The 109,577-nt window shown below is 34.1% G+C and overlaps 3 protein-coding genes and 2 long non-coding RNA genes across 5 annotated transcripts in view; 1 reads left to right on the forward strand and 4 right to left on the reverse strand.

Annotated features, from left to right (window-relative positions):
- Positions 1–451: 451 nt before the first annotated feature.
- Positions 452–42,444, reverse strand: LOC111506454 (odorant receptor 67c). The gene is made up of 6 exons (XM_074170561.1): positions 42,220–42,444; positions 39,951–40,518; positions 32,654–32,753; positions 11,976–12,065; positions 11,765–11,920; positions 452–657 (listed from the first exon to the last, which is right to left on the reverse strand). The coding sequence occupies exons 1-6, from the start codon at positions 42,407–42,409 to the stop codon at positions 607–609; spliced, it is 1,155 nt and encodes a 384-aa protein (XP_074026662.1). The 5' UTR covers positions 42,410–42,444; the 3' UTR covers positions 452–606.
- On the forward strand, positions 14,914–21,652 carry LOC141480512 (uncharacterized). Its single transcript, XR_012464391.1, has 3 exons — positions 14,914–19,547; positions 20,969–21,166; positions 21,233–21,652. It is a non-coding gene; the product is annotated as an uncharacterized lncRNA (long non-coding RNA).
- A 2,591-nt stretch (positions 42,445–45,035) lies between the features above and the next one.
- LOC141480513 (uncharacterized) lies at positions 45,036–45,666 on the reverse strand. The gene is made up of 3 exons (XR_012464392.1): positions 45,529–45,666; positions 45,202–45,409; positions 45,036–45,144 (listed from the first exon to the last, which is right to left on the reverse strand). It is a non-coding gene; the product is annotated as an uncharacterized lncRNA (long non-coding RNA).
- Positions 45,667–72,530: 26,864 nt separating this feature from the next.
- LOC111511631 (scoloptoxin SSD14) lies at positions 72,531–80,679 on the reverse strand. Its single transcript, XM_023167658.2, has 10 exons — positions 80,519–80,679; positions 76,306–76,485; positions 75,805–76,025; positions 75,550–75,745; positions 75,208–75,408; positions 74,903–75,137; positions 74,537–74,727; positions 74,218–74,458; positions 74,006–74,122; positions 72,531–73,190 (listed from the first exon to the last, which is right to left on the reverse strand). Exons 1-10 carry the CDS (start codon positions 80,539–80,541, stop codon positions 73,029–73,031), a joined length of 1,767 nt encoding a protein of 588 aa, XP_023023426.1. The 5' UTR covers positions 80,542–80,679; the 3' UTR covers positions 72,531–73,028.
- Positions 80,680–109,002: 28,323 nt separating this feature from the next.
- LOC111511630 (mediator of RNA polymerase II transcription subunit 11) overlaps positions 109,003–109,577 on the reverse strand; it is a 7,376-nt gene continuing 6,801 nt past the window's right edge. The window contains exons 2-3 of the mRNA XM_023167657.2: positions 109,523–109,577; positions 109,003–109,468 (exon numbers count right to left, since the gene is read on the reverse strand). The exon at positions 109,523–109,577 is cut by the window's right edge and continues 62 nt beyond it. Coding sequence (XP_023023425.2) covers positions 109,122–109,468; positions 109,523–109,577 — 402 coding nt within the window. The 3' untranslated portion in view covers positions 109,003–109,121. The remainder of the gene's footprint in view (positions 109,469–109,522) is intronic.

Raw genomic sequence — 109,577 nt, forward strand, 5'->3', positions numbered from 1 at the left:
AGTACTTCTTTGACTTTCCCAACAAAAATTATTGGAATTTTGTGTGTCAATATATCTCATACTATTCATACTGTGAAAATTGTGGTTAATTTCTAGAAACACTGCATTTAGAGATGATTTCTGGTGAAATTGTTTGCTGGAGTCTACTGATTATATGACCATACTGATTATATGATTTGGATGCGGGTATAAATCTTGATCACTCCATTGAAAACCTCTGAGTGTTTGAGATAACATGTTTTTTTTCTACCGTCACAACTTTGTGATTTCAATGCGGTTTTGCACGACTACGATTATTTTAGTCTAACATCACGTAACTCATCTACTGAACTATGAACCAATATATAATGGTGAGTCTTTTAGAAATAAGCCAAATGTCGAATGTTTGATAAGTGTTACGTATCCTAAGATCCTTCAACAGTAGATTCAAAATATTATATGGATAAAAATATTCGATAATCTACAATGTGTTCTATTCAGATAATTATGTTTACAATTTTGAGAGAAGAATTCTGTTATTGGATTCGTGAACTGAACAATTTAATGGTGCGTGCCTAGTGCAGAGATGTTTCTAGTTTCTTTGGAGCTTCAGGTTGCAGGTTCCGTTTAAGTTGTTTGTCGTAGTAGCGTTAGATACGAGTACGACGTTTTCACAATCTAAAACAGAAAAATTATAATAGACTTCAAATATTCAGGAAAAAATATTTCAAAGCAATTCTTCACAATACATTCGATCAATCAAATGTTTGTTCTTTCATATAATTTTCCAAACAAAAAATTATATCGCAAGGTTGTGTGGTATTGATTTGATTATTGACAACTCTGGCAAACAAAACTGTAACTACCACCCCTACAAACGAGGCCATTAGGTTTAGGGTCACCAGGGGCTGCCCTCAAGATGATATCTTCCCTTCTGTGGTCGTTCATTCTGATATTTGTTGTTGTGAATATAAAACGATTGAACTGGTTTGGTAGAATATTCGCCATCTCCTTACAAAATATTTGTATATGACCGGAATAATGATAATAATAATAATAATACTTTTGAGTTTGGAGTGTCTACATGACAGAATGGTGCTGGATACAGCCTGTAAAGTCGTCAGGAGTTCGGATCCCCTTCTCTGCATGGACCGTGACCATGAGAGAACAGGAATTGGAGTATTTCTCTTGAGGGCAGCTGCCCGTGTAGCTGATGAACTCGGTATAGTTTTCGACACTGAACGAGGTGACAACAACTCTGTCACCGAGTTGGAACCTGTTCAGCAAAAAGCTCAGATAAAAGCCGCAGAGATCACCTTACTCCTGGGGAGACACAAGGATAAGCCAATGCATGGGGTTTCCTTCAATAACATTGGAGACCTTGGCTTATCATAGTGCCTGACCTTCGCTTTTCTCGGGTCAAGGAGGCTGAAGTCGAAAACTGAGGGGTTCATCATGGCTTGCCAGGATGGTGTCCTCAACACCTTAGTGTACCGTAGTCGCGTGATGAGTATAGAGGTTCCTGACACAAGGTGCAGAACCTGCCGAGAGGCGCCCGAAACCCTAATGCACTTGCTATCAGCATGTCCAGCATATGCGGTCTCGGCCTATATCCATGGACATCTTACGGTATTGACGAGACACCGGTGTTGCCCTACGCTCCGGGGGATATTGAACCCGTTGTGGGGAACGAGAAGTGCTGAATTTATTGGAACTATTCGTTTTCCACCCTCAGGCTCATACAAGTTAATAAGCCTGATGTGACTACATCAGAGCAAAACGATATTTGGAGTGGAATTTTCAGCACCTGACGAGACGAATATCGTCAAAAAAGAGGAGGAAAAACGAATAAAATATCGAGATTTTCTCTTCGAACTCCGCAGACTTTATCCAGATGGTTGTTCTGGTTATTGGAGTCCTTGGTGGAATGATGTCCTCTCGAATCTAAAAATCATACCGGCTTGCTGCACTAAGGCAGAAATCTTAGCCGCACAGATGCAGAAGGCTGTCATTCTTGGCTCACTGCGCTTGTTCAGGGCACATGATTCTAGGACCCAATGATCACTTACCCCACACTACGGACTACGGTGAAAATAATAAGAATAATAATATTGATTTCAGTGAGGTCATGATGAAATAATACTGAAGTCTGTTTATAATCAATGTAGTACACACTAATAATAATTTTCAATTCTACATCTCAATTTTATTTATGAAATCATCGAACATAAAACGATATCTCATTATTTGCATTTCATTTGATATATACAAGGCAGTGTCAGCAGATCATTATTTCTATTGATTTTTTTTGATTGTCTTTATGAATATCAATCCAATATTGTTGACCTATCAGGTCCAATTACCATAGATTTTCAGTTTTGATTCATTCTCTATTTGATATCAACACTTTCCGATGGCTATCTTTAGTGTTATGATAATAATATGTTGATCCAGTCCCAAGCCAAAATTTTCATTGATACATCGATTAACTTGTTAAAATTTAGCATCTCAGGAGGAGTTTTCGAAATACTCTTGTACATTTCATCAAACAATTTTTGTAAAATTGATTTATGTTTACTTTATGATAATATACATTCAGGTATAGAAACCGCTGTTGAGCCTTGTAAACGTTGTCAATTGCTTCAACTGCGGTGTATTCTCTGGAATACATAAATAATGTGCACCGCAGCGTTTTTCCATGTGGTTTCTTCAATAGGCCTGATGCATAATTTTTCGCAGAAAAAATTTCGTTTTTGAGTCGGTTTTCATTGGTATCCATCTATATACTTGTGATGCACTATTTGGAACGTTTGCTGTAGTTGTTTGATCTTCCTCTTGGAGATGATCACTTGGTCATCGAAACACGTGTCGAAGTGTTAAAATAACGGTTTGGGTTGGGAAAAAACTCCCGTAATATTCATTCATCTACATAACAAAGTCAAAATGTTCGTATAATCCATAGATATCATTTCATATTACTAGAATGGAGCATACGCATAAGCACAAATCAAATCAAAAACAAATTATTTTTTACTGATATGTATTTTAGTTTAAATGAAGAAGTGAATCATATGAGATAAAAATCTCTAGAATCTGTTATATCTATAATGCTCTTGAAAAAACATTGTTGTGTTATACTTTCATTGTAATTCAAATATTTTTAACTCGATAATATTGTAACGAATTAAAGAATTAACTGTCTTAAACAAATTTATTTTAACAATACTTCACTATCACAACTAATTTATTTACACCACTCAGTAACTAACGCTTAATTTATCTTCACCGTTTGTTAACCGCTCGAATCGCTTTCTTGGTACAGACTACTCTTCGGGACGAATAGCGACGTTTTTATATCGTCAACGAACGTTCCGGATCCCTCTGCGGATTTCGGGACCCATCCGGAGTTTTCGCGGTATGCGTCATGCGTCGGTCAGGGCCGGCTTCAGATTCATTACATTGCCCCCTTCTTAAAGACGTTTCGCCCCGAAATGTCATCCTTGGCGTGTGTCGATACCTGCAGAACTCTCCATATTTGCACTGTGAAGTTCGATGGAAGTAACACTCCACATTCTTTATGCTCGGTCGTGGAAGATGGTTACCACACACCAAAATCTGGATGCCGCTGGATCTGAAGATCGTTTCCAACATGCTTCTCACAATTCTCCAGTCCAGTCTGTCGAGCCCAGAGTCTAATTTCGGGATCGCCAACTCCACGAGATTTTGGTCGAGCATCGTCTCCTTCAGTCTAGTAAGACTCCTCCAGACATCTTCATAGGACGGTTTGTCTCGAGAATGCTTTTTGGTCACCAAGTAGAAGATGTTTCTCTGACCCTTCTTCAACTGTAGCACTCCTAAGACTTCTGGATTCTGTTCTCGTAATGTTTGAAGCTGACCGAATTTCTTGTTGAATACCACAGCGATGCCCTTGGACATTTGGAGATCCTCTGCCACGCAGTGCGCTAGGGCGTAATCAACTGGAACCTTGAAAAGGTCTCGTGGCTCTTCTCGAGTTACCCCATGTACGACCTCCTGTCCGTTCGAGTATAAGGACATGAATTGCTGGAACGTCATTTCATCCTCTGGTGCTCTGAGGGCACGAACTTGGTCGTGATTTCCAGCAAAAGGAGCCAGTCTATTAAAATGGACGACCCTAGGCTTTCCTCGAGGTGGCTTATGGATTCGGTAGACGAGGTCATTAATCTTTTTCATGATTTTGTACGGACCTTCTCACGAGTTCCGCAACTTCGGTGATAAACCACGGCGGCGCTTAGTATTGTATAGCCAAACTAGGTCACCGATTTCGAATCCTCCAGCATTCGCCTTGATGTCATAGGCCTCCTTCATCCTATCGCTGGCACTCCGAATGTTCAGACGGACTCGTTCATGAATATCGTCCATTCTCTGCCGAAGCTTGCTGACATAGTCATCCCAAATTTTAGGTCGCAAGGAAGCCGCAGCTCTCGTCCCATTATAATACTGGCAGGGGTTTGGCCGGTTGACTCGTGCACTGCCGAATGATAAGCCAGCAGGAACAGGTGGAGGTATTGGTCCCAGTCTCTTTGATGGTCAGAGACTACCTTGGACAAGTGGCGGTATAAACCGCCACTTGTCCAAGGTAGTCTATAAAGGTAGGACTATAAAGTCCTATTCATTCGTTCCACCATTCCATCGGACTGTGGATGTAAGGCTGTGGTTCTGGTCTTTCGAATGTCCAACAGTTTACATATTTCTTGGAACAGGTTGGACTCAAAATTTCTGCCCTGGTCTGAATGCAGCTCCAATGGGACACCGAATCGACATATCCATTCCTTTACCAGGACGTCAGCGACGGTAAAGGCTTCCTGGTTGGGCAGGGCATAGGCTTCTGCCCACTTGCTGAAGTAGTCCATGGCTACCAGGATGTATTTGTTCCCATGGTGGGACTCTGGGAACGGGCCGGCGATATCGATGGCGATTCTCTCGAAAGGACTACCCACGTTATACTGGCGCATTGGAGCTTTCGGTCGTATCCTAGTCCGTTCCTGACTTTGTAACAAAACAACTGACTCCTGCATGAAAGCTCATCGACGGAATTCATTTGTTTAGTCAATTACCAAAATTTGGATGATTTTGAATATTCACTTGAAAAGTTATCAAAGAAAAACATTTTTCATTTTGTAACTTCGAGGGCCCGTAACTTGGTTACGAAGAAGAAGGAAAAAAGTTATATATATATATATACAGTGTGACCCATTTAAAATGGAACCACCCCTGTAGAATGTGCATTTTTCAATCAATCTCAATTTTTTTTTATTGAAATATTAAGCATGAAAAACTGTATCTTGACACTAACTTTCACAATTTTAGTTTCATTTCCAAGGCACTCTATGGTTTTTTTTGTTTGTCAAAAACGGCAAAAGTTTATTAGGCAATTTTTGTTTTCAAATTTGACTACACCACTGGATTCGTAGTCGTTATAAATCAAAACTGTCAAATTTTCATTAAAAAATATTTGTTAACAACGAAGTTACAACAACTTCAATTTTGGAAACAAAGTATTTGTTTGTAATTTTTATTCAGATTATAGACATATTTGAGATCTGACAACACTGTCATCACCAAGTAGAACACCAGTGAATTTGTACAGTGAAAATCCGAAGTCAACAGCTCAATGCGTTCTACAGTTATAACTCCTGAAAATATGGTAATGTGAGAGATTTGTGGTGCAAGCGTTTTGTAATAAAAATCTGACTACGCCACTGGATTTGTGGATAATATTCCTTAAAATCATTCATTTGAGTGTAGGTTACGAGAAGTGAAAATAAAAATAAAAATTGAATAATTGAATAACAGAAAATTAAAAGTTCATTTTCAAGTTACGCAGTAGTAGACCAAGTTCAGAATCTCATGTCATGGGATCTCCCAATTGCGCTTTTACCAAATCTTGATAGAATCTTGAAGTATTAATGGTCATACTTGTAAGCTTTTTGGAAGTTTCCCAATAATAAATAATAGTACTTTTGTAACAGCGCACCTGGAAAATCACATTTTATGAGATTCGGAACTTACTCTACCTTCTTCTATAGCTGATGAAAACAAAATGTATACAAACAAGTTTCAAAGTATTTATTCAACAATTAATTGCCATTAAGAAAAAACTGATACTAAAATAAACATTGATTTAAAACAAAACATTCAAATTTTTGTGGCTTCTACCAAACCTCCATTAAGTTCAATACATTTATCGTATCTCTTCCGAATATTGTTTACACTATTTCTTATTTGTTGAACTGTAATTTCGGCACAAGCTTGTCGTATCCTTTGCATGAGTTCAGCTCGATTCGTTGGTCTTGTTCTGTATACTTTTTGTGTCAGAATACCCCACAGAAAAAAGTCTAATATTGTTAGATCAGGCGATCTAGGTGGCCATTCAATTAAGTCACTACCTCGTCCTATCCAATGCTTTGGAAACTGGTTATTTAGCCACTCTTTAACAATCCTCGAATTGTGCACGGAACAGCCGTCGAGCTGAAAATATAAATTTACTTGTTCCGCAAGAGGCATTTCATCTATTTCGTCCGATAATTGGTTATTTAGAAATTCCAAAAAATTTTGCCCGTTTATGTTTCCATCAAAAAAATATGGACCTATTATTCTATTTTGTACTATACCACACCAAACGTTAACTTTTTCGGAATATTGACTTTTACAATTTATGATCCAGTGCGGATTTTCCGTAGCCCAATACCGAGCATTTTGCGATGAAACTACCCCATTGGTGCTGAAAGAAGCTTCATCACTAAACATTATGCAGTTTAAAAAATTTCTTGTATTCAGGTACTCGCCTTGTGCCCACAAACAAAATTCCATACGTTTCACTTCATCACCTGCCTTTAAAGAGTGAAGAAATTTAGGTTTAAATGCTCTCATTTTGTTTTGTTTAAGACATCGTCGAATAGTCTCTCTCGGTAAGTTTAAATCCAAACTGGCGACTCGTAAACTTCTGTTTGGGTGGTTTCTAAAATAATCTAAAACAGCACCTTCGTTTAAATTTCTTCTTCGGTGATTATTTTTTAAAATATGTTTGCTGACGGCACCGGTTTCTTTAAATGTTTTGTTAATTTTACTGACGGTGCTTCTGTCAATGGGAAGTCGATTTGGATGTCTGTGATTAAATATCCTAGCTGCTTCTCTTTCACTATGATAATTGTCCCCAGAAATTCTCACAATTTCAATTCTTTCTTCTAATGATAATTGCAAAGCCATTATTAAATGCACGTAACTAACAACTATTATTTTATTTATGATTAACTGTCAAAATCACAGCCTACTGTTGATTTATTATAAAACCTTTGCATAATGAGTTCAGCTTCCTCAAATTATTGATATCTCCTCTAAAAGATTGTTTTAGCTGAGTTATGAAGAATTTACAGGGAACAATTTTTGTCCTGCTCTCTGTTTTATTATTGAATAAATGATTTCCATGCTTTAAATCAATTTGATTTTAGTGGCTATGCGGAAGAATGTACTAAGTACTGCATAACTTGAAAATGAATTTTTAATTTTCTGTTATTCTAGAATACACTTCTCGTAACCTACACTCAAATGAATGATTTTAAGGGAATATTATCCACAAATCCAGTGGCGTAGTCAGATTTTTATTACAAAACGCTTGCACCACAAATCTCTCACATTACCATATTTTCAGGAGTTATAACTGTAGAACGCATTGAGCTGTTGACTTCGGATTTTCACTGTACAAATTCACTGGTGTTCTACTTGGTGATGACAGTGTTGTCAGATCTCAAATATGTCTATAATCTGAATAAAAATTACAAACAAATACTTTGTTTCCAAAATTGAAGTTGTTGTAACTTCGTTGTTAACAAATATTTTTTAATGAAAATTTGACAGTTTTGATTTATAACGACTACGAATCCAGTGGTGTAGTCAAATTTGAAAACAAAAATTGCCTAATAAACTTTTGCCGTTTTTGACAAACAAAAAAAACCATAGAGTGCCTTGGAAATGAAACTAAAATTGTGAAAGTTAGTGTCAAGATACAGTTTTTCATGCTTAATATTTCAATAAAAAAAAATTGAGATTGATTGAAAAATGCACATTCTACAGGGGTGGTTCCATTTTAAATGGGTCACACTGTATATATATATATATATATATATATATATATATATATATATATATATATATATATATATATATTTATAGAAAACCATGATGAAGAAAAGATAATTGAAACTTTCTATGTTGTTTACCACTTCTGACAGTAGTTCTTTATCACGTTTAAAATTAATAAAAACCATAGAAAGTTTCAATTCTCTTTTCTTCATTGTTATGAATATGTTATATTCAAGGAATGTAAACTATCACGGCGGAAAGTAACTACTTCCTCGATAAACTGTCCCGAATCTTTGATACATAACTCTGTTTTTCCAATAAGCGGCTGCAATAGAGTTTTCAAATATTTGGTCAGATCACGAGTTGGTGAACCTATCGCATTCACCATAGGTCAAAGTAGCACATTCTCTTCAAGGTTTTTTTTTGGTAAGCCATATAAACGTGGCAAACACGCTTCGGCTTTTTATAGATCCTTCTTCGTATTCTCTCCAAAACTTGATGAATGGATAAGAAGATTAATTTCAAATTTTCATCAGTTCATCTTGTCTCGAAGAGAACGCGAAGAAGATCCTACAGAAATTCAAATCCTTTTCGCCACGTTTGTATGGCTTACCAAAAATCCAAAAGGAGAATATGCCATTTGACAACCCTAATGCAGCCGTTCGTAAAAAAAACACGGTCATTTCTTGAACACACAGGTGAGATTATCAAACAGATTAGAGGAATCTTGTTAGGAATCAAACGTTAAAAAATAAGACCTCGTTAGTCCTTAGCTCGCACAAGTTTCTCAACTTCTGAGAGTTATCATTCGTATGAAGGTGAGAGCTGACTGACGAAAAAACAAATTTCAAACAAACAAAACAAATTTGTAGTTAGGTCCTGAAGACATAGTAGTGAGCTTCGGCGTGATCTCTTTGTACACGATAGTTCTGATCGAGAACACGATACGGATAATTGGCGAAGTATTCCAGCACATTAACTGCTTATTGTTCATCAGCAACTCATTTTCAGTGAGATGCTTTTTTTACGAAGAAACGGATGATACGGCACTGTGCCGTCCTTCAAGTCCGGCGGTGGTGAATTTTTTTAATAAAAATGTTGAACAATGGGCTTGAGTACTTGTGATGCACTATTTGAAACTTTTGGTGTAGTAATGAATATTGTTGGAATCATATCCCAACACCAAACTATTATTTTTAACACCTCGATACGTGTTTGAATCAGCAAGTGATGATCTTGAAGAGAAATATTTCTCTTGATATTGATCCCTTGGTGATTGAAACACGTATCGAGGTGTTGAAAATAGTAATATTCAACGGGCTTTATAGCAAGCGACCGTGAAACCATATTGTTGGCTACGTTATGTTGATCATAGGTTCGTGGTATAGCAAGATGGTGAAGAAACCCTTAACGATTTCCTATCATATCTGAAATCACTCTACCTGAAGCTTCGATTCCACAATGAAGCTAGAAACCAAAGGGACTTTAGCCTTTTTGGATGTTCTTGTGATCAGACGTGATGGCGGTACTTTGGGCCATAGAGTGTACAGAAAACCAGCACACACAGAAAAGTACCTGAATGACAACGCCTAGCAGTAACCACAGCTATCCATAACTTTTCATAGTGAAACAAAAGCCTTTAGGAACAAGGAGCAAAAGATCGACGATTATTCAATCGAGTTGAAGAGTCAGGCAACTGAAAGCTTAATGAAAATACTTCAACGACATACAACAAAGAAATCAAAGATAAGGCAAAATGGAAGTCTTGGAGGAAGTTCTGTGAGAGCATCTCTAATTTACCTCGCAGCTTGAGATTTCATAAGATTCTCTCCAGAGATCTGACTGCTAGAATCGTGTCGACACATTCACTACCTCTAGAAAAAGGACGTTACAACTTTTGATAGAAAATCACTTTAGGGAATAATGGACGGACACATTAGGAAGGTGGCTTTATACCCAGCCCCGCTGAAGTAGTTACCACCAGTATGCATATTTTGATATCGACAGATTAAGCAATGAACAACCTTGTAGAGGAAATTTTCCAATTCTTTGACAACAAGGTGATTGTGGTTGCTGTTTTTCTCGATTTTGAAGGAGCATTTAGGATCATTGCTGGCTGAAAAAGGCATAGAAACGACCATAACTGCCTAGATCTATGCCATTCCGGTAAAAAAATAGCAACTACGACTCTTCAAGACAAGGCCATTAGGTTTAGGGTCACCAGGGGCTGCTCTCAAGGTGAGGTACTAGCTTTTGTTCTATTGATGCTCCTAATGAATAGTCTGCTCGTTACTCTCGACTGTTGTTGGACTACAGTAGATATGAACTAAGATGTTTAACAGGTCTTCTCACATGTCACTATCGCCTGAATCATCATATACAGAGACTAAGACTGTCATAACACAGTGTGTGTCGCTTTTGTTTGGAAAATGATGAAACAGCAGAGCACATACTTTGTACTCGCTCCACTGCAGATCGAATCAGGTTTTCAGAGTTTGGCAGAGCCGCTCTCTCACCATCTGACCTGGAAGACCACTCACCATATGAACTTATTGGCTTCTTTAAGAAGCTGGGTTCATTTAGTAGAGTGTGAATAGTTGTGAGCCACAATAAACCCTTGCTGGTTGCAGTGAAGGGTCGAATAGACCCACTCACTTTTGAATCAACCTAATTTAACCTTACTCCAGCTAGGCCTGTCAAGGAAAAAGCTTTCTTTTTCTATGCTGGAAATGTTACATCCCGGAGTGAGAGAATTTCAGAGAATCACGATATGAAACCAATATTATGGCCAAAGGTAACTATCAGAGAAAATCTAAGGTCAGCTAAGAATTCCAGAGAGCCTTCACTAACGCCGGGGATATATGGAAACCATAGAAAAAATATGGGTACTCGTCTCTTTTAACACAGGGGAAATTGTCGCCTCTTACAAACTCATAAATCACCTCTAGCAGAACATGATCTTGAAGATGACAGTCACATCATCTCATTCAAAGATACAAAAATACTCGATAAAACTCGAAATCTATATCCATATATATGAGAGGCGAAAGAAATGCAATGCAATGAACAGTGTTGAAATCTGGCAATCTCCCCCAATTATTCACAAACAAAGTCAGGTGATTTATTTTGGAGATACGAAGTCACACTCACCTCCGATGATATTGAAATTTCAGCATTGTAGTTTCTGCGTTGAGAACAACTCGAGCACTTCGACCGTTACTTCATCAACTTTAATAGTGTCTACCGCAATAGTAGACAAAACGTCAGATATAAAAACCTGCAGATTATGACCAAAAATCTCTAAAAAATAGCTTTGACATGTGATATATTTTTTTTTCAAACTTTATCATTAGATATAACGCTATACTAGGAATCACATGAATTTTCAGAAGTCTTCTTAACGATGAACTGGAGATATAATGAAAAATCAGCTTATATAGACAGAAATGATTCAAAGTAGAACCATTTTCTGATTATACATACATATGCTCAACTCTGTTTTCGATTCTGTTCTTGTCAATCATGACTTCGGCCGTGGAAGCCTATATTCTTATATATTCAATAGTCTAGCATCTGTGTTACTCACATGAATTCAGTACAGTAAAAATGAATGAAATATATCAGAAAAACTGATTATTTGTCTTACAAACTGATAAATGCTTACCATCATAAACAACGGGAAACAGAAGATTCCAAATGGCCATGCATGCAGTGTGAGCGGAATTTGACTTCTTGCTAAAGTGAATTGGATACTTCTCCTCATTTGTGTGTTGGCCTCGTACCATTTTGATTGATAAATAACTTCAGCAATTGATAAACTCTACGAAAAGTCAGTGAATACGATACTATAATGTTGATAAAAGTCGTTTACTTACTTCGTCTATGATTCTTTGTCCAGCATAACAGAGTAGAAACAGTGATACCATGTAGCCAAAAAGAAATATTGCAGCTCCTACTGGTTTAGCCTGTTGAAATTATCATTGTCTGAGTTTGTAGTCAACTGGTATCTGATGATATGATTATGTTGTGTATTCATGAATTGAAAATCAACGGAACTCATGGAAAACAAAGCATATATGGTTTGGAAAATCATTCGAATGATTCATGTATGGAGAAAACTGTGAGTTTCTCCCGGAAAACTAATAGTACCCTTCGTCTCCTGAAGACGGCAACTTGATTGGTGAAATGCGCAAGAAGAGTAGGTGTTTCATTGTTAGATGAGAAGAAATTTCACCATCTTTGATGGTGTATATTGTATATACAGTGCTTTTCAGATAAAAGTATCCACCTTTAATAACTTTTGTAATACTGCTATTTAGGAAAAATCCAAAAACATGTCAATTTATGTTGGAAGGGGCAAGCATTATGGCTTATTTAAACTTACTGGGAAAGCTACCCCCTCACCCCTAGCATCATCCCTTTTTTTAAATTACTTCTTATATTTTTTATGTAAAATTTGGATACTCCTCTTTGAGCTGATTTCAAAAATGTATAATACTTGTAGGTTAAAGTGGTTAGTTTATGAGATAAACAATTTTCCTTTTAATAGCACAAATTTTACTTATTTTTCACTTTCACCTTATTTGCCTGTAATAAAATGGGTTGTATAACAGTTCAAACTCTTTAATCTGTTCAACTGTGCTATTTATTCTACTTCAAAAATCCAAACAACAAAAAACTCTACTTTTTATTAAAGTTTGACATTGTCAACTAGAATTTGTAGTCACTATCGATTGATACATTATTTATTTTGTTTCGCTGAAATGGTTTACTCTTTGCAAGAAAGAATTGAAATTGTAGGTTCATACTACCAAAATAATAATTGTGCAAGAGCTGCTGCTAGAATATTTAACGAATTACATGACGGAAGACATGCAACTCATAAGTATGTAATTCAACTGATGGAGAAATTTACCACAACAGGGTCTGTTTGCAATAAAGTGCATAAGCGAGAGGGACTCGTAAATAACGAAGCAATCCAAGTGGCAATTTTAGGGCAAGTCAGCTTAGAGGCTCAACAACCCCAATCGTTGTCAACAATAAGTAAAGCGATCGGTGTTTCATCTTCTACAGTTTTCCGAGTTCTACATAAATTCAAGTACCACCCATACAAAGTTAAGTTGGTGCACGAGTTGAATGAAGATGATTTTGATCGTCGTCTAGAGTTTTGCGAATCAATGACGCAATTTATCAATAACAATCCACAATTGTTAAACAATATTTGCTCTTCTGATGAATGCTCATTTTCATTAAATGGCTTAGTAAATAGGCATAATTGTAGATATTGGGCTGAAAGTGATCCACATATTATGCGTGAATTCCAAACACCACATCCCCAAAAGTTAAACGTTTGGTGTGGTATCCTAGGTGACCACATTGTCGGACCTTTCTTCATCAACGGAAATTTAAATGGTGAATCATATCTTGAGTTACTCAGGGAAGGGGTTGACCCACGTATTACAACTATAATAGAAAATGATGATAACCTTTCCGAAGATTTACTGGTATTTCAACAAGACGGAGCTCCCCCCACACTATGCTATGCCTGTCCGACAATTTTTAAACGAAACATTCCTCGCTCGTTGGATAGGCAAAAGAGGGCAGATGAGGGCAATGTCAGAGAGGCATTTCAAAATAAATTATACCATTGTATGGAAGTGAATGGTACTCATTTTGAACACTTATTGTAACTTCATAATAAATACAACCCATTTTATTACAGGCAAATAAGGTAAAAGTTAAAAATAAGTAAAATTTGTGCTATTAAAAGAAAAATTGTTTATCTCATAGACTAACCACTTTAACCTACAAGTATTATACATTTTTGAAATCAGCTCAAAGAGGAGTATCCAAATTTTACATAAAAAATATGAGAAGTAATTAAAAAAAAAGGATGATGCTAGGGGTGAGGGGGTGGCTTCTCCAGTAAATTTAACTAAGCCATAATGCTTGCCCCTTCCAAAATAAATTGACGTGTTTTTGGATTTTTCCTAGATACCAGTATTACAAAAGTTATTAAAGGTTTAAAGGTGGATACTTTTATCTGAAAAGCACTGTATATATATATATATATATATATATATATATATATATATATATATATATATATATATATATCTGTTCTGTAGAATAGGGAGGGTAAGCCCACAGCACTTAGGCCACATGTGACCCATTGTACATCCTTTCGAGGAGATGTCCTCCTAGGACATCGTCCATCCTGTCCTTTCCAGGATTCCATCCCATCTCTTTAGTGATTGAGCATGGGTGAAATATTTGACTAGTTCCGCAATTGTCGAAATCATCAGGCCGTAGGTGCCACTGTTTGTCCGGCCGTACACGGACCACATATTTGCAGTTGAGGCAATCACAACATTGTGGCCACGTTGACTGCATTTCGCGGTTGACCCAACCACATTTTTGTGGTCGACTTGCGGTCATATAAACCACACTTGTAGTTGAGGCAACTGACATCAAAAATTGAATGCTGTGAGACCAATATGAGAAAAAGTACACGACGGTGTACGCGGTTGGGTACGACTGCAAGTTTGTGGTTAGTGTACGGCAGATGCCGCGATGATATCTCGGCGGAGATCAGCAGCAAGTTGACTGCAGACGCCCATTTTGACTTTTGTAAACGCCAGTGTACGTGTAGTACAGTATTTCTTATGAGCGGCTTGAGTTCATTGGAACGCGACGGCAACTGTGTGGTCGATCCGACCGCAAAATGTGGCTCGTGTACGGGCGAACTTTTTGTATTTATATCAGAGTATTGCGGATATGACTGAGCTGTCAAGTTTGTTGTAGATAGTCAAAAATAGTTGTCTTTTGTAAAGTAATCACGTTTATTGAAGTTTCTTCTTCAAGTCGTTTACTGATAGTTTTACTACCCAAACTCTCTGGTCAACAGGTTACGGGCTCACGAATAGAGGAAATGTCAGTGTTAGTGAAAATTTGAACACAATAATTATTTTCATTGCTTGTGTGCTATTTTTCGTTCATTATGAGTATTCCGAATAGATGCGGGATCTGATCTCTCGATAAGAAAAATTATGACACATGGAAGACGCAGATGGAGGCTTTGCTGATTGGAAACGACGCTTGGGCTTATGTTAGCGGCGATCTCCCTAAACCGATGTTGATTTTATCAATGATGAAAAATCCAAAGATGAGTTGAAATCATGGTTGAGAAATGATGCCAAAGCAAAATCATATACAATACTATCGATTAGTGCCAAGGAACTAGAGAACAAATCAAGAGCTTCTTCACACGATGTCTGGCAGAAACTGAAGAATATTTATCAATCCAAAGGACCTGCTAGAGAGGCAACACTTTTGAAACAACTCACATTGCAACGAATGTTGGAAGGCATTGCAATGATGTTCGAGAACACATTTTTTAATTTTTTGAAGCATTGAACGAGTTGAATGGAATGGAGGTGGAAATAAACTCAGATCTATTAGCAATAGAGTCAAGAGATGAAATGCCCACTTCAGAATTCTTACGCATCAGAATTATCTAGAAAATTGGTAGTCGAAAAAATGACACTACAACTGAAATGAAAAATGCTATGTTCGCTTACAAAAAGTATACCAAATGGAGACATCAGAACAAGTTACTGTGGATGATAGCAGTACATTCAATTATCGATGCCACAGGTGCGAAAGAGTAGGAAATGGATATTCGGAATGTAAACGAGATAAAAATATGGAAGACCTTTTGCTGAAAGTGCTGAAGATGTTACTTTATATACTTCAGATACATTTCAAGTTAGTTTACCCGAATATAGACAGAAAAGGTGCCTACACAGTGGCGCTATTCCGCATTTTTGCAATGAGTTGCAAAATATTTTTGAGTACACTGATTCTCATCATGGAAAATTGAATCTTGCTACAAATGTATCCTCAGAAATGATCGCGAAAGAAACAGTTCCGCTCACAGCTCACATTCTCCAACTGCGAACTAATTTTTTGTCAGTTGAGAAAATTACCAACAATGGTTTTGAAATTGTCTTTTAAAAAAACAATGCGTTGGTTTTTTGACAAGAATTGTGTTGTTAATTTGTGATGCGTTTGTGAGCAAGAGACGACTTCAAGTGAAATTTTATCTAATTCTGGAAGAATTTCGCGTACGCCTTCAGAAACTTTTGCGAAATGGCATCGTCAACTCGGACTTTTGAGTATTACGGACCTTCTGAGAGCCACAAGAAATGCTCATATAAGTGCGATGTTAAACAGTATCGCACAGTCCAAAACAGAATGGTGCAGCCGAGAAGAAAAACATACCTCTCATCAAAACTGCACATTTTTATGGAGACTGATCTACCATCATTATTCTGGGCTGAAGCAGTGAATACGGCAAATTATATATGGAATTTTTGTCCAACAACAAGCCTTGAAGGAAAAACGCCATATGAAGAATGGACAGGACAACAGCCTGATATCAGCTACTTGAAGGAATTTGATTGTTCAGTATATACCTTGAATAGACCTGGTGATGATAAATCAAAATGTAAAGAAGGCACAACGGAACAACCGAAAGGTTATCGATTTTGTATATCATCTGAAGAGAAATTTGAAATTATTCGAAATATGAAATTGTTGGAGAAATCGGAGATCTCTAACGATGAATTCTCCGATTTCTTTCCAGATGATATATCGTATTCTAAGAAATAAAAATTTGCTTGGAAAATCTCACTTTGAACATTGAGATGAAAATTCTAGAAAATATAACCAATGTCAAATCAGAGGAGAGAGAAGGAGAAGTTGAGAAAAAAGCACATGAAATTGAAAACTTGCCAGATTTCAATGAAGATTCAATTACGGAGTCATCACAATCTAGACGAGGTCCTGATAGACCGAAAATAATCAGGTCTGGATCTAGAGGTAGACTTCGAGAAGAATGTCAGCAGTTACCACCAATTACCATGAATACTGACGAAAAAGAACAAACTTTTGTCGCTGAAGAAACTATGAAATAAGCTTCAACTGGAACCGAGACTGATCAATGGTACAGTTCGATGGGAGAAGAAATCAAGTCAAAAATAAAAGATGATACATGGAGACCTGTAGATCGTTATAGAATCGGCTTGAGGAACAAATATAAAGCACATGGCACCCTCGATCCAAAAGAAGTCCGATTAGTAGCATATACATTTTAATCAGAAGATTGCTCCCGTTGCTCGTTTGAGTTCAATAAGATCAGCTACAGCTTAAGCAGCTCGCTACGGAATTCATATTCATCAGGTAGATGTCACTTATGCAAATTTGAATTGTGAGCTTCAAGAAGAGATCAATATGGAGCCTACGAAATAACTTTCGGGAATTCTAAAAGCACTAGTGGAAAACGGAAATGATGCAGTTTGCATGAGCATTCAATTATATGCTACACAGAATATTGTTTGTGGTATGTCAATTACTGAAATATGCACGGGTTTTATTCTATGCGAAGGTAATAACAAATGTCATTAGGGTAAATATCAATCTGAGGCCACTCTGTTCAGTTATTTGGGAATAACTTTCATCGACAGAAAAAAGCAAAAATCATTATATATGTACTAACAATGTTATAACTCAAAGACTAGCCTTGTTAAATATGATATTTGGTAAACAGCATATGTAAAAGAAGATAAAAATATTCCTACTGCTTGGAGTTGTTGAAGATAGAGCTGATATGCAGATTCATAACCTCAATGAATACACAAAATTTAAAACATTTGAATTTTCAAACCATGATTGGTCATCATCTTGTACTATGGAAATTGAAATTCAACAGGGAGTCTAACACAACCAGAGTAAGGTAACACTATAGAAATAGTTTAATTAACACTGGTGGTAATGATCCAAGTAACACCTTATCGTGAAATTGTCACTTCCATACACCATTATAGAAATGTTTGAATATGATAAAACACATGTTATGATTTTGTAAACTGTAGAGTGAAAATCTAACAATAATGTTTTATTTGGATTTTCCATTGAATATCCGCCACGTCCAACAAATATTTAGTGGAAATAAGTGAACAAAAATCTAGTAAATGGGTTAATTTGAAAAAAATTTTTGACATTTTATTTGTATAAGAAAACACTAAATTTATAAATTGTTATAATTAGTAAGTAAAACTGTGTTGGAACTCAACCCTGTATCGTAGCGATGAATATTGTTGTCATGTTAATATATGAAGGTGAATTTTTGATAATATATGTCAAGTAAAACATAATTCTTGTTGAAATTGTCTCTTCTGATTGTTTATCAAGTAAATACGCGTGTAGCAAAAATCCAAGTTACTACAAATGATTCATTTGGATGTTTGCGGACCAATGCGAAATGAATCCAGGAGTCGAGCGAAATGCTTCAATAAATTCATTGATGATCATTCGGAATGGTGTGGAGTGATGGTCATAAGATCAAAGAGCGAAATATTTCTATTGACGAAAGGTCATATAGCTGTCATGGAAAACCGGAGAAACAGAAGAGTGATATGTTCACACACGGGCAATGGAAAAGAGAACACTAGCAAAAAATTTATTGATCATCTCACTGAGCATGGAACAATACGGGATTGCAGGATGAAATAATTGTACTCTGTTAGATGCCGCCAGATGTCTTCTCGTGCAGTCAGGTCTTTTTTATTTTTCTGTGAGGAAACTGTAAATACTGTCATCTATATCAGGAATAGAACTCCTACAAAAATTTCCAACGGTATGACCCCATTTGGAGCCTGAACATGGCAATAACCTGATGTGAGTCACCTCAGATCATATGGTTGTGAATTTTTCTGCTTGAATAGAGAACCTACAAGTCAACTTGAAGAGCAAGGAGGATGTATTTTTTGGTTACTCAGAATCAAGGGTTACAGAGTTTGATTGATCCATGAAAAAGAAATAGAAATCACAAGAGATTTGTAATTTGAGGAAGTTCCGAAGACTAGAAATATCGATGTTGTGCCTAAAGTAAAACACCAGAAATATCAGTCTACGTAGACGAAGTACAATCATTCGGAAATAGAAATCTTAGAGTTCGAACACAGTTTTGTAGAAGAGAACACCGAACATCATTTTACAGCACAGGAAGTACCAACTATCAGTAGAGAACAAGAAAGACCAATATCATCAGAACTAGTTCGAGGCGAAGAGCACGGAAGGTATACTAAAGTAAATCAAGTACTGTTGAAATGGCGAATACTTCAAATAATCTGCAAATTTATTCAGAAAAATTTGAATACTTGTTTCTGTCGAAGGTTTCCATGAAACAAACATTGAACACCCTCAAGTCGAATGATTGGTATGATGCTATAGCATCTGAGATTTGGTCGGTCTTGAAAATGATCCCTGGCAATTATCTGACCGGATCAAAAATCATCATGTAATTAGTAGTTGGATTATATCAAGAAATGAATATGAATCTGATGGTACACTGAAAAAAAGGAATGCTTTCTTGGTGGCTCAAGGTTCACATCAGCAACCGGAAATATCAAATCATCTAAAAGAACAATTTGTTCAGGCCAGTCTCAACACCCTACACAGTAGGTTAATGGACTGACACCTATCAGAAAACAACTACTCCCCTGGCTAATACCACGAAGGGCGTTGGATTATATCCGACAGGTGTCAGTGCAGGATTCTTCACTGAAGTTATTCCTGCATATGCTGTTGGCGATACAACTGCCGCAATAGATTTTCAATTATTGGAACACACTTGCAGACCGGTTTCGGGCTGTTTGGCCACTCGTCAGTGCAAGGTAGTGTATATCATCAACATGAAGTCGATGATTTCCGATAATTGAAAATCGAATTCCGTCAGAGTATCATTCCTCGAACTAAGCTGAAGACTACAACAAACAACATGTTTGTCGTCGCTCCATCTGCCTGTGAACGAGGTAACCAACTGCATATCCAAATTTGCCCAATTCCTCGTAAAAGGAAAGAAATCTTTCACGTATAGTCAGTGGGCATACTTGAAGACTGGCTATAAATCAAATCATCTAAAAGAACAATTCGTTCAGGCCAGTCTCAACACCCTACACAGTAGGTTAATGGACTGACACCTATCAGAAAACAACTACTCCCCTGGCTAATACCACGAAGGGCGTTGGATTATATCCGACAGGTGTCAGTGCAGGATTCTTTACTGAAGTTATTCCTGCATATGCTGTTGGCGATACAACTGCCGCAATAGATTTTCAATTATTGGAACACACTTGCAGACCGGTTTCGGGCTGTTTGGCCACTCGTCAGTGTGGCCAACTGCCGCAATAGATTTTCAATTATTGGAACACACTTGCAGACCGGTTTCGGGCTGTTTGGCCACTCGTCAGTGCAAGGTAGTGTATATCATCAACATAAAGTCGATGATTTCCGATAATTGAAAATCGAATTCCGTCAGAGTATCATTCCTCGAACTAAGCTGAAGACTACAACAAACAACATGTTTGTCGTCGCTCCATCTGCCTGTGAACGAGGTAACCAACTGCATATCCAAATTTGCCCAATTCCTCGTAAAAGGAAAGAAATCTTTCACGTATAGTCAGTGGGCATACTTGAAGACTGGCTATAAATCAAATCATCTAAAAGAACAATTCGTTCTATCGCGGCAGTTGTATCGCCAACAGCATATGCAGGAATAACTTCAGTGAAGAATCCTGCACTGACACCTGTCGGATATAATCCAACGCCCTTCGTGGTATTAGCCAGGGGAGTAGTTGTTTTCTGATAGGTGTCAGTCCATTAACCTACTGTGTAGGGTGTTGAGACTGGCCTGAACGAATTGTTCTTTTAGATGATTTGATTTATAGCCAGTCTTCAAGTATGCCCACTGACTATACGTGAAAAACCGGAAATATTTTCGATTGATCAGCTATTTATTTTGTAGCACGAATAAGTTCCACAAGACACTTCTCATGTCAATATCTGCATCAACAAAACTTCAACAATAAAAAAGTAAACCAATTTGATGTTGCAACTGTTTATCTTGTTGGGTGTCTCAAAGAGAAAATATTTATGACATCACCCAAAAACCTTGTTCAAATTTTGGAACGCATCATTCAAAATGATAAGTCTTCTAAAAATAGTAAGTTACAAGTAGAAAGAATGATTGTATATTAATATAATGATCACAACGTTTGTCTTTTGAAAGAAATCCTCATATGATTTACAACTTGCTGAAAGAAACTGATGTCAAACTTCGAAGAATCTGAATCCCAAACAACCCCTGTTTATATTATTAAGGAAGAGAGGAAGAAATCATTCATATAATCGATTATACTTCTATAGGATAAATAGTGGAGTCAATTTCTCATCAGAGCCATCAGAAATAGAAATGGAATAGTTTCCACTCAGAAAAGGTAAATTAATGATATTTTCTTTTGATTTGACAGATAACAGAAGCGAATCCAATCAATACTGCTGGCGATATACATGTTAAACTGAAGAAAAGAATATGACCGAAGATGATATGAAACTTACATACAGAGAGTTGATTGTATGTTAATCATATTTATCAGTAACGAATGGACTCGCTATAAGTTATTCAGAATAATTCAACAATGCGTGTTTTGCGTTATCTGAATGGCACAATCAATCTAGGATAAATTGGATGCCGAGAAGGGTCACAGTTTAATTGATGCATGGTGGGGAAGTTGTCCATATGATAGGAGATCGTACATGGAATTTATATATATATATATATATATATATATATATATATATATATATATATATATATATATATATATATATATATATATATATATATATATATATATATAAGTTAATTTTTCAATTATCTAGACAATTGTTAATTAACAAAATACTTCGTTTATAATAATTTTTCAAAGTAAACAATAAAAAAAAGACACAATAATGTTGTACAAAAAATGTATCTTCATTCATCATTATTTTATCGTTTTTATGTCAATAAAAGATATTCATAAACTGAAACAAATAATTTCTATCTCCATTTGTTTATTTTAACTGTCAATTATGATTGAAAAAAATTCTTACGAATAGTATTTTTTGTTTATAATAGTTTTTTTATATATCCACTAATTATATTATTAGTTAGGGCATTTTTTTCTTTTCTAAATTCATAATTAACAGTTCTCTACAAAATGACAGAATAAAATTCATTAACAATTCCATTGTTTATTAACTTAACAATTAGTATTTTAGCTCAATTTTCTCCTTGAAAGTTATACAAATTACAAAAATAACTACGAGCATAAAAATGCCTAAAACAATTTTTTTCCATTATTTATTCAATTTTGAAAAGTCGCAGCAGCTGATTTGTTGACTTTAATACTCGTATAACTTTTAAATTATTAGAGATACGACAATAAACTTTCAGATCATTTTTGTAGATAATTGAATCATCTCCCAAATGTTTCCTTGCATATATTTTTTAGTTATTGTTTATTTGTTGTTTTAGGCATTTGGTTGCCTCGAGTTTTTTCAACTTTTCAGGCTTACAGCTCAGTAAACAATGCGAATTCGGATATTGAACTCCGGAGCAATTTTATTAAACTATAAATTATCTTACAGTTGCAGTTGATTATCTGTTCATTTGTTCATTTTTTCATAAACTATTAATGAATTTCGCTAAATTTTGGGAGTAGATATGATATTTATATAACTGAAAGCAGTTTATTCCTTTCAAATACAGAATTTCAATTGTAATATCACAATTAGCGTCGAAAATATTCGTTTTTATTATATGAACAATAAAAGAATAATGAAGCAGTCAATTTATTTTATTAATTTTGTCTTTTCCTGTGTTTTTTGTGGGGGAAGTTTTTGAAGTATGTACTTGCAATATCTAGGTTTGGAAGTGAACGTGCTATTCTTTTTCATTTGTTACCCGGGAGGTTTTCGATTTTTTGCTCTTCTTTCTCTTCTGCTTCATCTTCTTCTTGATCTCTAGATTCTTCCATTTCTTTTTCGTCTGAATCTGCTCCGAAGATTCCGTTAATAATTTTTTGATAAGCTGACTTTTTTTATTTTGTTGATCAGTGACCATGCCGTATTCGGAATCCTCATCTCCATCATCAGAGTCATTATTTTCATTTCCACATCGATAACAAAATTGCTCTGAAGTTCAATATCCGAATTGGCATTATTCACTGAGCTGTAAGCCTGAAAATTTGTGAAAACCCGAGGAAATCGTTAATTTTTATAAACAAATTCTTAAAACAACAAAATAACAATAACTAAGAAATATATGCGAGATGACATTTGAAAGATAATTTCAGTAAATTTCCTCCTCTTCAAGGAATTTTTCTCAAAATTCAAAAATATTAATAGTTTACGAACTATAAACAACAAAACCGAACACTGCTTTGTAGGGTCTTCATTTGTTTATAACTTTTAGAATTTGTATGAACTAATTTACTTTTTTCTTCACGATGATCTAGACAATATTCCGGATCGAATGAGCCTAACCACTCAATTTTACTAAAAGTATGTCCATTCAATACGAATCTAAACTTAAAGCCCAGACTAAATGATTGATTACAGTTAATACCAATGGTTGTGAAATTAAAGAGACAACAAAATGGTCCTGTATTCGAATGTGAAATTACTGATTCAACTCATTCTATACCATTTGTTGTTTTCGTATTAGCTGTAATTTTTGATAATCACATCAGTTGAGTATGTTGAATTTCCCACTTCAAAGAATGGTTGAGTTTTGAATAAGTAATCGAATATATTTTTACTGGTTTTATCGCTCTTGGTGAAGAGCTAAATGAAAAATTCAACATAATTAAAATCTCCGACTTTTACATTGGTTTTTGAAAATGTTCAATTTCATCCACAAAACTGTTTCTAACATACAGAAATATTGCAAACTCGATGTAGGATGCTAACGTCGGAGTACGGAAGCGCAGAAGGGCCACATATTTTTATTATTTGTTTCTTGGAAATTACGACTTTGAATTTCGAAATTTCGACTTTATTCTCGAAATTTCGACTTCAATCTCGAAATTTCGACTTTTATCTCAAATTTTCAACTCTCTCTCTCTTTCGAAATTTCGAGAAATCTCGTGATTTCTAAATTACGACTTCAAACACGAAATTTCGACTTTCGAGATTCAAAGTCGTAATTTACAAGAAACAAATGATAAAAATATGTGGCCCTTCTGCGCCTTCGTATCGAAGTTTTCTTGGTTTTTGAATAAAAAATCGAAAATTGAAGTTTTTAATTCACACACGTACTTTTTATCAATTTTTTTTAAACGCCATTGTTAACATCATTTATCTCGAGAATCTAAATAGAAATTAGTAGTTTTTGAACTTCGACTTCGAAATAACTCTCTTATACTACAAAAACGTGTCGCAGATAGTAATCTGTTTATTTTTCTCTGCCAGTGAAAAAGTGAAAGTGTCAAAGCTCTCATTCATAAAAATGACACTTTTCACTGGTACAGATAAATGGACAGCACAGTATCATTTTTTGTAGTAAAAAAGGTACACTTCGATGTCGAAGTTCAGAAAATACCACTTCCTATTTAGATTTTTGAGACCAATGAAGTGAAAATTGGCATATAATAAAATTCAGTAAAAAGTTCGTTGATAAGTGAAAAATTTCAATCATTGACTTTTATTGAAGAACTGAAAAAATTTCGTCATTAGTTTCTCTTTATATAGAGTTGTTCGACGTCATAGTACCACCATATTCAAATAAAAATGGCCATATGTGTTATATCGTTGAAAAGAAAATTTTATTTCTGATCAAATGGTTGAAAAAAATATACAGTCCTATTGGAAATTCTTGACTTGTGAAGATTTTCACAAGGCTTATTATAAAAAATATCAGCTTCGAAGAACTCCGAATTTCAAATTTCGTACTACATGAACAATTGAATGGCGCCGTGTACAATGATTTCGTTGTTACCTGGTATAGCAACTTCACAAGGGAAATCGACATGCCCACTTTCTATTCATAAACAACAACAATCAAAAACATAAATAGAAAAAACTAATTTATTTATAACAAATTGTTTTTTGAATGAACAATTAAAAATCTATTTCTTTTTAAATTTTGTAGAACAATAGAATTCATGATTTAAAAAAAATGATTCCTTAATTTTGATATTTGGACGCAAAAAACCATTGTTGATAAATGAACGCATTTTTTAGCAATAAATAAATTTTTTCTCTGAAAATCATAATTTTATTCAATAAATATATAACGAAAAATATTTTTAAATTCACCCATGTAAATGCAACGGAGCGAGGCGATCTAATCGTTAGCCTATTGAGAATAACTTCACGAAGTGAAACAATTGTAGGGTTTTAGTTAGTTATTTAACAGTTATTTATTACCTAACAAATGCATAATTAATGAAAAAATTGGGATGCAATTTTTTTTTATCGCGGATTATTGTTCATTGATGTATTCCAAAACTGCATGCATTTTTTCATTCCTTAATTTTCATATTTATTATGTTGAAAAAAATGTTGTTGGTGTGTCAGATTGACGCCCCGCGCGCGAAAGCCAGGCTACCCGTTTTTGCTCTAGTTTCAGGGCTCTGTAAAAATGATAAATAGTAGAGGTACTGCTCTGGGAGTCAAATGTTTTTTTTTTTTAGCATATTTGATGATTTTTTTTTATCTGTTTTTAAAATTCAAAAATTTTGAGTGCTGTTCGAGATATTCAGAAAAAACCAAACCTCAAGTTTTTTAACTATTTTGTTTATGACTTTCGTAATTTGTTTCAGTGCCTTTTCGAACTTATCCTCAAATTTTCTGCGTGACAATGTGAATTGAATGACACCTTGATCGTAATTTTCGGAGACTATATAAAAATTTTAGAAGAAAGTGGTACATGTGAACTGGACTATTGATCTCATTCCTGCCAAGTCAGCTATTTATTTTGTAGCACGAATAAGTTCCACAAGACACTTCTCATGTCAATATCTGCATCAACAAAACTTCAACAATAAAAAAGTAAACCAATTTGATGTTGCAACTGTTTATCTTGTTGGGTGTCTCAAAGAGAAAATATTTATGACATCACCCAAAAACCTTGTTCAAATTTTGGAACGCATCATTCAAAATGATAAGTCTTCTAAAAATAGTAAGTTACAAGTAGAAAGAATGATTGTATATTAATATAATGATCACAACGTTTGTCTTTTGAAAGAAATCCTCATATGATTTACAACTTGCTGAAAGAAACTGATGTCAAACTTCGAAGAATCTGAATCCCAAACAACCCCTGTTTATATTATTAAGGAAGAGAGGAAGAAATCATTCATATAATCGATTATACTTCTATAGGATAAATAGTGGAGTCAATTTCTCATCAGAGCCATCAGAAATAGAAATGGAATAGTTTCCACTCAGAAAAGGTAAATTAATGATATTTTCTTTTGATTTGACAGATAACAGAAGCGAATCCAATCAATACTGCTGGCGATATACATGTTAAACTGAAGAAAAGAATATGACCGAAGATGATATGAAACTTACATACAGAGAGTTGATTGTATGTTAATCATATTTATCAGTAACGAATGGACTCGCTATAAGTTATTCAGAATAATTCAACAATGCGTGTTTTGCGTTATCTGAATGGCACAATCAATCTAGGATAAATTGGATGCCGAGAAGGGTCACAGTTTAATTGATGCATGGTGGGGAAGTTGTCCATATGATAGGAGATCGTACATGGAATTTATATATATATATATATATATATATATATATATATATATATATATATATATATATATATATATATATATATATATATATATATATATATATATAAGTTAATTTTTCAATTATCTAGACAATTGTTAATTAACAAAATACTTCGTTTATAATAATTTTTCAAAGTAAACAATAAAAAAAAGACACAATAATGTTGTACAAAAAATGTATCTTCATTCATCATTATTTTATCGTTTTTATGTCAATAAAAGATATTCATAAACTGAAACAAATAATTTCTATCTCCATTTGTTTATTTTAACTGTCAATTATGATTGAAAAAAATTCTTACGAATAGTATTTTTTGTTTATAATAGTTTTTTTTATATATCCACTAATTATATTATTAGTTAGGGCATTTTTTTCTTTTCTAAATTCATAATTAACAGTTCTCTACAAAATGACAGAATAAAATTCATTAACAATTCCATTGTTTATTAACTTAACAATTAGTATTTTAGCTCAATTTTCTCCTTGAAAGTTCTACAAATTACAAAAATAACTACGAGCATAAAAATGCCTAAAACAATTTTTTTCCATTATTTATTCAATTTTGAAAAGTCGCAGCAGCTGATTTGTTGACTTTAATACTCGTATAACTTTTAAATTATTAGAGATACGACAATAAACTTTCAGATCATTTTTGTAGATAATTGAATCATCTCCCAAATGTTTCCTTGCATATATTTTTTAGTTATTGTTTATTTGTTGTTTTAGGCATTTGGTTGCCTCGAGTTTTTTCAACTTTTCAGGCTTACAGCTCAGTAAACAATGCGAATTCGGATATTGAACTCCGGAGCAATTTTATTAAACTATAAATTATCTTACAGTTGCAGTTGATTATCTGTTCATTTGTTCATTTTTTCATAAACTATTAATGAATTTCGCTAATACTACATGAACAATTGAATGGCGCCGTGTACAATGATTTCGTTGTTACCTGGTATAGCAACTTCACAAGGGAAATCGACATGCCCACTTTCTATTCATAAACAACAACAATCAAAAACATAAATAGAAAAAACTAATTTATTTATAACAAATTGTTTTTTGAATGAACAATTAAAAATCTATTTCTTTTTAAATTTTGTAGAACAATAGAATTCATGATTTAAAAAAAATGATTCCTTAATTTTGATATTTGGACGCAAAAAACCATTGTTGATAAATGAACGCATTTTTTAGCAATAAATAAATTTTTTCTCTGAAAATCATAATTTTATTCAATAAATATATAACGAAAAATATTTTTAAATTCACCCATGTAAATGCAACGGAGCGAGGCGATCTAATCGTTAGCCTATTGAGAATAACTTCACGAAGTGAAACAATTGTAGGGTTTTAGTTAGTTATTTAACAGTTATTTATTACCTAACAAATGCATAATTAATGAAAAAATTGGGATGCAATTTTTTTTATCGCGGATTATTGTTCATTGATGTATTCCAAAACTGCATGCATTTTTTCATTCCTTAATTTTCATATTTATTATGTTGAAAAAAATGTTGTTGGTGTGTCAGATTGACGCCCCGCGCGCGAAAGCCAGGCTACCCGTTTTTGCTCTAGTTTCAGGGCTCTGTAAAAATGATAAATAGTAGAGGTACTGCTCTGGGAGTCAAATGTTTTTTTTTTTTAGCATATTTGATGATTTTTTTTTATCTGTTTTTAAAATTCAAAAATTTTGAGTGCTGTTCGAGATATTCAGAAAAAACCAAACCTCAAGTTTTTTAACTATTTTGTTTATGACTTTCGTAATTTGTTTCAGTGCCTTTTCGAACTTATCCTCAAATTTTCTGCGTGACAATGTGAATTGAATGACACCTTGATCGTAATTTTCGGAGACTATATAAAAATTTTAGAAGAAAGTGGTACATGTGAACTGGACTATTGATCTCATTCCTGCCAAGTCCCTTGGTACTTTCATATTTTGGAATCCACAACCGGTCTAAAACCTCGTTATTATTTTTCACCATATTCAAAATTTATGGTTTTCTGTCCACCATGAAAATTGTATTTGTGAAACTGAAATACTCAAAACATGAACAACATGTATATTTTAGTTTATTTTAATCAATACTAACTTGAATTACGCAGTGGTTTCCACGACGCAACAATCAAACTTTGAATCTTCGCTAATATACATATCTCTTATCCACCTTGCATCCATCTGTTTCACATGTGAAAAACTCGGCAACGTTTGATGGACCTCACTTTGCCTTTATGATGAATTAATACGTGTATATATGTCCTCACATTGTTAGGATCTTTGAAAAATATATACGGACCTCACTTCGCTAGGAGAATACTACAGTCCTCACTCTGTAGATGTATATTGAAGAAGAAAAAACTTTTTCTATTCAGATTTTTACGAGTATATTTTTCAATTGGAAAACAGAGGCCGCGGATAGGTTAAAAGTTAGAACATTTCCAGTCAACTCCTTCACCCGGTCCTCACTTGGTTAGGACTGAACTGTGTCCTCACTTTGATAGCTGGCGGTATATATATATATATATATATATATATATATATATATATATATATATATATATATATATATATATATATATATATATATACATATAATGAAAATCAAGAAAACAAAATTCCGTTGCATTATCTTCAACTGAAGCGAAGTACATGACTGTGATATATTCCGCCAAGAAAGTTATATATGATCGTAGGTTCCTAGCGGAGTTGAGTTTCAAAAATCAGCAGAAATTTTTGTTTTCGATAAATTGATAAATGAAGCCGTTACTACGTGGTAGGAGTTCATGATGAAAAATGAGAAATAAAACTTTCCATCTTTTTTGACCACAGACAATTACAATTCATTATAATTGTTCCGAAATGTCCTCATAGGACAAAACTGCAGTAACATTAGTTACAAATGAAGGTGGGGAGAAAAAAAGAGTTTTCATTTTAGTTTTCAGTGACAGAATAGCAGTTGAGAAAGTTGCTGAAAATCCTACATTCCACGTCAGGAGCAAGCAGATTGTTATTTAGAATCATTTCATTCGGAAAGCACTTGAAAATGTAGATTCAGAAGTACAATATTTGCGACCTATGAAATGTCTGTTGATATTTTGACAGAGGTATTTACCAAACCAAAACAACAGCATTCTTTTCAATTGATAGAATTGGATATGGAAATTTCAAATTATAATTTCATCCAGATGAATTGTTGAAAATACACCCTGTATTATGGCGATGAAAATTAAGTTGTCATGTTATCATTTGTAGTTGAGTTGTTAATGATTCATGTCCAGTGAAATATTCTTGTTGAAGTTGTCGAAAGTTGTTTTTTCTGTTTATCTACCAAGTATATATGGTAATAACCACTACAAGGTCATGATTCTAGCCTAAGTTCTCCACAAACCGAAAAATAAATTATAGAAAAAATATTAGCAATATGAAACTGATAACATTTTTTTTCAACAATGTCAAGCAAAGAAGCATAAATCTTACAGAAGTATTTTTTGTCAGCTTTTCCGATAAGGCAAAATGCCTACTGAGATATGAAAGCTATTTTCAGAGAAATATCTTATGGCAAGAATTCAGCTTGAATTGCAACTCATCAAGTGTCCTTTATATAAGACATGGTTGATGAGAACACATCTGGCTGAGTGTAGTCAACTGTCACTTCAATGAGTGGGAATGCGGTCTTTCAGTAACCTCGACGTTTAACCAAAGTCAAAGCTAAAAATCCTTTATTAAAAATTCAAAATATCATATCTACATTCCAATGTTCATCACCGGAAGGGTGGAGGGTAAAGGACTTTCTCTTTGTTATACACGTGCCCTCACGTCCCCACTGAGAGGAGGCATTGAGGAACGCCTCCCGCAATGTTAGAGGGTTGCATTCATCAAGAAATGATGACTTCGTTCATCTGTATTACTCATGTGGCTCCTGCATACCATTTCATGTAATCAATGTTGAAGTCATTCAAAGATGGTCACCGCAATGGTTTTTTCAAGGACAAACTACAAGCACTACAGGACAAAGCCTAAGGCGCTCTGAGAGCGGGGCCTGTTGAAAAGTAGTGGTTCACCTTGGATTTGAATCGCTGAAAATTGAATCCATTCGGAAAAACGTTCTGAGGAAGTTTAATCCACATGAACTCCTAAACCCCTAAACAGTGGAGTTCGAGGTGAACTCAGTTGAAACGATTGGCAACCAAAGTCCGTCGGGTATTTCTGATATGTACCGCTCTTGGTGGAATTAAAAGTCACTTGAACACTTGCTGTGAAAGTATCTATAGAAGAGAGACAAATCTGCAACCTTTCTGTTCCAGACTAACAAGGTTACAAGTGATGTTCGCGTCTCCAATCAGAATTGACCGGATACTTCAGGAAACAGTTCATGAAAACCAGTACAGAACTATCGATACGAGTTTTCGTTGCTAGTTTATTCATGAACTTACTAGCGGTCTTCTACACGCCGCGCCGTTCGTGAAAAATTTCCGAGGACTCATAAATCAATCCACCGTGTCAGCCGGGCTGATTATGGTGAGATCTAATAGTCGTGACCTCACTAGTCAGTGGGCTTTTGGGGAGAAACTACTTGAAGTGTTTATATGCGAGTCGTCTTATAAAATTTGTTATCGGCTCGATTTTTGCTGTCTCGCAAACGCCTCAATGAAAGGTATCGGTTACTATCGGTTATGATACGAAATACATTTTTCTGCATTCTCCCAAAATTCAATAACAGGATGTCCTTGAGGCTGCAGAACAGAACGAGCATACAACGTAGCTGGTCTGTCAACGTTCTACCCATCACAGTTGTGGCAAAGGATTTAATAAATTGAATCAGATCGCAAATTGATGGAAGTTCCATATTTGTATTTTGATAATGTATTATTGATTTCAATTGAAGTTTCAGTAGGCATGGCTGGATGGTATTAGTACGGAGAGTTTGCGCTCCTCGAAGAATCTCTCTGGGACATATTCTTCGTTACGCTAGTTGCACATACACCGATTTTGGACGGCCAGTATAAAATCGACCGATATTTTATTGGTAGGGGTGCTTGCACACTCACCGGATTTTCATCGGTCAAACAATGTGTTGCTTTGTTGTCGTAATTAGCACGCACTACCAAAACGAAGTTTAATGCGTAGTAACTACAATTTCACCGAGCATTCGAGACTGGAATGGTCGGTAAAAAAGCGATGAGTATGCAAGAGTGTATTTAGTCATGTACGCCACTACTTCCCGGTACTGCCCGCGAGACAGTGGCAGTGGACGGCTGCTCACCGGTATTTTACCGGCGACGATCACCGGTCGACGTGTGTGCAAGGTCCCGTTTCCACATGTGGTTCACTATTGGAATTTGGTGTACAAAGTCGGCCGTCCAAAATCGGTGTGTGTGCAACTAGCGTTACACGGCACTAGTAAAATACCCGAGAGGTGATGCTGAGGTTGCCTTGGGGTTTTGGCCGGTCTTGAAATACATCATTTTGGGTTTGAAGTGATATTACATAAGACATATGGTAGTCAGACTACTGCAAAAGTAAATACTGTTTCAATGTGTGATTTCTCGTTATAGATTTGTATTTGACAAAGTTGTTCACTGAACTTCTGAGAATGTGTTGCTTCATGTTGAAAGCAATTTACTCTATTTGCAGTCATCAACCATTCATCCGGTGTGACACTTGTTTCGCAAACAATTTTAGCCAATAGTTATGGCTTTCTTATTCATCATTCAAATACTCATATTGACGTCTTTCAGGTTTGAGCCGGCTCGCGACTCTGTTTCAAGCACTCATTTCAGTGTCATTTCACATAAGTAACATGAATCGTCGTCATCTAATGCATCAAGGAGATGATAAGCTTTGAAATATACTCACTTTGAATATTTGATTTCCAATACATCCAAACACCATTGCGCATATCAGGGACATGTGACCTACGCTGAACTTCACCATATATTTCAGCTGATCTGCCATTCTGAAATATAATTTTCAATACATTTCAGATTCCGAATGAATAAAATGTATGAGAGGCCTACACTTCCTATGTTTCTGGGGTATGTAGGCCATATGTACTGGCCCAGAATTTTCCTAGTTATCGGGTTTTCCTGGGAATCTATTGCGATTACGGGCTAGTCTAGAAACACCATCCGTTCTGGCTGGCATAAAAAACCCCATATAACGTATGGAAATGATTATGGAAATCATATAATTATTATTATGGATAGTGTAATTATGATAGTGAAATTCATATTCATTTCAACTCACAACAGATGATTCATATGAGACGTGCGTGCGATGCGAAATGTATTACTAACTATTTGGTTGAATAATGAAAATAATGTACATATAATGTCAAAACAAACTCATTAGGATGACAGTCAGAAATACACGATACATAATTTTTCATACAAGGAATAAAAAAATTTCCATTTTTGAAATGGAATAACGATGGCATTTTAATAAAATTATTTTGTATCACTGATATATTATATTTTAAGTTAGCTAACCTGTATATAAGGGAATCCTAATTCAATAAATGAATCCAAAAAAATAACTGTATCTTCTAGATACTTGTACATTTTCAATCTGTTATATCAAGGAAAAAAAAACATTACATTTCTCACGTTCTAAATACTCCTGTAGAAATACAGAGTTCACATTGATTGAAAAATATGCATCTTCACTAACTCGAAGAATATCATGGGATATAAGATATATCCATAAGGGGGTAACATACCAAAACAAAATGAGAGTTGAGTTTTCTTTCGGCTAGCCCAAGTAGATTAGTGGGGAAAGATAAAATTCAATATTGTTGAATGCGAAGGTATACCTATGATTGGACCGTACAGAACAAACATATTAGCAAAAGGCTTTTAGGTCACTTTCAATGAAACTCATTTTATCTTCGCTACTGTCAATATTGGAGTTGTTGAAGAAGGTCTGATTAATTATATTCACAATTTTATACAATTCAACTCAATTCTAAATCGATAATGCTACGTACTGTGATGGATACTTTAGGCCTTTCAGTATATATAATAGAAGTTTCAAATTATATAACAGACAATTATTAGCAATAAAGCAGTTTTTATGAATCAATTACTGTGCTGGGTTGTAGGTAGTTCAAGATTTTCTAGTCTCTCATCGATGAATGATTACTACGATATTCTCACTTCAGTCTTGTTCTACTGCAGCACGCAATGTTTGCACGCATATGAAATATACAATGTTTTTGTATCAGGAAGTGGTAGACGTGATAATGCGTCTGCTGGTGCATTTTCTTTTCCAGGCTGGTACGCTATGTCAAAATCATAGCTATTCAATGTCATGGCCCATCTGAGAAGTCTATTACTAGCAATTTTTGGTGTTTCACGGTCTTTACTGAATATTCGTTCTAGAGGTTTGTGATCTGTTAACAGCGTAAAATGTCTTCCATATAGATAATGGTGGAATTTTGTAACTGCAAACACGATTCCTAAATCTTCCTTATCTATAGTAGAATATCGGGTTTCCGCATCACTCAACGTGCATGAAGCATAAGCAATTGGTTTTAGTTGTTTATTAGGGAATTTGTGGAACAAAACTGACCCAATACCCTTCGAACTTGCATCACTTGTAACTACTACTGGCAATTCATGATTGAAATGTACCAGAGTATCTTATGAACTAAGGATATTCTTTAATTCATGGAATAATTTTTCATCATCAACTGTCCACTTAAATGTTGAGTTGTTTTTCAGGTGTCTGTATAATGGAACGCAAATAACATGTAGGTTTGGTATAAAACGTCCATAATAAGTTATCGATCCCAAAAAAGATCTCAGTTCACTTACATTTGTAGGACTTGGCATATCACTTATAGCTTCAATGCGTTCTGATGTAGGATGTAATCCTTCTGCATCAATTTTGTGACCCAAAAATGTCACAGAGCTTTGTAACCATTTACTTTTCGATTGTTGTGTTCTAACTCCTGCTAACTGTAATCTTTCTAACACTTGTCTCAGTCGTACCATGTGTAAATTCTTATTTGGTGCAGTTACCAAAATATCATCCAAATAGCACACTGTTCCATCAATATCTGCTAGTAGTTGATCCATTAGGTTTTGGAATAAAGATGGTGCAAAATTTACCCCAAAAGGAAGTCGTTTATAGCGGTAATAACCTTGGATTGTTGATATAACTGAATATTTCCTTGAATCAGGATGAACTTGCAACTGAAGATACGCATCCTTCAGATTGATTTTGAAAAAGTATCGGCCTGCGCTGAGTTTTGACATTATATTTTCGAATCGTGGAAGAGGGTAATCATTTTTTCTCACGTGAGGATTTATTGTTACTGAAAAATCCCCACAAATGCGAATGCTTCCATTCGATTTGATTGCCAAAACTATGGGTGTTGCCCATTCAATAGGTGTAATAGTTGTATTGACGGGTTTCAGTACATCTTCTACAACTAAACGATCCAATTCAGCCCTCACCTGTTCTTGTAAGGCTATAGGAACTGATCTTGGTCTAACTGCTTTCGGTACAGCATTTCCTTTCATGTGTATCTTAACTTAGTGTTCACGAACTGCTCCAATTTGTTCATTAAATAAATCACTAAATTCCTCAAGTATGGCTTCGAGTTCTGAAACGTGATTAACGTTGGCTTTTATATCCGATATGAGTGATGAATTTAGTGTCCGATTTTCAAGTGATTGAGTTGTTTTTTTGTTTTTTCTTTCTTTAATTTGGCATAACTTGGCTCCTGGTTGAAGAGGTATGTTAAAAGCAAGACACCAATCGAGACCAAATAAAGGAATGTCGTTTGTTTCGGTTACGTAAAGAGATAGTATTTTTGGTCGACAATTGAAAAATTCAACTTCTACTTTTGCCTTCCAAGAGTTTTGATTTCCATGTCTGTATACGCCACTAAGTTTTCAGTTTGTTTAAGAGACGGACTGCCAATCTGTTTCCACAGCTTTTTACCACACACGGAATGTGCAGCCCCTGGATCATATAGCATCTCTATTTCTTTGCCATTTATTTTTGTCATGAGCATGATTTTGTTTGTGGAATATATGTTTCGTACATTTGTTGTGTTAGTAGAGCTATAACTATCACCACTTTCATTGCCGTCCTTCGTTTCAGCAACATGTACATGTCGTGTATTCTTTTTCTGGTTTTGTATTCGAGCATGTCCCGTTGTTATGCAAACTTTTGAGAAATGATTAAATGCTCCACATGCTGAGCACTTTTTATTTTCAGCAGGACACGAGTCTCTTCCCTGTGGCGTAATTTTCCACATGATAAACAGTCTTTTTCAATGTTCAATATCAGAGTGTTATTGTATTTATCTTGTTTGAATTTATTACTTCTGTCATTATGTTCAAGAAATTCTCGACTTGCTCGTTTAAAGTCTGAATTTACTGCATTTGTATGCTTGACATCAAACTGTCCTGATAGATTCGAAAGTTGTTTTGACTGTAACGAAGCCTGTTCCAAAATAAGTGCTGTTGCTTCACTTTCTTCTAGGGTGGCTGTATTATTTGGATGTAACCTAATTAATTCCTGTTGCCAGGCCATGTTGTTGATACCAATAACTAGTTGATCTCAAAGACGTTCCTTCAAACTGTCGGAAAATTCACAATTTCCTGCCAGTCCACGGAGAATGTTCATAAACTGGGTAATGGTTTCACTGTCCTTTCGATAACAGAGCGCAAATGCTACCCTTTCAGACAGAATATATTTCTTTTTACCATGATATTTGTTTAGTACGTTCACGATATCGTCAAAAGATTTTGTTGTCGCTTCATCTGGCTTAAAATGATCAACCAGAATCTTAAAATGTTCAGGTCCTACCTTGCTCAGAAGCAAATTACGTCGTTTCACTTTAGTAGGCTCATCGATTGTGTCCAGACCATGAAGTTGTAATTCCATTTTGAAACGTTATATGTAATACTCCCAGCCTTCTTTTTCCGGAGAAAATCTTTCAAACTGGAAATATCTCAAGTATTCTGTATCAGTTGACATTTTTCCCTTGACACAATTCAAATTATCTGGTTGGTTCAGCTTGTTGGCTGCTTGTGTTGAATGTTTTCGTCGTACTGTTTGATATGTTTATCTGTCTTCTAAACTCTCACTGGTTTATCCTCGTCGCCATAAAATGTGGTATGGTTGGGTTGATTGAAATAATCACCTTTCACTGATAGTCGATTTGTTTCTTTATATTGACATAATTGACATCACAGAACATTCGAACTGTCAGATGAAAGAACAAAAATAATGAACATGGAACATGATACTACAAAACCCCACAACGAATAGTCTACGAGGAAAAGGTCCAGTGAACCATTATTTCCTATACATCTTCCTGGCACAGTTGTGTTAAGGAAATCTCTGTACATTCTCCTGCGATGTGGTGAAGCTCCTTCGTGTTGGAAATTCTCATATTTTCTCATTATGCTAAGTGGCAAATCTTCTAGAAACTCAATTAGAGTCCCTGATAAGAAGCTCAAGTTTGATTCTCAGGTCAGAGACGTTTTAAAAAAGTGGAGGCCAATAATTTCATTATCAAGAACACCAAGCCATACGTTGACATCATATCTCTCTCGGAAGTTGGAACTTGGTATGTAAATATTCATTTTCTAGTCGCCAGTGATAATGTTTATCGGTAATTCTACTTTCATTGAATAGAACTGACCTATACTTGATGAAAATCCATATTGAAACAAATTAATACAGTTCATTGTATAATTTTCTCTATGAAGGGTTTTACAAAAACCTCAAGCGTAAGAGTTTACGCTTGAGGAAGCTATTGTATAGCGAAACACGTGTCGCGGTTTTTGTTAAACCCTCTATAGTGAAAATCATACAATAATCTGTATTTATTGGTTTTAATTCTACTTTCATCACGCCACAATTTTTTTTGGCAAATGTCATTATTTTGCCAAAATTTTCTAATGAACCACCTACAAAAAACGCAAATTATGGACTTTCCTGACTCGATGAGGCTTGAATTTATTTTTTTTTTGAAATTTTCCGTACAGACGTAGTGGATAAGGCTAAATTGTGATCAATGTTCTTCAGGGATACTTCCTTGTTCTTATTTTTTTTTTCACAAATTTCAAATCAAATGAATGTCACTTTATCATTATTGTGAAACTTTTTGAACTCACCTAACCCTACATTTTATTTTGGAAGGTTTCTCAAAGGTTCCATAATTTTATAAACTATTTTCAATACGTTGAAAATATCTGTGATTAGGTTGTCGTCGTTCAGGATTCAATTCCTGATACTTTGCCAGAGATTTGGTAGCATTTCTCATACATCTCGAGTAATCAAAAAGCATATCCACTTTTTCGTAATTGGAGAAATTTATGTTTTTTTTTTAAAGTCACTCATCAAATTAATTACTTTTTCTTTGTGTTTGACAATTATATTGACATTCACTTTATTGTATTTCATGGCTTACTTCAACTGAAGAAATTATTGCTTATCATGTTTCTCCTGAATATCGTCAATGACTTTTTTAATACAGTATTTTTATTAGTTGATTCTTGTTGATATACTCATTTTCTGTACAGAAATTTTTGGTAGCTATAAATTTTCAAGAGATATTGGGAGATTTTTAATGGCTTGATATTGATGTTAAGATCATTGATCTCTCTTTTTCAACACAACCCTTACAGAAATATAATTGGAATTCAGTGAATGTAAAAGTTAAGGATCTCAATGAACGACATTACTGACGGGAGACCTCTGGATTTCATTCATAAATTCTACCTCTTGAAAAAATATGGTAGAATATGGTATGGTAGAAAATGATGTCTTTTCGGAAAAATCATCAAGAAATAAAAATGTTCTTATAAATCAATGCATTTGTAATTCCAAAATGTATAATAAAATATACAGGTCCGAATTGAAAAAAAAATGAATATATTGTGGATTTCAATGAACGAAACGTTGCATTGCAAGATGGGTTGAACCAGTTAATGAAAAACATGAAATGATGCAGATTTTTTTAAATTTTTTGATATTTTTGAAAATGGAGGCGGTAGAGCAAAAAAATGTAATCTGTAGTTTTCACTTTATTACAAATATCTTAGAAACGATTAATTATTTCATTGATCAGAGAATACCATTATGTTGAATTTCTGAAGAGGCAACTTTTGTTTCATTCAACCGTCCTTATAGAACCTTCCGTTTCCGAGATAGCAGTAGTGATATCAGCTAAAAAAAAGGCCTGCATATACCATCTCGAAATTAACGCAATTCCCAATGACGGTTGAAAATACGTAATCTGAAAAATGTATTCAAGTAACTTCTTAACACGTGATTTTCACTAAGCAGGTTATAAAACCAAAATACGTGTTTCGCTGTACAATATCTTTCTTAGACGTGTTCATACTACATAGTTTGAACACTACAGATTATGAACACGTCTGAAAAAACTATTATATAGCAAACCACGTGTTACGATTTTGTAAACTGTTGAAGTCTTTGAAAATCACACAAAAGAGTGTTACTCGAAAACGTTATGAATTTTTATCAAGTATCGGCTGATTCCATCACATATTTTATGGAATGTTCTATCTATCAAGTATCGAAATAACAGGTCTTTGTCGAATTCTTCAAATAGTTAATGTTTTTTATATAGTTATAATAACGTCACATTCTAGTTCTCATAACTTTCATCATCAAATATTCGTTTATTTTCCGTTTGTAATGAATGGAAAAAAGAGCGGAGTGATAGCAGCAGCAATTTCTGTTAGCCTTCCTGACTACTTCAAACATCTCATCATGGCACTGTGGACTGAAGCTAACGACAAACCAGGTGAAAAATTGTGTCGTGATCTCTTGACATTCTGTCATAGATAGGCTCCATTGGTAAAATCGATGGGAGTTAGATCAGGAAATCGAGGTGGTCATACGAATGATCAACTACCTGGTCCTATCTAACAATAAAGGTAGTTTTGGTTCAAACAACTATTCATGATGCCTGCATGAAAAGAACTTGAATTCGAAATAATTTTTTTGAGGAGTAGACATGATATTAAAAATAAGTTGAAAGTTCACTCCTACGATTTAGCAATAGCAGGTACTAGAAAAAGCTTCAATTCATCTCAAATTCAGTTCTCATTAGTCAACTCATTCATGCGATATTTACTCATTTTAGAAATCAAATACTCACCTCAAAATATGAGTATGATAGGTGACACAATATCGTAAACGGTTTTTTCTCAACTCTTCGTCTTCACACTGAAATATATCCAGTATTTTCTCTTTGAGAAAGCTAATATGAGAAATAAGCAGTTCTGTTGTTTCGAATGGCAAAAAACATATAATTGCTGAAGGTGTTATGATGTAGTTGGCAAGGATGTATTGGATCAGCAGTATAAAATTTCTTGTTGTCATAGTTACATTCTCAACAGGCAGCCATATGGGTGATAATGTTCCGCATATCGATTTGCGTTTTGTGTCTTCACTGATATCTTCACAAGATGATTCTAGGACACCTACACATGAGTACACGATTGTTCCAACAGTGCAATAGATAATGTAGAGGTAAGAGAAGAAATTGCCTCGATTTTTAACTTTGTCAAAATCAGTGGGTTTTCCAAATGTATCAATATTTGTTACATCTTTGAAAAATCTAGACCACTTCTCACGATGAAACTTGAATAGAGTATTATTGATAAGCATGCCAAGACCACCAAGAGATATTGATAAGTCTTCACTGATGTCTCCTCCAATATTTTCTGAAAATTGAAGGAATAATTTGTAACACTGACCAGAAATCACTCAATTTCAATAACATTATTCTGAAGCAATAGCAACAAATATTTCAATTTCATCAGAAAACGTTCAGTCATTGAAAAAAAATTAACACTCGACGCTGCAACACTTTGCAGTTCCATTATTTTTTGGCAATATCATTAGTTTTTGATTTGGTTTCTGAATACATATATTATTTTCACATGTATTTGAAAACATTAATATGATAATTGAACGGGAAAGGAAGTTTTTGGCTTTCTACTACTCCATATTGATACAAAAAAGGGGATGAGGGAATCTTCTGAAGAATGGAAGGAAGTAATCAATTTGAAAATAAGTAACTCAATACATGAATGTGTAGATCATGTGAAGAAGTAACTTTCAGACACAAACTGAAAGAAAGTCCTCCTGAAACAGCTATTTTCATATAAACATTGAATTACACGAAAGAAAAAAATTCTTTCGAAGCAAATACTTCTATATGAACACTGAATTATACAGAAGATACTTTTCTCTACTCAGTTTGTATTCCAAATATTCGTTGTGGAATAAAAATCAGATATCATTCACATGAGTTCTACTTTGAATGAATGGTAATAAATTGCACTTACATGGAACACTGTCACCCTCACTGGTATACACCGATGTTTCGCCTCAAGACACTTGCCCTAAGGCTCTTCAGTACCAAATTGGATAACATTATAGAAAATACATACACTTCATTCATGAATTACGATTTTTAATGTCACGGAATAAGCTTGATCTGCTTATGTCATCGATGACATCTTATTGTCATTCATTCACCTATTTGATTCAATCCCAGCCAAGAGGAATCTTATTTGAATTGAAGGGGTTATATTTTTATGAGTGAATAATTTTTGGGAAAGAAAGTTTTTGGCTTTCTACTACTCCATCTTGATACAAAAAACAAGGATGAGGGAATCTTCCAAGGAACATACATAAGTGTATACCAGTGAGGGTGACAGTGTTCCATGTAAGTGCAATTTATTACCATTCATTCAAAGTAGAACTCATGTGAATGATATCTGATTTTTATTCCACAACGAATGTTTGAAATACAAACTGAGTAGAGAAAAGTATCTTCTGTATAATTCAGTGTTCATATAGAAGTATTTGTTTCGAAAGAATTTTTTTCTTTCGTGTAACTCAATGTTTATACGGAAATAGCTGTTTCAGGAGGACTTTCTTTCAGTTTGTGTCTGAAAGTTACTTCTTTGCATGATCTACACATCCATGTATAGAGTTACTTATTTTCAAATTGATTACTTCCTTCACTTCTTTAGAAGATTCCCTCATCCCCTTTTTTGTATCAAAATGGGGTAGTAGAAAGCCAAAAACTTTCTTTCCCAAAAATTAATCACTCCTAAAAATATAACCCCTTCAATTCAAATAATTGAACGATTATTCGACTCGTTAGTTACTGATCAAAAAAACATTGTCTCGTCGGATTATATATCAAATCAATAATATAAATATGATTCATTTTGGAAAAATGTAAAATAAAGGGCCCAAATCTGAATCTCAGGTTGGTTAAGGTTGTTAAGTTTCCACTTTCCACAAATTTTGATATACGACATTGTTCACGAATTGATAATTGAGGAGAGAGAAATTTCATTGATAATAAAAGCCTTCTATAGATTGAAAAAAATATTTTTGAGTACTACCTTCAATTGATATAGCAGCATGCAAAATGCAGACAATGACAAACATTGTAAACGCCATACAACTCAATATCACACTTATCAAAGATAAGAATATCAGTTTGGGCTCCTGTGAGTATTCACGATAAACTAAAAAAAATCTCAGTGTACTGAGACTGCTATGAAATGGTTGACCCTTCTTGATTGAATACATGTTTCAAAGGGTAATTTTGAAATGAAACTCTCTGAAATATATCGGATGAAATTATGAGTCCTTTTCAAATAATGAATGTTACATTTGAAATATTCGAGTTGATTTGGCGAAATTGCATGATCGGGAAATGTTGAATTGCAATGTTGAGGGTGGGAATTTTAAATGAGCTTGGGAACGTTGAGCTGCACCGATGAATTTTCCATCTTCCGTTATCGCTCATTACGAGAGAATGACTATCTCTATCATGAATACTTGCTGCAAAATATCATAATATTCAAACGAATGGAATATGGAATTCTTAATAATTCATATCATTTCAAGATCTTTAAAACACTTTCAGAGTTTTTTCTACTTGTGCTCTTAAGATTATTTTAATACTTCTGATATTTGATGATTAATTGTCAAACTACCAATCTTTATCAGGAAGTACAACCAGCAAAAAAAATTTGTCTTGAATAAATTCGGTAAGTGATAACAACTATGGATATAGCAGCAGGGAACGGAAACACTAAATCTTCCTCTTGTGAAGGTGAAAAATGAGTTAAATATAATGAGTGATATATAATTGCGATTGATAGATACGTATATTCCCATTGGAGATGAAGAATTCAAGGGAGAATAGATACATTCACAACCGATACATGATAGATAATTGAACGCATAGTTACTAGAATTGATAATGTAAAATATAATTCAGGTTTCAGCACATTTTTTTTTTCAAATGGAATATTTCTCGAACCTTCAAAGTTGAAATACAATATTGGTTACTGTTTCATTCATTATTTCTATTGCTTCTCACTTCCGCAAGAGGAATTCTCATTCCATCTGCCGTTGCTTCCGCTCGCCTAAGTCGTGATAAGCTGTCCACAATTCCTCTGATTTGTCCACTGAGAACCTTGTTTTTCAGTTCACTATTTGAAGACATATATAACCCATGTTCACCACACAGATTGATCTCTCCACTTAATCTACTAATGGCTACACGAATTCCTCGATATTAATGAGCTCCTTCCCCCCTCCGCCGGACGATCTACTGCACATCCAATATCAGAGGCACAGCTAGATTTGCTAAGCTGGCTAAACTCTTGAAATAACCTGATGGATAATATTTTTTTGACCTACTAATTCTCCATCTGTATATAAAAAAATTGAAGGAATTCAATAAAAACTTCCTACAAAAATTAGCAGATCATGCACATGCATTTCTGTCAGGTACAAGCACGTAATGAAATCAAAAAATATAACACCTAAATTGAAAAGGTATATTCTTAGGAGAGATTAATTTTTGGGAAAGAAAGTTTTTGGCCTTCTATAATACTCCATCTTGATACAAAACATGTGGGAATCTTCCGAAGAACAGAAGGAAGCAATCAATTTTAAAAATTAAGTCTATACAAAAATGTTAAGATAATGCAAAGAAATAACATTCAGATACAAAATAAAAGAAAAAACCTTTTCGCAACATTGAATCACACAAAAGAAAAATACTTTCGAAAGAAATACTTTCATATGAATGCTGAATTATACGATAAATGCGTTTTTCTATTCCGTTTGTATTCCAAGCATTCATGATGGGATCGAATCAGATATCATTCACAGGATTCCTACACAATATAATCATTGAAAGAATTAAAATTTCATCCTCACTGCGGGACATCCAATGTTTCGCAGTAAGACACTTGCCTTATCGGCTCTTCAGTAGCAAATACGGATAACATCATAAGAAAAAACACTCAATTCGTTCATAATCGTGACTTTGGAATATTCCCACATTTTTTGTATCAAAATAAGAAGTGTAAGGCCAAGAACTTTTTTGCCCAGATAATAATCTGTTCCGAATTAACTTTGCTGAGTTTTGAAGTTTCTTTTGTTTTCGATGGGTATTCTCCTTCAAGAAATACAAAAATGAAGAAAAAAAACTTCAGCTCTATGACTTTCCAGCCTATCTAGATAGAAAGTAACTATGGGAGTAAAATTGGAAAAATTTTTTGATAAATTTGAAAAAAAAATTTTTGATCATTTTTTTAATATTTTTTTTGTGTCTCATTGGAATTGTTATCATGTCCCGCAAAATGCTAGTGAACCGTTTGAGTCAAGATGAGCTCGTGTATGAGGTTACAGTTAGAGAATTTGCTACAGGAACTGTTCAAGAGATGCGGCATTCTCTGACGATGGCAATCAAATTAGAGGAGAAGGGCACTTGAGTAAAAGCTTGTTTTTAAAGTTTTTATCATTATTTTATTGAACTATAGTATTGATGTTTTTATATATACATGAAAACGTAAATTTGTGATTGTTGACATGTCCTTGTTAAGTGTAACTGAAATATTGACGTTTTTGATAATGTATGTAATCTTTGTGCATTCTATTAATACCACTACGGAACATTGATATTAAAAAAAAAAAGGCTGTCGCCTTGGACTTATGAATTGAGGGACTCTGATGGTAATTCGAAGGGTTCCTGGCATGTGAAGGATTTAAAACCTTCATCTTCAGAAGACTGAGTTCTTGAGAATTGAGTGAAATTTACGGGGTAAATTTCTTCGAGAGAGGGGGGAGTTGTTACGTTTCAATTTAGCACTAGATCAAACTGCTCTTATGTGACCTTTCAAAACACTACCTTACCTTTTAAGATTTTTATTCAAAGGATATTAACAATGTAATTGAGTTACAAGTAGATTTTATTCATTTAACATCATAGTAATGGGAATCTTCCGTTCCATAGAAAACCATACCTGAAATGTACAAGAATAAATGTATGCTCCCTGACTAGCTGCTTGACCAGTACTTACGCATTCTCCTATTGCCAATCGACGTTGGAGATCCGAAATTCCTCGCTAGGTTGAAATAGTTGTTATTGTTTGTTTCTCAGTTTTCTTCACCTATCATTTTTATCAGCCGTTGTCTGCCTTATTCCCTATACCTTTCCGAGAATATTTCTTGCATAGATTGTTATTCATCACTCCCAGAAGGTTTACTGACATATTAGAGCCATATCGCCTGAAAAACAATATCAGTTAGCTCTGGTTTCTGAATACTATTTGATATTTTCGATAAATATTCTGCATAATATGAAGGTTCAAATATTCGTACTGAATGGGAAAGATGTGACGACTTACCTTATATGTTTCTATTCCATCGCATGAATAAGGATTGGTAAATAGTTGAAAATAGGTTGGAACAATATTTTTGGAAACATTTGTAAACAAGGTTAAGAGACAGCTGTTGGTTGACATCTGCCGAACTTTCGTAGTGTCGTTCCGTCGACTTACACCGAACTAGTTCTACAGTTGTTCACGGGTGAGGGATTGATCGGCTACTCAAGTTGTCAAGGGTTGTTTTAGGGTTGCATTGCTTTAAGAAGGAGTTTTGATGGGTCATGGACTTGTTGATGATGTCTCAAGTGGCTGTGGAGGAATTGATAGATTTATGATGTTGTGCACAGCGCCCCCTTGGTGCTTGTAGTGTAGATTGGACGCACTGTGGCAACAACTGGTTAGCTGTCAGATGTGGCAGTCTCCTGAGTATTCGGAAGTTGGCTTTCGATGAGCTTGGTTCGGAGTTCAAAGCGTACCATCAGACTGATTGTAGGATATATTTGGTTTTATTTGTGCCATCCTTCACTGGTATTATTTCTACAAGTCAGGATTGTATAGTGGAAGACTGATTGGTCATTTTGGTGTGGATATTTGCAGTCTGAAACTTAAGCTCTTTTGAGGATTTGTGGTGGTTACCGAACTCGTGCCAGGTGGAAGGATTTCCGAAATTAGGTATGTCTGAATCACTGTCGCATCTCTCATGTGGTCTTAGCTATGATATCACCTCTTCAATTCTACAACATTCGTTTCTCGTCTCTAGATTCATAAGAAACAGAAGGCCCTCAGTCACTCATCAAGTCCCAGCAGGACTTCCGTGCAGAACACCGCACACGAAGAAACGTATAGAAAACCCCTCGGCCAGGGTAAGAATTTTACCATTAAATGTGTTTTTGATGATTTTAGTAATTTTTGATTCCATCGTTGTATCTCAACTGAATATTAGTATTGAAGAGAGGTTTCAACACTCATTCAATTGTCTTGATTTTTACGGGTCATATGGTTATACAAGGCACCCAAAAATATACTCTTGTTATCTTGCTACTTTGCTTAATGAAAATATACCAGGGGTATTGATTAGTCAAATAGTCCTATTGAATGGGGGTTGAATCTCACCTTGTTTTTATCTGATTCTGATTGAGAATTTTCTTCCGTAGGGTTTTTTTTTCTTCTTCTTAAGGTATTCTATCTTTCTGGATCTTATTTGGTGATCCATTACTGGTCCAGCTTGTCGTGCCCTACAGGGTGATCTATCTTGGTGGTGCTACAGGGTGATCCATCTCCGCCGTACTACAGGGTGATCCACCGGTGCTACAGGGTGATCCATCTCCGTCGAACTACGGGGTAGCCTAACACCATATACCGGGTGGCCCAAAAGGAGCACGCAAGTTATAATTGATTTATTTGAAAATTTGTGCTATACTGAGATATTTGAATAATTGTTTGCCTTTATGTTTATTGATACCTGTTGATATAGTGTTGTTTATCGTTTATTGATTAAGAGTTGTTTATTGATACCTGATTGATATAGATATTTGTGAAACGGAAATTGAGGTACATTCTTCCTTTCACGATTGCTGATTGACACCGATGCGCCTACGCCTGAGCTCACGCGACGCAAACGAGTTTGTCTTACCATCCGATACTAGTATTTACGATTTCACCTACTCAATTTTCGTGGTAGTTTTACTCGACGTATTGTAGTTTTTTGAGCGTCGTTACTACCGTAATTTATGGCTGATGGAATTCGTGGTATATACACCGCACTCTTGTATTGACATTTGAACATCGCGTAGTAGTGTGAATATTGCATTGTTGTCTTTGAAGCGTTGTTGGTTAATCCATGTAAGTTAGGATTACCGAATAAATCATATTGGGGATCTTTATCTTTTATTTCCAATATTAATTGGTAAGTTATTGATATTGTGAGTTACTTAGGGTATCTGGAGGATTAAATTTACCTGGCGCCCATTAAGATCTATTTGAAATTTGCTAAGTTGTTTAACCCACTCCCGTCTCCACTGTTTAGCTTAGCCGCGGATACCCATCTGTCTTATTTGTTACCGACAGATGATTTAGTCTCCTCTTGTGGTTTGTGAGGTGGCAAAGTGTGAAAATCTTGATAAAAAAACGGAAGCATGAATAATAGTAATGAATTCCGAAGAAGCACTACATACTAGGGCCAAACAAGTTTTCGAGATTTTCAAATTGTTGAATGCAGGTTTCATTTTTCTTAGGCATGACTTTTACAATCATTTGCATCATAATTTCCGAAAACTGCAGATTTGTGTTGGAACAGAAATTACTCAATGTAGTAAACATTTCCGAAATGATACTGAATTATTTTTTAGAGTAGAAGATGGTGTATACAAACTCAAGAAATCTAAAGGAAGAAATAGTGGGTAGCAATGAAATAGTTTCATCATTACTACTGAACATTCAATTGATACGCAGCAAGGTGAATTACCTTCTAATTTTTCTAGAAAAGTATAACTTTTCAAATTTTGTTTTCATCAACACTGGCCAAAACCAGAAGAACCTTTGCAATTTCCAGAAACGACATTGACTTTGTATGTATTCACAGACCACCAAGATTTCATATAATCAAATTTTTGAGTATATTTGAGAACCCTCTGTCAAACTTTTCATCTGTAAACTTACAAATCATTGCATCTGTTGAACTCAATATCAATTTCAATGACGAAATATTCACAAACAGTCAAGCATTTGTTAATTCAATAATACCTCATCACCTAAAAATGGTGGTCCATAAACTACACCAATTTCGAAATATTCATCAACGACTAATGCTTACATCTAAACTAATTCAGATAGGAGAAACTTGACTTCACAGGTTTGGTAGAATATATAGCAGAAACATTTGAGAATTATTGAAGAAAAATTTTTCCTCATTCCATAAGATAATATTTCGTTTGAGAGAGATCCATTATATGTATTTTAAAATTTACTGATGCAATATTTTGAAGAGTGTTTTTCCAAAAGTAAATCAAAAACAAAAAAACTTGGATAACTCAAGGCATTCGAATATCTGCAAACAACCTGAGATCGTTACACACAAGAAAAAAATCATTTCCGTAATTTTCCATTGGGATATTCCAGTAATTATCACAAACTTAAAGGCAAGTTATCAAGTGTTCGAAAAAAATTATTATGAATAATGGAAAAGTCGATAATGAATCGAAAGAAAACTGGACTGTAGCTGAAGGCAAATCAAATTATTTACCTGAAAACACACTTTATAAGTTCCCCACATTCTCAATGATTTTCATTGCACACACAAGTATATTCCTCATGAATTTCATATTCAATCAATAAATTTACTGGAGTTGAAATAAACTCTACATGATATATAAACAGGAATATGTCTGGCAATGATGAAATTTCTATAAAAATCATAAACACAAAACTACTTTAGGTGGAGTGTGTTTGACAAACGACAAACACATACAGTGCAGCCCATCTAAAACGATACAGCGACACATACTAATAATGCAATTTTCTCACTTATGGGAAAAGTTTATACTGGAATCAGTAGTGGCGAGGTTGCTGCAGCTGTATCACGAAATACTGTTGCGGAAGCTTCCCCACTACGGCTTTAGAGGAGTGATACTGAGCTGGTTTAGCCCATATTTGTCAGATTGTAGTCAGATGATGAAAACAACCCATCACTTAGAAATTGGGAAAATACGTAATGGTGTGCCTCAAGGTTCAATACTAAGGCCAACATTGTTTCTCATCTACCTCAACGATTTGACAAGTATAAATATCTCAGGAAAATTCATACTATCTGCAGACGATACTACCATTTTTTAGCAATCGGACAATGCAAATGATTCAATTGAAATCATATCCATCGATATGATGAAAGTAAAGAGTTGATGTGATTCAAATCGCCTGTCTCTAAATATTTCGAAAACTAACATAGTAACTTTCAGATGTGAATTTAACAATATACCCATTGGGAATGACATCATTGAGAACAAAAGTAGCTTGAAATTTCTAGGGGTACATATCGATAGAAAACTAAAATTTGTAGACCATATTTATGCCTTCTGTAATAAAGTGTCGTCTGATTATTATGCAGTCAAAGTAGTCGCAAATGAACTTGGTTTAACAGCATCTAAGACTGTTTATTTTTCTCTGGTAGAATCTCACCTAAGATACAGAATTCCATCTTGGGGCGTATGTAGTTATCTACTACAAAATATTTAAATTTTGCATAAACAATCCGTAGGATATATGTGCAAATCGAAAAATATAGACCCTTGTAGGTTACTCTTTACTACTCATGTAATTCTAACAGTGATTATAATTGAGAAATATTTGAACAAATTTCAATCCTCACCAACCCATTATGAGACAAAGCAATTCAACAATATTAAGTTGCCAATACCAACGACATCAGTCATGAAGGATTCCATTGTCTATAATGGTTGTGAAATGTTCAACCACTTGCCAAAGAATGTAACAGAAAAAAGTCTTCACAATGTTTCAGGAAGGCTGTGACAGGTTTTTTAAGTGATAGACTATACTATAATATACAACAATTTCATAATGATAATTAAAAAAAAATTATTAAAAAAATATTGTTATTATTCACCAGCATCCTGATCGTATATATAGGTACAAAAAAAAAAAGATACACATATACAAACTGATTTTATGTATCAAGTGAAAATTGATCAATTTAAATGCTTTTGTTTTTACATAAAAACTGTATTATAGATTAAGTGAAACTTTGTCCATAAGATTACTCTTATGACAATAAAGTATATTCTCTCTCTTTCTCACATGTCACAGAGCATGTCACCTTTTTTTTCAATGGATCAATTGTTTTGCAATATCTGATTCTTCACGATGAACAAATTTCATCAATGTAGAATACATTATGGTCTGAAGCTCATAGTCTGGAAGCTAAAAATTATTTGAGTTGAAAACGAGCCACCCTGAATGAACTTCTGTACAATCTATTACCTTGGATTCATAAGTTTTTTGTAAAGTATACTTTAAGAAAGTCTTATCATGCCTAGTTAAGTTTGAATTCGATATTCTCTTCATTTTGTATTTGTCTCATTCTATAGTAACGATTACCTACCAGGTGAAGTTACAGTTGGTGTTTCTGTTCTTGTGAATTCTTGAGAAGCAATGGTTCATACGCTTCGAGAACGGATTGAAATAGTGAGTTTATTCTACCAGAATGGCTAGAGGTGCTGCCCTTATGTTCAATGACAATCATCCAGGAAGAAATGTACTACACAAATGCGTTTCGGAATCATTCAACAAATTTATGGAAACTAGAGCTGTTAACAATAAAAAGCATAATCGTTCAGGAGTTGTCAACGATGAAACTATTTGTACTGCAGTTTTAGGGCACGTTGGACTAACGGAACATTCTCAATCTCTTACTAAGTTATCTCGAAAATCAAGAAGAATTGGATATGTTGGAGAATAGAAAAATATCGTGTATGAAATAGAATCAACAACATCAGAAGATTTGAGAGAAAATATCATGAGGCATTGCAGAGAAATACCTCCTGAGATTCTCAACGATGTGAGGGTGACAAAGCTCGTTTCTACCATTGTATGGAAGTTGGTGAAAAGGTGTTTGAACATTTACTATGGAAAATTGTTTTCTTCTCATTGTCCAGTCATGAGATTCTGATTCAAGGATTGATAAAAAATTTTTTTTTCTGATGTATTGCTTCCATATTTGTCTCTAGAACGAATATTTCATATGTGCCCTCCTGTATAATTATTGTATAACTGATTTTTATTTTTCCTGCAAATCATTATTTCAAAAGTTATTCAGGGTGTCTCGTTTTCAACTCAAATAGTTTGTAGCTCCCAAACCATAAGCTTCAGATCATATGTTTCAAACTTTGTTGAAATGTGCTCATCATGGAGTATATGATAATGCGAAACAATATAGGGTAATCCATTAGATAGATAGATAGATAGATAGTTTTTCATTTCCAACAGGTATAAGTATACCCAATAACAGGAAATGTATAAACTGGATAAATGTAAATATAAAAAAATGTTTTAAATGTGATAGAAATGTACATAATTCACATGTACATTCACAAAAGAGAAAAAAATGTTACATATTGTAAGTGAATGTCATAATACAATTCATTATAATAGATAATGGAGATATATTAATGTCACATAATATTGATATTAAACATCAATGCATTTTCTTTCTTCGAGAAGGTAACAGTTGAACAATTGTTAATATTCAACTCAAGGTGGTTTGTAGCACACCATACATGTACTGTGTTGATATCATGCTGTAATGAAATACAATCTTGAGTTGTGAAGATACTTTGATAAACTTTCAAGTCATCAGTATATAATAGAGTGGAGCACTGAAGATCCAGTGTGAGGTCATTAATGAACAGGAGGAATAGAAGAGGCCCAAGATTAGAACCCTGTGGTACTCCTGAAGTTGGTGTTATTATGAAAGAGCGATATTCTTGGAATTCGACATATTGCCGCCTATCGAAGAGATAAGACTCACATAAAGACAATAGTTTAGAAGAGGATCCTAAAAAACCAAGCTTTCGCAGTAAAATTTTCAGGTCAATTCTATCGAAGGCTTTTTGTATATCCATATACGAAATTTTGGACCTCTCTGGTCCAAAATTTCGCAGACATATTGATTCATACAAGAGAGGTTTATCACACAGGACTTTTTATTAACAAAACCGTGTTGTTCAATCGATAACATACCCTTTGTTGCATTGTATATGTCTTTGTAGAGAATGATTTCGAAAAGTTTCGCAAAATTTTCAACACAGAAATTGGTCTATAATTTTTAATTTGTGTCGAATCGCCTTTTTTGAGTATTGGTGAAATCCTTGCAAGTTTCCACGTGTTAGAAAATGTGTTTGTTTTGATCATCAAATTGAAAATATATACCAAAGGTTGTGACAATGAGATAATACAATCCTTAACTAGGAAACTCGCTATTTGATCTGGACCCACGATCAATTTATTCTTGAGCTGTTTGGATGACTGAATAATATGATTTTCTGTAATGCTATTGAAACTGATGGTGGGCGGTGGGCAAATTGGCATTTTTATCGGTAAACGATAAACTAAATCGGAATCAGGCAAACTATATACACTGGAGAAATATTTCCCAAAAGCGTCTACAACATCTTGCGTGTCTGTTAGTATACAGTCACCATCTTTCATTACTCCAGGGATTCTGCTGGTTCCCTTTCTATTACATATAAAATTCCATAATTGATTAGGATCGTTACTTATATCATTTTCAGCCTCTGAGATAAATTTACGATAGTCTTTGTGTACACTTTTTTTGACCTCGGATCTGAAATAATTAAATTGAGATAGATAAAAACTTGTTTTATGTTTTCTGTAGTTTTCACGAGCACATCCTTTGCATTTTATTTGCTTTATCGTATCATTTGTAAACCATGGTGGGTACCTACGTGAATTAAATATTTTAAGAGGGACAGATTTTTCAAAAATACTGAACAAGTTCCTTTCTAACTGGTTAACAGCGCTATTGACATCGGTACACTCCAATACGTTATTCCATGATGTTTGCGAAAGTAATTGATACATGAGTGGGTAATTAGCTTATCTAAAATTGTATGTACGTTTACTGGAATTACGACCAAGATTAGGAGTCTTGGAAACTGATATAGAAAATTTAAGCTGCAATGAAGGGTGGTGACGATCTTCATCAACAAGAGGTGCGAGATCCCGTTCCAAGTGAATTGGAAAACTGTGTAGTTTTGGTATTCAAACCATTCAAATTTTGATAATAACAATCGATACAAATATTATTGGGTGTACTGCTTGAAAATTTATAATTGTGGGTATCCCATTGATATGCTTTATTTTTATATTGGACTCCCCTTTATTACGACGTTCTGCCAACTCGACTTTCAACTTATTGAAATAATCTATTTGTCTGGGAGTTCGGTCTGAAGATACTGAAATATTTTAAAAATCAGATTTCTTCAAGTTGATAGATTTTTTGTGTATTTCCAGAACCTAATCACTATTTCCCAAGGTGACTTTGAGCGGTCTGGGTCGTGGTCTATCCTTATCAAATTTTCCCAAGCGCCTGATATTTGTAATCGACGTTGACTGAGGAGAAAGGAATGTTAATATTTTCAGGGCATCCGTCTTTTCTGCACTTATACGTTCCTCCTTTGTTGTTTTTCAGACTGACAGTCTTTGAGACTGTCTACTCTGAAATGAATATTCTTCAGAAGTTCCCAGACTTTTCCTGTTTTCAGGTCTCGTATTTTCATGTATCTGTTCCTACACCAGAAACTATTGCTTCCAGAGCCCTTTCATTGTTTTTCTCATCGACTATCTTCTCATTTTCACTCCTGCCTGAAGTATCTAAGCTGCTTTCAACATACCCCCATACCTCACGATCAAATTAATTATTGAGCTATACGATTTAAGGCAAATCCCTAATATTTCCGAAAACCAAATCTGTCAAAGTTCCGATACTTGCCGTAGAAAGAGTTTTTCCTCCACATACCTCTTGTGGATGGCAAAGTATGTGTTTGTTAAAAAATATTTCAATTCTTGATCCAAAACCAGTCAATATTTATAAAGCAATTCAGCTAATTCAAAGTTATTATCTATATTATAGTTTGCTTTCAATAATTATCAAACTAGGCACCAGTTCAACTGATAAAGCTACCGTCTAGCGAAACGCGTCCTAAGTAACGAGTCAGTGTATTCATAATATTAAACTATTGATGCATCTCATTATTTCAAAAAGCATCGAACCATTCTTTTGTGATATTCCAACTCAACATCATACACTGTTTAGTTGTTGATAGAGAGAAAATGTTCACGACCTCATACACTATATACCATACCTATTTCATGATTTCGGTGAATATTTTTGTAAAGTACTACATACGCGCCCCATACTTTTTTTATATTAACCAATCCAATGCGAATATAAACAATATGACTTCACCTTGTGAAAAAAGTTAGATCCCCTTGAACGATATATTATAAATCTTTTTTTTAATACTAGAGTGAAATATTATTTCAGAATCACGCTGATCTTTTATGTCGTTTTTCTTACAGTCTGCTACGCCGCCTAAAGTAAAATATTTTATGAGCTTGATGGAATTTTTTATGGAAGTAATGCTCCATTTACGAACATCGTATTTTCGTGGTTTCTTGTCTCGTAAGAAGTGATTACTCATATCATTAACCAACGTCGACAGGGTAATCGTTTAGTTTGTTTAGCGAATGAATTGAAAACTGATATGAGATATGATTTCTTCATCATTTAATATTCGCTGAAATCAGTAATTATCTTTTTTTTCAAATCGTATAGCCACATTTTATCGCCTTTACCCTTCAGATCGAACACAATAGGTCGAACTCATCCACCATCAAATTCTTTTAATTTCTGTCATGAAATCAACCTGGAAATATATTAATGAATAGTATGAATATGTATGTGTTGTCAGTTATACACTGTTTTTCATTTATGTATGAAGTTCACCCAAATATAACGCTCACTTGAATATGACCAAAGCACACCCAAAATTTACGTATATACGAATAACAGAAAATCAAGCTGTCGGCAAATGAAATCGTCTGAGTTGTCAATATTGTGATTATTGGTTGGTCATTACTGAGACTTCTGAATAGTTCTTACTAGCTCGCAGTAAATGTGTATACCAATGAAAATGTTTGCCGCCGTAATAGACAAAACTTTTGGTACTACAAGTTCCTTTAGATCATCGCATACCAGCCAATGAATTTGCTCATTTTCCAAAACTGATTCAATATCTCTCAAACCATACACCAACACCAAGGTCTTGTATGCCGGACATTCCGATAGAAAAAGTTATAGGATTTCAGTCGCCTTGTGGCAGCCCGTGCACTTGGTGCACGGGCTGCCGTTGAAGAACTTGTTTCTTTTTCGCTCAGGTTTCAACTCGTTAACACAGTTCTGGTAACCTCGTTCATTGTCGCAAATCGATTTCAGTTCACCAGATGCCCAAGCAGTTGCCTCAAAAAATTTTTATGATCACTGGCTTACTCACAGACCATGAAGACCGTACAGACCGTGTAAATAACGATTGGGAATGCAAATTTTCATAAAGATGCAATATTTTTCGGGACTTCACTTCGACTTGGGAAAAATTCTCGTCATTTTCCATGACCAGATCTGTCAAAGTTCTAAAAATTGCCGTAAAAAAGTTTTTTGCTTCACGTCATTTCACCTCACGAGAATATATTCATTCAGCATTCAGAATGCTTCCTACCACAAGCGGCACATTAAGTCTGTGATCCTTCGTGATCCAAATTCTATACCGATAGTATGCGTGTACTTTTCCATGTCGGTCATTCAAGGTGTCTCACTACTCGGAATCGTATCAAATGCTTTGCTCTAATTGATTCAGGCCATAAAGATGTTATGTATCAACTGCCCCAAGACTGCGTTATAAATATATCGATAAGTAAATTCTCCTTGCAGTCAGTCACACCTACTTTTGAGACTCCTTGTTTATGTACCCGTTCAAATACTGAGATAATTGGTGCATTTGAGATTGCGGTTAGAAATTCACAGGACGAATTGAGGCATGATAGGTCTATGATTCTTTGGAACAAACGAATTTCCGTATTTCGGGATGAGCACAGTCCGCAATGAGACTAACATGCTAGAAATTACTGTGTCCCATCCAGTCAAGATTAAACAATCCTTATGAAGTGGCCATAGCTTAAAGACCAACATTCAATACTTCACTCACTTCTTCCTCTCTTTTCCGATGAGAGTCTCGTCATCTGGATCTGAGAACTCCAGGACTAGTAATCGTCGTACTCTGATGATGCTTGTTAAAGCCTGAGTTTTCGACTTCATCTGTGTTTGGAATCACACATTGAAAAGAAAGAGTTGTCGTTCGTAGACGGGCAACAGCTGTTTAACAGAAAAACATATTTCAACCAGACAGATCCATCTCCTCCAGAGGAGAGCGAAAATCAAGTGCCGAGGTTATTCGTTTTTTATCTCTTTGGAGAAAATATACGCTCCAGTTGGGCAATCCACAACGGATATTTTGTTACTTCGATGGTGAAGAAGTATTACATCAGGCTCAATAACTTGTATCTGCCTGACTAGTGAATAAGTAGGTCCTATAAATTTGACACATCCCACAGTCCACTACGGATTGAATATCCCTCAGAGCGTAAGAAAATAATGGTGTCTCCTTAATATCGCTGGTGTGTTACGGATGATGACGTAGCAGTCGTAATGCTGCGTTGTATCAATAGAAATAGGTTCGGACGCATCTACCGGACTTGCTGACAGTAAATACATCAGACTATCCGGCAGGGTGTCTGGCAGCAAATACCTTTATTCCCATCACTCGACTACGGTAAGGCAAGGGGTCAAAGACACCCTCTTGGCAGACTCCATCACTTGGCATGAGGAAAGTGCGAGTTGTCTTCTTGGATCAGCAAATGTTTTCCATATTCTCGATAAGAACTCCTAGCATTGGTTCATCTTCATGAGGCTGAATGAGCAAAGTTTATCAAACACTCGGATAACTGCCTCAAAGAGAAATTTTCTAAACTTAGTTTTTCATGGTCGCGTATCATGCAGAAAAGGTGATCCAAACTCCTGGTGTCGTCACAGGATCCACCCAAAATTATTCTGTTATGTAGACAATATCAAGTTGAGAGTCCAGTTATGGGGAGATTGAAAACCGTAAAATAGACATTGTAGGATGCAAACTCCTATTCTTCCATGACAGTATCAATGAAGAATTATTTACGATAATCACTTCCTTATTCACTAATCCACCTTTATATCAGTGAACGTTTCTGCGATCTCTAGATAATGTAGGATGCTTTTTTCTACAAACCACATATACGCTTCGTGGTCCACATTTTTTTTGTGAAAGATACAGCGATCTTCCACTTCATATTTGAGTGAATTTTGTCTATACTTGAAACCTTGTCCCGTTCAAATCTTCAGAGAGATATATGAAAGTATCAGGTATGAACTGTTTTTGGTATTGTTTTTGGTATTCTCCCAGTACCAAATGAAAAGACTTTGTTCAAATCATCATCAAATGATGAATGAATGACATTTTGCAAATATTATGATAAAAATTAAACTTTTCAACTGAGTTGTCATTGACAATGAAGCCGTTCGAATGAATTAACATCTACACATCTTTTTGGATATGAGTAGCAAACCATTTCATATATACTCATATGATTCTTCATTTTTAATTACTCTGGACAGCAATAGATGCCACTTCATTCGGAAAAAATGTCTTCCTTAAGGCCAATTTCCACTCGGTGCCCTATGAATTGATGATAATGATGTATAATAGGATTTGTCAATATCTGAAAATTTCATTTGAAATATTTTATTTTCTCTTATCGCAAGTATCCTTGATCAAGTCGTTTCATAATATTGATTTCTTTAAATTTTTACGTTTTCAAATTTGAATATCTATTTTATATGGTTCTTGACATACTGAATCGATTTTGATGAAGGTTACTAGCTTAATTCACCTGAATGATTCAGAGAATTGAAAGTATCTGCTCTGTTTTAATCAAAATAACATTCATAATATTAATTCTGTGGGTAAATTAAGCAATTCGAGATGAGTGGTTTTAGCCTTTCTAACCTTTCTTGAAACAGGATTGTCAAAAGTCAATTCACGTTCTTTCACGGGTGTAATTCCCCAATATTTTCACAGCAAAAGCGTTTTTTGACTTAATATCATGGTGTATCCTAGGTTAACGATAGATATATGCATGACACATCAATACAATAATATTAAATGTGTAGCAATCCTGTAAAAGATATTTGATACAATAACGAATGTTTAGAATAAAAACTAAAAAGAAAAAAGTGTGTATAATTTAATGTTCATATTGAAGTATTTGTTACGAAAGTATTTTTTTCCTGTTTGAAAGTTACTTTTATTCATGATCTACACGTTTTCAAATTGATTGCTTTCATTCTTCTTTGGGAGATTTCCAAATTTTGGTATGAACTGAAAGAGTAGAAAATCCAAAGATCGATAAATGAGTTTCCTTTCATGTTATTCATTCCATTCACGAATTGTTTCTTCTGTCGTTCCGACGATGTCATCGTCTCTATTTACTCAAGCTTGTCTTTTGAGGGCATTCATAGTTCAGCCTCACATTACTGGTTTTTTGTGTATCGGTTTGAACTATGCAGTGAAAGCGTCAGTAAAAAATAGAGAATGAATCTTGTTTGGCGATCGTTATCGAAGCTTGATTTTGCAACGGATCGCCCTAGAGAGCTTCATTTACTTTTAATATCCGTGGATTGGGTCTTCTATCGATCCCACAGATGCTGTATGCTGAAGAGATTGTCATCGCACCCACTTGTTTTATTGGTATTTCATCAATCGATTACAAAGGCTAACCAGACGATAACAAAATTATCCTTCATCAAGAATTGTGTTAACATTTCACAAATCAGTCCAGGATTTCAGTTGTCTAGCATCTTCACAGAAAGCAAGTGATGACCAATCTCCTTACTATGAAATCCAATTCATGCTGACCCTTCTCATAATACAGTGGTGTCGATAGATAGATCTATGTAACTACTGCCGAGTAATTGAGACATAAACTGAACTGTTTATTCAGTTCAAAGTTTTCTACACTCTGGTTTGGGAGAGCAGTTAGTATTGAATAACTTCCAGTGTCATTGCATGTCATTGATTCTTTTTCGATGGATATCTGAACAACGGACATGAGTCCGGAAATGCGAAAATGTTTCGAACAAAATCTTCATCACTGTAAAATAATAATAATAGAATCCATTAAAAAAAATAACGTTGAAGGTACAAAAAGGGATAACAGATGAACACTCGTTTCGCACATACAATCCAATGAAAAAATATACTAACTAAATGCCACCTTGGTTAGCAAACGTCGAGACACACTGTTTTGTTCTGGTGTGGAAAAAAAGGGTTTTTGTTTGTTTGTTTTATTCAGGTTTTTTTATTTTATGTGTACTGAAAGATAAATTGATTTTGTCAATGGCGATTACCTATTCTTTCGAGTCATAAAATGTTGGCAACCGTGACAAGATTGAATGATGAAGGGTAATTCATCCTGACATGAAAAATAGATAAAATAAGAGAAAACCAGAAGAAAGATATGATCTTGCTCACCGAAGGAGTTTTCACCAAGACTTGGTGGGTATAACGGTGTTTTCTAATGAAAGAGCTCAGACGAACACACAATATTTCAATCCAAACAACGAAAGACGAAAACTTCTGCATCATCAGGGCAATAGCACGAATTGCGATGCAATGCGACCTCTTCATTCCGAAAAAAGGGCTTACAGTGAGTTTGCCCCCGTATTGAGAAAACTAGAAGGAAATCCATGGGTTCAAGAGGAAACTTCTAGAGATTCATCTAGTAACTGAAATAATGTTACTAGAACGTCAAGGATACATAGTTTCAACTTAAGAATGGTCCAAGTCTTACTTCAGAGCAACCAATAAGGCTGTTTCCATCAGTTACTGCTGAGTTGGAAAACCACTTCTTGGTGGCCAAGAATATGAACGACTCCTTATATGGAATCTAGTTAACATCAAAAAGGGAACTACTGATATTTCTCTTTGAAACCCTTGCCCACTTTGATGGTAATGATAGATAGTTAATTCATGATTGAGCGAATAAATCACTCAAGATTAAAAATCTTGAGTAAATCAGCAGTGTTGAATCGTTAGCGTTACCATTCACGTTGTGATATGAGAATAACTGCAGCAATTACAGGTATGCAAAAATGAAAATTAACATTCGAGTTTTCTCAGAATATTATGCTGAATCGAATTTTCAACTGAATTTTGGCGTGAAAAGCACTTCAGTACGCTGGTTCCTCAACTGTTAGGTATAATAGACTCAGAGCTTAGCATACAATGTTCATGATTTGAGAAATTCAAACAGGAGCTCAAACTCCCCATTTTATCAAAAATATTCAAATAAAGATTATATATTTTTTTATCGACTTTTTTGGGTAATTGTTACCTTCTACAATCTGAAAAAATATAAAAATTATAATGGAGAACTTTATACAAGTGTAGAAGGGCAAATTTTCAGTTTACTCCGATAAGTTACTGCGTAAAAATCAAAGACTTTTTCACAAAGAAAAATCTTCTATTTATCAGTAACTTGTCGTATTTAACAATTTTGCCTATCAAAAAAATTATTAAGAAATAATACTTATCTTTTACGTTTCGGAGGCCAAAAAAGGTCGATAAAAAAACTGATTGTTTCCTCCACAAAAAATGACTTTCGTTGAATATATATTTTTTGTTATTTTGATTTGATTCTTTTGAAAATCATTACCGTTTCTGACTAAAATTGGAGGCGAACAGTTGTTTCACAAACGATTCAAATGGCCAAGGTCGCACTTGATGTCGGTCTATTATCTAGAACAATTTCAATCGTAATGACAGAGGTTTCAAGCGAATGCACGAAACGTATAATTACACGTTAGTATTCCTTTGACAAAATTTATTTCACGATTATATAATCTTCAAGTTCCTGAGAATTATGAATTTGAATGAAACGTAGTGAAAAATTATCATATTTTTAATCCAAAAGATTATATCACACGGCCAATTTTCTAGAAACTTAACCTTCCAGTACTAACATGATTTTAATAACATCAGTACTAACATCCGTCTGTGAAATCGATTGCGAGAAATGCTATTTCTATTTGTCTTGTCGTACTTAAAAAATTATTTCATTTATGAATATACATAATGGTAGTAGTCGAAACGAGCCGAGATATGTGGATATTCATCAGTCTCCAATCAAGGTTAATTCGCAAGTGAAAGATACCCCTTCTTCTTTTTCAGTACAGTCAATGGACTGTACTGGATTTGCTCCCTAAATATAAGTTGCAGTTCTCGTGGTTCTCGTTCCCGTTCAGTGGAAGAGCCTCATGAAGTGAGAGCCGAATCGATCCCTCTACGAAACCCTTCATCACTTGAAAGGATCCATTGCAGCTTGAGAAATGGTTCTCAGGCAGATTATATGAAAAATATTCTTCCTTAAGAATCAGCAGAGAGTTTTCCTGAAAATCTTGAGAAGAAAACTGGATTAGATAATTTTGGAAACACTTGCTACTTGAGTAGCATTTTACAAGTGTCGTTCATGACGAAGAACTTCAAGAACGAGGTTTTAATGATGAACGGGAACGGGAATGTTTCCTACTTATTCACCAAATTCGAACACCTGTTCATGCAGCTGCAGTTTCTTAAGAATATATCATCTTTCCCTCCAAGCGATTTCCTGGAGTCTTTGAAGTCCACTAGATACTCGTTAGGACAACAAGAGGATTGTTCCGAATTCTTGGGGGTCTTGTTGAAAACTCTTCATGAGCAAAACAATAGCAGAATCAATACTCCTGACCGCTCTAGATTGAATGATTCCATACAGTCTATCTCGTCTTGTGTTTGTAAATCTTTTGCTGAAAAAATCTCCACTTGTTTACTTTGTAGTAATTTCTGGAACTCCAACTAGCGTTTTCTTATATGACATAACCAGTCCGTGTAAAGTTTATTGTTAAATCATATGAGAATGAAACTTTTAACAGGTGATCGACTGTATTGCCCAACCAGTCAATCTAATAATAACACTGTTGATCTGCAGACATGACTCAACTTCTGACGGAAGAACCAATCTCTTACGAAGATTTGAAATAGATGAACACTTCAATCTAGCAAACCACTATTATGACCTTCATGTAATCATTGCTCACTGTGGTTCTGGCATTGAATCTGTTCATTATTACGCCTTGGTCAAAGACGAAACGAACTGGTTTAAATTTTACGATAGAAGAAGACTAGTACAATTTTCTTCGAGCCCTCTGGTCTACTTGTCAGAAATTCACAGAGTAGTTCCCGCTTTTTATTTTAATGTACCTTGCATACTTAATTTTTTTTTTTCGAGAAGGCTTTTACATAACGGTAAACTAGTAAACCATATGACCACCTGACGTTTTTTGCAGTCTCGACTATAGGTTGTACAAGGCGCTCAACAATTCTTTTTCAGTATGTTTAACGGAAAAAGGTCTACGAAGTTGCTTTCCAACGTAAACTTCCATGTTGAGTGTATAAAATGTCTTAGCATCCACTAGGGTGACTATTTTGATGCCATACATCTTGGGCTCACTTGGAATGTACGGACGAAAATTACATTTTTCGCGAAAATCCGGGAGCATTTCATCGACATGTATAATGTCATCGACATGTCGGCCTAAACATTTCAATTGATGTGTCGTTCGTTTTCCACAAATCCCCTGCCTTCAAATAATTGGTTTCACACACGGTGGAAAGGTATATGAGTCCTAGCAATGCTTTGATTTCAATTATATCCGTAGGAGACACTGTTTCTGCTCGAGTTTCGATTGACGGTGTATGCCTTTTCCATTATGATAATAATGACCCTAATGCACTTGCTATCCATCGACATAACACAGCCCTAAGAGTGCTTTATTACCATCTACGGCACTCTTACGGTATTGACGAGACACCGGTGTTGCCCTACGCTCCGGGGGATATTGAATCCGTTGTGGGAAACGAGAAGTGCCAAATTTATTGGAACTATTCGTTCCCCACCCTCAGACTCATACAAGCTAATAAGCCTGATGTAGTCCTTCTCGACCACCAGAGCGAGACGATATTTGTCATGGAGTTTTCAGCTCCTGGCGAGACAAATATCATCAGAAAAGAGGAGGAAAAACGGATGAAATATCGAGATTTTCTCTTCGAACTCCGCAGATTCTATCCAGTTAACTCTGTCAAGATGGTTGTTCTGATTATTGGAGTCCTTGATGGAATGATGCCCTCTCTACTCTCGAATCTTGAAATCATACCGGCTCAGGGCACATGATTCTCGGACCTAATGATCACTTATCCCACGGTGTGGGGAGTGGTCATTGGTTGATAATGCTGGCGCGCCTTACCGAATGTATCGGGGCTTCGGGGATAGGGCCTGACCGGTCGGTCTTGGCCAATATCCATCGATATAACGCGGTCCTAATAGTGTTATATTATCATATATAGCACTCTTACGGTATTGACGAGACACCGGTGTTGCCCTACGCTCCGGGGAATATTCAATATGTTGTAGGGAACGAGAAGTGCCGAATTTATTGGAACTATTCGTTCCCCACCCTCAGGCTCATACACGCGAATAAGCCTGATGTAGTCCTTCTCAGCCACCAGAGCAAAACGATATTTTTCGTGGGGCTTTCAGCTCCTTGCGAGACATTATCGGCAGAAAAGAGGAAGAAAAACGAATAAAATATCGAGATTTTCTCTTCGAACTCCGCAGACTCTATCCAGATCATTCTATCAAGATGCTTGTTTTGATTATTGGAGTTCTTGGTGGAATAATGCCCTCTCTACTCTCGAATATTAAAATCATACCGGCTTGCCGTACTAAGGCAGAAATCTTAGCCGCACATGCAGAAGGCTACCATTCTTGGATCACGGCGCTTGCTCAGGGCTCACGATTCTCGGACCCAATGATCATTTATCCCACGACGTGGGGTGTGGTCATTGGTTGATAATGCTGGCGCTTTCTCCCGAATGTATCGGGTCTTCGGGGGATAGGGCCTGACCAGCGCACACTATGGTGAAAAAAAAATTACTAAACCACTGTGGTATAATATATACATATGGTACGTCAGTTAAATCAAACCATGTTCCCTTAACTTCATAGTTGAAATGAAGTATAAAAAAAATTTGTGAACCTGTAAAGTCGATATGCAGTAAAAATACAAAAAAAATATAAACATAATTACAAAAGCAATTGTCAATAAGATATATCTTATATTTTAATGATAAAATTAATAGTAATTTATTTTCGTTAATGGGTACAACATGTACATATGGCGGGTTAATTGAAAACAAAAAGCATATAAATAACATTTATGACATTCACATTAGACTTATTAGGAAAATAACTACATTAAATTATCGTTTAGGTATTCCTGGCGACTATAGTAACACTCTTCAATGAGCAAGGATTCAACACGGTTATAGAACACATTTTTGGATTTCAGAGTTTTAATCGAAGTTGGCAGATTATTACACAGGATGATCCCATTATATAGGGGTGATTTTTGGAATTTAGCTGTCTTGTGGAGGGGCATTCTCAATTGATTAGCATGACGTATATAAAAATTGTGGGAGGATTCATCAGTTGTGAGAGTTGTAAGATTATCCATAATAAAAACTACACATTTAAAATTATATAGAGCTGGGACAAACAGCAATTTTATTCTTATGAACTCTGGTTTACAACTTTCACGATATTCCATGTCAAAAATTAGTCTCAGAATACGTTTCTGTCCTATAAACACCCTGTTGAAATCCAAGGAAAAGAAAAAGCCATTGCATAATAGATGCTAATCAGACTTTTCTGATCTACATAGTTTTTCATCTGCTTTACTGCAAAACATGCTTTATTGAGTTTCTTGCAGACACCATCAGTATGAGAGTTCCAATTCAAGGCTTCATCCACAATTTTTCCTAAAAATTTCACTCCTTGTGCCATATCATTTCATCAATAGAGAACACTGCATCTTGAGTATTATTATTTCTGTTATGAAATTTCATTGTCAGTAATTTTGGGGTGTTTAATTCTAAGCAGTTGCGTTTACACCTAGAAGTAAATTCATCGATAATGTTACTAATTTTGGTTACCACAACCATGCTGGTTGTTACATAATATGTTGTGGATTCCTACATACTCCATTATTCTGTAACTATTGATATTTCATTAATCAACGTCTTATTTTTCATTGATCTGAGAGCGTCACATTCTTCAGATTTTAATATAGGCCTGTTATCAAAGGGGGATACTGATATTCGTACTACTGGTACAGGGTAGGGTTGAATTCTGTCCCAAGTTGGTGGCTATGATAGATGTAGCAGTGTTTGAAAAGTACTGAGCAGATAACTCAGATGTATGAATCGAAGAGGTTTCTCATATGTATAATTATAAAATTATTGCAAAGCGCTTTCGACTTTCATCATCATCAGTGCTTACCTGAAGGTAAGTGATCTAATGGAAAAGAAAGTTTTATGAAAATTAAAATTTGCAAAAAATTTTTTTGAGGTTATGAAATTTGGAACACTGTTTGTGATTACTAACTTGTCAGGCAACAGAGTGTATCAAAATGAGTACATGGCACATTTGTTATATTTGACTTAAATGAAACAAAATAGGCTCTTAGCCAAGAAAATACATTTTTGGATTGAGGCTCTGTGGTTCAGTAAAAGTATTATATGAAAGAAGGGCAACTTGAGACAGAATTTGTCAAGTGTCATGTTGAAAATAATGATACCAATCCATTATGGATTTGAAATAATTATGTTGTGGAGAAGCCAGTATAGAATAAAGTATTTTAGTAATAAATTTGATTAATTAACAATTCATAATCCTTTTATGGAGGGGAAGAAAATCTCTGTTTGAGTTAACTTGAGTATTCAAGCAATGATCATTATTGGAAAGTCCTTTGGAAAACTCCAGCTCTTCAAACAAGTCCAGTCTGAGGAAATTTTGATTATCTATTTCATGTAATATTTTGGAATTTCTGTTGGGGTTGAAGTTATGATTGTAAAATTTAATGTGGTGGCCAAATGCAGACTTTTCAGGTTTTTTAAATCTTCATTAATGCGACTAAAGAGAGGTCTACATGTTTTGCCAATTTGAGTTGCAGAACAATCAGAGCAGTCCAGCTTATAGACTCCACTTCTGTGTAGTTTGTTGATTTTGTCTTTGGAATTTACTATAAAGTTGCTCAATTTATTTTGAGATCCAATAGAAAGTTTTGTGCCAGGTATGGTATTTTCTATAAATTTGGAAATAACAGTACACATATTTTGATCAAAATAAGCTAAAGAAAAATATTTCACAGAAGGTGAACTAACCAAGTTGGTAGAGTTGAAGGCCAATCTTCTATCTGACCTCTATTTGAATTTACTATTTAATTTATGACTAATAGATAATTGATAACCATTGTTGACAGCAATCTGTTTTAATGTATTCATTTCTAAATTAAAATTGGAATGTGATAAAGGGATGTTCAACAATCTGTTGACATAACAATTGAATGAGGCCATTTTATGTTGCATAGGATGAAATGAATTGAAGGAAATGACATAATCAGTCTGGGTTGGTTTTCTGTAAATGGAAAAATATAGTTTGTTGTTAATTTTTGTTATAGTAAAATCTAAAAAGTTCAATTTATTATCGTTTTCTATTTCAAGAGTGAATTTGATTTTTTGATGTAAGTTATTTAGGGAATCAAGAATGTCATGTGCCAAATTGAAGTTGCCATCTATGAAAACAAGGCAGTCATCAACATATCTACCAGCTGAGAATCTTATCAATTTTATTAATGATAAAAAATGTTTCTAAATGTTCCATGAAAATGTCGGCTAAAAAAGGTGAAAGGGAATTACACATTGCTGGGCCTTCAGGTTGACTGTAAAATTTATCATTGAAACCAAAAAATCTTGGAAAATGCAAAATTTAGGTAAAGTTATATATCTGTTTCAGTAGAGTCTGATGGTAGGTGTTGTGAAAGTAAGTTAGAAACTGAAGGTAGGGTTTCAGACAGAAGTATTGTAAAAGCTTACCACTGGTCTGATAGGAGTACCATCTTTGTGTATCTTGGGGAGATCGTATAATCTTGGTATTTGTGGGTTGCTTGGAATTAAATTGTGAGTTTTATTGAATTCTAAGAAAAGGTTTTCACAAGTTTTGATGTAGCTTCTCGTTTTTGAGATGAATTTATTTAGAGATCTAAATTTAGAGAAGTGAAATTTTTGGAGCTCAAAAAGCCTTCAACTTTTTTAACATAATCAGTTTTATCAAAAATCACAAGGCAATTGCCTTTGTCTGCTTCAGTTACAATCTCATATTAAATTGAATACATCAAAACAGATTACTGTCAACAATGGTTATATTATTCATCAATTAATTAGTAAATTCAAACACAGGTCAGTGACCCTCAACTCTACCACCTTGGTTAGTTCACCTTTTGTGAAATATTTTTCTTTAGCTTAATATAATCAAAATATGTGTACTGTTATTTTTAAATTTATAGAAAAAACTTTACCTATCACAAAAATTTCTTTTGAATCTCAAAATATCTTAAGCAACTTTTTAGTAAATTTCAAAGACGAAATCAACAAATTACACAGAACTGGAGTCTATGAGCTGGACTGCTCTGATTGTTTTGCATCTTACATTGGTAGAACCTGTAGAACTCTCTTTACGCGCATCAATGAACATTTAAAAAAACCTTCAAAATCTGCATCTGGCCACCACATTAAATTTCACAATCATAACTTCAGCCCCAACAGAAATTCCAAAATAATTCATAAAATAGATAATAAAAATTTCCTCAGACTGGACTTGTTTGAAGAGCTGGAGATTTCCAAAGAACTTTCCAACAATGGTCATTGCTTGAATACTCAAGTGAACTTAAACAGAGATTTCCTTCCTCTTCATAAAATGATTATGAATTGTTAACTAATCAACTTTATTACTAAATTACTTAATTCTATACTGGCTTCTCCAAAACTTAATTATTTTAAATCCATAATGGATCAGTCCTCGAGTTGCTACCATTATTTTCAACATGACACTTGACATATCCTCTCTCAAGTTGCCCTGCTTTCATATAATACTTTGACTGAACCACATGGCCTCAATCCAAAAATGTATTTTATTGGCTATCAGCCTATTTTGTTTCATATAAGTCAAATATTACAAATATGCCATGTAGTCATTTTGATATTTCATGTTGTCTGACAACATGAAATTACAATTTGCAAACTTTTTTTGCAAATTGTAATTTTCATAAAACTTTCTTTTCAATTAGATCACTTACTTTCAGTTGAGCAATAATGATAATAAAAGTCGAATGCGCTCTGCAATAATTTAATAATTATACACTTTCATACAAAAACCTTTTCGATTCATTCATTCAATAAGTGTATTCAGCTTCCCAAATCTATTTATTTGATTCAGATGTATTTTGCACATTCCCAACTGAGTTTGAATTATAGTTTAAAGTAATACTCCCCTACCTAGCATCAAAATGCATTGGTTTCCCTATTTCGCTATTTATTATTTTCCATGTCTCCTTCGTTTTATTGGCTGCATTCCCAATTTTTTTAAAAAAATAGTTAATTTTATTTTGTTTGATTGTTTTTCCATGTTCTCTCAATCTTATTTTATGTGTCAACATGCTTTGGGCATCGATTTCTTCATAACTGATGATCAGATAGAATATTTCTCTTAAGCGTTCTCCTTCTTGAATAACATCGTTAGTTATCCATGAGTTTTTAGGCTTCTTAACTTTACTTTGTTTTATTAGGCATGATACATCAAAACACCAGGACAGAAACTCTAGGAAAAAAGGGGAAACATTTTTGTACAGACAAATATTAAATTTGACACCAATTTATACCATTTAATCTAGTTCGAAATTCATTTGTATTATTTGGAATAACTATTCGCTTCATTATTGATTGACTAGGGTTGTCAAGTTGTCTCTACCAGTGAAAAGTGGCTCCATATACTTCACGTTTTGATTGAAAATATGGTCTTGATGTGCAGTTATGTGTTCTAAATTTGGTTCCGACCTCTTTCACGAGATTTTCTACTGACTCTGGGTCTAACTCTTGATCCGACTCGGAATCTTCTGAACGCTCTTCCTCACTGAAGTCTGCCTGGTTGTCTGGAACATTACTTTGGCCTTCTTCATCTTCTATCTTTTCCCACAACCTTCACAATCTTTTTTTTTCATAACACATCTCTAAAACAAACAATGATTTCCTATGCTATTTTATGAAAAATAATCGAAAAACATGTTACCTTTCGTTATAATTGAAATAGTAAGGCCACTACTAACATCAGTATGTGAGACAAAACTAGAAATAATATTGACTATTATGCTAAAATACACTTCATACTCGGACTTCTGGTTAGTAAACCTCTAAAACACAAAATATTTCTTGGCATTTCACCAGTAATAATTGTCAATGTTACCTTTCTACATAGTTTCAAAAGTGACGTCACTGCTAACATCCGTCTAGGAGACCACCAACCAGCAAAAATGCTTATTATAAACTCTTCATTCAGACAATTAGTCCGTAACTGAATCGACATGCGCTGCGCAATAATATGGGGAGAATGGTGGGGCTCAGTCTCTCAGACGGCATGTTAGTACTGAAAGGTTGATTAGCGAAAAATTTCACGAACCACAATACCCCTAATTATTAAACTCATCAAAAAATACTCAACTTTTTTCATAAGCTGTATCTTGAATCGAACAACACATTTCTCGTTTAGACTTGCGCTGCGCAATAATATGGGGAGAATAGTGGGGCTCAGTCTCTCAGACGGCATGTTAGTACTGAAGGGTTGATTAGCAAAAAATTTCACGAACCACAATACCCCTAATTATAAAACTCATCAAAAAATACTCAACGTTTTTCATAAGCTGTATCTTGAATCAAACAACACATTTCTCGTTTAGATTACCTACTTGAAAACTCTACAAACAAGATGTTATGAGATTAAAATGAAAATAACATTTTTCATAATCAGTTTTGTCGCTGTAGTGTATCTCATTTTGGAAAATATTATTTTCTTAATGTCTAAACGTCAGCCTGATTTTTGTTTTTGAGAATACCCCTTCTGATTTTCAAATAATCAACTACATTTTTTTTAATGTATCCATTCTACAATACTCTGATTTTTATCAACAGTTGAAATTCATCGTTGTAGATTTCATGATACAGTATTTATCATATGAGTTGATGTAGAAAATTAGTTTTATGTGGAGAATAAATAGTATTTGTTAATGAATTCTCGGTATAACAATTTTTCACTATCCAAATTAAAGCATAAAAAGAGCACACTGTTGAGTCTGATCATTATAATATGAATGTTTTCATACTGTTGTATACTATGACAAATTTAGCAAATAAGAGATATTCCTACATGTATATGAATGAGGTGCAAATTTGAGATCTCCCAGAGTATTAGTTTGATTGCCAGACAAGGCAAGAAAGTTGTAAGTATCATGCAATTTCTCACATAGAGAATAAAAAAAAAAAAAAATCTGTTTTTCCGTTAACCAGCTATCGCACCCCTACGAACGACAACCCTCAGAAGTCGAAACTTGTGCGAGCTAAGGATTAACGAGGTCTTACCTTTTAACGTGTGATTCCTATCCTATAAGGTCTATCTATTATTAATATCATCTAATTTTCATGAAAATTTGAATAAAACATAAAATTTTTCAGAACATGATGTTTCAATTACGAAATTATGGTTTTCATCGACCTTCTTTTGGTATATTTCCACCTTCCGCAGGATGAAAATGAGTGCCAATGAACCTCGCCCTGAAAGAAGTAAAACCAAAGAATCAGTGTATATTGTCATATCTGGAGAGGAGTGTATTTCGAACAGATCTTTAGAAATGAATTGTACTTGGCTTTCTGTTTTGAAGAAAAATGTGGATAGTGGCAACAGGCTGATATTAGAGAACACTTTATTTCAACAACGAGGCAGATTTCAGCCTCTGAAACTGTAAGATGAGTATAATATAAGTTCTAAACTCTTTTCTTGATAGGCAAAATCGTAAAATACGACAAGTTACTGTTGGAGAAAACAATTTTCTTTGTGAAAAATACTCTGAATTTACGCAGTAATCTATCGGAGTAAACTATAAAGTTTGCCCTTTTTATATTTTTCAGATTATGGAAGGTGAGAATAACCAAAGAAAGTCGAAATGATGTTTTCTTGACAGAAAATTGAGTTATTTGCAAAAAGATGAAGTATATTCATATTTCAGTTATATCACGTAATATGAAACGCGAATTCAGTATGAATGTTATGTATGTACAATATTTTTCCTTACTACTCTTTATACGCTAGATTCTGAAACGATTTCAAATTTTTTTCAATTCAATGACTCAAATGACACAAAATTCTATTGAAAACATTTTTCCATACCAGAATAGAACCAATGTTTTTCGAAGCGCATTTCACTAACCAAGCTAGCATTATCAGGATCAACATTGTTCAAGATTTTGTTCAGTTAATATTCATATTTCATTCCATGGGTTATCAACATTATATTTCAATCAAAAAGAGATTAATTGTCAAAGTATTTTCATAATATTCACATATTTTTGTTATGAAATATATAAGAGGAATACTCAGATAAACTTGTTTTTCTGTGACTATTGACGGAAGAATCGATTATTATACCTTTTCTTGTTGAGTGAGTATCCAAAATGATTCATAACTCACACCTTCAAACCAAACACAATTGACAAGAGTCATGCTCACTGCAGCTGAGAAAATTATATAACTTTGAAAATTTTCATTTCGAAACGAGCCTTGAAAATTCATTCATTGAACTGGCTGTTTGTTTCAAAAAATATATTTTCTAACAAATAACAAAAATGAAAATATGGGCTCGGAAAATGAAAACGAGAGTACCCCACCAAAAATTTTCAATGTGGCAAAACAATTCTTATTTTTGGAAAGTTAGTCACTTAATAACAAAATCAAAGTAATTAGAATACCAAGTACCTCAAAAAGTAGCTCGAAAGCAATTCTTTGAGATAGTGGTCGAAAAAATATAGGATAGTGTGCCAGAGATCCCGGGTTCAATATCAGGTTAAGTCACATCTCTGACGTTTTGAAATTTTTTCCAATCAAATTTCAAACTCAAATTTCAGAATAGTTCTTGATATGAAATTCAATGGTAACACTTTGAATCGGAGAATTCTTCACAAATAAACTGAACACTAGCTCAGAGTAACAGTGCTTCTCCGACAAACATCACGGATCTGATATTTAACTCTTATTCCGACATATTGTTACCAGAATCAGCAGTTTGAATAAAGAAAAAGTAGTTTTTATGTAGTTATGTGATATCTTTATTTACAATGATTTTACCTATCTATAATATTCTGATTGCATATCCTACCACTATATCACAGAATACCACCCAACTTCTTTTCAGTACACATGGAAAGTTCCTTTGAAATATAAGATGAAAACCAAAATAAAACTCATGATTTGAATTTTCATCTCAAATATCTATGGAATGATTGAAATATTTAAATATATATCTGATAATAGTTCAAAGAAGTTGAGAAAATTCAGTCTCGTAATGAAATATATATATATATATATATATATATATATATATATATATATATATATATATATACAACTAACTCTCATTTTGTTACATCTATACCGGCAGTGCGTTCTTCCACTTCCTCGAAAGTCACTAGTTTGAATAAACACAAAATGAATCACACATTATCAATAAATAAATAAATAAATATATGCTTCTTCTCTTTCGAAATTCTCTTTCGATGAATTGAAACTAACTCAAATGACGCCGTCATTCAAATTTAATAAACATAGGACACAGATCCAGGTCTTCGTCTATCAAAAACACCAGTTACAGAGTTGTCTTCATTTCTTGAAATTGCAGTTATTGCAGCAAATCCATTTCCATTAGAGAAGGAAACATTGTGTCCAATTCGTTGGAGACCTTCCACAACGAAAGTGTCCTACAAAAGAAAGAAATATCAAAATCAGAAATGGTAGTCAGAGTAGAAAGTGAAATATAAATTTCAAATCGAGTTTTTTTTTTTTATTTCAACTATAGGATTTTTCCCAATATTATAATTCGGAATCATAAGAAAGAATTAAAAAAAATTTCAGCTGAAAATATTGTGGATAGTTTTCCAGTTGAAGGAAGGAATATTAACAAAAGTAAAAATATTATAAAATTTCAAAATTGAGGTGGAGTAAAATCCAAAGCAATCTTGAATTCAAACTATACAGCTAGAGTCTGTTTTATGTATATTTTGAGTAAAATTTTATCCACCAACTGGTAGCCTGGTGTGACGGTAGCCTGATGGTTTGCTTCACTCAATCAGTCAACAATCACTTTGTGAAACGGTGGATCGAACCGCAAGGCAGGACGATCGATTTTCACTTCTTATCGTTCAACCTGTGTTAGGAATCGCACGTTGAAAGGTAAGACCTCGTTAGTCCTTAGCTCAACAGATTAACGGATCAACTGCTTTCCAACTGCCTATAGAAACTATTTCTAATCATCCCCTGCATGAGTCAATTTCAATTACCAATTTATGCCATCACGTCAAATTTTAGCACTAGATTCAATTATTTTCAGTAGAGACCGCAGTTCGTGATGATGGGCCCTGGTTATCAACAATTTACTCGTTTCAGAATTTTTCCATTATTGGCATCAACACTATATCTACTACAATATCGTTTTTTTTTTCAGAATTTGTGTATTGGATCAGTCAGTCACGAATAGTAATTTACGGTTACGAATATTGAAATTTGTATGACTCACCTCCATCAAATACTCTTCCTCAAAAGCTACCTCCATGGGAAACAACTGATGATGAATTCTCTTGGCATCCGAAGCCGCCTTCAAATCCATGCCATACCATAGATGATTCAAAATGACCTGATATATAAAAATGTGCTTTCATATTTTTGACACTATAGTACTATCAATGAATACATTAAAACCAGTCGATTGTAATTCTCATCTATATTTACCTGGGCAACGCTTGATGTAATTTTGCTTCCTCCCGCACCGCCAATTATCATCACGACTTCTTTGTTTTTGTTCAGTATGATAGAAGGGCATGTCGAAGACATTGGTCGTTTACCAGGAATAATGTAGTTGGATGGAGATGGTGGAATACCGAAAACATTGGTGATATTTGGAGAGGAAAAGTCATCCATTTGGTCGTTGAGAATAATGCCAGTACTGTTCGATGCGAATTTTGCTCCAAAACTGAAAATATCAACCGAAGCGGTGAGCTGAACTGATGCTGATGTTATTGAACTTAAATTTCTGAGGAAAAATACCTACACATAATTGATGGTACTCGTAACAGATACTGCATCACCACTAGGGGTCAAAACAGAAATGTGAGCAGTACCGTGATCCTCTGGCATCACAAATCTAGCTCCGTAATAAGAGGCATTTGAAGAGGTCCAGTGGTCACGAATCATGTTTCTTGTTCTTCTGCCGTATCTTCTGGACAGCAGTGTTTCAAGAATCTGTAGTTAACAGAATAAGTATTAATTGAATAAAACTGGTCGATTGTTGATGTAAATCCTCTATCAAACTCATGTTGAACTATTCAGTATGTTACAATAATCATCCATCGGAATTGTAGGATAGAAAGAGTAATGATAACACACATATTTTGAATTTTGTGGAAAATAAACCTACCTCTTCTACATCCACGAAATTGCTATCTCCGAGTTCACTTCTTCTCGCATAACCAAATTTGAAACTTTCTACGATTCTCTGATAGTTCGTGATTGATGTTGGCTTTTTGACATCTAAGAATTTGTCAAGTACATTAAGAATGAATGTTAGGATTGACCCAGAACCAGGTAGTGGAGCTGTATATAATTTTATATTTCCAGATAGAGTTGCTTCAATTGGTTTTTGCCATTCTGCTCTGTCATGTAAACAAAAGTTTCAGATAATATTCACATAATATTGATATGATATATTCATGTATTATATACCTATAGGAATTGAGGTCATCCACAGTAATAATACCGTTGTGATCCTGTATATCTCGAACGAATTCATCTGTGAGAGAACCATTATACAAAGCATCAGCACCTTCTGTAGCAATAATTTCCAAAGTTCTGGCAAGCTTTGGCCTTGTATAATACTGTCCCTCCGTGTAGGTGTCATTTGTTTCGGGATCGAAAAAAATCTCCCTAGAAGAAAATCAGTGTCAATCAGTGATGAAAAATGTTATTCGACAGCCTAAAAACATACAACCAGCTGCTTGATGTTTTATTAGTTCTGACAGTTTCAAAATTTGGCATTCCATACAAATTATGATATCGTAAACATACCTCAAAACGCTATCGGCATAAAGATCGTTTTTATATTCCTGAAGTAGTCCCGCTACGAAACCATTGACCAAAACTCCTTTTTTACATATATCTATAGTAGGTTGAATCAAGTCTTTCCATGGCACTCCACCTCCAAACTTTTGGTAGGCGGACCAGTAACCCATCAGTTCTCCAGGAACTGCCACTGATAAGCCACCTGAAATTAAATCAGAACATCAATTTTTGGACACTTCACCAGTGAGAAATTCTACTAACCAGATACTGACAACTTTTCATTTCCTTGAAACATGTCTATTGTTGCAGCTGCTGGTGCTACTTCCCTAGCATTCAAAGACCACATTTCTCCTGTTGTCTTATTATATATCGTCATCAAAAAACCGCCACCCAATCCCATGGTACTAGGCATCGCAACACCTTCACAGAAAAGAGTTGCTATAGCTACATCTACGGCATTCCCCCCTTTCTCCATTATATTCCTAGTTTTGAAAACAAAAAAGATGATCAGATCGTGGGGCATTGAAATTCGAACTTTAGTATAATGTACTTGTCTTTAGAACAGGCATGTTGAATAATCCTTAATAATTTTTCAGGTTTTCGTGAAATCATAGATACTAAAAAGGTGATTCATTTTTGATTAAAGTTTCTTTTCTGTTGGCATGTTGCCCTGATCTATGAAACACTTGAATAATACATTCCCTCGATTATTGTATGATGATATTATTGTGTGAATTATTCTATATTATTACTATCACTTACGTTCCAATATTTGCACAGCCTACTACATTTGACACTACCGTTCCTCTCGAGATTTTCTCATGTTCAACGGGCAAAATTTCTCGATGTAACAGTACAAATACTGCTATAATAATGGCTGCTGTGACCAATGCTGATAGAACAGCTGCGATTGCAATTACTTTGATGAGATGTCTTTGGGACCTGTTAGCGGAAAGGATACATTCAATATCTAGTATATACAGAAATGGTGAAAATAATTTAGAAATTTTGATACTTGTATTATTTTCCAATATTATGGAATCATAGCCTGGGGTGGTATATATGAAAATTCATTAAAATTTGTCGAATATATGAATAAATATGCAATTAAAATGATCTTTACAAAATCTTTCAGATTTCTATCAGAAGTTTCATTCATGAAATATTTCATTTTGAATCTCAGACAAACTTGCAAATACTGACATAATTGAACAACTATAATACAAGATCAAAACTTGCTTTCGAATTGCTAAGTATAGTCTACATTTGATGCAACAATACTCCATATGTATTGGTTGTAAAATTTACAATATAATTCCACAAGAAATTAAAAAGTTGAGAACTACTGCATTTAAAAAACATTACACAATTGGATATTAGATAATATGAGAAAATTGAAAATGTACTCACATTGAAATAATTCAGTTCAACAGATGATTTATTTCACCTTCATACATGATGAAATACTAATGTTGATACATTTCTTTATTTCAATTTATATTTTTATAAAAAATATCTATAAACAGTTGACGTAATCTTCATTTTTCAACTAACCCAGTCCAAGTGTTTACACTTAGCAGACTGTGTTAAAATATTATGTATGTACTAACAAATTTTTTAATATTTATAGATATTCATACGATATTGTACATTTGTTAATGAATTTGAAATTGAAATTATACAATTAGTAGTAGACACACCTGAACAAGCTGTTTTACACTGTTTATTTTCAAAGGAATAGAGCCATCATATCAAATTCACCAAAACTTATAGTCAATCAACATAGTTCATCAACATAATTGATCATATCTGAAACACGACCTTTATATTGGAAGTGAATGAAATATGGTACACTTTTTTTTCAGGAGCCACTTTTGCCATTTCTTTTAAAATTTTGATTCACATTGAATTTTGTGTCATCGGCATATAACATTGGTTTGAAACTGGTTCATGAAATTGCTGACAAATATATTGAAAAGCAGGTCAGTCACAGATCAACACTTCCTACTTTGAATATTACTGAAGTTTCATCCCAATACCAAACCGTCATTTTCAACACCTCGACATATGTTGAATTACCAAGCGATCATCTTCAAGAGGAAGACTGATTTTATTCTTCCTCTTGGAAATGATCACTTGGTGATCAAAACACATATCGAAGTGTTGAAAATAACGGTTTGGTGTTGGCATAGAACTCCAGTAATATATATTAGGTACTACACCAAAGGTTCCAAATAGTGCATCACAAGTATTTCTAACTTTGTATAATTCAAAAGGAAGACAGCAACATCATTTTATTTATGTACTTAGATGGTAGTTAAATGATCACAAAGAAGTCTATGTTGGTCGTTCTTGAAAATATTGACTTCCCAATAGAAATACAAATAATTTTTTATCAATTATGCTCTTTATAGGTGAAAACTATCATACGTTGCCACTGATTTCGGCAGGAGAGTTCAATGTTAATTTAGCTACCGAAGATGGACAATTCTTGGTGAACTTTCTTCAAGGTAAATTAGAACTACCAATGAATAATAACTTATAACAAGACATGAAACAACAATTGATGCAGTTTTCTTTAGATATCTTTCTAATTTTCATTCGAAAACATATGTATCTCATACCAGAAGTCTATTTTCTTGGTTTCATAATCAACCACAATAATTACTGATGTATCCGATAATGAAATTAAGAAAATGATAAGTAAAAGTAAATGAAATCTATCAATATTAATTCATCAATGAAAACTTCGTATAAATATTTGTAGAAAATTAATATATGTATATACATGTGCATATTATTCATATGCAATTTTTGGAGAAATATCCAATTTGTATTGAAAAAAAGTCATTTTTGTTTATGAGTTCACCATTACAATTTTTATATTTTTCAGATTGTGGAAGTTCAAAATACCCGAAGAAGGTTAATAAAAAGTCTAATTTTTGTTTGGAGAGTTCCTCTAATTTATTTGAAAGTTGCTTGTTACTTTCCTAGGAGTCTGGAATAATTGAGACCTCGTTGATCCTCAACTCGGACAAGTTTCAACTTTTGAAGGTTGATTAGCGGAAAAAAAATTCAAAAAACAAATTTTGCATTGAAGAAATTTGGTATTCTTCGTCATTATAGAAATCTTGAAATAATTTTTTGGAACTCTTATCAAGGACTGCATGTCGGCTAATTCCAAGAGAAAAATAGATGATTCGGTGTGAAATCAAACATAATAATCATACTTGTCGAATAGAAATACCAATATTTTGAGGTTTTATTAAACTAATTCATCCATTTTATATTTCGGCGAATATTTTGTTTGAGTTCTCCAAAAATGAAAACATTTGTCCAATTAATCTGAAACTGTACGTCTTACCGTTTCTGAGATAGCAATAACGGGATCATTTGAAAAATATATAAGATTTGAATCAATGATTCTAATAATATATACTCAAATAATAATATGGATGAGAACGATATTGCTAACAATAGTGATAATGTTGCCATTATTCTTAACTCATCACGTTTTTCTCACAACCTCATATTCCAGATATCACACGTAAACTTGTACGAATTTTCAAAAAATTCGATAACTTAAATATAGCTAATAAAATAGTTATTCCATTGAATACAATTTTTATCAAAATTTTGAAAAAATCTCCGATTAGTTTTCAATTGAACGTAATGATTTCAATTCATTGTTTTCATTGTAACAAGACTCATATTGGCAGACACCCAAAACATTTAGAGACTGTTCAACTCCACATAAGAGTGACCTATAGGTCAGCTTCTCAAAGATGTGCTCTAAGCGAATATAGTAGCCTAACTAAATATACTATGGATCTCAACAATACAGCCATTTCTTAAAAAGAGCAATACTAAGAGAGGATAATTGCCTAATGAACTGATTTAAATCGTTTGAATTCCTTTTATTAATAGACAAAAATTTTCTGATATATAAAAATTCATCAATATCAGATATCACAATATAAATGTAAATATTGAATTATCACTCATTTTTGGAAATCAAAAGTATAATTATATAACGCTTGAAAAAATTATAATATCCAATATATTGAAAGTTTTCATTAAGTTGGCAATCCTGTATGGGATGATAACTGGCAAAATTGTGTGACAAGCAAAGAAATTGTATTATAATACGTATTACTTGGTGAAACAAGAAACTTATTTTCAAACTCAATTCCATGACAGATGTCAGTATCATGTTTTTTGTCTCTTTTTATTCTTGGTACCTAGAATATGGTCTTCTACCAGTAAGTTATGATTTGAAGCAAATTCGATTTTTTATAAAGGATATGTAATGTAATCCTTATCCATTAGTCAGCATTCCAGCTGATTTGAATTTCATGATAAATTGATAATTACAAAAATCGAATCGAACTAAATATCTCATTTTTTGGGTAAGAATTCTAGCAATAATTCAATCATAAATATATAATTGAAGGTTAGCAAGTTAGAATAGAAATTGAGTTCTGAATCAGCGATTAAGAGTGATGAATGGAAAAATCAAAATAATATTTTGATTTTTCCATTCCAATAAAAATTATTGGAAAAAAGTTTAAGTTTATCACACTATGAATAATCGGAATTAGTATTGCAAGAAATAGTTCAACAAAATTTTATATTCATTGTTCAATGAAATGAAATATTTCCTTGTCATTCGAAAACTGTTGGGATTTTTGCTGAGTTTGGTTTAACATGATGAATCAACTGCAAGTAATGTCTTCCATTTCAAATCAGTTTGGGTAAATCTCGTATCAGGGCTGGAGTTAATTACACTATTACAGAAAATATCATTAATGGGTAAAGGTAGTTACATGCGAAAAGTCGTTACATATTTGGCATTCTTCAAATGATATTTGAATATTTTGACTGATTTTTAATTTTATTTCTCAAATTATACATTGAGTTGATACTAAATAAAGTTCCGATAACTTAGAGAAAACTGAAAATAGAATGTACTCACTTCAAAAATGCAATAAAAGCCATCTTGATATGTGTAATCCAAAAATAACGGTAACACTAGAAGAATTAGTTGTGACGTTGTTAATTAACTAACTAACTACTATTTTTGATTATTTCTTTCCAGGTAAAAAAATCTACCTGAGTACTGAACGGGTAATGTGAACTGAGCTTCATAATCTTCGTATATATATGCGATTGGGCTATGGTGAATTACGTTCGCGAAACATAGGGGAAAATACGCGTGTGCTGTGTTTTCCAAATCTCTCTCTTTATTCGCAAGAGCTTGATTAGAGAACTGGCGAATGCAGTTGTTTATAGGGATCGTTCAATTTATTTTGGTAGCTACTAATTGACCAAGGAACGCAGACCATGTTTATTTTGAAAATATCAGGGTACATGACATATAAAAGTATTTCACATATAATACATGCAATATTCCAATTAATTATGAATTAATGTGTAGATGCATAAAATATATTTTTATGGTCGTTATAGAAACGAGTTGAATTCATCATACCATTGACTTTTATCAAAATTTCACAATATTTCGTAGGTGAGTTGATTCAATTACTATCACAATAAAAAGTCACTTTGCTTATGAAGATCTACTTTTTACTCGAAAAAAGTCTTTGAAAATGATTTCATCTCCTCAGTATTCATTCGTTATCAAAAAGTGACATTTATCACTTCAAAATTCGTTCTGATATGCAAACTGAAAAATTGTCATGGAAGTAATCAAACTTATAACCCGAAAGTGAGAAATTGTTGGAAATTTCTCCAAGTATGATTTATTTCATACTCAGAACGAAAAAAATACAGAACAGGATCAAAACGAAAAAACACTTTGAAATAATTATGAATGTTAACCGCGAATTTGTTTACGAATATTTCAGTTTTGGGGTTTCGAAAGTATTTTAATAAAACACAGGTACTACAGAAAAATCCTTAAGTCGCTCTAAGAGCGGTACCTGTGCGAAAGTGGCGATTCACATTGTATTTGGAGATTGACCCATTTGAAAAAATGTTCGCTGGACGTTTATTCCACATAAACCTAGTTCCCAAAGAAAGAGTTCTTAAACAGTGAAGTTTGAAGTGTACTGAGTTGAACCTCAAAACGATGAGCAGCCACAGTCCGTCGCGTATTTCTGATACGTACCGCTTTTGTTGAAATCAAATGTGCCAAGTCACTTGGCACATTTGATTTCAGCACAGATTCCCAACCTTTCTTCGATATTCCAGACTATCAAGGTTGCAAGTGATGTTCGCGTTCGAGCGGATGGCTCTTTTCCGGATGGAATCCAGCTGCTTCAGGATATGCTTAGGGGCGGAGCTCCATACATGAGAAGAATACTCCATAAAGCATTATAAACTTCATAAATCATTAAAAACTGCTGAGTTGTTTACAATATTCTGGTTCGGAACAGTGTTCCAATCTTTTGAGAAGCAGCATTTGCAATTGAAGCATGATTGTGCTGAGACATATTGGTGTCCAATTCAACCCCCAACAGACTTATCGAACCAGAAATTGAAATTGTATGACCTGACATTATTAAATCCGGTTTGGAAACATTTATCTTTTTGGAGAAAACCGATGTCAGAGTTTTTGTGACATTGAATTGAATCTGATTTGTTTCACCCCAATAAAAAATTATTTCTAGATCCTCATCAAGATATGCAACCTCCTTCTTCCGGTGAAGATGTGCATCCGCAGCTGATGTCTTGGAATCCATATGGAATGACGAGATGAGTGCGCTGTCGTCAGCAAAGCAATATATTGGACACAATAACAAGAAGGTTGGAGACAGTATGAATCCCTGGGAAACACCAGCATTCATGGTAAAAGTATTCGAGAGATGTCCGTCGACGGCCACTTACAGGAAACGTCCTTTCAGGAAGCTGATAAGCCATACACAAAAATGATGCGACAAGCCATAGCATCGAAGTTTTGTTAGGAAACCCTCATGCCTCCAACGATCAAGGGCCTCAGAAATATCAAACGCAACAGCTCTTGGCTCTCCGTGTTTCCGGATACGTATTCTCTTCTATTAGCTAGAGAATTTTATTTTTTTGCCAAAACCCTTTGTCAAACGAAAAAATAATCAAGTGACCGTATCCGCTCATAAAGGATGAGTTCAATCAAATACTACAACGACATGTTTCCAAATAGAAAATCCTTATGATGCATTGAAAAACCCCCGCAACCATCAGTAATCGTAATAGAACGAGAGCAGTCAGTGGTCTATTCAGGTTTTACCGCAGAAGACGCACGCAGCACTGATATAGGTAATGAGATTCCATCAACTTGATTTTACTTTTGTCGATTGTTCAAAATGAATATAATTATGTTTCAGAATAGATCGTGATGTATGAGGAGTCGATAATAATTTTTGTACCTTTTTCTAACTCGAACTTTTTTATACTACATGACCACTATCTCTAATTCAATGGTTGTGTATTTGCTGTTTTATTTCATCACCAAAGAACTCTCATACAATTGAACGGCTTTAAAACAGAAACTATTTTTGATAAGTTTTTCCATTTATTTATCAGTTAGTTGCTTCAATTTACTAATCTTGTGAAAACAATCATGATTATGTCATGAATCTTGTATAATATTCTAATCACAAATATTTTTCGGTGATCTAGAAACTTCATCAGGTGTCTGTTAAAAATACTGGTGTTCAACTGCCACAAATACCTTATGTTTGTGCGCCTATTGTTTTGTTTCTCTTGAATATTATGTATGCACATTCCAGTTGTTGGAAAAAAAGTAAATAAAGTCATATCCTTCAGAAAAAAAAGAAATACCTCCTCTTCTGTAACTGATTCTCCACCTGGGCATATGATATTCCTGAAAAGTTTCAAAGGTGGGGCGAGAGTGATTATTTATTTATTTATTTATTTATTTATTTATTTATTCTCATACAGGTGTAACCTAATTACATGAGAAAATCGTTATATATGTATCGTACCTTCATAGCCAGTATACAATAAAAGAAACTAAAGCTATACGTATGTAATAAGAAAAAAATAAAAACGTAACTAATCCAAAAATATGACAAAGAAGCTATTGGTTGACACTTAATATATAATTTTTCAACCCAGTGAAAAAATTCTCTAGGGGGTTGGACAAAGCTGAGTTCGGACATTAATAGTGTATTATTTGTGACTTTCAGCATCGTTACGATTGGGGTACCTTGAGTCGTGGTGACTAATGGTATTTCAAAAAAAGGGGTTGATCGTGTAATTTTAATAGGGTTTCTTCGGTTCATCAAACTACGTAACTTGGGACAGTTGAGATAATTATTATAAATTTTGTAACATATTGCAATTATTATGTATAATCTTCTATTCTCTAAACTCGAGATTTCAAATTCTTTCCTGAGATCATTAGTTCTCACAGTATTATAATCTGGGTAGACTCCATATTTCTTATAATATAAATGCCGCAGTAATCTATTTTGAATTTTCTCCAGATTATTTTTATAGATAAAATAATACGGGTGCCAAACGGCTGCACAATATTCGAGTTTGGGTCTCACCAGAGCGTTATATATCCTAATGACTGTTTGGTAATTTCTAAAATGTTTACTTTGCCTCAAAACAAAACCCAAACTCCGTAAACCCTGAGAGACTACTGTTTCAATGTGTTTTTTAAATGACAGGGTTGAGTCATATCGTACCCCCAAATCTTTAACATTACTTACTCGTGCCAACGTGATATTTTCCATTTCATATGCATACTCTATTTTATCTTTCTTTCTTGTGCAAGTCATTACAATACATTTTGACGTATTAAATGGTAACTTATTTTTCACACTCCATTGGTAAACATTTTCAATATCCTTTTGCAGCTTACTACAATCTTGAACACAATCTATCTTTCTATAAAATTTAAGGTCATCGGCAAAGAGTAAATAATTTGAATATTTAATTTCCGCTGATGGATCATTAATAAAAATGAGAAACAATAGAGGCCCTAGATTTGATCCTTGGGGCACTTCTGATTTTGATTGGTACTCATCTGAATAGTTGGTACCGAATTTTACTCTGAACGTTCTCTCATTTAAATATGAGGCTATAAATTTGATAGTTCCTTTAGTAGCTCCACATAGAGAAAGTTTATTCAACAATACATCATGATTTACTTTGTCGAACGCTTTTTGGAAATCTGTGTATATCACGTCGACCTGAGTAGAATTTTCCAGACTTCTAAGTACGTCATGACTAAAAGATAACAGATTTGTGGAAGTTGACTTTTTTGGCACAAAGCCGTGCTGTTCTTCATTTATTAAATTCTTTACTTTGCGCCACACTTCAGCTTGTATTTATTGTGAAACTCATTTCAGACAGAAAGTCAAATCTGCACAGACTTCGTTTTCCACATGGAAAAGTTGGAATTTTCATGGTGATTGAGTGGTTGCAAATGGTATGTGAGTAATGTTTCTGAGATGATTGGATCCTTTCATGAAGCTTTCTTTTTCTATACACCTTGCTTAGATGTTTCAAGTAAGCTGAAGGTGCCGAGATATATACAGTGTATCTATCCCAACTATATTTTCTGAAGTTTCATGTGGTTTTCTAACATAAACATCATTTGAACAAGCCTGAGTAATCTGAGAAATGAGTTTTAGGTACTTGCTTACTTTCACCTCTCGCCTATTGCTAAAATTCTTTCAAAGTTTTTCTCATATACCGAATTTGCTTCAGAACAAGCACATTTTCTAAGCACCAGAAATGCAATACCCTTTTTCACGCGTATTTTATCAACCAAGTTGGCGTCTTCTTCATCTCCTGAAGACGCCAACCCTGGATGATCTCAGATCTGTTAACATCGATTAAATATAGGGACAACCTGAAAAAAAAATGAGTGAGTGATATAACAGAGAACTACATCTATTATATAAAAATTGTAGAAACTGGCTCAACAATTCGATAAAAACTCATACAAAAAATCACTATATGAATAAGATTCACGACGCCCAACAGAATTATCGAAAGGTACGAAACAAAAAGATAAGTATAACATTACATATAAAAATGGTCGAAAAATTTTTAATCATAGGAAAAAATCAAACCACCTCAATACTTTCTTTGCAGATATAGGACAACAGATGACAAATAAAATCGATAAAGATGACATCATACCGAAAATTGAATCCAATATCGCAAAGTTCCTTTTTTGAATCCAGTGTCAAAAAATGGAGTCAAAAATTAAGTCATTAAGATAATATCTACAGTGAAAAACGGTCCAGTCTCTAAAGAGACATAATTTACTTGAGTCCTCTCTGTAATATCATTAATTTATGCTTCATGGAACGAAACATACCAGCCCCTGTCAAGGAATCGATAACCAGAGTTTTCAAATCAGATGACAAAAAACTTGCAACAAATAACAGTAAAATAACCATTGACTAGTTGATTTTTTATAACAAAATTATTTTTTATTTGAAAGTAAGTTTGGTTTCAGAGAACACATGTCAAACGAAAATGCAATCTTTCAATTGCTTAACAGTATTTGGGTAAATTTCAATAACAAAAGAAAAGTTCGACAGTATTTCTGAATTTGGCTAAAGCCTTCGATACTGGCAACCATCAAATTCTTCTGGAATGTTAAGAAACTATAGGAGTTAGGGGCATTAATTTAGACCTATTCAAAAATCTATTCAGAAATGAACAGTATCCACAGCGATCAACTTGGGCGTGCCCCAGAGGACAATAATAGGTCACATTTTATTTTTGATATATATTAACAATTTTTATGAACTTCATAATATCAAAGTGCAGAATAATATCTTACGCAGATGACACAGCACTTTTATTTGGAAGCGATTCCTGGAATGAAGTCTATGAGTAAGCTGAAACAGGGCCCAAATATGTACTTTCTTGGTTGAATGTGAGTCTCTTGAGTCTGAATGTTGGAAAAACTGAGTTCATTGCATTCACTACAACATAAAAAGACCAACCCTAAAATAACACTCTCACTGTTCATAAGTATCTCTGCCGAACCCAAACGCAGTGTTCATGTCCAATAATTAAAAAAGTTGGCAACATGAAGTATTTGGGTATAAATGTGGACCAACACCTGCGATTGGAAAAACATTTTGACAAGACAGATGAGAGTTAGTTCATAAATTGTATCAAATCAGAAATATGAATAATAAAGGCTTTTACTTATAATCTACTACTCACTCGCGGAATCTTCATTGAAGTATTGAATAATTATATGCGGTAATCTTAGTAAAACATTATTAAACGTTCTAGAGGAGGTCATGCAAAATATCATATTGAAAAAAATTTTTAGGAACAATTGAAAGTAGGTACTCAACTAAATACCTCAACAAAGAAACTGACTTATTTGATGTAAGAAAATTGTATACCTATCAATGCTCAATATGGATGCAAAATACCTCCATCTCTCAGATGAGTCATACAACACAAGTACTAAATCTGAGCAGAAAGCAAAAGTTACCCTCTGTAGACTAACACTCACATAAAAATTCATATCATACTTTGGTCCAAAATTGTTGAAGCTAGTCCCTACAGAAGTCGGAGTCATTTCTAATAAACGTGAAATGAAATCAAAACTAAAAGAATATGTAAACCAAAATTATAACAAACCAAAAACTGTATACGTAAACGAATAATAATAGGTAAGAAATGCAATAAATAACCATATTTCCTCTTCCTCAACGAATTTCACTTTGTTTTATCCTTCTTTTTACTCACCACTCATTATGCAAATAATCAATGCAATCCAAGTTGATGACACAAACATTTCTTAGGTAGCTCAGCCTGGACTCACAATTTCTAGTTTTAGTTAGTTCTTTTCTTTTTTTCTAGTTTGTCAAGTTATCTAGTTTTAATTTTGAACTCATATGGTAGATTATGCTAATTACGCGCGTCGATGATAGTATTGCATTTCTGGTGATCACAAAAAGTGCATTTTTGTATTCATTTCACGCCAGAGGTCCCAGTTTTTGCCTTTTATTGTGGAATATTTTGTTATGGTGAATATGTGCATTGATAGATAACGGGGTATGTAATTGAAATACGAAAGATACATCAGTATGCTGAATGGGCAGAGTGGACTGGTTTTCGAAAAGCTGCAGGTGCACACCGAAATACGGTGAAAGCTTTGATGACGATGTTCAAGAAACTGTGGAGGAATATATAATTTATTTCTAAAAGACAGAAATAAATAACACGAAGCTGATAATTCCAATATCGTGCGAACATTTAAAGCAGCAACAAATACAAATAATGTACCTACTATTCTTGTGGAATTGGCCGTGGTGGTAGTGCGCCCGACTCACGATCGGAAGGCCGTCGGTTCGATTCCCGCCTCGACCAGATATTTTTCTCGAGAGTTGAAGCTGGGATGATTCTGCAACCGTCTTAGGAATCACACGTTAGAAGGTAAGACCACGTTAGTCCTTTGCTCGCACAAGTTTCTCAACTTCTGAGAGTTGTCGTTCGTATAGGGGCGACAGCTGATTAACGGAAAAAGAGATTTTTAACAGAGTATTTTGAACAGATTACTTTTCAACTCATTGATAAAGTTCATTGGATGATTTTCACTATGAAGGGTTTTACAAAAACCGCGACAATAGCTTCTCACAAAACTGTTATATAGCAAAACACGTGTCGCGGTTTTTGTAAAACCCTTTATCGCGAAAATCCTACAATGAACTGTAATAATGAGTTTCAATGTGAATTTTCATCAAATATCAGCTAATTTTATTCAATTATGATTTTCTAGTTTCCAGTAAAGTATTTATTGTTATCTCACAATTAGGCATTCATTACAATTTTTTGTTTTGAATAATTTATCACTGTATGCCTATTAGAAATGAACTATTGAAAGTTATTAGATAAAGCCGTCAAATAACCTATTGGTAACTTCTGATTGTACAGAATAAAAAAATTAAATCTCATATACCTACACGAATTGAGTTCAAAAGCTGAAAATTGAAACTGTTGAAGAATAGACAATTTGCTGTGATGACAGCTGTTCATTTTTAATTCTTCTTTTTTAGTTGTTTCAGGGATTTCAAATCATTTTATATAGTAGACAATGGAAGTCGGAACTAGTGAAATGCAGAATGAAATATATTTTATAATGAATTTAGTATATTAGAAAATATGTTGAAAATGGGTTCGCTAAAAAATCCTGGACAGACTATTTTTAATTATTTTTTGAAAAATGATTTTTGATTAAATTTTGCAACATCAAGATAATAAGAAAATTTTTGTCCTTACTTGAAGTATAAAACGTATAGAATGTGCAGCCGTTGGGTTGTCTATTATTTACCTGGGCGAACTACTGGTTTGCCACGTATAAACAGGTATATCGATGCCAGTTACTTTCACTGATTAGATGATAAAGTAAGTAACTGCCATCGATATACCTGTTTATACCTGACAAACCAGTATTTCGCCCAAGTAAATAATAGGCAACCCAACGGCTGCACATTCTATACGTTTTATACTTCAAGTAAGGACAAAAATTTTCTTATTATCTTGATGTTGCAAAATTCAATTGAAAATCATTTTTCAAAAAATAATTAAAAATAGTCTGTCCAGGATTTTTTCAGCGAACCCATTTTTAACATATTTTCTAATATATTAAAATTATGAAATATATTTCATTCTATTATCAGCTCGGTAAAGGTCGATTTAGGTTCGGATCTTCTACTAAATGGAGAAATTGAAAACTAAAAACTTCTCGTCAATAACCAGATTATCCTAAAATATATGATGATTTCAATTTATACTAATTTTCCAATGAGTATTTGGTTATATATAAACATCTTGACACATTGAAAGTATGAAGGCATTGACTCTTTCACAAATTTCCATGGCTGATATACGAGTTACTTTACAATGTTCTCATAGATAGTCTTGCCTTCAGTTTGAAATTAGGAATTTTCACAATCATTACGGTTGAAATTACTTTTTCAGTTTGCTTCTGTTTATATCATGAATACATATATCGCTGTACCATGTACATGGTAACATAATCCTAAAATCAGGCTGAATCATTTTATTCACTATTATGTGAAACGATATCTCTTCTGATACATTATAACACAAACATGAATCTGAACAGACGAATAAATGAACGATCAAGCACCTCACCAGATAAGGTATTACATTCACATACATTAATTGATTTGATTGATTCATATTATATATTTTACACCCAATATATTGCATGAAATACAATATCAGAATAAGCTTCCTAGTGCTGAAAAGCGGCCCAAATGTTCAGATTTTATAAACACCAAATGACTATTGTGAAAGTTTTGAATGGCATTTCTGTAAATATTGACTAAATCGTTGAATACATTTTTTTAATTATTCATTTATTTACAATCGCATCGACCTCTAGGGGTCATTAGCGATGTAGATAGAATATATGTTTATGAAAAAAAAAACATAGAGAGTATGTAACAATTTTGGTATTTCTGAGGAAAGCTAATAGATTATTAATATCACATTCATCTCCAAATATTGCACTTGGTGAGAATATTATTCACATTTTGAAGACTATCCCACAATTTACATACTAATAGTAGATGTCCATGGGTGATACGAGTTTCGCCTAGATAAAGACGAGATAACATGACCTGGACTTTTCTTTTATTGGGGTGTTTTTCCAAGGAGATACTGACTGTTTCATCTCATGAAGTTTTGCTGACGAACTATTTCATTGGGATTGCCAACTGTTGATGATCGTTTGCTTATATAGAGCAGTATATAGCAGTTCATATTCGATGTTGGCCCTGGGATTATCCAGGTGTGAGTATTGGGTGTATGGGGAATTGATCAAGTACTTGGATGGAGACTCGCAAGATATTAGTTATATCTTTGGTGAAAAGGAGGGTCTGCTCTATTTTTTTTTTGCAAAAATTATTTTGAAACGCTGTGCTATTACATTGTGGTGTACCGGATTTTCTGGATTGGATATGATGGATGCTGCGTAGGTGAGGGTAATAAACTTCCTTCTATTAGCTAATGATGGTTCACCTGCTTCACAGTATAAGCTTTTCGTTGGACATGTGCAAAAAGCTCCGAGGATAGTTCTGACGGCGTTGTTGTGGATGGTATCCAGTTGTTTTGATATGAATTTTTTGACCAGAGTTGTATACTATTGCCCCATAGTCCAATTTAGATCTGAGCAGTAATATATAGATTAACATCAACATCGATGAGTCCCAACCCCAGGTTCGAGAGACAACTGTTTCCAAGAGGTTGTGTCCGTTCTGACAAGCCATTTCTAAGTATCGGACTTGGAGTTTCCATTTCAACTTTTGATCAAATATCAGTCCTAAATTTTTGACGTACTCAACGTATTAAATATTCTGTTCATAGATCTGTAGTTTGGGAGGGGTTCTTTGGCTCTTTTAGAGAAACTAATACATATGGTCATTTTTTAGATATTTTCAATCCTGTTGAAGAAGACCATTTCTGTATATATATATATATATATATATATATATATATATATATATATATATATATATATATATAATTTAGGTTTTTCTGTTTTGTGAATAGGAATAATGATTGTATCAGACCTTATACGCGGAAAGACATGTTGACTCAAAATGACGTTATACATTCGAATAAGCAGTTCTTCAGCATTTTTAGGCAACATTTTGAGGAATGTTATTGGAATATCGTCTGGTCCAGGAGATGAGTCTTTTATGTTCTGAAGGTAATCATCAAATCCGTCTTGTGAAATGAGACAGTTGAATGGATCATTTAGGTTTTTTGCATTCTTGTCTACTGAAAGTGGTGGCATCGCTTTTCTTGATTTTTGTTTCAAGAACTGATTTCCATAATTGTTATTACTGGAATAGTGATGGAAAGTTGAGGCAAAAACTTCAACTATTTCTTGTGGCGAAGTGAGGATTTTTCTGTCGTGTTTTGAATAACTTACAGATTTGTCGTTTGAAGTCTTTGATATTCTTCTTATCATTTTCCATACTCTGCCAATAGGTATGGAACTATTGATTCCGGAAATATACTTCTTTCAACATTCACGTCTGCTTGTTTTCAAGATGTACCTAGCTTTAGCTCTCAATTGTTTGAAATCTATTTAATTTTCTATGGTTTTGAAAGCATTTTTGACAGCTTTATGGCTGTTTGACATTCATTGTTCCACCATGGGAGTGGAAGGTGTTTATTAGGGGAGCTAGTTTTCTCAACAGCTTGAATTATTATTTGGGAAAATTTTGAGATCATGGCGTCTATATTTAGGTGCAATGTTGCATCCGTGTCAATTTCTGCAGTTTCATTTCCAATAAGTGACGTAAAGCAGGTCCAGTCCGCTTTTTTGAGAGATCATTTTGGGGGGTGGTGTCAGAGAGTTTACATTTTTGGTTAGTGATAATAATTTGTTGGTGATCACTACCGTATAACTCTGGAATTACATCCCATTCCAGTGACGTAGATAAATATGGTTGGCAAGTAGAGAGATCGATTGCTAACGATTCGCCGTTTGTAACGTTGAAACGGGTATTTCTTCCATCATTAAGGAGATCAAGATTGAAATTATTCATGATGGATTCTATTTTGTGACCCTGTATATTTGTGTTTTCGGAACCTCAAATCTGATTTTGTGAATTGAAATCACCAAATATTAAACGCGGTGGTGGTATTTGGTTGACTAGGTTGTTGAGTTCGTCTATTGGTGGATCTTGATTAGGAGGAATATAAAGATTGCAGATAGTTACTGCAACTGCTTCCAAATTGGTAATTAGTGGAATGTTTTGTGCTTCTGAACAGTTTTTTATATATGTGGCAACTCCTCCACTGGCATGAAGTTGTTTGTTCTGCTTTTATGAAAACATGTGTATTTTGAAAGATTATGGATGGTTTGGTTTCTAAAATGGGTTTCTTGGAGACACAAAATAGATGACGAGCATTCTGAATGGAGCAACTTCAACATCTCTAATTTGGTATACTACTCATTGAGGTTCCATTGAAGAATTGAATTGAATTTTACTCGGAAGAGGATGAAGTTGAAAAATGCTAAAAAGTTTCCTGGGATGTGACGCTGCCCTTTATTTTACTGGCTAATTCCAAATCTAATTGTCTCCTCATTTTGAATTTTGGTACATCTGGTTTTTATCTTTCTTTCCGTCAGAAGGTGGTATATTCTATGTAATAGTTCAAGTAGTCATTTGATGTTTGATATATAAGTTTTTGCCACGCTGAACGGGTCGGACAATTCATAAACATTTTTAAAAATGTCTTTTGTTTCATCATATGACAAGACTGATTTTTCTTATTCGTTTTGAAATATGGGTTTGGCTGGTCGTAACAATTCTTCTAAAGGTTGTCCACTAGTGAGAGTTTTAACTTTTTCACATCGTTTCTTTGGCATGTGTTTGACGAATTCCTTTTCTTGTCCGGAAGAATCAGGTGGAGCTTTCGGAAATACTCCGTTTCGCTGAGGAGCTAGAATTTGGGTTTGAAAAAGTTGGTAATAGTAATGAGTTTTCTTCCGTTGTTTCTAATGTTCTTTCAATATTTGGATCTGCTTGTTCAGTAGTGTTTTCAATGAAGGGCTTCATTGTTGATGTTAGTGCTGGGGACGGATTCATCATTGTTCATATTTGGAAAATTGACAGCTAAATATCAGCTTTCCTTGCATTCGAAACATAGGTGATTATCTGAGGTGAGGCATATATAAAAAACTTATCAATACAGTTCATTGTATGATTTTCACTATAACCGCGACACGTGTTTCGCTATGCAATAGCTCCTTCAAGCATAACTCTCAAGTATAACTCTAAAGCATATATGGTATGTATGGAGTTTGGTCAAAGGATATAACGCTAGATTGAGGTAATTTGAAGTGATCTAATGGTGGAAGATTTACTTGCCTTCGGAAACTTAGGACATGTTTAAAGTTTGGGTTTGATACTTCGATTCTCAGGAAGGAAATATGAGTTAGTAAAGTTAATAAAGTTAGAGGACTATGTGAGTTCGATGGACATACGTTAGAGATGGTAAGTTTTTCGCTTGGGGTGATCAGTTTTCTCGGCGTTAACATTTCTCGGTTGATCGCTATTTTTCTTTCGGTGTTGCTGAAGAATTCATTGACTACTTTTTCGCTCAATAGATAAGTACATATTCTATTATTATTAGAAATTTCAGAGGAAAACTTAATGTTTCGTGGAGTAAGGTTGCCTAAGGCTACTAAGTAGTCTTCTAATTTGAGGTTTGCTCTTGCATTGAATAGAATAGCTGGTTTTTTGTAGGAAACTTCGTTCCGCTCAGTACAGATGAAAACAGCCTGGGATTGTTTTGGAAACTCCTGTAGTCAAAAGAACCTGGATTAGTTTCGCTATCCATGGCTACAAAAATTTTTCATCACAGCCTTAGCATGGCCCTGTTGATCAATCGTGTGCTCGCTGATAAAAACCAATATAAGGCCTCGAGAATGGTAGAGTTTTGATTTCATAGATGTTCGTAGGAGAAATTATCTAATAAATTGTTAGACTTACTGGTTACAGAAGGGCTACCAAAACTACATAAACTATAAGAGAAAAACAGTTGTTATTTTTTATTTCCACTATCAAATTACAAAAATTTCACCGGTTGCTGATGAATAAGTACATTTACAGGTCATTTTGCTAGGCTCGGACTCCAGTTGAATAAATTTTCATTATCAAATAATATGTTTCTCTGAGGAAACCCGTTACACTTGACAAAAGATTGCCCATCATGTAGTTGCCTGGTAGTGGCACCTAATAACGTCATTCATTTTTTTCTAAAATGAATAATGTGACTTATTTTTCGTTCATCTCATTCGCGAATTTAAAAATAATTATTTCAAAACCGCTACCCCGTCTGTATATCGCATTCTACTCTTTGCAGATGAGTCTCCAACTCAAACTTTGTTCACCGCATAACCTTCTATGGATGTTTGAAACAATTCATGCTTTTGGAATATTTCTATTGGAAAAGCGAAAATTGGTTATCACATGTTCGTCCGGCTCCTAGTGAATTACCATGAGTAAATCTTATAAAAATGATACATATCGGCAAATGAAAAATTCTTAATATTGTTAACTCTGAAGACGTTAATTTATACAGCCTTTGTTTTCGAAAGTCAAGACCTTCAGGATACAATCCATATGGTCTCAGAAATGATGTTTATATTATATTTGCATTGTTGTGGAACACGGAAAAAATATTTCATCACGCTATATAACTCCTTAAATCGTTCCACAATAATCTGTGATATTTTGGGATATTCTGGAACATTTCAAAAATGTTTTTTCATATTATAGATTGCTCTTGAATACTGTCGATTGTTCTGAACTGTGCTAGAATTTACGAAAAGCACGCCTTCCAGGTGAAAACATCATCACTAAGGGCAAGCGCACAGTACAGACTTTTTATCAGCCGATGGTTCAGTTGGATGCTTATTAGTATAGAATCGTAATGTGAGTCCGCACATCTAAGCGATTCCAGTCGGTCGACCAATTCTGATGCAATTACAAAGTTGGACAACTATAGGCCAAGTTCTAATCAGACTGTGTGTTTATGAGAGTGCGCAGACTCAGCAACTCAACAGTCGGTGCCTGCAGACTCCCCACTCTACATTCCATTGTTGATATCTGATATCAAATATTATCTAGTACCTACTTCATCTTTGAATATATTTGCGTTTTCATTACATTTTTTCATAATTATGTCGAACATTGCCGAATGTTCAGTAGAAAATTTAATTGCCGAAGTTGTGCGCACAGGTATTGTGCGTCATAAATTTGTATCATGCTTCATAACTAATGGTCCGACTACTCTAACAAATTCATTGAAGCTGGTTATGCTCATTCTATAGTAAACGAAGAACATTTTTGGATATTCCAGCGGCTTAGGATGTAGCATGTAGAACTTTCTTTGAACTAACCTATCACTGAAAATATGGTGCACCCACCATTCACGGTTTCTTTTGCTTGTTTTTTTCATATTTCTTCTTCGTGCAATGATAATGGCAATTATAGCTTTCGTCGATAAAATTATTCAATACTTATACTTATATATACTATTATACAGGGTGTCCTTGGACTTCCTCTTTTCCTCTCGGGAATGTATAGATGGGGTCAAAATATCATCAGTACTTCATATAACTTTTTTTCCTAAAAGTCTTCGTAACCAAGTTACGGGCCCTCGAAGTTACAAAATGAAAAATGTTTTTCTTTGATAACTTTTCAAGTGAATATTCAAAATCATCCAAATTTTGGTAATTGACTAAACAAATGAATTCCGTCGATGAGCTTTCATGCAGGAGTCAGTTGTTTTGCTACAAAGTCAGGAACGGACTACCCTCGATGGTCCACACCCCAAAACTTTGAAATGACAGATATTTTTCAATATTTTTCAACAAAATAAGGTTACTTGGACAATTTTATGAATAAAAGTACTCGTGTGGAAAGTCGATCGAAGCAACGAGTCTTGATAAAAATGTAGTTCTACTCGACGACATCAAACTCGCTCGTCCACCATTATTTGAAATGAATAATTATCAAAGCAGAAATAATAATGATAACGTTAATTCAACAACATTTATAACAGGAATAATACAAAGTATGCTAAAATGAAGTCGTTAACAAAAAGTACAGTACCTATATGGAAGTTTAAGTCACAATTGTGATTGCAGATAATCAAGTTCTGTAGATTCGTGGTGTTTGAAACTAACAAGCTACTCTACTATGAAATATCGAATTCATTCCATATTTTGTATGTACATAATACGTGTGGAATAATCACGTTTCGTGTTGATCAGTTATCTGAATCTCATGAAATTCAACATTCGAATGTTTCAAATTCTTCTTCACAGCTAAACTGTTGAGGAGTTTCACTGATAATTAAAATTTTATGGGAGAAATTCTTTAACATGAATCTAAATTTAGCTGAAAAAACGCACATCGGAAAAAATATTTACTATACTGATAAAAAGCAAACGAATGAACTACAAAAACGGCTGCACATGATCAGGTGAAAAATATCCAGGGAATAATATTTCTTTCACAGATGTTGACAAAAAAACCTTTTAGAAAGTTTTGATAAAAAATGAGAAACTGGAATGCGATTTTGTTTTGTTGAGTGGTGTGTTGTCATATGACTATCATTGTATTGTCAATATTCTATAGGATATTTTGAATTTTTTTGATATGGCCGAACAGTTTACATTCAATGAAAATGCAGATATGCATGTATTTTATGGACGACCATTTTGTAATGCTGCAGAAGCTCGTCGTCTGTATTCCGAGCATTTTCCCAATCGAACGGTACCGTCAAGAGAAACATTCGAGCGTGTCGATCGCAGCTTGAGGGAGACTGGTATGTAATAATTGATAATTAATTTGAGCACGTTGTTTTATTTCGATATTATTGTAGGTACAGTTTTGCCAAAACGAGGTGGTGAGGGCGCTCCTAGGACTGTACGTACCGTTGCATTAGAGGAAAATATTTTGGAAGCCGTCGCTGATGATCCTTCAATGAGCAGCAGAAATCTATCAGAACAGTTCCATACATCCAAGTCCACTATTCATAGAATAATTAGGGAACAACTGCTCCACCCATTTCACATCCAGAAGGTACATGCCATGACACCTCAAGATTTTCCAGCACGACTGGAATATGCCAATTGGTTCATGGATAGCCAAAAAGAGGATATAACTTTTATTAATCGAGTTTTATTCACTGATGAAGCAGGTTTCAGTAGAGATGGAGTTATCAACTCTCATAATCTCCATATATGGGCCGAAGAAAATCCCCATGGGATTTTGCAAACCAAACACCAACGGAAATTCAACGTGAATGTTTGGGCTGGTATCATAGAAAACCATCTTATAGGACCATTCGTTCTACAGTACCGATTGAATGGAGAACGTTATTTGGAGTTCATTCAGAACGATTTGAATGGACTTTTGGAACATGTTCTATTACAAACCCGAAGAGATATGTGGTTTATGCATGATGGCGCTCCTCCTCATTTCAGTTTGATTGTGCGTGACCATCTGAACCATATTTTCCACAATAGATGGATTGGTAGAGGTGGGCCATATTCATGGCCATCTCGGTCTCCGGATTTAAATCCATTGGATTTATTTCTGTGGGGGCATCTAAAAAGCCTTGTTTATGCTACACCTATTCACACAAGAGATGCATTGTTGAATAGAATAACATTACATTGTGAAGCCATACGAAACGACCCTGGAATGCTATTTCAAGTACAGAGAGGGTGTCTTCGCAGACTAAGAAAATGTATAGAGAGAGAAGGTGGTCATATCGAGCAGTTTCTGTAGCGGATTTTTCATTTCTGTTTGCTCTTGAGGCTCTTGAGTTTCGTTAGTTAAACGTGTTTGCATTATAAAAATTCGTTATGAACATTTTACCTATCATTTCCATTTTCCTTGAAAACTAATATTTTCGAATAATGGTAGACATCTCAGGATAAATGTTGTTGAATTAACGTTATCATTATTATTTCTGCTTTGATAATTATTCATTTCAAATAATGGTTGACGAGCGGGTTTGATGTCGTCGAGTGAAACTACATTTTTATCAAGACTCGTTGCTCGGATCAACTTTCCACACGAGTACTTTTATTCATAAAATTGTCAAAGTAACCTTAATTTGTTGGAAAATATTGAAAAATATCTGTCATTTCAAAGTTTTGGGGTGTGGACCATCGGGGGTAGTCCGTTCCTGACTTTGTAGCAAAACAACTGACTCCTGCATGAAAGCTCATCGAAGGAATTCATTTGTTTAGTCAATTACCAAAATTTGGATGATTTCAAATATTCACTTGAAAAGTTATCAAAGAAAAACACTTTTCATTTTGTAACTTCGAGGGCCCGTTACTTGGTAACGAAGGATTTTAGGAAAAAAAGTTATATGAAGTACTGGTGATATTTTGACCCCATCTATACATTCCCGAGAGGAAAAGAGGAAGTCCAGGGACACCCTGTATACATCAACAACTGTTCAGACTTTTCAGTGGGTGATCTGCGCACCCGCACCAAACCGAGTAGTGTGCCCCCAACCAGACTAAACCATCGGCCGATAAAAAGTCAGTAGTGTGTGCTTGCCCTAAATGAGTACCATTGCGTACCATTCAAGGAATGAGTCAGTATATAAAACATTTTTCTTACTGCTTTCTTCCCTATAATTCTTGAATATTCACAGACATCTAACGTACACGATACTCTTAATTTTATTGTATGATTTGCAAACTGAATCAACGAAAAATATACCAGATTTGATGTCATTAAATAAAATTCGACACCAATGACAAATCGTTACGGCGGATAACGACTTAGGACTTTTGTGACGTCAATATCTCCCTAGAAAGCGTAACTTAAAATCTGAAAGAATTTTGCAATATATAAATTCCTGTTTGTAGAAGCAAGTGAGAATAAATCTTTGTGATGATGGATAGAAGGGTTTTATTAGCACTTGAGCAGAAATAATAAATTAGGGTACAATTCATATTCGGTCACTCATTCCTTCACAGTTTAAAGAATAATGGTTTTTTCATAGTCTGCATAGTAGACGAGAATCAACAAAGATTAATTATTGTATATAAATAGATATCAATAATTATTGTGTCTTTCAACCTTGCACCTGGACTGCCAAATCATTTCATTGATGTGTTATTCAATTGGGATTTCCAAATTCGAATTATAGGTGGATATTTGTTTGGCTCAAATTTGGATATAATTGTAAACGAATTAGTGGGAACTCAACCGGATATCTTTTTGGTAATTTCAAATTATTAATTAATGGCCACTCGACTAAAATAATTCAACTCATACTGAAGTGTTTATTGTTTTCGTGTTATCTGAAGAGCAGGTAGTTGTTAATGGTTGTAACTGAGATTACTTATGCATATATTTTGACCGTGGAGTGGGTTCGAGTCTGAGTGCAAAAGAACTTCAACGAATGATTCTACACGAAACAAGCAAGGTAATTGACCTAAACCAATGAAACAAAACTTCATTAATTCGTAGAAATTATTGAAATGCCAAAATGACGAGTGGAATCATTCATTTGATGTATTTTTTTTTATGATTGATTCGGCCGTTACTTGATGGATATCCATGGTGATTTCAAAACCTACACCTCACTATTTGATTATATTTGAAAAATATAATCACAACATGTTTCGCTAGCACAGTAGCTTTCTGAAGTGTATGAATACTTCAAATTGTTCTTACATTAATATTTATATACTTCAGGTAACTATAATTGAGACTACACCCAACAAATTACGTAAACCTCTACCTAAGGTACCTGTTGAATTATGATTAACTCACATCTACATCAATAATAATTCTTTCTCTGCACAAAGTTATCCAATTAGACTAGTGGTTTCCTTTGTCACTGCACCATCAGTGAAATTATCAGAAAGGCTAATCAATATCATTTTGAACCATTGTAACTTCCAACCAAAATTCAGTCTACGGAATTCATATGACCTAATCAATAAAATAAAGAACATATCGCTACGAAACAACGCAAAATTTTTATCCTTTGATGTGCAAAATCTATTTCCTCCTAGCATACCTCCTGATGATACATATACAGTTTGAAACTGAATCATTGGGATGCAACGGAAATTAATAAACTTAAAAATTCAAACATTCTAATGAATGACCAACTAGATTTGAATAGATCACCATTATTGAACTTGTTTTCTTAAAATCTGAGAAAGAATTATTATTGATGTATATGTGAGGTAATATGCTTTAGGTAATCATAATTCATCAGGTACCTTAGGTAGAGGTTCAGGTAATTTGTAAAGTTAATCCTAGTTCGTCAAACTACAGTCATTGTTAGTTAGTGATGTATTGAACAATTATGCCCAGTAACAACCAACGGTTCTCAATTGATATTTGTGCAGTTTTTTTTTGAATGAAAGATATTTAGTAAAAAGTGTTATCATAAGAGATACATTGAAAAAAAAGTGTATATTTAGTTTAAAGTGTTATCATGAGAAATACTGTCATTTATTTGACAGTTAAATAATAGTGTTTTTGAAGGAAATGGTAGAAAGATGTCGAATTGTTTCGAAAATTAAAAAAATATAAAGGCATCGTTTTGTCTGATGAGTATTCAGAAAATCGATATCATCCGAATGTTATAAAGCATTCACAGGACTTATGAAAAAATACTTGACTTCTGAATCTGAAAATCAGACATAAAACAGTGAAAAACAAAAATCAGCCAGTATACCTTCAAACAATAGCTCAACAACCTCGTCGTTGATACCTAAGTTGTCCATAGAACCATCTCATTTACAGTATTCCTCTACAGAATCTTTAATAACATTTCAATTCAGCTTCAGAATCAATAGCACCAAAAAAATATGGAAATTTGTCAACCAGATGTTAGTGAAGATACTGATTCAACTCAGGATGCAAATATTCTAACCGAAAAGGAAGCTAATAATATCGACTATCAAATACGTTTAAAAAGGCTTCCACTTTATAAAGCTGATAGTATCCAATTCAAATCTAGTTTACTACCCAACATCGAAGGTCAAGAGGAGTATGCAGATTGAAAAAAAAATCTGGTTAAAAAATATCTTATCATACAGAATGTAGAATTAGTTTCAATAATAAAATATCCTCTTTTCGAAAATCATTCACGAAAAAAATTAATATATCGACAACAGTGATGAAATTTTTGAAAAGAATCAAATATTTTTTTACTTTATATACATTTTTTTACTTTATATAACGCGATAAAATATGAACGTGATAAAATTATTTTTTTATCGCATATCTTGAAAAATCATAATCGACTAAGCTCGAGCTCGCACCTACAGCGGACTTTCAATGTGTCTGGCAAGATTTAAAAATCGTAAAAGGCTATTGAGGTGACATTTTTTTATAGGTCCCCAAGTAACATATATACTTTTATACTATAACGGAAGTATAAGTATAATTTATTCATATATAGGGGCGTCTGCAAGGGGGTAGCACAACTGTCATAAGTTTCCGGCAATGAATGACGATATTTCTAAAGTTATCCTGAAGAAAATTAAAAAAAAGAAATTGAGCTTTATATTTTAACAAATTTTAGATACTATTTCATACACCTTTACTTTCAGCTTTTATAAAATAACGAAAGTCTGGCCGTCGTGGGCTCTTAGGCTATTATTCATCATTCAAAATTGTACGATGTGAAATGCAAGTATGATGTGAACGAAATGTTCAAGGCAACAAACTTGTTCATTTTGTATCTTTTTTTTTTCTTGTAACTCGAATATTCTTGCTGTAAGACTTCAAAATTTCATACATCCAACATCCAATATTACTTGAGTTTAGTCCCAACACCAAACCGTTATTTTCATCACATCGACACGTGTTTCAATCACCAAGTGATCATCTTCAACAGGTAGATTGAACTAAATCACATACAACAAAAATAAATAGGCAAGCCTACTTAGGCATATTCTGTGTGTTGAAAACTATCAGTTGAGATGAAATTTATTCGATTATGAAAGGAGCGAAAGTGTTAAAAATAATTGATCAAAATCAATAAAATTGAAAATAGCTATGAACACTTTTTGATAGGAAAATTAACATAGGCATGTTCACATGTGATGAATTGTTTGAAACCTTTGGTGTAACAATGAATATTACTGGAGTTTTTTCCTAACACCAAACCGTTATCTCGACACGTGTTTCGATCACCAAGTGATCATCTTCAAGAGCAAGATAATCCGCTTGAAGATGTGTAGAACTCCTGTGAATGATATCTGATTTTATTTCATAACGAATGTTTGGAATACAAACTAAGTGGAAGATAGTGTCTTCTGTATAATTCAGTGTTCGTATAAGAATATTTGTTTCGAAAGAAATTTTCTTTCATGTAATTCAATGTTTATATGAAAGTATCTGATTCAGACTGGTTTTTTTCTTCTAGATTGTGTCTGAAAGTTACTTCTTGGCATGATCTACACATCCATGTATAGAATCACTTATTTTGAAATTGATTACTTCCTTCCTTTCTTTGAAAGATTCCCACATTTTGTTGTATCAAGATGGAGTGAATATCACTAGAGTTTTTTCCCAACACCAAATCGTTAATTTCAACACCTCGACACGTGTTTCGATCACCAAGTGGTCATCTCCAAAGAGGAAGATTAAATAAGAAACTAACGCGAAGCTAACGCTATTTATGCTATATAGATACCCCATTCAGGTGTCCATGGTGGATGGTTTACCTGTATGAATATATCTTCTTCGTGTTAGATCTTCTCTAGGAATGTGTATGGTTTTGTTTAATATATTGAATGTGAGATCTTGTTGTGTTTTGATTTGTACTTGTTCCTCGATAAGTGATTTATGACTGTTGAATTTATGGATGTTCAAGTTTTCCCAAATGTCCATGCGGTTTCCCTTGTTGATTTGTTTTATTAGTTTTATATTCTCTGGTGGGGGGAAATTATGTTTGTTTTGTATGGCGTGTGTTGCAAGGTTTGATTTATATACTGTTGGATTTATGTATGCCTTTTTGTGCTCATTGTATCTTTGGATCAGTTTTTTCTTGGTTTGGCCGATATAGAATTTGTTGCAGTCCGAGCATTGTATACTGTATATCCCGTTTTGGTTTTTGTCTTCTTCTTTTTCATAGTTGTTTATTTTTTGTGTTATCTTCGTGTTCGGCTTGTATGCGATGTTGATGTTCAGTGGTTTGAAGATGTTTGTTAGTTTTTTGGTTTGGTGTCCTACGTACGTAAATGCTGTCCATCGTTGTGACAACAACAAAACAGACAAAACAACACATTGACTACATATGACTACTGAATTGTATTCATATCCCTTTTGACATGTATTGTGGATTGCAATCCAGGACCGTTCAAATTTCATTAAATTTCAAAAATTCGATAACATTTTGATACAACTTTTCCAGGTTCTGTTTCAGTAATAAGTGATCAGGAATAACTTTTTTTGAATATATACAAGTGAAATAAATAGTGGAAAAAAATGTCAAGCACATAATAATAATTTAATTTGTTAGGGTTATATTTTTAAGAGTGACTAATTTTTGGGAAAGAAAGTTTTTGGCTACTCTGGCTACTTGATACAGAAAAACGCGGGAATCTTCCGAAGAAAGAAAGGAAGCAATCAATTTCAAAAAAAGTAACTTCATACATAGATGTGTAGATCGTGCAAAGAAGTAACATTCAGACACAAACTGGGAGAAAAAGCCTTCCTGAAACAGCTCTTTCATATAAATATTGAATTACACGAAAGAAAAATTCTTTCGAAACAAATACTTTCATATGAACAGTAAATTATACAGAAAACTCTTTTTTCTTCTCAGTTTGTATTCCAAACATTCGTTGTGGAATTAATTCCATAAATGAAAAGTATCATTTTGATATCTACATACCAGAAGATATGCAACACATACGCACGGAGTCAACAACAGGAGCCTACCGCACATTTGTGGTTCCAGTTAGAAGACCTAGAATTCCCAGGCTACATCTAACATGACCACGTAGGAAGCTATAGCTAATTATTTCTCTATTTTCAAAAAATAATATAAAATTCTTTACTTTCAAGTGAATTTTGCTTTCTTTCGCTTCACTATCTATATTGATTCCTTCTGTATATTTTGTTCACATTTCTAGCACTTGTATAATGTATATTGTATAATGTATATTATTTGTACATAACAACTATTTTGCAACCGGCGATGTTGCCAAAGAGTCAAATCATAAAATAACAATTAAAAATTTATATTTCACCACTCTCATTCACGTAATGTCTTTCCCTACATATGTTAGGACGAAAATGAGCAAGTTTTATGAAAATTTTGTAAAAAAGTTATGAACAGAAATGAAAAATAATGTTTTCCGCCTACCTCTATCCAAAGTATACATTTCCTGGCCTCATTGTAGGGAGCAAAGTCGTACTTTTCCTCACTAGGGAGGAAAAGTAAAAGTGACGTCATGGTACATAATCAATAAAATAATTTATACGGCATTGACAACAACCCGTTTATTTATAGAACAACCTGTATTTTGCAATATGGTATAAATTAGTAGGTATTTTAATTTAACAATTTTTTCATTGATAATTTGTTAGATTCATAGATCCATCCGGTTTTCGAATTTATGACAAATTTTATAGCATGCTATGGTCGTTTGACAGTTTCAAAGTGTGATTCACCATACGTAATAGGTATATCTGTAAAATATTAAGAATATTTTAAAAATTAGTGATTCAAGCGACTTTGAAGATATAAATAATACACCACCGGATATTTTGGAACAAGTTAATGTAACGGTACAATCTTTATTGCCCCAAAAATCTAAAGATAAGTACGAAAAACAATATTTACATTTCAAGCGATGGGCCGAAGAAAAGCATATTCGTATTTACTCAGAAAATGTTATGTTGGGATATTTTTTGATATTGGCAAATACACTAAAAGCCTCTACATTGTGGTCCAAATATTCGATGCTACGTATCATGCTTCAAATGAAAGAAAATATGGATATTAACTACCCAGAATTAATTGCTTTCTTGAAAAGGCAAAACCAAGGATATAAACCTAATAAGGCAAAAACCTTCTCAAGAGAGGAACTACATAAATTTTCATTAGAAACCCCCGATAATAATTATTTATTGATGAAGGTAAGATATTTTCGAGAAGTAAATATATTTAAAAAATAAAAGTTGAATATTATAATAGAGCTAATGCTTTATGCTATGTTTATGATTCCGCAAAAATAGTTTATTAGGCTCAGTAGCGCAGTGAGTTGGTGCACCGCTCATTATTCATGATGGTCTTGTAGTTTTTGGTTCGGATTCCAGCGTCGACAGTTTTTTTTTTTTATTATTTTTCTTTGTTTTGTAGGTTCTCCTCATTTTCGGAATTTCAGGAGCATGCAGGTGTGACGAGCTCCTTAAAATGGCCACTACAGATATTGAAGATAAAGGTTCAATATTAATAGTAAATATACCAAATTCTAAAACAAATATTCAGAGAACGTTTGTAATCAATGCTTCACTGGGGAATGACCCTAATTATATTGATATTTATAGAAAATATATATCGTTACGCCCTAAAATAGATCAGACACGTTTATTTGTCTGCTATAGAGCAGGAAAATGTATCAACCAAATGGTTGGGAAAAATACTATAGCTAAAATTCCTACAAAAATTGCAGAATTTTTAAAACTGTCTAATGCCAAAAATTATATCGGGCATAGTTTCAGAAGAACCTCGGCAAGTTTACTTGCAAATTCTGGAGGAGACATTCTTACTTTAAAGCAACACGGAGGTTGGAAGTCTACAAATATCGCTGAAGGATCTCTTGCAAAAAAGCAAAAAATTTCGAACCTAATTATGGGAGTCACTAAAATTAATGAAACTGATTGTAATCAGCCTAGTACGAGTATTTCCGAGGGATACCAGCTGTATAATAATATAGTTAGTGAAAATATCACGAAAACTGCGTTGGATCCAGCTCTCAGTTCTAGTGGTATTCAAATAACCACTGCTCAAAACTGCACGTTTAACATCACTATGAATAATTACTCTAGCAGAAATTAAAAATATGTAGGATGCAAGTATGAAAATACCGTCCTTATGAGTTATACTGTACCTACTTCTCAGTTTTAGTTCTTTAATAAATTTTGTTTGTGAGTTTCATAAATAAATTATTCTTTAGTCGTTTCATAAATAAATTATTTAAAAATTTGAGGAAGGCGGAAAAATCATATGTATAACATGGGGGTAAAGTGAATTTTCCTCCCTTGAATGATTACTTCATTCTCGGGAGGAAAAGTAACACTTTCCTCCCTTGTTATAGAAACAGCTATTGAAAAGCAATCCAACTTTCAAAATCAGAACATAATTTTGTCTACTTGAGTGAGCGAAATTCTTAATAGTCATGTCAATAGCTAAGTTATTTGGATCAATATAGAAAGTGTTCCAAAATATTCAGTTGAGATAGTTATAGTGAAATACTTATCAAAAATCGGAAGAGAAATGAAATTGAATGAACAATTAGATGGAAATTGAAAAAATATTAGAACAGTTAAATATGCATGTTTAAAATATGTTTTTCCGTTGACCAGCTGTCGCTCACCTACGAACGACAACCGTCAGGAGTCGAAACTTTTATGAGCTAAGAACTAACGAGGTCTTACCTTTTTACGTGTGATTCCTAACACGAGCTGGACGATAGCAAGTGAAAATCGATCGTTCAGTCTGTGGCTTGAACCATCGACTCACACATCGGTCGATTGAGAGAGTGAACAAAGCACCCACGTCGAACCGCCCGGCTATTCCTGAATAAAACAACCTATTGTGGTCTGAAATGAAATTTAATCGTTCAAACAATAAATGAAGAAGTAATATGAAAAATGAAAATGAAATTGTCATCAGTTTTCATTTGACGACGATTGTGGATACTAATAATCGAAACGTGTCGTGAAGTAGCTTGGTATGGAATCTCTGCTTCCATTTTTCTCATTTTTATTTCTTCATCTGACATGTAATTAAACGTAAGGAAGGAATAACAATAAAAATTGAAGTAATTATAGGTAAAATAATTTCAGTAGTTTGACTTTCTAATAAGTAATTTATTTAAAAATAATCCTTATATTGATTGGGCTATTATTGCAGTACTAATAATTAAAATTATTATTGCATGATAATGGAAATAAGTTAATTGTTCTATAGAACTCTATCTTGTAGTATTAGTTTTTTAAGTCACCATTTCTAAAAAAAGTTCAAACTTCATAAACGGGGTTTGAATCCAGTGCACTAATCTGCTATATTATAATTTAGAGGTTAGATAAGATAGTACTGAATAAACACGTTCGGCAGGGGGAAAATTTTGCAATCATTCAATAGATGATCTTAAATCATAAGTCCACAAATTTTTTCGTTAAAGGGTAAATGATTCTCATTAACTCCTGCACCTTGATCTGATTTGCTCTCTAATTGGAGATTTTGAATATTATTTTTCATTTACAATATTCAAACAAGGACGATATTCAAACTGAGAAAAAACGTAATTTAAATCGTGGATTATTTATTACAGAACAGGTCCCTGTGAATAGACTGGAATAACTTCAAAATTTTAAATTTTTAAGAACTTTACTATTTACTATCAAGTATTCGCTTTCTACATTCAAAATAATAGGGTATCTAATACTAGTTTATTTATTAAATTTTATGACATTATTCTAACAAATAAATTTCTATAAATTTCACCTCATAAATTAAATTTTTTTTCTATACCAAATAATTATTACCAATTAAATCAAATCATATTATTTGTATAACTGCAACTGCTGGCACAAATTTTGTGAATATCATTTTTTATTATTCCATCTTCCATTTTGAGCTATGTATAAGCGTAGTAAAAATTTTGGCTTGAAAGGTTTAAAATTCTCCGCCTTAAGACATCTCCGAATAGTTTCTCGTGGAATATGCAAATCTGAAGTGGCATTCCTTATACTGGCATTAGGATTATTTCCGAAATAATCTAAAATGATTTGATCATTCATGTCATTTCTGTTTCGTTCTGTACAGAATTACTTTTTAACATCATTTTTGATACTGCACCAGTTTCATTAAATATTTTATTTACCGTACCGCAGCTAATACGAGGACGATCTGGAGGTCTCTCATTGAATACTCTACAAACTTCTCTAGCACTTCTAACGTCATCTCCCGAAAGGCGTATAATTTCAATTTTCTCTCTTACGCTCAATCATGACACAAAATAATTCGAAGAACTGTAAGGTGAATATTGTTGACAATAGTACACTTGAATCTTTTACAACTAAGATTTAAATTGAAATATTAGGTCTTAGTTCTAGGTAAATTGCGTGAAAACTTGAATGTAATTCCGTTATTTCCATTAAAAATATTTACGCCATATTTTTTTCATCTGGCGGCACTTTATTGTTGAAATCATAATAAAAAATATTCTCATGGCTATATCTGTTGATATAGTGTGTTTTTGAGTTGTCATAACTTTGTTATGAATAATATATATGGGAGAGAAAAGTTTTGGCTTCCCATTGCTCCACTTTAAAACGAAAAAAAATATTCACGTTTTATAACGCCAATCCGGCTTACTAAATGTTTAGCAATAATAAACAGATTTCATAATGTTTATCATAGATTACTGTGGTCATAGATGATTATTCAATTATTTCACACTTTTGGATGGCTAGCGAGCACAAAGTTTTGAACTTGATGCATGTTATTGAGAGAGAACAGACTCTTGGCAAATGCATGTAGGTACCTCAAATTTTAGAAAACTGATATCTAGTAAACTGAGCAGGTGAATCCAAGTCTGAATATGATAAAGCATGAAGATTTGTTATTCATTTCAGAATGAAACTGCCTAATGTGTTAAAAAATCGAAATTCGAATCATTTTTCAATGGAGAGTCAAGAGCACCAATTACAGTTTTAACTTTTTTATTTTCAATAAAACTAATTAGTAAGTGAAATTAACCTGTCTACAATGTTTTTCAGGATAGCTTACAAAATTTTAACCTTGAAATTACATCTGCAGGCAAATTAAGTGGATGAACCCGGATGAATATTAGAATCACCCACATTGGCCATTTGAGCACCTCCTGGCTGTATCTGTAAATTTCTCCCTTGGAGATGTTTGATTTTGTACCTTTCTAACTCATTCACCATAGATCTTGCATGGTCTAGTCTATGCTTGGCCATTTGAAACACCTTCTGAGATGCATAGCCTGACCCCTCATGTGGTTGTCCAGTAGATACTTGTGTAAGATAATTTATTTGATCTGTGAGTTCATTTTCCACTGTACTAAGTGTTTTCAAAAACCTTTGAGTATGGTTTTCAGCTTGTTTGAGGCTTGATTTCTCTTTACTCAGCTCTACAAAGACTTTACCTGTAACAAAAGTTAAGTTATGAACAAGTTTTATTTCTTTATTGTAAAACTTACCAGCACTATGTAAGCAAGTTACTATATCTTTTTCTATAGAATCAAGAACTTGAAT

Source organism: Leptinotarsa decemlineata, unplaced genomic scaffold, assembly GCF_025532065.1.
Source record: "Leptinotarsa decemlineata unplaced genomic scaffold, Ldec_3_MD MMD2_P_RNA_scaffold_9, whole genome shotgun sequence".
Taxonomy (NCBI): domain Eukaryota; kingdom Metazoa; phylum Arthropoda; class Insecta; order Coleoptera; family Chrysomelidae; genus Leptinotarsa; species Leptinotarsa decemlineata.

Coding starts and splice junctions, on each gene's coding strand:
- LOC111506454 (XM_074170561.1), bottom strand. CDS start 42,409: ATGTATTCAATCAAGAAGGGTCAACCATTTCATAGCAGTCTCAGTACA. Junction 40,519..42,219: donor TGCTGCTATATCAATTGAAG/GTAGTACTCAAA, acceptor TTCAATTTTCAG/AAAATATTGGAGGAGACATC. Junction 11,921..11,975: donor GACAAAGAATCATAGACGAA/GTAAGTAAACGA, acceptor GACTTTTCGTAG/AGTTTATCAATTGCTGAAGT.
- LOC111511631 (XM_023167658.2), bottom strand. CDS start 80,541: ATGGCTTTTATTGCATTTTTGAA. Junction 76,486..80,518: donor GCTTTTATTGCATTTTTGAA/GTGAGTACATTC, acceptor TTCCGCTAACAG/GTCCCAAAGACATCTCATCA. Junction 75,409..75,549: donor TATGCCGATAGCGTTTTGAG/GTATGTTTACGA, acceptor ATTTTCTTCTAG/GGAGATTTTTTTCGATCCCG.